Below are 144,179 nucleotides of genomic sequence, written 5' to 3' on the forward strand. Positions count from 1 at the left end.
CTATCCTTTTATTACTTATGTTTATAAAAGACTTTTGGGTTCCCTTTTATGTTAGCTATTAATTTATTCTCATACTCTCTCTTTGCCACGCTTACTTCTTTTTAGATCTCCACTGTACTTTGTACATTCAGTTTGGTTCTCTACTGAATTATGAACCTTACTTTTGTCATAAGTCTCCTTTTTCTGTCTCATTTTAATCCATCTTTAATTATCCAGGGAACTCTAGCTTTGGATGCCCTTCCCTTCCCCTTCATGGAATGTGTCCATTCTGTACACAACCATCTCCTCTTTGAAGATGTACATTGTTCAATTACTGTTTTGCATACCAATTTAAAAAAAATATATTTTCAATTCACCTTCTCCTTCAGTTAAGTATTTTTACATGTGATTGTTCCTTGTCTTTTTCCATAACTATTCTAAACCTGATGACATTATGATCACTGTTCTTCAAATATGCCCCACTGAAACATATTCCACTTCATTCCCCAGAACTAGATCCAGCATATTTTCCTTCTGGGTTGGGCTAGAAACACACTGATTACAAAAGTTCTCTTGCATACATTTCAGGAATTCTTCCCCCTCTTTGCCCTTTATACTGTTCACAACAGTCTATATTAGGATTAATTGAAGTCCCCCATTATCACTACTTTGTAGTTCTTGCATCTTTCTATAATTTGACTAAAACTTTGCACATCTATCTCCTTCCCACCATATAATAGCTCCTCTATTCTTCCTTAATTCTAACCAAATAGATTCTGTCTTTGATCCCTCAACTACATCATATCTCTCCAGTGCTATACTAGTTGACCACCTTTATTTCTTCCCCATCTTTCCTGAATACATTGTAGCCTGGAATATTAAGTTACAAATCCTCCCTATCTTTGAACTAGGTCACTTGTTATTGCCACAATATTAGTCTCATGTGGCGAATTGTGCCTGCAGCACGCCAACCTTATTTACCATGCATTTACGCATATGCACTCCAAATCCATCTTAGACTGCCTCGCATTTGCCTCCTATTTGTGAACTATTCTTTACTCTATTTGCCTCTCCATACCTTGTTTCTCCTCTCTGATATTTCATCCTGGTGCCCACCCCTCTGCCAAATTAGTTTAAACCCTCCCTCACAGCGCTAGTTAACCTTCCCACAGGGACATTGGTCCCAACTTTGTTGAGGTGCAATCTGTCTTCCTTGAACTGGTCCCAATGTCCCAAGAATCTGAAGTCCTCCCTTCTGCACCATTTCTCCAGCCACCCGATAACCTGTCTTATCCTGCTATTCCTATACTCACTAGCACGTGGCACTGGAAGTAATCCAGAGATTACTACCTTTGAGATCCTGCTCTTTAACTTCCTTCCGAGTTCCTGAAGCTCTGACTGCAGGACCTAAATCCTTTTCCTTCCTATGTCATTCATTCCCACATGGATCATGACTTCCAGCTTTTCCCCTCCCTCCTCAAAATGTTCTGTACTGTGATGTCCTGCCATAATGTCATAAAACAGTGTGGTGCAATGTCAGCCACATGTGCCTAATTGCATTTCTGATTAGTAAATAAAAATAATGAATCATGGGGCATGTGATCTCACTATTCATTCGCATGGCATATACATGAGTACTTTAACCGTTTTTGTGCCTGCGTTGTTAACATTGTAAGATGAAAAGCAGAGTGTGATTGTTTTTTTTGATTGAGAGTACTTTAATTCCTTGGTTACGAATGGTATTTGATGTTTGTTAAGTAAATATGCACATGAAGTACATTTATCTGCATTGTGTGAATGTGTAGGCAAGGCATTTTATAATACAATTAGTGTATATGACTCGAAGTGTCAGCATAGCCACCCATGAATAGTCAGCAATTTCTATTGGGCAATATGGTCATAGATGCAAGCGTCTCCAATTTTGCATTTTACAAGCAGAATGGCCCGGCATTTGCAGTCAGTGATGAAGCGACGGTGCAATCAATGACTGCGGTGTCTATTTCAGCTCTCCCGCCTGTTGTTTGAATTTGGCACCAAATCAAAGGAATTTCCAGCGTCCAGCAATAGTGATGTCAAGAAGATGGCAGATTCTAATTTACTTTATTTTACACTCTTAAAATTTAAATAAAGATTAAGACATACACATAGGATTAAGAACTTGAAATATCAAACACTTTATTTTAAAAACAATGTAATTCTCAATCATATTAACACAAACATTTGACAATCCATATAAAATTAGTTTTACAGGGGCAGAATGGTTATTCAGTATTCAATAGGCCGTTAAAAACTCAGTTACTCCTCTGAACAAGGCTTACTTTTTTTTGGAGGGGGAAGGGCGCACGGTTAAACAGCAATATTTCAGTGTAATGGAAAAGTTTTCATCCTTTTATGTCATTTCAATTGATTGCCAACTCTGGGGAATTCTGCAGTGCAATCTGCAGCAGAGAAGTGAATGACTGGCCTCAACGTCAAGATTTCTGAGTTTATCTGCGCATGCACTAAATCCGGAGGTTGTTGTCAGTTTCAGAGATATAATGACGGCGAACGCTAATAGTTTCACTGTCAGTTATTACTACCGCAAAATCCAAGCCAAGGATTTTAATATTCCTCCGGCTTATGCCGTTAGTGCTTTGAGCTGGATATTACTCTTATGGAAAAATGTGAAGAAATCCATTATCCCAAGCCTCCACAATAGTGCCATTTAAATTGTATTAAAATAATGCAGCATTGGCATAACACTTTCCTGCAAAGTATTGTATGTAGGATGAGGAAAAACAGAAATCCACCTACGTGAAGCTGGTTTCCGTTGGAGCCGAAATCTGCCTCTTAAACAAGTTATGTGCAATCATCAGATTGGCCAGCTATTATCACAAGTTTATTCCCAATTGTAGTAAGTCATTCCATTAGCTGACAGAGGGGACGAAGGAGCCCAATCAAATACCAAGGCAGAAAATGCTTTTGAAAGGCTTAAAATTGCCTTTGTGCAAGCTGGTCTTGATTATTCTTCAGCCTACACTAACTCAACACCGAGGCATCGGTGTTTTACCGACTCAGTAAATAAATACCTAGATATTTACCCTCCAAAAAAACCTTATTCACAACTGGAAAAACGGTTGAGGCATTATCTGAGGAAGCTACAAATGTATTTCTTGGAAATGCAGTTATGGGTATTGTGAGCATGATCCTCTGATATGGTTAATCGCCTCATAACAAAAATGTGTCCTGTGCTGAAGCATCACCCTGCAAGGATACAACGTGGTGATTGAACATTGTGATTTCCAGACAGCACCACATTGTCACATCAGGAATAATGTCACATTTAATCTCCAGCAGTATTGCATTAGCAGCACATGGGACCATTTTTGTATAGTCGTACTCTTATAGCAATCCAGTAACTCAGCCATCAGGAGTTTTTTTTAAAGGTTGGGAGAAAAGGAGAAGAGGATACTGCTGTGTCCATGGGCCATAATTTGCTGCATCTTGCCTTTGTATATTTAGATTTTTAATGTTTTTTTTTTTGCATTGCACGTTGCTGAAAGTGAGTTGATAATGTCAGTGAGGGAAACATCTAGGACCCAGTGAATAGGTCAAGGAACTATGCATCGCCGTAACCAATTAGATTGCAAAATCATGACATTAACATGGCCAGGAGAGAGAAGTGTAAATTAAATATCAAATAAAAGCCGAGAGAGAAATAAAAAGAGGGAAAGATTGGATTAAGAAAAAGTTTAAAAAAGGTATAACCTTAAAATTAACTTTTAAAATCTCCAACTAAACCTGAAGAAATGAGACACCACCCATGTAATAATTAATTTTCAGTGGCAGAGAAGTTGTTTGACAGTAACTAACACTGATTACATAATTTAAAAGGGTACTTGAGCTGAAGTGTACAAGACTTACTTTGTGGCGAGTTCAGTTTGTATCTGCTATGCAAATATAGCAATCTCACACCATTCAATAAATCAGCAAGATGTCATTTTCACAAAGCTAATGACAGAGCAGTGCATCTCAGACAGTAACTTTTGGATTGGAGTTTAGCCACGCATCTGCCCCTCGTCTAAAGGTGGTGCTTCATTTTAGCATAGGCGAGCACCAGTAGCCTCACTTATTTTAATAGCAAATTATGATCCAATCACATCTCCAGTCTTATGGGATTAAAATGTTACGATTTGTCATAATAGCAAGCCATAGGGCCCTTCAATAAGATCATGGCTGATCTACCTCAACTCCACCTTGCCACACTATCCCCATATACCTGGATTCCTTTAGTATCCAAAAATCGATTGATCGGTCTTAAACACATGCAACAGCCAAGTAACCACAGCCTTAGTTCTAGAACCGCCAGCCCAGGGAAGCATCCTCCCAGCATCTACCCAGTCAAACCCTTTAAGAATTTTATAATGTTTCAATGAGATCACCTCCCATTCTTTTAAACTCGAGAGAATATAGGCCTAGTCTACTTAATTTCTCCTCATAAGACAATCCCCTCATCCCTGGAATCAGTCTAGTCATCTGTTTCCAAAATTGGAGGTTAGAAATTGGGTGATTTATTGTTGCGCATATGACCTGCAGTTACTTTTGAATGCAGCTGAGAGTTATTCAAATTCAGGAAACTCCAGCAACTTCCTTTTTTGATACATGAGCTGAAGCTGTTCAACAATGGTTAGACCAGTTAGAAAGATGACAGGACAAAAAGGAACTCTGCATATTCAAAGCTCAACTTTAAACAAGCATATAGATTGTAACCAATTATTATTTGTTTAAGGGACTGGTCAGTTTATTGTCTGAAACTTTGTATTATTACTACATTGGAGTTTTTTCTGCGCTCTGTACACTAGATTTTTCAACCCCTATTATATCAAATCGCACCTTCCTACACCTCATGGTAATCTTTATTAGCCTCGATTAGCTTTTTGGCAACAAGTCCATAACAGAATTAGCACTACAAATTCCTTCTGGTTCAGCATCACCAGTTACTCTTGTAAGTAGAGGACACATTGTCTATGATCTGGAGATTACCATTACTATCCAATATTTAGTTACATTAATATAAACCAGGGCAGTAACAAGACTTCTCATTGCATGTACTGGATACTCTAATCTTGCATATGGTCCACACACATATCTTCTGGAAGGTCAACTGAAACACTCGAGAGTCAAGACCAATTCTAAACTAAAAAAATTATGCAAACTTTGCTCTCTATATAGACCTCCTCAGTATCAAGGAGTTGCCACTCATTTAGAGACATCTGTTTCTCTAACTTCCAAACTCCCATTTACTGCAGACTGTTATTTAGATTCAGAAAGGAGTGACAAAGGCTCAACTTCTGCCCCTCGAAGATTCACTCAGTGAGCTACCCATCAAAACTATCCCAGCACCTGGTAGCTATGTTGTTTCATCAGGTAGGCGACATATTGTGCTCAGCAAATAAAACCAATTCAACATTGTATCCAATTTCTTCCTGGCATGTACTAACAAACCTCTTGTTTCAAACCAATAGGATATAATAGTTATAATGGATCACTCCTTTTCCTTTGAGACACCCCATTAAAATCCTAGCATAGAAACATAGAAAATAGGTGCAGGAGTAGGCCATTCGGCCCTTCTAGCCTGCACCGCCATTCAATGAGTTCATGGCTGAACATTCAACTTCAGTACCCCATTCCTGCTTTCTCACCATACCCCTTGATCCCCCTAGTAGTAAGGACCTCATCTAACTCCTTTTTGAATATATTTAGTGAATTGGCCTCAACAACTTTCTGTGGTAGAGAATTCCACAGAGTTCACCACTCTCTGGGTGAAGAAGTTCCTCCACATCTCGGTCCTAAATGGCTTACCCCTTATCCTTAGACTGTGACCTCTGGTTCTGGACTTCCCCAACATTGGGAACATTCTTCCTGCATCTAACCTGTCTAACCCCGTCAGAATTTTAAATATTTCTATGAGGTCCCCTCTCATTCTTCTGAACTCCAGTGAATACAAGCCCAGTTGATCCAGTCTTTCTTGATAGGTCAGTCCCGCCATCCCGGGAATCAATCAGTCTGGTGAACCTTCGCTGCACTCCCTCAATAGCAAGAATGTCCTTCCTCAGGTTAGGAGACCAAAACTGTACACAATACTCCAGGTGTTGCCTCACCAATGCCCTGTACAACTGTAGCAACACCTCCCTGCCCCTGTACTCAAATCCCCTTGCTATGAAGGCCAACATGCCATTTGCTTTCTTAATCGCCTGCTGCACCTGCATGCCAACCTTCAATGACTGATGTACCACGACACCCAGGTCTCTTTGCACCTCCCCTTTTCCTAATCTGCCACCATTCAGATAATAGTCTGTCTCTGTTTTTACCACCAAAGTGGATAACCTCACATTTATCCACATTATACTTCATCTTTTGTTGTATCCACCTCCAGAACTTTTGCTGTTAAGTCAAAATAGCATGCTGGAACTTGGAAATTAACCACTTGAATCCAGAACCCATCATACTAGAAATATGCAAACTAAACCAAAAAACCCTACTAGGCAATATTGAAATGTGACAACCTTAATTACAGGAGTGAATCCAATGGCTCCATAGAGTGCTGTCTTAAATAAGTTGTACAGCATCACCAGATGTCATTTCAGGTTTAAACGATTGCAAATTTATTCACCAGAAAAATGATCAAATAAGATTAAATATTTACAGTAGAAATTCTTCAATTTAGCACCTTGGAAATGAAAAAAAGTCACAATCTAAATTATTCTTTTGTAAACAAGTTTACCATGGTGGGAGCTACAGCTCCATAACATTTCCCTAAAAGATACATGGAACTTCCTAGATTTGAATAACTTCTGCAAAGCCAAGGCAGACCTGCTTCAACTTTGTCACAATTATTATTTATATATTCCCTTGCTCATCTACTATTCAATAAATGTGCTCATTAGTTAAGAGGTTGAAAAGGGGAACCATTGCACATTTAAACTTATTGCATGGTAACTTGAAGGAATCCTCTTCATTGAAGAAAAGCAGATGGAATTGTCCATCAGTCTTTGACAAGTAACACTGTTGCATATAGTTAATATTTTGAGACAAACAAGAGCATTTAGGTATTTAGTTTCTCCAAGGGTTACGCTGAAGATCAGAGCTACAGCTGCTCATGTGATTGTAACACACCTTTATGAGAGGATGACTAGACAAACTCAACTGGGGTGGGGGATGAAGTGGAGCAGGACACATCAAGATAGACATAACTGCACATTTAGTCCTTTGAAGGTCAATTAAAGTAAAAATAGGACATTTATTGTAACAGATAGCTTCAAATGTTGACAATGTAGATAAGCGGAGAACATGAGAAAGTCATAAGAAACCACTTTCTTTAAAAGACAGTCTTACAGATAGTCATTCCTTGCCCTCGCCCAATATTTATTTTTGTAGTTCGGAGTTTGCCTACTGAGACGGCCTTGAAAAGAAAATGAATTCAGAATTACATAATTTACAAAGACCAGCCAGTTATAGCAGCTTGCCCTCCAAACTTCAAAGTAAAACTGTAAACTGTAAACATTACATCTCTTGTATGGGAAAAAAATAACCTTACTGCCAGATGTTTTGAATTATTGTAAAATCCATTTGCTTGGTTGTGTTACGTTAGCATAGGATAAGTCAATCCAGACAATGTTTTATTAGCTTTTAGCCTGCTGAAAATCCATCTGTGTACACAGCAAAATCTCTACTTAAAGAGCTAAGTTTTTTGCTACATGTGTTATAAAGCTGATCACTAGTCAAATTAATACAATATCTTCCCACAATACTTGGAGACTGATATTGACAAGACAACCCCAAACATAACTGCCTGAAACCAGAGCACATTTCTGGCAATTTGAGATTAGGTTTGAATCTAGAAAAATATTTGTATCATCATATCTGGTACTAGAAATGTTAATTTATACTATAAAAACTTCAAAGTACAACAAACCCAATCTTTCCAACAAGTACTGTTTCATTGTAAAGAGAAGTACAATCAAAAGTGCAGCGTAAGTGTACATAATTCACAATACCAACTGACAAATAGCTGTAGTAATTGTGACCTGTGGATCAATAGTTTTACCATTTCATTTCAGTAAACATTAACTTGACATTTTGGTGGGACTGGGGGAAGAGGTTAATAGAACATCTGCCATGTGGTTTTCTCTGGCAAACAAAATTAACTGTGTTCATGCATATTTCTGAAGAAACTTAGAATGGAAGTCTTTCAAATTCTGCAACAGCACTTTCAGCTTCTCAACTGGAAGAAGAATGGTCATTCTGGAGGAGAAAAACAAAAAGCTGCAAATACTGGTACATAGTTTTCATAAAATAAATTTGCCAAATTTTATCTACATCAATTCATTCAGGTTTCCACCAACTTTTCTTTATTCCCCTTTTAATTCATCCCCCTACTTTTTAAAAAAAACACTTAAAAAGAATTGACCACCAGGTATGGAATTCTGGTTCAGTATAACAATTGCAGAAATGTGAATTATTGACGGGGGCTTTCCACAGAAAGTCTCACTTGCAGTTCAGAGGAAAATCAAAATGTAAAATATCAATGCCAGGGACAGTAAAAAAAAAATGGTCCTTTAAAATTTGTAGAATGAAAGTTTAAAAAAAAAACAGCACCACAATGTGTTGGAAGCAATCAAAGCATCACTCCATTGACTGGTAGAATGGAGCTTTGTGCTGCCAATCTTTACATACTAACTTCCCACTGCAGCTATGCTGTTGTGGTTGAGCAACTTTAATGCATGGAGAGAAAATCCAACAGCTAGGATTTCCAGTGTGGAATATTAAAACTCCAGCCAAATGAAGCAGTAATGATTGAAGCTTGCACTTCCAAGGAGGAAAAGGACAGAGAATTAACTGTACTGGCAAGTGACTGATTGGCCTGGAATTTACAGTTGTAATCCACAGCAAAAATGCCAGCACTTGCCATCATTACTGTGTAAACGGACAGGAACTTCTGGCGTTCACACATGCAGTTAAACGGGGAAATCTGGAAGCTGCTGTCACTGATACCCTGCTCCTCCACAGGGTGTGCCGTTTTAGTTTTTGCAAATGCAAACAGAATCTGTGATTTGATGTGAACTTCAACTTTTTAAATTTCAAAAGTTACACCTTGTTGAATGAGGGGTCACTAAGTTTTAAGTCATAATTACTGCTGAATAACCTCTTTCCCCCTGAAAAATTAAGTTTACAGATGGAGTCGTATTCCCACGAACATTTAAAAATTCCATAATTTTATTTCTTAAAGTTTGATATTTCAGCTTCCATCTTAATCCATGTGCATGTCCCAATCTTTATTTTGCTTTCTGTACAATGTCCAAAAAGGTGAATTATAATCCCTGCTTTGCTGTCAGTGAGAATTGTTCAATCTGATCAGCTGATGAGCTCGCCTGCTGCCTATATTGTTGCTAGGTACCAGATTCAAAGTCACGTCAGAATAGAGGATATCAACACTCTAAAGCCGCTAACTCTGGGCAGCATTACATGCCTCAAGTTGCACGGTGTCAGTGAACTCCTGATTTATGGTTTTCAGCAACTCTGGTTATTGAAGTGGTGCATCACCAGAAGGGTGTCAACAGCTCTAAATTAATATAGTCACTCATCTCAGAACACAAAAAATATCCAGTGGGATTCAAATTGTTCAGCTATTTAAGTATACAATTAGCTAAAACTATAAATGATTTAAGAACATAAGAACATAAGAATTAGAAACAGGAGTAGGCCATCTAGCCCCTCGAGCCTGCTCCGCCATTCAACAAGATCATGGCTGATGTGGCCGTGGACTCAGCTCCACTTACCCGCCTGCTCCCCGTAACCCTTAATTCCCTTATTGGTTAAAAATCTATCTGTGACTTGAATACATTCAATGAGCTAGCCTCAACTGCTTCCTTGGGCAGAGAATTCCACAGATTCACAACCCTTGGAGAAGAAATTCCTTCTCAACTTGGTTTTAAATTGGCTCCCCCATATTTTGAGGCAGTGCCCCCTAGTTCTAGTCTCCCCGACCAGTGGAAACAACCTCTCTGCCTCTATCTTATCTATCCCTTTCATTATTTTCAATGTTTTAAAGCAATCAGACAAATGTTTTAGCTGTGCCTGCACGGACATTGGACTTCACCTGAGATGATATGTTCCTTCCTTTTGTCCAAATCCACTGCCAGGTACCACACAGATTCCAGTCTCCTCTAGGAGTCTCATACAGTAAAACATATCTGGAGCCATACCATGGGCCTAAACCAAGCACAACTTAAATTAGGACCAAACAGACATTAAGCATTACAAAAAAATCAATTCCTTGAGAGTCAATTGAAAGGTTGTTGCAAGTATACAGTGCAACAAAATCCCAGGTCTTTTACTGCAGGAGCTTCTGGCGTTCACACATGCAGTTAAATGGGGAAATCTGAAAGTTGCTGTCGCTGATACCCTGCTCCTCCACAGGGTGTGCGGTTTTAGTTTTTGCAAATGCAAACAGAATGGAGATTCAATGATATTTCTGCCAAAACTCAGTAACCACCCCACAACTCTCCCCAATGGATTAAAAAAAAAACAGATCATACAGCCAAAGCCAATGGTACAGTCCATTTTATCAATTTAGGAACAATTTAGCTCAATGATGGGAAATACTGCCTTCTTAGAAACCAGCTCTAAAGTCAGTCCAAGAAAACAAAGGTCCCAAAAAACCAACAGACTGTCCATTCCAGAAAACATGCCAGGATGCACCCATTGGGGACCTCTGGTGCTCACCGAGAGTTTGAAGGGTCAGAGGTAGGTCACATCATTCAAATAAACCAGATGGGTGCCCAGAGCACTTGGGGGGTATTTTGGGCAACCTGAGATGGGCGAAGCCACTGTGACAGAAGGTGTACTTTTTAAGCGGGGGACCCAGGGGTGGGGGGTGTTGCCTTTGTAAGAAAGCTGAAGAATTGCACTCAAATTCTTCCAGAGGTCCAGGTCACAACCCAGGTAGGCCCTACTTTCAATGGCCAGTACACTTATTCACTCTGTACAGGCTTGCCACTCTTCCTCCAGGCTGTGGACTGAGAAATTTCTCATCATAGTCCTAAATGGCCGAGTTGTATCCTGAGACTATGCCCCCTAGTTCTAGACTCTCCAGCCAGGGCAAACAGCCTCTACCCTGTCAAGCCCTCATGGGGCAGCCCACTCATCCCAGGCAATTTAGTTAACCTTTGTTGCAGCCCCACCAAGGCAAGCAAAATTCACACCACACAAGTGCCAGGCACTGACCATCTCCAAGAAGAGAAAGTCTAACCACCTCCTCATGACATTCAATTGGATTACCATCATCAAATTCCCCCACCATCAACATCCTGGAGTCACCAGAAACTCAACTGGACCAGCCACAAATACTGTGGCAACAGGAGCAGGTCAGAGGCTGGATATTCTGCAGTGAGTGACTCACCTGACTCCCCAAAGCCATTCCACCACCTACAAGGCACAAGTCAGGAGTGTGATGGAATACTCTCCATTTGCCTGCATAAGTGCAGCTCCAACAACACTCGCAGCTAGACACCATCCACCACCTTCAAGCATTCACTCTTCACCACAGGTACACCGTGGCTGCAATGTGCATCATCTACAAGATGCACTGCAGCAACATGCCAAGGCTTCTTGGACAGCATCTCCCAAACCCATGGCCTTTACCACCTTGAAGGACAAGGGCAGCAGGTGCATGGGAATACCACCACCTCTAAGTCATACAGCATCCTGACTTGGAAATAGATCACCTTTCCTTTATAGTCACTGGGTCAAATTCCTGGAAATCCCTCCCCAACAGCAATGTGGGAGTACCTTCATCACACAGACTGTTGCAGTTCAAGGACAATTGGGGATGGGCAATAAATGTTGATCAGTGATACCCACATCCCATGAATTAAAAAAGTACATCCTTCCTAGGGTAAGGAGACCAAAACTCTACACAGTTTTGGACATGGTTCCTGCATCCACCCATTGCACAAACCCTGATCAAGTTACAATAAATGCAGGATGCAAAAGGGAAATGTGGACATGCGTTCTGATCAAGATCCAATGACAAGACACAAGCAATTTACACAGTCCAAACTGGTGTACACTAACTGGAGCACCACCACTCATTTCCAAAATGCACAACTTTTGCAGCCTGCCACAGAAATCAATCTTAAATTTATCTTCTATTCTTAAAAACAAAATGTATTAGACCTCTGCTGAATTAGTGTCTAGCTGAACATTACCTTTAGTTTTAAGCATCATTTTCAACATGCTACATGTCTATATTTAAAAAAAATTCTCTTTGTTTTGTAAGTGAAGAGAATCTTTGTTAAAGGTATACAACCAAGAGTTGGAAAAACACAAAAAAGTCTCAACAGTATGCCAGTAATGGTAATGCAGGGGCATTATTCAACTCATCTAGCTCATTAAAAAAAGCAAAACTAAACTCTACTTCTAGCAACCAATCTCAACTTTCATTATGCAAATAAGATTGCTCAATATGGAGCAAAGATGGGCACAGGTTTGAATCCCACTCTACTCAGTCCTAATATTCAAACTGAGTGAGGATAACATTGATAAGATATAGGCCCCAAGTTTCCACATGATTTGCTCCTGATTTTTAGGAGCAACTGGTGGAGAACAGACTATCTTAGGAAATCGCAATTCTCCACATTTTTTTTCTGCAGTTCTAGTCAGTTAGAACAGTTTCACTTTGGAACAGAATTTTTTCTTCAAAAGGGGGCGTGTCCGGCCACTGACATCCGATTTCAAAGTTTCCACAGTGAAAACATACTCCAAACTAACTTAGAATGGAGCAAGTGAAGATTTTTGTAGGCCTGAAAAAACCTTGTCTACACATTAAAAAATCAGGCGCAGGTTACAAATTAGGTGTCCGGAACGAGGTGGAGGGGGGGGGGGAGGGAAGTCATTAAATTCTACAATAAATCCTTAGTTATACTTATACAAATAAATCCAACCTGAATAAAAATTTCTAAGCAAAGAAAAGATTAAATAAACCATCTTCCTACCTGTGTGAAAGTGCTTCAGGCAGGGAGAATGCTGCAGGAAGCCTCAAGTTGAGGCAGCCGTTCCCGACGGCATTGGGGGGGGGGAGGGGGGGGGGGGGGGGAGAAAGAGGAGGGGAAAGAGGGGAGAGGAGGCAGTAAGGGCACGACCGACCGCAGCAGGGTGGAGGTGGCCGTTCCCGACGGCAGGGGGGGTGGGGGAGGAGGCAGTGAGAAGGCTGCAGGAAGCCTCAGAAGTTGAGGCAGCCGTTCCCGATGGCAGGGGTGGGGAAGGGGGAGGCCGTCGGGAAACAGCTGCCTCAACTTGAGGCTTCCTGCAGCCTTCTCACTGCTGCAAGAAGCCTCAGTGCTGATCATGGAAGGGCAATGTGCTTTTATTAAAAAATGTTAAAAAATTAAACAGCTACAAAGAACTACAAAAATGGCCGAGTGCCAATGTTTCCTTCATACTGCGCGTGCGCGAACGCTCCAACGTGCACGCGCAGGGTTGCCGGCACGAAAAAAAAAACGAATTTAAATGGTACCCGCCCCCTCCCACTTACAAAATCGGCACGAGTGGTAGGCTCCGCCCCCTGGGTGCCGCACCAAGCTGCCAATTAGCTGCAGGGCGCTCCAGAATCACGCTTTTTTTTCAGGTGCCGTTTTCGGCGCGAAAAACGGGCGCCCAGCTCGGAGGGGGCGCCCGTTTTGTAGCGTGTGGAAACTTGGGGCCATAGAAGGCAGCCACCACTAAAGTTATCACTCTTCGGGGGAGCGAGAGGCGAATTCCTCCCGATTACTGTTCTTGCATGAAACTCGTTAACTTGTTATCGAGATTTATTTTTAAGTTGGTGGAGGTGGAAATGGAGACTCCTCCTGCCCATTGGAGGCTTTGTTTGTCCTACTTATTGATCATATAGGATACAAGACTGAGATCAATAGACTTTTGGACTCAATGAGAATCAAGGGATTGGAGATAGGGTGGGAAAGTGGAGTGGAGGTCGAAGATCACCCATGATCGTATTGGATGGCGGAGCAGACTCGAGGGGCCAAATGGCCAGCTCCTAATTCTTATGTTCTAATAAGATCAATGGGGAAGCATGGAGTGAAAGCTGAAACTCAGTTTGGAAAGGGGAAATTAAAATGAGTGCCATGAGGATTGGCAATCGTGGGAATTGGTCGAGGAGGCCACTTGTCGGTCATGCACCCATCATATTCAGGTCAAAATACAGATAAACATAAGAAAAGATCCCACCCAAAATAACCTAAAAAGGTGGAGTAAGCAAATAATCCTCTCTAAAACTATATAATTTACTCAATCATTAAATATAGAAACAGTTGTATATTTGCCATTTCCAGAATTACAAACCTTGGCCTCTTGGATAGCTTTAGAAGGAATAAAGATTCTTGGAAATGCATACATAGCCCCTTGCAAAGGGTTGCAATGCATTCCAGGAATGGTATTCAAGACTTCCTCTGATAACTTGGCTTTCTCAGCAAGCTTGTGCAATACCCTCATCTTCTCCTACATAACAAACAAACACACCTTATTAATGCTCAAGTTACTGTGAGAAACATTTCTATTTCAGTTGACAGTATAATTAACCTGTGTCTATAGACTAAACACAGCTATGAAAGGCAGAACATTTTTCTTAAGAAAAATATATAATTCCCCTAAATCCAATCTGGAGGCCAAGATTATAAAGTAATTATTGAGGAGTATGGATCTGTAGGATTTGCATGTCTTATATATTAGTGGTTATGGTTATCTGAAGTCTGCCTTGGAGGACATGTGTGTCTTATATACGATGGAAGAATTTCAACAAGAGATTTCGACAAGTGGGGATTTTTAACATTCAGCTGGGAACCAGTTAGCCCCATGTGCTTCTCTAGATTGGAATCCTTTTACTGCTGTTTGAATCATCCACTCAAGCATTTTAGGGGAGGGAATAAGAGCTGGAAATATTCACTGGATAGTACTTTTAGTTTAGGGTGCTGAGGTATAGGGATTGTAGAAATCATTGAAGCTCTATCAATTTTGGTAAGGTCACAGATGAGGTTGCAGTTAGTTTTTCTTTCAGATGCTTTGGTTTTGCTCTGCATCTACTGTTCGGCAGGTCCTTTAAGAGTAATGTCAATATTATGCCTATTGAATCACATTCTGCTATCTGACCACACAGCACAGATAAAGAGTACCATAATATTAAGGCAAGATTGCTAATGTTAGTGAAATTGCTGGTAGATGTTCCTGTTTTACACATTGCTTATGTTAGCGATGAAGGCAATGGAGTAAAATGCACACCATTCCGAGTAGAAGACTAGTAATGGAGAACAAAGAGAGCCAATTAAAGTGAAACCATAAAACTCACTAACCATTGTAAATGTCTCATAGGATTCCTCTCCAGGCTTTGGGGGGTTTACCACAACATCCATGGCTACTTGCCCTGGAACAGGGGGACACAGCCGAACTGACAGCAGCTTCTCAAACTGAGCCTTAACCTCAGGGTCCATGTTGATAACTTCCATATAGCCACCTCGAAATCCACATCTAAAATACAGCAAAGTTACATTAAGCGTTGAGCTTATTGGAAGACTGAATAAGCCAATGCAGATGTTTATACAGTGACAACACAAACAACAGATTTAGTACAAACTACATGAATCAGTGAAATATGCTTAGATCCCAAATCTTCAAGATAAATCAGCTATATTTAAAAAATCTGCAAAATATTTTCAAGAGGAATGTTGGATTTGAAGATGAAAGATAAATTCTGCACAAGGAGGCACAGGCAACATGCAAGCAATGCAGATACCAGACAGTCCCAATTTAATCATCAGTCTATGCTGAGCTAGTTGATCAGTTGGTAATGGTAACAGGAAGCTAAAGTTGGCTCATGGTACCTGGCTAGGCAGGGTCAAATCATCCAGGTTTTTGCTCTTGTGCATTTTTCAGTGGGGTTCACTGGATAATGATCACGTGGATGTCAGGTGAGCATAATAGGATCAGGCTCTGTTGCGATGTTCCCCACAGCTGAATAGCCTCCTGGTCTTAACCGTGTAGCCTCCAGCTACCATGTCAGCAGAAGGACGACAATTTACTTTGAGAGATAAAATGGGTACGCAAGAACAGGAAAATTATTTTATTAAGGGACATCAAATCAGGAATTGAGAAAACCCAAGTGGTTTTTAAAATCAGAATTGGTAAATGTAATGCACAATTACTTCATGACCCAGCAAGTTAAGGAAGCCATGAGAGTGGTTCTCTCAACGTGGTTTTTATGAACGATCCATTTCCTCTACTTTGTCAGGAAGTTGCAGCACCACAGGGCACAGCGACTGCTGAAATGGTCACATTCAGTTATACTAAAAGATCAGGACTTAGTGCTAAATTCAATGAAATGAGGGAATAATTAAGGCAAACTGTTTGGAAGTGGATATTCAACAATACAGTAGGGGACAAGTGGAAAATCTTCAAAATAAAAAAGAAGAATGGAAGATAGTATATACACAGGCAGAGGCAAAACAAAAAATAGTTCCAATAGTGAGAGAGAAGTCAGAAAAGGAGACCACAAAAGATGCAGATGAGTTTTATGCAAAAGACTAGAATGGTAAATATTGTGAATTATTTCTTCCTTTATGAATATGAAGGGAGGAAATAATGAGCAATAATGTGCCCTGGCCAACTAGGAAGAAGTATAAATGAGCTCAAGATCATGGCGAGGTTAAAAAAGACTAAAAACAAATAAATCCAATGGGATAGATTTGATTTAGTCCCGAGTATGCATGTATAGAGAGACAAAGGGCAGAGATTAGGTACGAGAGTTCTAAAAAGGCACTTGATAATATTCCATGCAGAAAATTACTCAAGGTCGAAGATCCAGAGAAAAACTTGGTAATGGATAAGAAATTAGCTGAAGGGTAGTAAACAGGAGGTACTTATTAGAGGGGTTATGTTAGAGAGGGAGAATACGAAGTTGGGTGCCCCTGGGTTCAATATTAGGAACAGAACGGATCTCTATTTATGTGTGTGCAATTAATTTAAATTAAAGACTTGGATTTGGAACCTTAATACAAATCAAACTAAGGGCAATGGAGTGAAAATAAACAGCTCGGAAATTACAGAATGAGTTGAACAAAATCTGTGCACAGATAGAAAGTTAGCAGGTGAAATTTAATGCTGCCAAGTGTAAAGTACTGAGTGTTGGAAGGGGAATAAAAAGGGCAAAAACTTACTCCATTAAACATTGTTGAAATAGTCAGGAAAAAGTTGAACGAGACCAAGGAGTATTAGTAAACTTGATGCTTAACAAGTCAAACCAATGCAGAGCAGCAATACTGGAGAAACATAGCCTTTCCCTCCTGGATAGGAAGTGCCCGAGAGGTGCATAGGTACAGGAGGTGGTTATGTAGCACCTCGAGCCTGTTCCACCATTCGATCAGATCATGTTACCCATACCTAACTGGACGGGTGGAGGTGGAGGTGGAGAGAATTCCAGATTTCCATTACCATTTGCGAGAAGGTGCTTCCTAATTTCACACCTAAATGCACTAGCTCTAATTTTAAAGTGTGTTCCCTATTCTGGATTCCCCCACTAGAGGAAATGCATCTCTGCAAAGAACTGAGTGAACAAATGCTAAATGAAGTAAATCTCCTAAAGCAAAAAAAAAATGTTTAACACACACACACACACACACAGAGAAGTTAGAATACGGATTAGAATAGCACCACCTACTCTCCGGTGTACCCTTTAGATGTGGAGTGGAAAGAGACCAGTTCCACTGTACTAGAGTACTTTGGACCCATCTCAAACAGCACCTTCTTGAATGAGTGGAATTTACATCCCTCTGAATATATGTTTTCCTGGTAAACCTAGAACAGAGAAAAGGAAGCATCCACATATACTTTGTTTTCTGAGGCTAAATACATGACAAAATATGACTGCCTCAAAAATCACTTTTCAGACAGATTCCATAAATAAGCAAGGTGCATCTCACCTCATCAGCCAGAAGGAAGAGTTTTTCGTCATAAGCAAAACGAATTACATCCTCAATGCATTTTATGCTTTGCACCTGGCCTGCATGTTTAAAAAAAAAACATTTGCTTACATAAAAAGCAATTCAGATTCAGAAATTGCTTTCCTCATTCTGGCAAGTTCACCCATCACTTACTATGACTGCCTAAACATTAATGCAGTGATATTATAATGGTATCCGGGTGATCATTTAATTCAAGCAATCACCTGAACTTGTCTGCTTCCATCCAGAATGTTATTGCAGTTCTCAAATAAGTCACTAGATGGAGACAAGGGCCCCGATATTTACTGAGAGGGAGCGAATGGGGAGGGGGGCGCGGGGTTAGGGGCACAGCAGTAGGGTAAAACCCACAAATCCTGGGGGCGCAGAGGTTGACAACATTTAATGGCAGGACAAGGTGGATGCAGAGGGGATGTTTCCACTGATATTATGCCCCTAGTTCTAGTCTCCTCTTAGAATAAGGGGCTGCCCATTTAAAACGGAGTTGAGGAGGAAGATCCCGAGAGGGTTGTAAAGCTGTGGAATTCACTGTCTCAGAGCTGTGGAAGCTGGGTCATTGAATAAATTTCAGACAGAGATAGACAGTTTCTTAAACGATAAAGGGATAAGGGGTTTATGGGGAGTGGGCAGGGAAGTGGACCTGAATTCATGATCGGATCAGCCATGATCGGATTAAGTGGCTGAGCAGGCTTGAGGGGCAGTCTCCCATTTCTTATGTCCTCATTTTTTTTTTTTTATAAACTTTGCTTCCTGCCCAGCAGCCAGATTGATAGGCTGACTGGTGGACGGGAAAGCCTGTGGCAGAAGGCCGCAGCAGGGGGCTGTTGGTGATGGTCCCTGGCAATCGGGAGGGAGGGACAGATCGGAGGTTAGTTTGGGGGAAGGAGGCATCGGCAGATTGCAGCAGAGAGAAGAAACCATGATCGGCAGGAGGTTTGCTTAAGGGGCCTGCTACTCCTGGCTCACAGAGTGCTCTAAAATGCACTTGCTTTCTATAACTGGCTACTCCAGTCTCCATTTAGCTGCTGGGTTTCCTGAACCCTGGGAAACTCAACCAGCAACTGTTAAATTTAAATCCGGTTCCCAACTGCACTGTGGGAGCCAAATTTAAATATTATACCACCACTCAACCGGCCACCACAAAAATGGCAGCAGGTGTACATGCGGCAGATTGGGATTACATTTTGCAATTTTAACATTCCCACCCTGACACTCCTGCTGGTCATGGGGGTGTTTAATAGCGACCTCACAGTCTTACACCAAAGGAGAATATGAATACACTTAGGGATGCTCACCTTGTGCCACCTTGTGGCATAGTAACCCAAATTTCAAATTAGCATTATTTTAAATCCAATTTAATTTTAAATGGGTTATGATTGATAGCAAAATGATACCAATTGGAAAATATGTATGTCTCAATAAGAGATAGATAACTACAATCTATGGGATAGACTGGTTGTAAAAGAATTGCATTAATTTGGCATCTGTCACAGCCTCAGGACATCCCAATGTGCTTCACAGCTAAAGATGTACTTTTTGAAGTGTAGTCACTGTTATAGGCAAATGCAACTGCCAATTTCCACACAAGGACTCAAAACAGCAATGAAATAAAGGAATTTGGGTCAGGACACCACATGGACTCCCTTGATTTTCTTTAAATAGTGCCATGGGATTTTTTTTTTTTTTAAATCCACCTGAAGAGATTGGGACTTGGTTGAACAGATCATCTGAAGCACACCTCCAACAGTGCAGCACTCCCTCAGTACTGCACTGAAGTGCCAGCCAAGATTATGTGCCCCAGATCTGGAATGGGACTTGAACCCACAACTCTCTGAATCAAGTGCTTTGAGACATCCAGTGGTTGTGAAAGGTGCTATATAAAATGCAAATCTTTCTTTCAAGATGAGTATGCTACAACTGAGCCAAGTTAACACTATAAATAATAAGCTGCCATGTTGAAACAGAGTGTGCAGTATGCCTATAATTACATTAATTCCACTAATAAAACAGGTTTTTAAAATGTTGTTCTATTAGTAAAAGCACCTCAGTTTATGCCCCAGAATCTACCAAGCGTTGGCCTTTCAAATGTATGCAAGCACCTTAATTTTAAATGGTTAAAGCAAAGTACCGGTTGGGTTTCCTGGGTTAATAATGCAAAGAACCTTGGGACAGCAATATGCCCTGGCCTCGTCCAAGCTTCGCCTCAATTCATTTTTATCTAGACCCCATCCATTTTCTTCATCCAGGTAATAGTTGATTTGGACAGCACCTAGCTCAGAGATGGCTGCAGAGTACAGGGGATACTGTGGGATTGGAATCATCATTCCAGTCCGCATTCTCCCTTCTCCATTCAACAGAAGTTTCATAATGGTCTATAAAATAAAAACGGAGGCAGGTTATTCATAAGGATACCCATCAAAGCAACTCTGATTTGTATAGAGTCAGTCAGTAGAGCAATTCCAAAATTATTAAATGCAAACAAACAATTTAACAGTGGTGACTGCACTCCTGTTTTTGGCAAATGAACCACTGCTATACATACAGTTATTCCATCACTTGCTCCAGTGGTAATATAAATATCATCAGGATCCACAGGAACTCCTCCATCTCTTGTCTCCACGTACTTCGCAATATCTTGACGTATACAATCCAGACCTTGGCTTGCACTATAGGAACCTGACAAAATGTTTAAAGAAGTGCCCATGTGATACATACTAGAGTTTAATATTTCATTAAAACTTCATTGGATTAGCTTTCCAGAAAGTGCAATGACATTTGGTTGTGTATACCACCAAGCACCTATTTGGTCCAGCAGTGGATACAAACAAGGGCATGTGTCAACAGCTAAAACATTTTCAACTTCGAATAACAGCTTGGTTTCGGAGAGAAAGTTAGTGCTGTGCTTGCTGGTTAATTCATTCTGCTTTTTCAAAGGTCAATTGAAAGCTGCTGTCAGAGTATCAAAAAAGTGCTCGACTTTGACCTGATGATCACAACGGGTCAAAACCTCAAAAGTGTTTCTATGTGGATCTTTACTGTCCTCTCCTGAGCACAAGTAGTAATGCTGGGCTACAGTCCCACAAATGGCACCAACCCTTCTGTACTTCATCCAAGTGGTAATTTGTCATTATCATGTGAGAGAGAGGTTCTGCTGAGGGAGTATGAGCAGCTAGGGACTAAATTAAAAAGCAGAACCACAAAAAGGTAATAATCTCCGGTTTACTACCCAAACCCCCACAAGCAAATTGGCATAGGGCAAAATAAGATCAGAGTGATGAATGTGTAGATCAAAGATTGGGGTAGGAGAAATGGGTTTTGATTCATGGAGCACTGGCATCAGTACTGGGGAGAGAGGGAGCTGTTCCATTGGGACAGGCTTCACTTGAACCATGTGGGGACCAGTGTCCAGGTTAATTGAATAACTGGGGCTTTAAACTAAATAGTGGGGGCAGGGGTGGGGGGGGTTCAGGTGAGGGGAAATTAAAAAAGTCAGAGAAAGGAGAAGACAATATAGTGCAGGGTAGCGATAGGGGTAATGATAACCGGAGTATGACAGGAAGGGACAGAGCATATAAACATAAGAGCACAACAGAACGTAGTGTCAGTAAGGGAAAATGGTAAAAATGACAAAATTAAAAGCTCTTTATCTGAATGCATGCAGCATTCAGAAGATAGATGAGTTGACAGCACAAATAGAAATAAATGGGTATGATGTGATAGCATTAGAGACGTGGTTGCAAGGTGACCAAGGCTGGAAACTGAATATTCAGGGATATTTGACATTTTGGAAGGATAGCAGAAAGGAAAAGGTGGTGGGGTAGCTCTGTTAATAAAGGATGAGATCAGTGTAGTCCGTAGAGGCAAATGATATTGATTCAAAGATCAAGATGTAGAATCAGTTTGGGTGGAGAGAATAAATAAGGAAAAGTCACTGGTGGGAGTAATCTATAGGTCCCCTAACAGTAGCTACACTGTAGGACAGAGTATAATCAAGAAATAATGGAGGCTTGTAAGAAAGGTAGCAGAGTCAGCATGGTTTTATGAAAGGGAACTCAGGAGACAAATTTTCTAGAGTTCTTTGAGGATGTAACAGGCAGGGTGGATAAAGGGGAACCAGTAGATGTAGTATATTTAGATTTCCAGAAGGCATTCACTAAGGTGCCACATAAAAGGTTACTACACAAGATAAAAGCTCAGAGTTGGGGGTAATATATTAGCATGGAGAGGGAATTGGCTAACAGAAAACAGAGTCAGGATAAATGGGTCATTTTCGGGTTGGGAAACTAACTAGTGGGGTGCCCCAGGGATCAGTGCTAGGGCCTCAACCACTTACAATCTATATGAATGACTTGGATGAAGGGACAGAGTGTAATGAAGCCAAATTTACTGATGATAAAGATAGGTGGGAAAGCAAGTTGTGAAGAGGACACAAAGAATCTGCAAAGGGATACAGATAGGTTAAGTGAGTGGGCAAAAATTTGGCAAATCTTCACTTGCTCCATTCTGCTTTAGTTTGGAGTACGTTTTCACTGTGGAAACTTTGAAATCAGGTGTCAGTGGCCGGACACGCCCCCTTTTGAAGAAAAAATTCTGTTCCAAAGTAGAACTGTTCTACCTGACTAGAACTGCAGAAAAAAAAAAAGTGGAGAATTGCGATTTCTAAGATAGTCCGTTCTCCACCAGTTGCTCCTAAAAATCAGGTGCAAATCATGTGGAAACTTGGGCCCATACTGAGGGCACTGATGTCTTCTTTTGAAGGTTCTTTAATTGCCAGCAGCACTCTGGTAGTTTGCCCGCATGTCTATCTTTGATGTAGGAGCCTTCACACTGATATTCCACTGTGAGGAGCATCGCCATTGCAACCCATCACACCTCTCCACATGGCACCAGAGATGCTCCAGCAGGGGATGGGGGAGATGTTGGATAACAGGTTTATATTCAGATCCCTGGCTTGGGAAACTACCATCAAAGGTAGCTCCCACCAAAGTACTGATGAGAGCAGCAGTGGTCCAACCTGGAATCTTACTGCTTGTTATGTTTACCCATATTGGCCAATTGTGGGCCCTGTTGCAATCCTTTTAACTTGCTCAGGGAATTCAATCCAAAATCTGCCTCTAAAGATTTGTTGAAGAACGTCAGTGAGTAGTACTTCATTTAAATAACATTACATTTGTGTTAAACTTGTTGGTGTGTTAGATGCAGGAAGAATGTTCCCAATGTTCGGGAAGTCCAGAATCAGGGGCCACAGTCTAAGGATAAGGGGCAAGTCATTTAGGACCGAGATGAGGAGAAACTTCTTCACCCAAAAAGTGGTGAATCTGTGGAATTCTCTACCATAGAAAGTTGTTGAGGTCAATTCACTAAATATATTCAAAAAGGAGTTAGATGTAGTCCTTACCACTAGGGGGATCAAGGGGTATGGCGAGAAAGCATGAATGGGGTACTGAAATTGCATGTTCAGCCATGAACTCATTAAATGGCGGTGCAGGCTTGAAGGGCCGAATGGCCTACTCCTGCATCTATTTTCTATGTTTCTAATTAGAAAGGCAAATAGAATGTTGGCCTTTATTGCAAGGGGGATAGAGTATAAAGGTAGGAAAATCTTGCTACAACTGTACAGGGCATTGGCGAGACCACACCTGGAGTATTGCGTACAGTTTTGGTCTCCTTATTTAAGGAGGGATATACTTGCATTGGAGTTAGTTCAGGAGAAGATTCATGAGGTTGATTCCAGAGATGAAGGGGTTGTCTTATGAAAAAAGGTTGAGCAGGTTGGGCCTATACTCATTGGTGTTTAGAAGAATGAGAGGTGATCTTATTGAAACATACAAGATAATGAGGAGAATTGACAGGGTAGATGCAGAGGATGCTTCCCCACATGGTGGAATCCAGGGGGCATACTTTCAGAATAAGGGGTCATACATTTAAAACAGAGAAGGGAGGAATTTCTTCTCAAAGGGTTGTGTATCTTTGGAATTCTCCACCCCAGAGAGCTGTTGAGGTTGGGTCACTGAATATATTGAAGGTAGAGAGACAGACAGATTTTTGAATGATAAGGGTGTCAAGGGTTTATGGGGAGTGGGCAGGAAAGTGGAGTTGACGCCAAGATCAGACCAGCCATGATTTTATTGAATGGCAGAGCAGGCTCGAGGGGCCAAATGGCCTACTCCAGCTTCTATTTCTTATGTTCTTAAAACCTAGATCAATCATCTTCTCACCCTCTATCCACACAGACACACAACTAGCAATGATCACTGGGTAATAATTATCCACAGGCATCATTGATCAATTGCTTTCTCCTCCCAAGCCATTACAACTTTTAGTCTTTTTACCTCAAATATTCTACTTGGGTTGGAATCAACAACCACTCCTTTAGCAAACCGTTGTTCTATACAAACTAAAGTGTGCCAGTATCTGGCCAATAGGTAATTCTAGCAAGCCCAGTCACATGAAACAGTTCAGGAAAAGACAAGCTGGTCCATCAAGCTGATCCTGTCCCACATTTTGCAATCTAGACATTAACCAATTTCTTCTTCCTCCCTCCCTCCAGCCCACCTTCCATCACTCGAACTCATTGTAAACTGGACTCTTGAACTGAAATACAGCTATTGATTATAACCTTACATGGAAGTTTCACTACTAACCCTCCACAGAATCTCATCCTTATCACTCACTGCGATGGCTTCAGGACTGCTGAACAGCACGTCCCTAAATGTGAATGCACTAGCACAAATGGGGATGAAGCAGAAGTACCTAGACTTTGTCCTCCACAGTCCAGCAGGATACGTTGGGCCCTCTCCTTTGCATCAACAGGGAAATGTGGACTCCCAATCAGCTCTGGATAAGTACAAAGAGCAACAACCTGAATTGGGCAAGAAATATAGCCCAAGTAAGTATTTAAATGGACTTCTTTCTAGTAATTTTCCTTCTGCCAAAAATGTGAACAGAATAACTTTGTTTTCAAAATGATCTCCACAATGATCACTCATTTCATAGTAAACAGTTATCAGGAATGGCCACACATTTCAGAAAAACATTTATTGGTCAAAAAATCCTCCTCAAATTTATAATTTGTGAATGTCACAGGAATTCAATTTAAAGGCCTTGTTCTTAGTCGGAGAAAATAATGGCCTTGATCCTCAAATTCTGGGTCAGAATGCATCAAATAAATATTTGCCAGTCTTGCTTACACTTGCCTCTGGCTCATTCTCTGATCCTTGGAGCTGCCAATTTGTCACTGAGTTGACGTTGCTTTTAACAGTTTCACCGACCTGAGATTTTGGGTTCTTTGAAACAATTAAACCGGTTAAGTTTTATATTTAAAACATGTGGCCTCAGCCAGACCCTGCCTTGGCTGGTCCTCTCCTTCAATTTTGTAGCAACTCCAGGTTGTGGCTCAGGTCAGATCCATCTGGAGTGGGAGGGAGTGTATGAAGAATTGCATTTTGGGGCAGCAGCTAAAGCAGGAGAACAGATAGTTTGGAGGCTCGAGGAAGCAAGCTAATAGAAGAAGAATTCAATCAAAGAAGAATTTGGTCATTTTATGGATAGCTGAAATATTTTGTTGTAAATTTACATTTTCAAATGATTGTTTGGCTAGTTTTGTAAAAAAATTGTACTGTCAGCAACATGAAAAGAAAGTGGCCAAAAGGACTGAAAACATGGAAGGATGTGATTGGCCAACTGAGACAAGGAGGGTATCTAGTTTAAAATCAGTGAATTTGTTTTTAAAATAATGTTCGTTATTCTATATGTAATGTCCTTTCCACAACATAATAGCATTTAGCCAACACATTTGAGATATGACTAAGATTTGTAGGGTACAAATATATGTCTGACTTGAGAGAGGAGGGAGTTAAGGACCAGCAGTAGGCCATTCAGGCCCTGGACAGAGCCTCAACAGATTTTTGAGGGAAGTGTGTTCTAGATTTCTACTAGTGTGTGAAGAAGTGCTTCCTGACATCACCCCTGACAGCCTAGCTCTAATTGTAAGGTTATGCCCCTTGTTCTGGACCCCAATAGGGTAAACAACTTCTCTATCTACCCGATCAAATCCTTTAAATCATTTTAAACACCTCAATTAGATCACCCCTTATACATCTATACCAAAGGGAACACAAGCCTAGTCTGCACAATCTGTCCTCATAATTTAACCTTTTCATCATCATTCTGGTGAATCTGTGCTGCACCCCTCCAAAGCAAATACATCCTTCCTGAGGTGCAGTGCCCAGAACTGCACACAGTACTCCAGATACAGTCTAACCAGAGCTTTATACAACCGTCGCATAATTTCCACCCCTTTGTATTCCAGCCCCCTTGAGATAAAGGCCAAGATTCCATTAGCCTTTTAGTTTAGTGACTTCTGTATATGGACCCCTAAATCTCTCCACTCCTCCATAGTTCCTAGCTTCTCACCACTTAGAAAATACTGTGATCTATCTTTGAGGTCCAAAGTGGATGACCTTGCACTTCCCCACACTGAACTCCATCTGTCAGTTTTTCCCCGCTCACTTAAATCAACATCCCTTTCCAACTCTCTGCTCCCATTTGCACCACTTACTGCGTCACCTAGCTTAGTATCGTCAGCAAACTTGGATAGGCGGCTCACTATTCCTTCATCGAAGTCATTGATAAAGTGAAAAGTGGAGACCCTAGTACAGATTCCCTGGGGACCACCACTAGTTACATTCTGCCAATTGGAGTACATACCCATTATCCCGAATCTCGTGTCCTGCCTCCTAGCCAATTCCCTATTTATGCATGACAAAGATTCCTACATTCATTTAATTGGAGCCCATCATTTGTTTGAGTCACATTTACCCAATCTAGCTATCTTGGGTTCCTGCATCACACCTTGTGTAAGATAGTGTACAACTAACCTCCTCCCAAGCCTCTGGTCAATGACAACTCAACCATCTGCTGGAGGACACAAGCTGGACCCGACAGAGCTTGTGCAACACCTTATAATTCTTTGGGAGCAGTAGAAAGGACGTCAACATTGCTTAAAAGACATTCATGCATGTATTTCAGTTAAATGAGGGGCTGCTTGCTCATCTAGCAAAGTAATGCAGAATTATTTTACACATTTAAAAATTAGGCCCTGGCTCAACATTAGATTCATTTTAAAAAGTAATCAGATGCTTTGCCACTTACTGATGGGAAAATGCACTGGAACAAACTTTCAATCCTTCATTACTTTGGAGGGGGGGAAAAAAAAAGTGTAATTGAAAGGATTAAACAAGTCTCCCAACTCTGCAGATACACTAAGAAGTAGAAGTTAGCCACATTCCTTCTCCCAGATGTCCCAAGACTGCAGCGATCACAGACAATCAGTACACGTTATCAGATCATAATTAACCTCATGTACTGTACCAAAATTTCACATGTTTCAAAATACTGTATGCAATTCCAGAAATAAATTTTGAATGAAAGCAAAACCATTTCAGGTGCCTAGTGCTTTCCTAATGTTATGGAAGCTCACAGTACAAGTGAACCAGGAAAGGTAGTATAGTGGTAATGTTACTGGTCTGGCCTCACAGCAATGTAGTTGATTCTTAACTGCCTTCGGAAATGGTCAAGCAAGCCACTCAGTTGTAACAAACACTACAAGAAACAAGAATAAAACCAGACGGACCACCTGGCACTGGAATCAGACATGACAAAGGCACACTCCGGAATGTCCTCCTCACTAACATCTGGGGACTTGTCAAAATCGGCAGAGCGTTCACAGACTAGTCAAGCAACAGCCTGATATACTCAGAATCATACCTTTCAGCCAATGTCCCAGACTCCTCCATCCCTCAGACATCACAGGTACACTGGTATACAGGAGGGAGGGGAGGGAGGGAGTGGCCTTGAGCTGCAACTCAAACCAAACACTGCAAACCAGCAAAAGGTCAGTGTTGATAGGACCCTGCAGGGATTAACCTTTTCTTTCAAGACTAAATGGATTTTTAAAATAAAAACAAATCTTTTAGAAAGCAGTGCAATATACATTACCTGTCTCAGAAATGTGATTGGTTGCTGGCCCATAGCCTGAGCATCTCCTATGTTAGCTTTGATTACTTCGGTGAAGGGTTTCTGGACTCCCTAGACACAAGAAAGAGAGAACAATGCAATTGGATGCAAATGATTCAATTTATACCCCATCAGTGGGTAAACCAGACAGTTTGCAAGAAAAGTTGCTATTAATGATCAATATCATGAGTAGAAAATAAAATGATAAATCCACTGAACTCCATGTACCTTCTTTAAAAAAAAATTAACTTATATAGAAGGATTAATGGAAATATATCAAAGTTTTGCATTTATAGCACATCTGTTGCCATTCAAAGGCATTGTAACCCGGAGAATTCTTCGCTCCTCCAACTTGGACCGCTTATGCGGCCCATACTCCCTTTGCCCCAATGGCAGCTACGCCTTCAGATCTGGAATTCCCTTTATGACCCTCCTTCAAATCTACTTGTTTGACCAAGCTTTTGATCACCCCCAAAACCTTAGGCTGTGTCAATGTTTCTGATTATCTCTTAGAAATCATGAAAATAACTGCTCATGTCAAGCACCTTGGGGCATTTTTCTACAGTAAAAAGGTCCTCTTTAAAACACAAGATGTCATTGTTTAGATAGAAAGACAGACAAACAAAAATAAAGGATTTTGTTCCTGACGCAATATCATTTTATATAGGTTTAAATTGTTGAATGAAAATTCTGACCTAGTTGTATTCTTTGAGATGAGGTTTTTGTATTGCTAAAGGAGACTGATGTTTATGCCAGGGCCAGAGAGATGCTTTGATATGGATTGGAAACAACGGTATGAATTTGCGGTCAGCGGCAACGCAAAGGAATTCGCCGCTAGCCCCGAATTTCAGGTTTTTCATGTAGTTGAAATCAACAGAAGTTAAATGGGGATTCCCAATGAACAGCTGCTGTGATTTCAACAAGCTGTCTAAGCAGCCAATCAAAACACAGACTCTGACAGCAAATTAGGAAATGGGTAAACTTCCAAAATTCAAACTTTGAAAAAATGAAAGATTGGAGATCTCACATGGGGAAAAGACAAACATGCAATAAAGATGATCAAAGTTTTTTTTTTAAATTATTTTTTTTAAGTTTTCATTTTTATTAAAATAGATAAATTTGACACTGCACAAAATTAAAATCAGTTTTTCTAAGGCCATAAACTTTGTTTAGCAGTCAACACTGTTGAAACCCCAGTTACACCTAATCCCTTTGGGTTTAACTTTTAAATGGAGAATTTAACGGTGTAATTACTGCAGAAGAGCCGAAGTTTATCAGTTTCCCTGATTGAGAGATTACATCGATTACTGACTTTGGGGGTGGGGGGTGTGTGCACAGCGCAACCTGTGAAGGAGCAGTGAATGACCGACTGCAACTTCGAATCCTGAAGGTGCATTCAGTTTCAAAGGCTGAATAACGGTGAACACTGTCAGTTCTCCGTCATCAGGGCTGCAAATTCCAGGCCAATGTGACTGGAGTCAATTAGTGAGCCAGGTCTGCACCATGGCAAAGAATCAGATTCAGATATTGGTTGCTGAAGGCTGGACGACAAGAACAATGACTGGAGACACCAGCAGCGACGGAACATAGGAGAACAATGCCAATCTGATTGGAGAATAGCTGGTGAGTATCATTTTAAGTTTTAAGTTTATTTCTGCCAAGTTATTTCATAGTATATTAAACAGAGTCATGGCAGGGCAGCTTAGTTTCATGGAATGCACATCCTGTGCCATGTGGGCAGTCCTGGACAAGCACGTGTGGGGGAAGTGTCACCAGCTACAGCAGCTCAAGATCCGTGTTTTGGAGCTTGAGTGGCAGCTGGAATCACTGCGGTGCATCTACAGGGCTGAGAAATTCATGGATAGCACATTTCTAGAGGTGGTCACCCCACAGCTTAAGAATGTGCAGGCAGAGAGGGAATAGGTGATCGCTAGACAGAAGGAAGAGGACAAGGCAGGTAGTGCAGGAGTCCCCCAAGTGCATCCCGCTCTCCAACCAATATTCTGTTCAGAGTATGGGGAGGGGGGGGGTGGGGGCAGTAGGGGGTTCCTCTGAAGTGTAGCCAGAGCCAAGTCCATGGGTGTCTCAGCTGCACGGGGGGGGGGGGTGGGGGGGAAGAACGAACAATAGTGGTAGGGGATTCGACAGTTAGGGGAGCAGAAAGGCATTTCTGCAGCTGCAGAAGTGACTCCAGGATGGTATGTTGCCTCCCTGTTGCAAGGGTCAAGGATGTCACTCACCCCTTCCTTCAACCACTGTCTGTCCCACCTGTGACAAGAGACTGTACAGTCCAATACAGCAATTACAGTCACCTGAGAACTCACTTAGAGTAGAAGCAAGTCTTCCTCGATGCCTATGATGTATCATTCTGTGAACAGCCAGAGGTCATGGTCTATATTGGCACTAATGACATAGGAAGAAAGAGGGATGAGGTCCTCCAGGCAGATTTTAGGGAGCTAGGAGAGAGATTAAAAAGCAGGACCCAAAAGTTAGTAATCTCTGGTTACTCCCAGTGCCATGTTGTTAGTGAGTACAGAAATAGGAGAATAGAAGAGATGAATGCATGGCTGGAGAGATGGTGCAGGAGGGTAGATTCCTGAGGCATTGGGACCGTTTCTGGGTGAGATGGGACTTGTACAAGCTGGATGGGTTGCATCTCAAAAGAGCCAGGGCAGGGGGAAGAGAAGGAAGTTTGCAAGTGCTATTGGGGAGGGTTTAAACTAGCTTGGCAGGGGGAATGGGAATCTGAGAGGATTGTCAGAAGGGAGAGAAGCCAAGCTGGAAATGGAAGGCAGAATATTAGTAAACAAGTTTGGAAGAAACATAGAATTAGGTGCAAGAACAGGCCATTCAGCCCTTCGAGCCTGCACCGCCATTCAATAAGATCATGGCTGTTCAACCTCAGTACCCCTTTCCTGCTTTCTCTCCATACCCCTTTGGCCGTAAGGGCCCTATCTAACTCCCTTTTGAATATATCTAACAAACTGGCCTCAACAACTCTGCGGTAGGGAATTCCACAGGTTAACCACTGAGTGAAGAAGTTTCTCCTCATCTCGGTCCTAAATGGCTTACCCCTTATCCTTAGACTATGACCCCTGGTTCTGGAACTCCCCAGCAACAGGAACATTCTTCCGGCCTCTAACCTGTCAAATCCTGTCAGAATTTTATATGTTTGAGATCCCCTCTCATTCTTTGAAACTCCAGTGGATACAAGCCCAGCTGATCCAGTCTCTCCTCATAGGTCAGTCCTGCCATCCCAGGAATCAGTCTGGTGAACCTTCGCTGTACTCCCTCAATAGCAAGAACGTCCTTCCTCAGAGTAGGAGACCAAAACTGAACACAATATTCCAGGTGTGGCCTCACCAAGGCTCTGTACAACTGCAGTAAGACCTCCCTGCTCCTATACTCAAATCCTCTGGCTATGAAGGTCAACATGCCATTTGCCTTCACCGCCTGCTGTACCTGCATGCCAACCTTCAATGACTGATGTACCATGACACCCAGGTCTCATTGCACCTCCCCTTTTCCTAATCCATCACCATTCAGCTAATATTCTGTTTTCCTGTTTTTGCCACCAGTGGATAACCTCACATTTATCCACATTATACTGCATCTGCCATGCATTTGCCCATTCACCTAACCTGTCCAAGTCACCCTGCAGCCTCTTAGCATCCTTCCCACAGCTCACACCGCCACCCAGTTTAGTGTCATCTGCAAACTTGGAGATATTGCCTTCAATTCCTTCATCTAAATCATTGATGTATATTTTAAAGAGCTGGGGTCCCAGCACTGAACCCTGCAGCACCTCACTGCCTGCCATTCTGAAAAGGACCCGTTTATTCCCACTCTTTGCTTCCTGTCTGCCAACCAGTTCTCTATCCACGTCAATACATTACCCCTCAATACCATGTGCTTTAATTTTGCACACTAATCTCTTGTGTGGGACCTTGTCAAAAGTCTTTTGGAAGTCCAAATACACCACATCCACTGGTTCTCCCTTATCCACTCTACTAGTTACATCCTCAAAAAATGCTAGAAGATTTGTCAAGCATGATTTCTCTTTCATAAATCCATGCTGACTTGGACCGATCCGGTCACTGCTTTCCAAATGCGCAGTTTTCATCTTTAATTGATTCCAACATTTTCCCCACCACCGATGTCAGGCTAATTGGTTTACATTTCTCCGTTTTCTCCCTCCTTTTTTAAAATTTGTGCTACATTAGCCAGCCTCCAGTCCATAGGAACTGATCCAGAGTCAATTGAAAGTTGAAAAATGATCACCAATGCATCCAGTATTTCTAGGGCCACTCTGGGATGCTGCCTATCAGGCCCTAGGGATTTATTGGCCCTCAATCCCATCAATTTCCCTAACACAATTTCCTGACTAATAAGGATTTCCTTCAGTTCCTCCTTCTCGCTAGACCCTCGAACCCCTAGTATTTACGGAAGGTTATTTGTGTCTTCTTTAGTGAAGACAGATCCAAAGTATTTGTTCAATTGGTCTGCTATTTCTTTGTTCACCATTATAAATTCACCTGATTCTGACTGCAAGGGACCTACGTTGGTCTTCACTAATCTTTTTCTCTTCACATATCTATAGAAGCTTTTGCAGTCAGTTTTTATGTTCCCTGCAAGCTTCCTCTCATACTCTATTTTCCCCCTCCTAATTAGACCCTTTTTGTCCTCCTCTGCTGAATTCTAAATTTCTCCCAGTACTCAGGTTTGTTGCTTTTTCTGGCCAATTTATATGCAGCTTCCTTGGATTTAACACTATCCCTAATTTCCCTTGTTAGCCATGGTTGAGCTACCTTCCGTTTTATTTTTACTCCAGACAGGGATGTACAATTGTTGAAGCTCATCTATGTAATCTATAAAATGTCTGCCATTGCCGATCCACTGCCAACCCTTTAAGTATCACTTGCCAGTCTATCCTAGCCAATTCACGTCTCACACCATCAAAGTTACCTTTCTGCAAGATGGAGTGTGACAATTAATTCGGAGACTTGGGTCCTGAACTTAAGAATTCTACAATATTATGGTCACTCTTCCCCAGGGGACCTCACACAAGATAGAAACATAGAAAATAGGTGCAGGAGCAGGCCATTCAGCCCTTCTAGCCTGCACCGCCATTCAATGAGTTCATGGCTGAACATGAAACTTCAGTACCCCCTTCCTGCTTTCTCGCCATAACCCTTGATCCCCCGAGTAGTAAGGACTTCATCTAACTCCCTTTTGAATATATTTAGTGAATTGGCCTCAACTACTCTGGTAGAGAATTCCACAGGTTCACCACTCTCTGGGTGAAGAAGTTTCTCCTCATCTCGGTCCTAAATGGCTTACCCCTTATCCTCAGACTGTGACCCCTGGTTCTGGACTTCCCCAACATTGGGAACATTCTTCCTGCATCTAACCTGTCTAAACCCGTCAGAATTTTAAACGTTTCTATGAGGTCCCCTCTCATTCTTCTGAACTCCAGTGAATACAAGCCCAGTTGATCCAGTCTTTCTTGATAGGTCAGTCCCACCATCCCGGGAATCAGTCTGGTGAATCTTCGCTGCACTCCCTCAATAGCAAGAATGTCCTTCCTCAAGTTAGGAGACCAAAACTGTACATAATACTCCAGGTGTGGCCTCACCAAGGCCCTGTACAACTGTAGCAACACCTCCCTGCCCCTGTATTCAAATCCCCTCGCTATGAAGGCCAACATGCCATTTGCTTTCTTAACCGCCTGCTGTACCTGCATGCTAACCTTCAATGACTGATGTACCATGACACCCAGGTCTCGTTGCACCTCCCCTTTTCCTAATCTGTCACCATTCAGATAATAGTCTGTCTCTCTGTTTTTACCACCAAAGTGGATAACCTCACATTTATCCACATTATACTTCATCTGCCATGCATTTGCCCACTCACCTAACCTATCCAAGTCACTCTGCAGCCTAATAGCATCCTCCTCGCAGCTCACACTGCCACCCAACTTAGTGTCATCCGCAAATTTTGAGATACTGCATTTAATCCCCTCGTCCAAATCATTAATGTACAGTATAAACAGCTGGGGCCCCAGCACAGAACCTTGCGGCACCCCACTAGTCACTGCCTGCCATTCTGAAAAGTACCCGTTTACTCCTACTCTTTGCTTCCTGTCTGACAACCAGTTCTCAATCCACGTCAGCACACTACCCCCAATCCCATGTGCTTTAACTTTGCACATTAATCTCTTGTGTGGGACCTTGTCGAAAGCCTTCTGAAAGTCCAAATATACCACATCAACTGGTTCTCCTTTATCCACTTTACTGGAAACATCCTCAAAAAATTCCAGAAGATTTGTCAAGCATGATTTCCCTTTCACAAATCCATGCTGACTTGGACCTATCATGTCACCATTTTCCAGATGCACTGCTATGACATCCTTAATAATTGATTCCATCATTTTACCCACTACGGAGGTCAGACTGACCGGTCTATAATTCCCTGTTTTCTCTCTCCCTCCTTTTTTAAAAAAGTGGGGTTACATTGGCTACCCTCCACTCCATAGGAACTGATCCAGAGTCAATGGAATGTTGGAAAATGACTGTCAATGCATCCGCTATTTCCAAGGCCACCTCCTTAAGTACTCTGGGATGCAGTCCATCAGGCCCTGGGGATTTATCGGCCTTCAATCCCATCAATTTCCCCAACACAATTTCCCGACTAATAAAGATTTCCCTCAGTTCCCCCTCCTTACTAGACCCTCTGACCCCTTTTATATCCGGAAGGTTGTTTGTATCCTCCTTAGTGAATACCGAACCAAAGTACTTGTTCAATTGGTCTGCCATTTCTTTGTTCCCCGTTATGACTTCCCCTGATTCTGACTGCAGGGGACCTACGTTTGTCTTTACTAACCTTTTTCTCTTTACATACCTATAGAAACTTTTGCAATCCACCTTAATGTTCCCTGCAAGCTTCTTCTCGTACTCCATTTTCCCTGCCCTAATCAAACCCTTTGTCCTCCTCTGCCGAGTTCTAAATTTCTCCCAGTCCCCAGGTTCGCTGCTATTTCTGGCCAATTTGTATGCCACTTCCTTGGCTTTAATACTATCCCTGATTTCCCTAGATAGCCACGGTTGAGCCACCTTCCCTTTTTTATTTTTACGCCAGGCAGGAATGTACAATTGTTGTAATTCATCCATGCGGTCTCTAAATGTCTGCCATTGCCCATCCACAGTCAACCCCCTAAGTATCATTCGCCAATCTATCCTAGCCAATTCACACCTCATACCTTCAAAGTTACCCTTCTTTAAGTTCTGGACCATGGTCTCTGAATTTACTGTTTCATTCTCCATCCTAATGCAGAAATCCACCATATTATGGCCACTCTTCCCCAAGGGGCCTCGCACAATGAGATTGCTAATTAATCCTCTCTCATTACACAACACCCAGTCTAAGATGGCCTCCCCCCTAGTTGGTTCCTCAACATATTGGTCTAGAAAACCATCCCTTATGCACTCCAGGAAATCCTCCTCCACTGTATTGCTTCCAGTTTGGCTAGCCCAATCTATGTGCATATTAAAGTCACCCATTATAACTGCTACACCTTTATTGCATGAACCCCTAATTTCCTGTTTGATGCCCTCCCCAACATCCCTATTACTGTTTGGAGGTCTGTACACAACTCCCACTAACGTTTTTTGCCCTTGTGTTCTGCAGCTCTACCCATATAGATTCCACATCATCCAAGCCAATGTCTTTCCTAACCATTGCATTAATCTCCTCCTTAACCAACAATGCTACCCCACCTCCTTTTCCTTTTATTCTATCCTTCCTGAATGTTGAATACCCCTGGATGTTGAGTTCCCAGCCCTGATCCTGGAGCCACGTCTCCGTAATCCCAATCACATCATATTTATTAACATCTATTTGCACAATTAATTCATCCACCTTATTGCGGATACTCCTTGCATTAAGACACAAAGCCTTCAGGCTTGTTTTTTTTAACACCCTTTGTCCTTTTAGAATTTTGCTGTACAGTGGCCCTTTTTGTTCTTTGCCTTGGGTTTCTCCGCCCTCCACTTTTCCTCATCTCCTTTTGCCTCCTTTTTGTTTCCCTCTGTCTCCCTGCATTGGTTCCCATCCCCCCTGCCATATTAGTTTAAATCCTCCCTAACAGCACTAGCAAACACTCCCCCTAGGACATTGGTTTCGGTCCTGCCCAGGTGCAGACCATCCGGTTTGTACTGATCCCACCTCCCCCAGGAATTTGAATACCTCCCTGCTGCACCACTGCTCAAGCCACGTATTCATCTGTGCTATCCTGCGATTCCTACTCTATCACGTGGCACTGGTAGCAATCCCGAGATTACTACTTTTGAGGTCCTACTTTTTAAGTTTAGCTCCTAGCTCCTTAAATTCGTTTCGTAGGACCTCATCCCTTTTTTTTTAAAACCTATGTCGTTGGTACCAATGTGCACCACGACAACTGGCTGTTCTCCCTCCCATTTCAGAATGTCCTGCACCCGCTCCGAGACATCCTTGACCCTTGCACCAGGGAGGCAACATACCATCCTGGAGTCTCGGTCACGGCCGCAGAAACGCCTATCTATTCCCCTCACCATTGAATCCCCTATCACTATTGCTGTCCCACTCTTTCTTGCCCTCCTGTGCAGCAGAGCCAGCCACGGTGCCATGAACTTGGCTGCTGCTGCCCTCCCCTGATGAGTCATCCCCCTCAACAGTACTCAAAACAGTGTATCTGTTTTGCAGGGGGGATGACCACAGGGGACCCCTGCACTACCTTCCTTGCACTACTCTTCCTGCTGGTCTTCCATTCCCTAGCTGGCTGTGGACCCTTTCCCTGCGGTAAGACCAACTCACTACACGTGATACTCACGTCATTCTCAGCATCGTGGATGCTCCAGAGCGAATCCACCCTCAGCTCCAACCCCGCAACGCGGACAGTCAGGAGCTTGAGGTGGACACACTTCCCGCACACGTAGTCGTCAGGGACACCGGAAGTGTCAGAGTTCCCACATGGTACAGGAAGAGCATAACACCCGACCGAGCTCTCCTGCCATGACTTAACCCTTAGGTACACTTAAATTGGCAACAACAATGTTAAAAGTTACTGACTAATATAAGAAGAAAAAGAAAAACTACTCACCAATCACCAGCCAATCACTTACCCCCTAGGCTGTGACGTCACCTTTGTTTCTTTCTTTGCCTTCTCCCTGTAGCTGCACCGGCACGCCTCTCGCCGACCCCGGACTCGCGCTACTCCGAGCTCCCGCCTCCTCGACTCCCGCTGGCCTTTATAGGCCTCTCGCCGACCCCGGACTCGCGCTGCTCCGAGCTCCCGCCTCCTCGACTGACTGCTCGAACTGCTCGACTCCCGCTGGCCTTTATAGGCCTCTCGCTGACCCCGGACTCACGCTGCTCCGAGCTCCCGCCTCCTCGACTGACTGCTAATTAGTCCTCTCATTGCACAACATCCAGTCTAGGATGGCCAGCTCTCGAGTTGGTTCCTCGACATACCTAATACACTCCAGGAAATCCTCCTCCACCGCATTGCTACCAGCTTGGTTAGCCCAATCTATATGTAGATTAAAGTTGCCCATAACTGCTGTACCTTTATTGCACGCATCCCTAATTTCTTGTTTGAAGACAGAGGAAAACAAGGCTAGAAAATGGACAAGGCAGTTTGGCAATGCTAAATGGTATATACTTTAATGCAAGGAGCATAGGAAATAAGGCAGATGAGCCAAGGGCACGGGATAGACATGTGGGATGATATTATAGCCCTTACTGAGACATGGCTGAAAGTAGGGCAGGTATGGCAGCTCAACATTCCTGGTTACAGAGTTTTCAGATGGGATGGAAAGGGGTGTGGGGGTTATAGTATTGATTAAAGAAATAATTCCAGCTGCAAGGAAGGATATGTTAGAAGGATCATCAAATGAGGCTATATGGGTTGAACAAAAAAAAAGGGGCAATCACACTTATGCATCAGTAAAGCATGCATTCCATGTTCCGCCACCAGGGAGCCCATCCCCTGAAGTCCCAAGGGATCCCAGCATCCCTTGGGAGCACTGTATATAAGCCAGCTCCTAAGGCCTGTTCCTCACTCTGGAGTGTGTCTTATTAAAGGCCAAGGTCACGGTTACTTTAACCTCCCTGTGTGCAGCCTCATCTGTGTTAGGAACACAATAACTGGCAACAAAAATACAAATCTAACAAAGATGCAGCAAACTAAGCATTCTGGAGAAGTTCTCGGAGGGAGAGGACTGGGAAGCCTATGTCAAATGGTTAGATCAGTACTTTGTAGTCAACGAGCTGGACGGGGAAGGAAGCGGTGCAAAAAGGAGAGCGGTCCTCCTCAGTCTGTGGGGCACCGACCTACAGCCTCATGAAAAATCTTCTGGCTCCGGTGAAACCCACATAAGTTGTATGAGGAGCTGTGTACACTGGTTCGGGAGCATCTTAACCCGAGGGAGAGCATGCTGATGGCGAGGTATCGGTTCTACATGTGCCAGCGATTGAGGTCAGGAAGTGGCGAGCTACGGCGCCGAGCTAAGGTGACTTGCAGGACAATGTGAGTTTGATGGCGACCTGGAGCAAATGCTCAGAGTTTTTTCTACTGGGCATTGGCCACGAGACCATTCTACAAAAACTTTTGACTGTAGAGACACCGACCTTCAGTAAGGACATTGCGATAGCACAGGCGTTTATGTCCACCAGTGATAACACCTAACAAATCTCTCAGCACACAAGTGCTAGCAACGTTCATAAATTAACAGTGTTTGCAAGCAGAAATGTACAGGGCAGAACCCATGAGTCTGCAACTGCCAGCAGGCCTCAGGTGACCCAAATGAGAGTCCCCAAAGGATGAATGCAAGGCATTGTGGAGGCTACCCTTCAGCCTATTCATGCCACTTCAAAGGGTATGTTTGCAAGAGCTGTGGAACAATGGGGCATCTCCAACAAGCTTCAAGTTCTGCAAAACCTGCTAACCACCACGTGGCAGAGGAAGATCGGTCCATGGTGGATCAAAGCAAGAGGAGAGAGAGAGAGAGAGAGAGAGAGAGAGAGAGAGAGAGAGAGAGAGAGAGAGAGAATTTGAGACGAAATGTCCACCTATAATGCTAAATGTAAAATTGAATGGCTTATCCGTAGCCATGGAACTGGACACTGGCGCTAGCCAATCCATCATGAGTAAAAAGATGTTTGAGAGACTGTGGTGCAACAAAGCATTCAGACCAGCCCTGAGCCCCATCCACACGAAACTGAGAACGTACACCAAAGAGCTCATCACTGTCCTGGGCAGCGCCATGGTCGAGGTGCACGAATTGCCACTCTGGATTCTCCCGGGTGATGGCCCCACACTGCTTGGAAGGAGCTGGCTGGGCAAAATCCGCTGGAACTGGGATGACATCCGAGTGTTATCACATCGTTGAGGGCTCATGTACCCAGGTTCTTAACAAATTTCCTTCCTTTTTGAGCCAGGCATTGGAAACTTTTGCGGGGCGAAGGTGCGGATCCACTTGGTCCCAGAGGCATGACCCGTTCACCACAAGGTGCAAGCGGTACCTCACATGAGGGAGAGTGTGGAAAGAGAGAGCTGGACAGGCTGCAACGCGAGGGCATCATCTCCCCAGTGGAATTCAGAGAGTGGGCCAGCCTGATTGTTCCAGTACTCAAAAGTGATGGCACGGTCAGGATTTGCGGTGATTATAAAGTAACTATTAATCGTTTCTCGCTACAGGACCAATACCCGCTACCGAAGGCAGACGACCTATTTGCGACACTAGCAGGAGGCAAGACGTTCACCAAGCTCGACCAGACTTCGGCCTACATGACACAGGAGCTGGAGGAGTCTTCGAAGAGCCTCACCTGCATCAACACGCACAAAAGGACTGTTTATCTCCAATAGATGCCAGTTTGGAATTCGGTCGGCTGCAGCGATCTTCCAGAGAAACATGGAGAGCCTACTCAAATCGGTACCACACACATTGGTCTTTCAGGACAACATACTGGTCACGGGTCAGGACACTGCCGAGCACCTACAAAACCTGGAGGAGGTCCTCCAGCGACTGGATCGTGTAGGGCTGCGGCTGAAGAGGTCGAAATGCGATTTCATGGCAACAGAAGGGGAGTTTTTGGGGAGAAAGATTGCGGTGGACGGCATTCGGCCCACAGACGCCAAGACAGAGGCTATCAGGAACGCGCCCAGGCCACAGAACGTCACGGAGCTGTGATCTTTCCTGGGACTCAACTATTTTGGTAACTTCCTATTGGGGTTAAGCACCCTTTGAGCCCCTACATGTGTTATTGCGCAAAGGTGAGAATTAGGTATGGGGAAAAAAAAAAAACAAGTAATTGCTTTTGAGAAAGCCAGAAACATTTTATACTCCAACAAGCTGCTTGTATTGTGTAACCAGTGTAAAAGACTTGTGCTAGCATGTGACGTGTCGTCGTCATACGGAGTCGGGTGTGTAGTACAACAAGCTAGCGTTGCGGGGAAGTTGCAACCTGTTGCCTATGCTTCCAGAAGCTTGACTAAGGCCGAGGGGGCCTACAGCATGATTGAGAAAGAGGCATTAGTGTGTATGTTCAGGGTAAAGAAAATGCATCAGTACCTGTTTGGCCTCAAATTTGAGCTGGAAACCGATCACAAGCCCCTCACATCCCTGTTCGCTGAAAACAAGGGGATAAATACTAATGCCTCAGCCCGCATACAAAAGGTGGACACTCACGCAAGCAGCATATAACTATGCCATCCGCCACAGAGAACTGTGCGGATGCTCTCAGCCGACTACCATTGCCCACCACGGACATGGAAATGGCGCAGCCCGCAGACTTGGTGGTCATGGAAGTGTTTGAAAATGATAAATCACCTGTCATGGCCCGCTAGATTAGTACTTGGGACAGCAGAGGATCTTGGCTGGTCCTAGTAAAAAAAAAAACTGTACTGCATGGGAGCTGGGCCAGCATCCCCATTGAAATGCAAGAGCCAATCAAGCTGTTCCAGTGGCGAAAGGAGGAACTGTTCATTCAGGCAGACTGCCTGTTGTGGGGTAACCACGTAGTGCTACCAAAAAGGGGCAGGGAGACGTTCATCTCTGATCTCCACAGCACACATCCGGGTATAGTAATGATGAAAGAGATAGCCAGATCCCACGTGTGGTGGCCCGATATCAACTCTGACTTAGGGTACTGTGTACAGCAATGCAGTGTGTGCTCAGTTGAGCAACGTGCCCAGAGAGACACCACTAAGTTTGTGGTCCTGGCCCTCTAGACCATGGTCGAGGATCCATGTCGACTATGCGGGCCTATTTCTCGGTAAAATATTCTTGGTGGTGGTGGATGCTTTTTCAAAATGGATTGAATGTGAAATAATGTCAGGAAGCACCGCCATCATTGAAAGCCTGAGGGCCATGTTTGCCACCCACAACCTGTCTGACATACTGGTCAGTGACAACGGGCCACGTTTCACCAGTGCTGAATTTAAAGAATTCATGACCCACAGTGGGGTCAAACATGTCACCTCGGCCCCGTTTAAACCAGCCTCCAAATGGGCAGGCAGAGCGGGCAGTACAAACCATCAAAGAGCCGTAAAAGAGTCACAGAAGGCTCACTCCAAACCCACCTGTCCAGAGTACTGCTCAGTTACTGCATGAGACTCCACTCACTCAGGAGGTGCACCCGGCTGAGCTACTCATGAAAAGGACACTTAAAACCAGACTCTCGCTGGTTCACCCAAACCTGCATGATCAGGTAGAGAGCAGGCAGCAGCAACAAAATGTAAACAATGGTCACGCCACTGTGTTAAGGGAGATTGATCGGAATGACCATGCATGTGCTAAACTATGGACATGGTCCCAAGTGGATCGCGGGCACGGTGATAGCTAAAGGGAGTAGGGTGTTTGTAGTCAAACTAGACAATGGACAAGTTTGCAGAAAGCACCTGGACCAAACGAGGCTGTGGTTCAGACTGCCCTGAACAACCCATAGCAAACACCACCTTTTGAGCCCACAACACACCCCCAGAGGATCAACGACACCACACCGGACCAGGAAATCGAACCCATCACGCCCAACAAGGCCGGGCTCACCTAGCCGCCCCGCAGGGCCAACAACACGCAAGCCCAGCAAGGGCACAGCCAACACACCAGAACAGATATTTGTACCGAGGCGGTCCACCAGGGAAAGAAAGGTTCCTGACCGCCTCACCTTGTAAATAGTTTTCACTGTGACTGGGGGGGGTGCTCGCTGCCTGCACTCCCATGTTCCCGCCACCAGCTCATCCCCTTAAGTCCCAGCATCCCTTGGGAGCACTGTATATAAGCCAGCCCCTAAGGCCTGTTTCTCACTCTGGAGTGTCTTAATAAAGACTGAGGTCACTGTTACTTTAACCTCCCTGTGTGCAGCCTCATCTGTGTTGGGAACACAATACACACAGTCCCCAAACAGTCTGAGGGAGATAGAAGAGCAAATTTGTAGGCAAATTTCTGACAAGTGCAAACAGTATGCAGTAAGTGGGGGGATTTCAATTACCCCAATATTAATGGGCCCAAGTTTCAGCTGGTAAATAGAACGGCGCACTTCCGTCAGCTGTTTAGGAAAAAAAGCACGCTGAAATCCTACCTTGGAATTCTTGTTGCTTGTAGGACCGTGGCGTGGCGCATTGGAGACTCGGGGGGGGGGGGGGGGGGGGGGGGGGGGGAGCAGCGCAAGGAGCAAGTATCCTCACAGCCGGCAGGCAGAGGGTGGGGGGGCGCTAGGGCCCAGCATGGTTTGCAATACCGGCAGCCTTGCGCATGCGCGCACGCTATAATGCGCAATGGGTCGTCGACCTTGGCAATCGGCCATTTGAAAAGGGAGAACGTGGCACTCTTAAAGTGAGCTGTGATTTTTGGGTGCAGGAAGGGAAGGAGTGAAAAAAGTGTTTGTGATTCTTGGGGTGCAAAGGAGTGCTGCATAGGTGCATGCAAGGCAAGGACGGTTTTTAAAAATCAGTCTGAATCCAGTACAGCAATGCAAGAACGTGCAGCGAGAATAAAGAACTTCTTGCAAGAAGGAGTGGAGACAGTCAGTCATCGAGGGGAGATGGCAAGAGTTGGACACTAGCAACAGAGGCCGCACAAGGGTGGAACCCAAAGAAATCAAGAAACGCCGAGACCTGGTTACAGATGAATACAGCGGAGTGGTGAATACCAGGAGATCTGGGAACCAGTGTAAAAAGAAATGGCAGGACCTTGGTCAAGTCGTTAGTGTAAATAATATCTTTCTTTTCTCATTGCAATTATACAGCTGGTCACATTTACATGTCTCACCCAACCGAAAAGCACCCTCTCTAAAAAGTTATATTTTCATCTTTGCAGAAGAAATTGGCCCACAACAAAAGGGAAAGAACACGAACAGGAGGAGGCCTGCCAAATCTGCACTAACTGACACCCTTGGAACAGAGGATCGTTGCCTGGAGAAAAGCAATCAGTACTGCACAAGCTGGGCCCACAGGAGAGAGAGGGCAAGTCCTGAAAATGCATCTGACCCTTCAAATCAACCTGCTGCCTGGCCTACTATGTGCGAGACTACTCATGTCACCCATCCTGTCCACTCCAGTGCTGCTAACCATTTGACTGGTCGGCTATATTTTGCAGAACATGATGCCAATCCAGAAGATTCAGATGTGTTCAATCAAGACCAAGGTGGTGAGGAGGAGAGGGGCAAGGATGTGTGTTCAGGGGAGAATGTTGATCGTAATATGGATAAGTCCACAGTGCAGGGCCTCACTCTCCCAGACAATACCATGAGTTCTCGTCCAACATTCCACTCTTTCATCCACCCCCATCCTTGCGTAGTGCTTTAAGTTCTGATGCGGCATGCCATCGTCTCCTCACGTACCCATTCGTGTTTAGTGATGTATGTTCTGGTCCGACGTTCCATGGTTTCACATCTTCCGAGGTAGAGGGTCCCAGTGGTGGTGGTGGTGGAATGCAGCATGGAACACCCAGGGCCCCACCGTCCCACCCTGTACCTCGCACTGGAGGGGCACCACGAGGCAGAGCTGGGGCAAGGGGAAGGAGAATCCAAATAGGCTCTCCTGAGATGCAGCGTTCAACAGATGCGTTTGAGGTTACTGCATTGGGTGTGGAGGACAACGGCCTTACCAGTTAACTCGAGGACACCGTCAGAGGAGTTGGTGATAAGTTAACAGCACTGTCTGGACAAATAGCAGTTATGCCACGTGAACTGAGTGCAGGAATCTCAATAAGCACACACATCCCAGCCAATCAAATGCCACTCACACTGCAATCTGAGTATCAGCCTCTGTAGAGACCCAAGCACCGAGGTGTGGATGAGAGCTGGGTGCAGCCTGTCTTTGCTGCTGTTGTTGATGCCACTGTTTTCAAATTGTTTACTAAGTTTTGTAACTTTACAAGTATAAGTGATCTTAGAGTGTAAATGTTCTCATTTAATAAGTTGTTTAAATTTACTGTGTTAAAAGTTATCTTAAGATTTTTCAGTAATCTTAGTAAACAATTTCAATTTGTGAACAAGTTTTGTAACTTTAAAACTTCAGTGATGTGTTTTTAAGTGATCTTAGAGTCATATCAAATTAAATTGATACAAGAATGATTTCATTGCACTAAAACAAAGTACATTGAAATCTTTACAATGAAATATATTATACATTGAAACTGAATCATAACAAGAATGCATTTATTATTGCACTAAAGTACATTGCAAACATTTCAATAAAGTTTATTATACATTAAAACTGAGTCATGGTCCATTATCATACCACCACACATTTAGGAACACCTGCAAAAGACAGACATCCCTGCCTCCTGCACCTAGCCATGACCGTGCTGGTGTGGTGTTGTGGCGTCGTGGCTAGGAGATCTCTCCTGCTGCAATGAGATGGGTGTCTGTGGGTCGAGGAAGCCAGTGACTGATAGATACTGTAGGCAGAGGCGCACAGATCGGTCCTGCTGCTGGTTGCGAGGGGGTGTAGGAGTGAGGAGGGATACATGGAGCGAAGGGTTGGGGGGTGGGAAAAAAAAAAAAAAGAGTGCTGTTGGGGGTGTGGGAGACAGAGGTGGGTTACATCATGTTACTCTAACGGTCAGTTCCTGACAGAGGCACGTTAATGCCAAACAAAGTTAGTTCTTACAAATAAGAGATAATCTAGTCCGAGGTGAGTTATTCAAGTAATAGGTAGGACTAATGGGGTATGATGTTTTCCAAAGGATCAACTTAGCCACAATTAGGTGTTGATGTGTCTGCCTTAGCCAGGAACCTACACTTGCTCATTTATAAAAAGGGAAAGAACTGTCCTCACTCAGCAGATATAAGGCAAAATATCACAGGAAGAGGTTTTAGGCCATTTTAAGTGATGTGTTTAATGTTTTAGTCCCTCTGTCTCTGGCTGTGCCTGCACTGAACTCTAGGTAAGGTTTTTCAGAAATTACAGAAGTGGACACTTATTCCATTTTAAGTTAGTTTGAAGTAACTTTTCACAGTTCAGACGTGCAAAAAACAGGCCTAAGTGGCTGGACACATCCCTTTTGAAAAAAACAGAACTAAAACAAAACTAAACAAACTCACTAGAACTGGAGCAAACTAAATGCTGAGAATTGTGTTTAAGATACTCCAAACTAAACTAGTTGCAAAAAAATTGGGAGCAACTCCACCCAAAACTTGGGCCCATTAACTGGGATATCATCAGTGTAAAAAAGGTATAGAGGGCACAGAATGCCTAAATTGCATTCTGGAGAAATGGAGAACTTTGTTTAAGCCAATACTTAGCAAATCCAAGCCCAACGAGAGGCCCGAGGGGAGGGGGGGGGGGGCGCAGTTCTGGATTTCGTTTTAGGGAATGAAGCTGGGCAGGAGAGAGGTGTAGCAGAGATCATTTTCTCAGGCCGAGAAGTAATTTAGCAAAATTGGGCTGGAAAGTGTTAGTTACTTGAAGGTAAATCAGTGCCAGAGCAGTGGGAGGCATTCAAGAGGGAGGTACATGGGGCTAGAAATTCCACATTTAAGAATAGCACTGTTTTTTGGTATCATGTGTTGATTAATGGCCATTTTTTTTTAATGCCAAATTAACCCCAAAAATCAATACTTAAGGTTTAGTCAAAAAGTTTTTTACATTTTGGCGTAGCATTAAAATACCACCATTTAAAGGAGATAACATTTTTCGCATTAAAGAACACCCGTTCTGCGCATGCCCAACTCTCGAAGCATATACTCGAGAGGCTCCTTGCAGGCGGGGAGATTACCCTGACTGAAAAATTCCTCATTCTCAGTTTTGATGCTGGTGAATTGGGCAGGAGGGGGCAGGGGGGATTGAGGGTAGTACAAGTTTCCTTAATAATCGTTTTAAAAGAAAGCAATGTTTCTCTCTCCCTCCTGCACAGATACTGTTCAGAATGCCTCAAAGCCCAGTCACATATTTGTAAATCTTGAGACTGCCAGAAATTGTCTTCACTAATTCTTCCTTAGACATTGTTCTTCATGATACCCATTATGTAGTAACCCACTTTCACTATGTATTAGATAGGAGCAGTATTTGCTATCCTAGCTGGCTTTATTCACTGACTCCCACTATTCTCAGGAGATACTCTTCACTTTACTGGAACAAAAACCCAATTCTTAGTAATATTTATCTGAGTAAATTTAACCCTCTTCCCTCAACATTTTCTGGAACAGCACAACGATATTACGATTACCCAGACGCATATGCCCTTTGAAATACAGTCTCCTCAATTGGTTCACTAATTTCCTTCGTTGCTGTGATCATCTCAATTATTTATCATTTGAGAAGCATTTGCCTCAAAAATGAGAAGTTCTGTGGAATTACTTCTGAAAACCCCCGAGTTGGAAGGATTCCCACAGACCCGATTATGGATGGCAGAGATTTCGGCCATCACGAACTGTTCACATCCCATCTCCGCAGCTCACTGGACTCTGCATGGAGGCACACAGGGTTGGTGTGCCAGCTAGCAGGATTGCTCCCTTGGCTGGACACAAGCTCACGCTCACCTGGACAAGTATCTCTCTTTCCCGGTCTCTGCACGGGCAGTCGGGTAAGTTTTGCCTTCCTCTTCCAATGATAAAGTAGATTTTATTTAAAAAATGTGAATGTGTTACATGTGGGGCCCACCTTAGAGTTGTTGGAAATGTGTTTAAAAAAAAAAGATTTTTCAAAACAAAGTTTGTTTAGTCATCATTATCATCAGCAGTCTCAGAATCAAGGAAGACTGGCTTCCACTCTTAGAATGAGTCCTTAGGTGACTGAACAGTCCAATACGAGAGCTACAGTCCCAGTCACAGGTGGGACAGATAGTCGTTGAGGGAAAAGGGTGGGTGGGGCTGGTTTTCCGCACGCTCTTTCCGCTGCCGGCACTGGATTTCTGCATGCTCCCGGCGATGAGACTCAAGGTGCTCAGCGCTCTCCCGGATGCACTTCCTCCACTTAGGGCGGTCTTTGGCCAGGGTCTCCCAGGTGTCAGTGGGGATGTCGCACTTTATCAGGGAGACTTTGAGGGTGTCCTTGTAACATTTCCTCTGCCCACCTTTGGCTCGTTTGCTGGGAAGGAGTTCAGAATAGAACGCTTGTTTTGGGAGTCAGTACATTTCTACAGGAGCTCAGTTTCCCAAGACGGCACTGCTAACACGATTTTGATGGACCTCGACCAGGTACGGCAAGCTTTTTCCAAATCGGCATTTATCACTGTTCTTAAAAATGTCCTTATTGGGGAAACTCTCAAACGATGTTATCGTTGGTTTTGATGCCGAGTGACATCAGGAAAACAGGTTAAAAAAATATAAACGACAGCATTATACCACTGGCAAAACGAGCAAAATGGCCTTAAATTTATTTAGCACCCAAAAAAAAATTAAAACGGGAGCTAAATCTATCGTTAGTGGCAAATTTCTAGCCCATGGAGGTCAGGGTACAACTGTTCCCACAAAGAGAAAGGTAGAACTGCCAAATTTAAAGATGTCAGGGTGCATACAGGGCAAGATAAGACAAAAGAGAAAACCTATATCAGATATAATGAGCTCAATACTACAGAAAGCCTAGAAGAGTATAAAAAGTGCCAGGGTGAAATTAAGCAAAAAAAAGTGTGTCATGAAAAAAATATTGGCAAATAGAATCAACGAAAACCCAAAGATGTTTTACAATTACATAAAGAGCAAGAGGATAATGAAGGGACCAAAATGGTGATCTGTGTATGGAGGCAGAGGATGTGGGCAAGGTACTAAAGGAATACTTTGCAGCTGTCTTCACAAGAGGGGGACGATTCTGACGTTGAAGTTCAAGAGGAAGAGTGAAATATTGGACGGGATAAACATTGAGGGGAAGTTTTAAAGGGTTTAGCATCCTTGAAAGTAGATAAATTGCCAGGACTGGATAAAATATATATCAGAGGCTACTAAAAGAAGCAAGGGAGGAAATTGCAGAGGCTCAGACCAGCATTTTTCAATCCTCCCTAGGAGTTGTGCCAGAGGATTGGAGAACTGCTAACGTACTATTGTTTAAAAAGGGAGGCAGGGATAAACCGAGCAATTACATTCCAGTTAGTTTAATCTCAGTGGTGGGCAAATTACTGGAATCAATTCTGAGGGACAGTATAAACCTTCATTTAGAAAGCCGCAGATTAAATCAAGGACAGCCAGCATGGATTTGTTAAAGGGACAGTCATGTCTGACTAACTTGATCAAGTTCTTTGAGGAGGCAAGGAGGGTCGACGAGGGCAGTGCATTGGATGGTAGTTTACATGGATTTTAACAAGGCTTTTGACAAGGTCCCACATGGTAGGCTGATCAAAAAAGTATAAGCCCATGGGATTCAAGAGAGGCAAATTGAAACCAAAATTGGCTCAGTGGCAGGAAGCCAAGGGTAATGGTTGAGGAGAGTTTGAGACTGGAAGGCTGTTTCCAGTGGGGTTTCACAGGGCTCAGTCCCTTAATATATACTACAAAAAGTAACGACTTAGACTTAAATGTAGGAGGCATGATAAAGAAATTTGCAGAAGATACAAAGATTGGTCATGTGGTTGACAGAGGAGGAAAGCTCTAGAATGCAGGAAGATAGTGATGAACTGCAGAAAAGTGGCAAACAGAATTTAACCCTTAAAAAAGTGTGAAGTAATGCATTTGGGGAGGGACAAGACAGCAATGGAATACACAATTAATGGGATGATACTGAGGTGTGGAGGAACAGAGGGACCTTGAAGTAGATGTCCACAGATCCTTATAGGTTGCAGGACTGGTCGATAATGTAGTTAAAAAGGCATACGGAATGCTTTCCTTTTAGCCAAGGCATAGAATACAAGAGCAGGGAAGTTATGCTAGAACTGTATACAACCATCAGTTAAGTCACAGCTTGAGTACTACATGCAGTTATGGTCACCACATTACAGGAAGGATGTGGTTGCATTAGAAAGGGTGCAGGCAGAGGAGGTTTACCCAGATGTTGCCAGGACTGGAAAACTTTAGCTACGAGGAAAGATTGGATAGGCTGGGGTTGTTTTCCTTGAACAGAAGAAGAGGTCAAGGGGAGATTTAAATGTGTACAAAAGTATGTGGGGCCTAGAGTGGATATGAAGGACCTATTTCTCCTTAAGAGGGGTCAATAATCAGGGGGCATAGATTTAAAGTAGTTGGTATAAGGATTAGAGGGGAGATGAGGAAACATTTCCTCACCCAGAGGGTGGTGGGAGTCTGGGACTCACTGCCTGAAAGAGTGGTAGAGGCAGAAACCCCCACCACATTTAAAAAAAGGTACTTGGATGTGCACTTAGAGCCGTAACCTACAAGGCTACGGACCTAGTACTGGAAGGCGAGATAGGCTGGGTAACTTTCTCCTTCTGTGTCGTAATTTTTCTATGATTCTACAATCTCCTTGTGTTATAGTGATAACTTCAGCAAAACAAAACCACCATGTGAAGTGAGAGAGAAAATCTCAATGTAAATAACTGGGAAACAAAAAAAAAGGAGAGAATAAACCAACCAAGTACTTGCGCTTTGATGTAAATCCACATTGGAACATAGAGCAAATAAAAATTACAGTGCAAGTAAATGTGAATGAGATTTGTGGAGGAGGAGGGGGGGAAATCAAAACTACTTGCCTCTTGAAGTGTGATGTAAACAGTATTAGGAATACATCAGGCATATATTTTTCAATTTTAGCAAGATGTGGAATACTTTTAACTAATCCAGTCATGTCATATTACTGGAATCAGTATAAAACTCCCCGCGGGCTGTACTCGTAAACTTTTTGTATCCATAAGAGCACCATGATCTGAAAACACCCATGTAGTGCCATGTATAATGCAAGTTCTGTTTAGTAATGTATGTTGCAAAGAAGTGAAACTGTACCCTCACCCATTCTGTGTACTGTATAGTGCCACATGTAATGTAATATTACAATGTATCCTGGATTGTACCTTGAAATGTAAAGTAAGCAAATGTATTGAACGGAACTGCCGTCAGCATCCAAATGTATTGTATGGAATTGCTGACCGCATCCAAATGTACTGAACTGCTTTCCAAAGTATTATAAAAATTTGCACATGAATAAAGTATATTTTGAAATTTAAAAAAGCCACATTACTTCAATAAAATTACCATAATAAGCTATTAAGGGACCACAGTAAACATCAGAAAGTGTATACAGGTTGAACCTCCCTTATCCGGCACCCTCGGAACCTTGCCTGTCCCGAACGTGGGATTTTGCTGGATGAAGGGAGCTCACATGTTTGGGTGGACTGCATCTTTAAGTGCTGATGTTGGGGTAAGTACGTGTGCGCTGATTGACGGTCAGTCCAGCCAATCAGCCTCAAAGAGTCGGCGGGCCCCGAAGAGTAGGCCCGAACCCCCCGGAGGGAGCGCTGTGGGGAGGAGCGGCTGGCCCGATGACTATAGTTGCAGGAGTTCCAGCGGGGCGACGAGGAGGCGACAGCTGATTGAGGAGAAAGATTATATTGGCGAGTAGGATTTTGATAGTCGTGTTCTGTGCATGTGCCACCCGGGAATGGTTCCAGACGAGGAGCAGTGCCAGATAAGGGAGTCCCCGGATAAGAGAGGGGTTCAACCTTTACTGGGTTTTGGACTACCCATGAGACATTTAACATTGCACACAAACATTATTGGAAATCACTTGGTCTGGTTCAGTTGAAATATAAATACCAAAGCAAGGACAAAAAACATGAACATTGAGATTTGGTACCAATAATTCTGACGGTGAATGTAGTCGACTACAATCACAGTACACAAGATATCACTGTAGGATTCATGCCATATTTTCAGAAATACAAGTAAAAAGCCATTCATAATGGAATCAGTCCCAGCTGAGATTTAAGTGTGGAAAACATTCCCAAAAGCTTGCCAACTCTGTCAAGTCAAAATCCAGATTCCACAGCTATCCATAGACTAAGTAAAACAGTCTGTGATCATTTTCAAATGCATGTGTCAGCTGAACAAATATGGCAGCCTGTGGGGTAAAGTTACACTGATCCTTCATGCCTTGGATTTGGTGTCACATTGGACACAACTAGGAGAGACTGAGCACACAGAAGGTAGCAGGGTTCAAAATACAGTTTACCAATCACACAAACAAGCATGAAAGCTGCTTCAAAAGAACCATTTATTTCAGGTGAATTACCTGTTATTTCATCTAACTGAAAATGTAATTTTAAAAATCTAATTAATAAGAATGATTTGGAAGTAGGCAAAAGCACTCCACAACACATTTAATTTAATGCTTTTATTTGGTCACAAACTGAAGTTTCTCTTCAAACATAAAAATCTCACTTTCTATAATTTACACCCTGGCCCACAAAACAACTCAGTACAACAAAATTAAAAACATTACACAAGCTGTCAACGACTCTGCACAAGGCTAAATGCAAAACAGGGTTTCAAGTTTATAAAAAGAACTCTAAATTCAAAAAAATTGAAGGGAAACTGCAGTAAAAAGAAACAACTGCAACATTTTTAATGTATCTTGACTTTGACTCCAGTTCGGCAAGATAAATGAATAGGGCATTGCTGTTACTTCAACTTGCATTTGTATAGTGCCTGCAACAATACAGTGCTTCAGTAAAGAGCCAGTGACAGACAAAGCAGCAGAGCAGGGTTCAAGCTTCTTGCTTCCGAGGGCCCCCACCCACTCTTGTGTTATAAAAATTCCAGAGAACCCCTGTAACACAAGTTTTTTTTTGGTATAAAAATGAGTTACACAATCATTTATTATTTTTGTTTTATTTACTTAATGTGAAACTTGCTGCTGCTGCTGAACTTGAGACAGTCTGAGGTCTTAAGTTAGTAAACGGTCAGAGGTTGATAAGAGTTATACTGGAGGTTGGTAAAGTGTCACTGGAGCTGATAATGTTGGAGACCGATGGTATACCAGCTCTCGCTCCTCCTCTTGTCCGTTACTAATGAGCCGAGCTGAGCACACCTGCTGGGACTCGAGACCGTCGCCTTGACAACACGGCAGACTGATGACCATGAGCCTCTGGGGCCAAGGCCAGGGACAAAAGTGACACTTGCTGGGGAGGTCAATGGGCCGTTCAAAACATGCTCTAGACAGCTGAAAGTTCAGCCATCAAGTAAGGAAAGCCAGGGATGGAGGAACCATATAGGAGCCGATTCTGAGCAATGTAGAATGTGCGATCAACAAGTTGTAGGAGCAGGCTGGGGCAAGGTTCAGGAGTGGGGGAAGATTGTTTGTGTGGGAAGCAGGGAGATCTAGCACAAACACAAGGTACAGGTTGGTTGTGAAGTTCTGTACAAGTACCAAGGATGAAACCTTGGGCTACCCTGGATACAACTGTGTGGGGTCAGGAGAAGCCACTATTAGAAACATGCTGGTTGGTTACATTAGAAATGGAACCAGTCGAGGGTGATCCCCGAAAAGAATGGAGGAAGGTGGAGTGATTTCTGTAGCCATCATACAGTTAGTCAAATAGAAAAAAGGAAATAAGCAGTAAAGATGGATAGTAAGTGACTGAGGCCCAGCGGGAGTCCGGGGATCGGCGGCAGTCGGAGAGGCAGAGCAGCAGCATGGGTGAGGCCTATAAAGGCCCAGCCGGTGCAGCTGCAGCAGGGAGGCAAAAAAGTAGAAAGAAATCGAAAGGTGACATCACAGCCAAGGGGGTAAGTGATTGGTAGTAGTTTTTCTTTTCTGTATCATAACATTTAGCATTGTTGTTGCCAATTTAAGTGTATCTAAGGGTTAAGTCATGGCACAACAGCTTGGACACATGCTATGCTCCTCCTGTACTATGTGGGAAGCCAGGGACACATCCGGTATCCCTGACAACTACTTGTGCAGGAAGTGCATCCGCCTGCAGCTCCTGATGGACCGCATTGCGGCACTGGAGCTGTGGGTGGATTCACTCTGGAGCATCCACGATGCTGAGAATGACGTGAATAGCATGCTTAGTGAGTTGGTCTTACCGCAGGTAAAGGGTACACAGCCAGATAGGGAATGGATGACCAACAGGAAGAGCAGTGCAAGGAAGGTAGTGCAGGGGTCCCCTGCAAAACAGATACACTGCTTTGGGTACTGTTGAGGGGGATGACTCATCAGGGGAGGGAAGCAGCAGCCAAGTTCATGGCACCGTGGGTGGCTCTGCTGCACAAGAGGGCAGGAAAAAGAGTGGGAGAGCTATAGTGATAGGGGTTTCAATTGTAAAGGGAATAGATATAAGTTTCTGCGACCGCAACCGAGACTCCAGGATGGTATGTTGCCTCCCTGGTGCAAGGGTCAAGGATGTCTTGGAGTGGGTGCAGGGCATTCTGAAAAGGGAGGGTGAACAGCCAGTTGTCGTGGTGCATATAGGTAAAAAAATGGGATGAGGTCCTACGAGACGAATTTAGGGAGCTAGGGGCTAAATTAAAAAGTAGGACCTCAAAAGTAGTAATCTCAGGATTGCTATCAGTGCCATGTGCTAGTCAGAGTAGAAATCGCAGGATAGCTCAGATGAATATGTGGCATGAGGAGTGGTGCACAAGGGAGGGAATTCAAATTCCTGGGACATTGGAACCAGTTCTGGGGGAGGTGGGACTAGTACAAACTGGACAATCTGCACCTGGGCAGAACCGGAACCAATGTCCTCGGGGGGAGTGTTTGCTAGTGCTGTTGGGGAGGAGTTAAACTAATATGGCAGGGGGATGGGAACCTATGCAGGGAGACAGAGGGAAGTAGAATGGGGGCAGAAGCAAAAGATAGAAAGAAGTAAAAGTGGAGAGCAGAAAAACCTAAGGCAAAAAGCAAAAAGGGCCACATTACACCAAGATTCTAAAAGGGGCAAAGTGTGTTAGAAAGACAAGCCTGAAGCTCTGTGCCTCAATGCAAGGAGTATTTGGAATAAGGTGGACCAATTAACTGCGCAGATAGCAGTTAATGGGTATGATGTAATTGGCATCATGGAGACATGGCTCCAGGGTGACCAAGGCTGGGAACTCAAGATCATGGGGTATTCAACATTTAGGAAGGATAGACAGAAAGGAAAAGGAGGCAGGGTGGCATTGCTGGTTAAAGAGGAAATTAGTGCAATAGTAAGAAAGGACATTAGCTTGGATGATGTGGAATCAGTATGGGTGGAGTTACAGAATACCAAGGGGCAGAAAACGCTAGCAGGAATTGTGTACAGACCAAACAGTAGTAGCAAGGTTGGGGACAGCATCAAACAAGTAATTAGGGATGTATGCAATAAAGGTACAGCAGTTATCATGGGTGACTTTAATCTACATATTGATTGGGCTAACCAAACTGGTAGCAATGCAGTGGAGGAGGATTTCCTGGAGTGTATTAGAGATGGTTTTCTCGACCAATATGTCAAGGAACCAACTAGAGGGCTGGCCATCCTAGACTGGATGATGTGTAATGAGAAAGGACTAATTAGCAATCATGTTGTGTGAGGCCCCTTGGAAAGAGAGTGATCATAACATGGTAGAATTCTTTATTAAGATGGAGTGTGACAGTTAATTCAGAAACTTGGGTCCTGAACTTAAGGAAAGGTAACTTCGATGGCTTGAGGCATGAATTGGCTAGATTAGACTGGCAAATGATACTTAAAGGATTGAAGGTGGATAGGCAATGGAAAACATTTAAAGATCACATGGATGAACTTCAGCAATTAAAAATAAAACAGGGAAGGTGGCTCAACCGTGGCTAACAAGGGAAATTAAGGATAGTGTTAAATCCAAGGAAGAGGCTTATAAATTGGCCAGAAAAAGCAACAAACCTGAGGACTGGGAGAAATTTAGAATTCAGCAGAGGAGGACAAAGGGTTTAATTAGGAAGGGGAAAATATAGAGTTCGAGAGGAAGCTTGCCAGGAACATAAAAACTGACTGCAAAAGCTTCTATAGAAATGTGAAGAGAAAGAGATTAGTGAAAACAAACAGGTCCCTTGCAGTCAGATTCAGGTGAATTTATAATGGGGGAACAAAGAAATGGCAGACCAATTGAACAAATACTTTAGTTCTGTTTTCACGAAGGAAGACACGAATAACCTTCCAAATGTACTAGGGGACAGTGGGCCTAGTGAGAAGGAGGAACTGAAGGATATACTTATTAGGCAGGAAATTGTGTTAGGGAAATTGATGGGATTGAAGGCCAATAAATCCCCGGGGCCTGATAGTCTGCATCCCAGAGTACTTAAGGAAGTGGCCCTAGAAATAGTGGATGCATTGGTGATCATTTTCCAACAGTCTATCAACTCTGGATCAGTTCCTATGGACTGGAGGGTAGCTAATGTAACATCACTTTTTAAAAAGGGAGGGTGCAAGAAAGCAGGTAATTATAGACCGGTTAGCCTGACATCAGTAGTGGGGAAAATGTTAGAATCAATTATTAAGGATAAATAGCAGCACATTTGGAAAAGTGACATTGGTCCAAGTCAGCATGGATTTATGAAGGGGAAATCATGCTTGACAAAACTTCTGGAATTTGTTTGCGGATGTAACTAGTAAAGTAGACAAGGGAGAACCAGTGGATGTGATGTATTTGGACTTTCAAAAGGCTTTTGACAAGGTCCCACACAAGAGATTGATGTGCAAAATCAAAGCACATGGTATTGGGGGTAATATACTGACGTGGATAGAGAACTGGTTGGTAGACAGGAAGCAGAGAGTCGGGATAAACGGGTCCTTTTCAGAATGGCGGACAGTGACGAGTGGCGTGCTGGGACCCTCTTTACAATATACATCAATGATTTGGAGGAAGGAATTGAGTGGAATATCTCCAAGTTTGCAGATGACAGTGACGGTGTGAGCTGCGAGGGGGATGCTAGGAGGCTGCAAGGTGACTTGGATAGGTTAGGTGATGTGGGTAAATGCATGGCAGATGCAGTGTAATGTGGATAACTGTGAGGTTATCCACTTTGGGGCAAAAACAAGACAGAATATTATCTGAATGGCGGCAGATTAGAAAAAGGGGAGGTGCAACAAGACATGGGTGTCATGGTTCATCAGTCATTGAAAGTTGGCATACAGATACAGCAGGCAGTGAAGAAGGGAAATGGTATGTTGGCCTTCATAGCTAGGGTATTTGAGTATAGGAGCAGGGAGGTCTTACTGCAGTTGTACAGGGCCTTGGTGAGGCCTCACCTGGAATATTGTGTTCAGTTTTGGTCTCCTAATCTGAGGAAGGATGTTCTTGCTATTGAGGGAGTGCAGCGAAGGTTCATCAGACTGATTCCTGGGATGGCAGGACTGACATACGAGACTGATCAACTGGGCCTTTATACATTGGAGTTTAGATGAATGAGAGGGGATCTCAGAAACATAAAATTCTGACGGGATGTTGGGAAAGTCCAGAACCAGGGATCATAGTCTTAGGATAAGGGGTAGGCCATTTAGGACCGAGATGAGGAGAAACCTCTTCACTCAGTTGTTAACCTGTGGAATTCCCTACCGCAGAGAGTTGTTGATGCCAGTTCATTGGATATATTCAAGAGGGAGTTAGATATGGCCCTTACAGCTAAGGGGATGAAGGGGTATGGAGAAAAAGCAGGAAAGGGATACTGATGGAATGATCAGCCATGATCTTAATGAATGGTGGTGCAGACTCGAAGGGCCGAATAGCCTACTCTTGCACCTATTTTCTATGTTTCTATTTCAGTGCTGTTAGGAGGAAACTAGCTGAGGATTTAGGCAGAATGAGAGTTGGGAATGTGCTGGATGGCAACAATGCTTTCAAGGCTATTGGAGAGTAAAGGGAGGTTTGATAAGGAAGAGTAATTGGAATTGATGGAGAGCAGAGTCTCATGGAGGAGATAGGCCTGGTGGGAGGCAAGAGTAGAAAAGATTTTGTAGATTAATACGGGATCAAGACTGTAATGGCTGGGGGAAAGGATACAACAGCAGCTGAGGCAGCCTCAGAGGTCATCTCATTCTTAACAGCTAAAGCAAATCACGAGCTCCTTGCACTTGACTGGAGGTGCGAAGATGGACGAGGTCAGAGGAGGAAGTTAGTTAGTGAGTACAGGGGGAGTCTTGGAATGTCCTTGCCCTTCGGGATGATCCTGGAGTATGTAGTAGGAGGAATATTTGGCCATGACGAGGAGACACAGTAGGTGGTCCGCCAGATTCAGCAACGAACAACCAGACTGGTGATGTGCCAGGTCCCCTCAAGTCCGTGCCTTTGTCACTAGAGGGTGTAGAGATGGAAGCTATACCATGGAAGTGGCAGAGGTGGGACATCAGTGAGTGAGTTAGAGGGGATGAGGGCAAAAGGTCGAGATAAGGGAAGGCAGGCAGCAATGGTGATGCCAGAGCAGTATATGCAAAAGCCCACATAGAACTTGGCAATGAAAGCTATGCTGTCACTGTGGCAGTTGGAGAGAGGCATGGTGGACTGTGTAGCAGAGGATTGTTTGATGCCTGGTACAGCCTAGCAGTGACCCAGCTTAGTCTGGGATGAGAAAGAAATGGGTGCTGAACTGTGCAGTGTCTGGCAAGAGGTTATCAGGACTTCACTCTGCATTCTTGCCAAAACATAGGAAGGTTTAATCACCTGGGTTTGGTACAACAGGCCCCAGATCCCATGAATGAATAAAGGGGGTCGCTGGCTCGACCAGCATTTGGCCATCCCTATTTGTCCTTGAAAAAGTGGTGGAAAGTCAACCACATTGGCAGTGAGTCTGGAGTCACATATAGGCCAGACCAGGTAAGGATGGCAGATTTCCTTCCCTAAAGAGCACATTAGTGAACCAGACGGGTTTTAAAAACAATCTAGTAGTTTCATGGTTACTATTACTGATACTAGCTTTTAAAAAAAAAAAAATAATTATTTTTAAAAATTAACTGAATTTAAATTCCACAACTGCGGTGGGATCTGAACTGGTGTGTCTCCGGATTACTAGCCCAGTAACATAACCACCATGTTACTGTACTCTGGGTGTCCCACAATTCCCTTGGCAGAAGAGGCTGGTCAGTTGAGGGCAAGTCACATGTAGGACAAGAAACTGGCAGTTTCGTGGCAGCAGGAACAGTTGCATGAAGACCTGGCAGGCACAGCAATTAGTACCAGGCAATAGCAGAGCAATGAGAAGGCTGAAGCAGCGAAAAAGAACAGAAATGGAAGTCTCAGGAGGAAAGGAGAGAGACCCAGCTGCAGAGACAAAATCAGCAGCAGAGTCCCAGCACTGGCAATGCCATCCTTTCCAATAAGAGTCCTCAACTCCCAACAAACAAACATATTTTTACTTGGCAAATTCTCTCAGGACACTTACTCATCAGACCTGTTGTTATGCAGTGACAATGAGGTAGTTTGCCATCAATTTCTCTAAAGGCATTGCCTTCTCAAAAGCAGATAGCTACCATTTTCTTCTGACAAACATAGGCCAAGTGGTTCAACCCACTCATGCACATCATAAATGTGTTCAGTAATTTGGGGGAACATTTTATTGCTAGAAATAGTTGCAAACTGACTTTCAAAACAACTATCCACACATACACTAAAACTGAAAGTTGCATGGACCTTTACTCATTGCACGGAGATTCAATTGTCTTTTCATTAGATTCCCACTTATTAATCTTGTCTTTATGTTCAAGTAGAGTTATTCAACACCATCCACCCATTTCTGAAGCTACGTGAATTTTTCCTACACAGCAATTGGAAACACGATACATACAGTAAGACAACCTCATATTACAAGAAATCTTTGTTGGAATTGGAGAAGCCTTGTTTACCGACAAAAAGGCTAGATTACAAACAGGCCAATCAACAAGTGACACAGGCTGAAACTAGGAGTGTATTTGAATATCACTTTAAATCTGAACAATCTTAATGCTGATTGAGTTAACCATGCAAATTTAGTATTTATTCACTACACTGAAGGACCATATTTTACTTCAAGGGGAATTGAATTTTAAAGCCAAGCAAGTTGGAATAAAAGAAACATTTGATCCCACAAGATTTATATTGCAGCAAGTAAGTCATGTTATAACAACATGAACAGTCTTCAAGAACACAGCTGGTTAAAGAGGGCTGGTGTTATCAACTTCAACATTAAAAATCCAGTACACAGTGGATCTACAAATCCAGAATGACTCGATCGCTTCAGCAGATTATAGGATACATAACACCAGTAGCCCAAGTAAACTTTCCCCTTCAAGCCACCACTTTTAGTTAAGAGGAAGAACCCACTGCTTCCATTTGGTGCTGGCCCAGACAGCTCTAGAAAAGACTGAACTCATGATTTGTGATGTTGTGAATTTAAAACTTGAAGCCTTCATTGTGACCCAATGTGCCAATCCACTAACCTCCGACACCACTGTAAAACCCGACAGTATAAAAATACTTCCATTTATAAAGCATCTTTCACAACCACTGCATGCTCCAAAGCGCTTTACAGCCAATTAAGTACTTTTTGAAGTGTAGCCACTGTAGGAACACAAGGGATGCAGCAGCCAATTTGCACACAGCAAGCTCCCACAAACAGCAATATGATAATGACTAGATAATCTGTTTTTTTTTTACTGATGTTGATTAAGGGATAAATATTAGCCAGGACACTGGAGACAACACCCCTGCTCTTTTTCGAAATAGTGCCTTGGGATCTTTTACTTCCACCTGAGAGAGCAGACAGGGCCTTGGTTTAATGTCTCCTCCTAAAAAAATACTGCACTGGAGAGTCAGCCAAGATTTTTGTGCTCAAATCTCTGGTGAATTTAAAATGGAGGATAGATTTTAATAGAGAATTTATTCCTATGGTCCTTTGTCCCCTAATTGTTTAGTGGGTAAAAACACCAGGGTGGCACTAAATTGCACAGACCAAGAACATTCTATCACAATAATATCTACATAGTGCAATTTCCAAGCACTTTAGAATTGAACATGGCTCGAATATGGCTGACAAGATACCCGCTAAAAGTTCAACAGAGGGGGAAAAAAAAAAGGCTTTCATTTGGACATGGAATTGCCCGATGCACAATCTCAGCCAGATGGAAATGGGGTCAGGGTACATTAAACTGGGCCTCATGGCCTCCAGATTAAGGGTTAAGGAGAGTGGTTCCTACTTCTCATTTCTTTCCAGTGACCTCCGTCAGGAAGGATATATTGGCCTTCGAAGATGTATAGCCCAGATTCACCAGAATTATAACCAGGGCTTAAAGGGTTACATAAGGAGGACACATTGGATAAACTTGGCTTGTATTCCCTCGAGTTAAGACAGTTGGGGGTTGATCTAATTGAAGTGTTAAAATAATTCAGGGATTTGACAGCAGAGCTATTGTCTCTGGTGGAGGAATCCAGAACAAGTAGACACAATCTTTAAAATTAGAGCTAACCCATTCAGGAGTGAAACCAGGATGCATTTTTTCCACCTCACACAAAGGGTAATGGAAACCTGTAACTCTTTCTCCTGCTCCCACCCCCAAAGGATGTGGATGCTGGGTCAATTGAAATTTTCAAGACTGGGATCAAGATTTCACTTAGGCAAGGATATCAATGGATATGGAACAAAGATAGTTGGAGAAGTTGAGGTACAGATCAGCCATAATCTAATGAAATGGTGGAAACAGGCTGGAGGGGCTGAATGGACTACTGTTCCCATTAGACGAGCATGTATGGACACGAGCAGAGGCCTCAACTGAGACAACCACAATAAACAGCTGAACAACAGTACCTGCCCCCCCTTCCCAAAACAGCTCAGCAAATCTTTCCAGCAAGTGGTTGCCCAAGTCAAGAGGATCATAGATTTGATCCTTAGTCAGCCCTGAGTGAACCCCAATAAGTAACCAGTTAACATACAGCTCTAACTCTCCAACCTCACAATTACCTCAATTACCACCAGGCTGTCTGTTCAACATCAAGTCAACTTACTCCATTTGAACCTCAAAGACTGAAGCAATCATTTTCAACATCCACCCCCATAAACTCTGCTCCCTTACCACTGATTTAATCCCCTCCCCAGCCACTCACTCAGGCTGAACCTCTTGGATGCCAGACCACTGGCATGGCTGAAACCCTCCCTGGTGACCCAGTGGGCACCACTAAAGTGGCTGCACATCTTACAGCAACCCTCCCCTTTAACTGAAGGGAAGGAACATTGCTATGTGTCAGCATGACACTGCACATCCAAGTCATTATCATTGTGCTGCTGACAATGCCTGCCTTCCACCCTGCAGCCATCCTAACGAAGTCACAGGAAAAAAAATAATTTAATTCGAATTGTGCAGCAGAAGGTAATTTCAGCCCCCCAAGAGTATAGCTTAACAAAAAAAAAAAGCACACATTTGCTTCTGGTTACCACTTCCCAAATCAGTGCAACTCAAAACAGGAACCAAGTAGGGGCAAGTCCATACAGTGGATAGTGGATCCACAACCTAGCATGGACAAATTCAAATCCTATGATAAAGTTGTGAAACTGAATTTAAGAAATGTGGGTTGACAAAAAAATAAAACTGAGATTTTGAGAAACACCCAGCTGATTCACTAACATCTTACAAAAGGAGGGAACCTGCCACTGCTTGACCCTGTTCTATACTGCATGAACAACTCTTAATGCCCTCTGAAGTGGCCTTGCAAGCCATTCAACTGTAAAAACCTATCACTATGATAAAGGTGACCAACTAGGTTTGGGCAATAAATGCAGCCTTGTGAGCATCAGACATATCCAAAGAACTTTTTTTTTTAAAAAACTGCCCTGTGTAGTACTGCCTCCAATGTGGCACCAAGTCACTCCACCTACCTACCACTGGTATCACCCCAAAAAAAATTGATTGAATAAGAGGTATGCTGCAAATCCTCAAAAGGCAGAAGAAACTTTGAATTTCTCAAGATTGAGGGGGTAATCAAGAGAAGAAACAGCTGATAGATTTGGAGCATAGTAGATCATCATTATCCCAAAATAATTTTGCAGAAGTTAAAATGTCTTAGTCACAAGTCAAGCTTATTTTGTCAAAATGTTGCAAATTCTCCACTGACATATTTATGCAGGATAGGTTAGCAGAGATAACAGTTAGCTGCTGATGGGAGAAGGAAAGGGGAAAGAATCATTGCTTTCTACAGAAAGATAAGCTAGAAGGCCAAATAGCCTCCCTCATCTGAACTTTGCACAGACTTTGATACTTCTACTACACAGTCACAACTGTAAAGACAGCACAAGAACATCACTTTCTGTTGACATCTAGTAGAAATTTCAGAGGCTTTCTTGTGCACCATATTTAAGTTGGAGGGGTTCCTAGAAACATTTGACCAGGTCTACAATGCACAGTCAAGATCATAGACCCTTTTCTATATTCATAACCCTCACTGCCCAGTCTGTAGTTGCCAAAGGTCACTGGCAGGGGCACAGTCTGGCCCTCCAGCTGCATGCAGTCTCTGGCAGGGGCACTGGCCCTCCTTCTGCCCAAGGTCACTGGCCCTCTGGTCGCCCATGGCCTCCAGCTCAGACCCTACAAACAAAAAGGAGCGGTTTGGATGAAGTAAATAGGGAGAAACTATTTCCAAAAAGGGAACTAGATATACTCTTGAAGGAAAAGAATTTGCAGGGCTATGAGGAAAGGGGCAGGGACCAATTGGTGGGCTCTTTCAAAGAGCCAGCACAGGCACGATGGACCGAATGGACTCATCCTGTGCTGTGCCATTCTATAAACGTGTTGCCACAAGACATGTGGCTCGGTGCCAGCTCGCACCCACCTGTTGCAGCTCCTTCTCGATCTCTCCCGCTTTAATGACGATGGGTCCCCGGACCGCGTACTCCGTGGCGCGGACATGCGGGTTCATGTTGCCGAGGCTCAGGACCCTGTCGCCATTCCTGGTCGGGGCGGCCCCGTTGTCCCGGAGAACCGAGGCCGCGCCCACCCTCATCAGGCTGGCGGCGAAACCCCTGAAGCCGACCAGCTCTCCTCCGCTGCCCGCCAGCCGCCAGTTCGCTGACACCCCGGCCAGGCGCCGGGCCACACCGCTCAACCCGTACATTTCCACCCAAGCCTCAGCAACCTCCTCAGCCTTGATCGCCTCTTCGGGCGCAGCACAACCCACTTCGCAACCGACTGACCCAGACAGCGGCATTGGATTCAAACCCGCTCCTTTTACGCTCGGCACCGGCGCCGCTGCGCAGGGCACTCTGGGAGTTGTAGTCCACAGCCCGCCGGTCGCTGCGGTTCACACCACGGCCGCGTGTGGCGCTGAAAACTACAGCTCCCAGCAGACCATCTGACGGCCACGCATGCGCATCACCAACGTGTTGAAAAAAAAATCTCCACCTCCTGCGGCCCCCAATGAAATCCAGAGACATCCTGGACCAATTGGAGCAACCAGTCAGTCACACCCATAAACATACTTCGCAGGCAGCAATGGAAAGTGTAAGTGGAGACGGATGCCTGACCAAGTTTGTCTGTAAAAGCGCTGAGGGACGTCCCGAGGTCGTGAAAGGCGCTATATAAATACAAGTCTTGCCCGCAGTGCTTAACAAATGTGACCAATAGAGGGAAAGGCTTAAAAAACAACTTGCCAACAGTTCAAAATATTTTATAGAACATCATCATAGATAGCCCCTCGAAATCATACCGACATTGAAAATTGTGACATTTAATTTCCCATCTTTTAAAAATAGAACAGGAATTACGGAAAAGCAAAATACTGCAGATGCTAGAAATCTGAAATGAAATCAGAAAATGCTGAAAATAAGAACTTAAGAAATAGGAGCAGGAGTAGGCCATTTGGCCCTTTGAGTCTCTCCACCATTCAATAAGATCATGACTGCTCTGATCTTGCCCTCAACTCCACTTTCATGCCCACACCCTATAACCCTTGACTCCCCTCAGCAATACTCAGCTGCCCAGGCAGCATCTGTGGAGAGAGGAACAAAGTTAACATTTCAGGTCCATGACCTTTCATCAGAAGAGGAAAATGTTAGGGATGCAATCTATTATGTCTGTACTGTACTTATGAATGACTCCACGAGGCAATGTGTTATATTCAAACTGTAGTGACCTTGGTCCTTTATTCGTAACTCCAGAGTGAGGCAGCCACATGGTGGCTTCCCTTTTATACAGCCCTTGCCACCAGGGCAGGAAACCCCGGTCTCCACCAGTTGCAGCCTCTAATGGTGCCAGCATAGTGTATACATAGTGTAAACCTTATTGATAATACATCAGGTAAACAAGTCTCCATCTTATGCAACTATAGTGACTACACAGAGAGTATATCTATAGTCTGCATATATAACATCACTCTTCCCAACTGAAGTGCCAATAGCCCTTGCACCTTGGCTGTGCTTTGGCTTGGTTCTCTCCCTATTAACCCCCAAGTCCTTTTGCCATAATGTTGGGTAGTGGTTACCAGTTTGGATGGTTTGATGATACAGTGGAGGTTCCAGTGAGTTCTGGGTGTGATCCATGTATGTGTCCATGGCTACATACATCTACTTCCCCCCCCCCCCCCGCTCCCCCCACACAGCGAGATCATGCAGCTGGCCTGTTACATTAACATACAAGATCAGACACAGTGCAAGTACAGTTTGTACAGTTTTTTTTTACAGTTTGTATCGTGACACCTCGGTTCAGTGACTTACATTCGTTACGTTTTACGGTCTTGCTCCAGGATTGGGTAGATTGCATTCATGGTTCAGTCATGGTTAGTACTGAGGTAGCAGTACAGATATGCGAGGACTCTAGTTTCAGAGCAACCGGACGGGGTCCTAGTTGTCTGAAGTCGGCGCTGCGCCCCCTGCTAGTGGTGGGCAGAGCCACAGATGTGTGTGCCCTCCCTGTCCTCCTTTGAGGGCTGCAGAATCTTCTGCCTGCTCTCTAACGGTGTTGGGAACCTGGCTGTTCCAGGTCCCGTTTGGGGAACTCGTTGGTTCTGACCTTTCACTCCCGGACATGGCTGAGATAGCGACTGGATCTGGGGGCTGCGCTGTCTCCATCCAGATGGTGGGCAATGGCGGCCGACTGCGCGTATTGGTGCCATTTTCGTTTCCAGGTCCGGGGCGAATAGTGCCATCGGGTGCCTGCAGCGTGCGATAGACCTGGGGCAGGGTATCAGGATCAGTGCCGTCACCCTCCTGAGGTCGCTGGCCTATAACTTGTGGGGACAACTGGGGCAGGGCATCAGGATCAGCGCCTTTACCCTCCAGAATTCGCTCGTTTGCTACTTTTGGGGACACTCTATTCCCGACATCTCGCAACAACATTTTGTTCTTTACATTAGGAATAGTACCGACATCTTGCAACAACATTTTGTTCACAATCTTAATCGGTTCGTTACATTCATTGCCATGCATACAATGTCTCTTTAAGTTCAGTTGGTTGCAGATCTCCTTTAAGAGAACCCTGCTGGTTTTACCCCAATCAAATCCTTTGTTAAATACCATGTGTTGGTCCCTCAGCGTTGCACCTCATGGTATGGCCACAGCCATCTTTTTTTTCAGCCACGCTGCACCTCGCTGCAGCAGGGACGCCATCTTGCCTCTGTCCTCAAGGTCAACTGCCTTGATCCTTCTCTCCTGCAATTCTGCCACAAAAGCTGAAAACATAGAAACAAAGAAAATAGGTGCAGGAGTAGATCATTCGGCCTTTCGAGCCTGCACAACCAATCAATAAGATCATGGCTGATCATTCATCTCAGTACCCCTTTCCTGCTTTCTCTCCATACGCCTTGATCCCTTTAGCCGTAAGGGCCACATATAACTCCCTCTTGAATACATCCAATGAACTGGCATCAACAACTCTCTGCGATAGGGAATTCCACAGGTTAACAACTCTCTGAGTGAAGAAGTTTCTCCTCATCTCAGTCCTAAATGGCTTACCCCTTATGCTTAGACTATGTCCCCTGGTTCTGGACTTCCCCAACATCGGGAACATTTTTCCTGCATCTAACCTGTCCAGTCTAGTCAGAATTTTATATGTTTCTATGAGATCCCCTCTCATCCTTCTAAACTCCAGTGAATACAGGCCCAGTCAATCCAGTCTCTCCTCATATATCAGTCCTGCCATCCCGGGACTCAGTCTGGTGAACCTTCGCTGCACTCCCTCAATAACAAGAACGTCCTTCCTCAGATTAGGAGACCAAAACTCAACACAATATTCCAGGTGAGGCCTTACTAAGGCCTTGTACAACTGCAGTAAGACCTCCCTGTTCCTATACTCAAATCCCCTAGCTATGAAGGCCAACATACCATTTGCCTTCTTCACCGCCTGCTGTACCTGCATGCCAACTTTCAATGACTGATGTACCATGACACCCAGGTCTCGTTGCACCTCCCCTTTTCCTAACCTGCCGCCATTCAGATAATATTCTGCCTTCATGTTTTTTGCCCCCAAAGTGGATAACCTCACATTTATCCACATTATACTGCATCTGCCATGCATTTACCCACTCACCTAACCTGTCCAAATCACTCTGCAGCCTCGTAGCGTCCTCCTCACAGCTCACACTGCCACCCAGCTTAGTGTCATCTGCAAACTTGGAGATACTACACTCAATTCCTTCATCTAAATCATTAATGTATATTGTAAATAGCTGGGGTCCCAGCACTGAGCCCTGCGGCACCCCACTAGTCACTGTCTGCCATTCTGAAAAGGACCCGTTTATCCCGACTCTCTGCTTCCTGTCTGCCAACCAGTTCTCTATCCACGTCAGTACATTACCCCCAATAACATGTGCTTTAATTTTGCACACCAATCTTTTGTGTGGGACCTTGTCAAAAGCCTTTTGAAAGTCCAAATACACCACATCTGTAACGTCCTTACACAAGACCATAAATCCACACGAGGCACATTCTATGGACAAGGTCACTCCATGACCTGAACCTTTATTCACAGGACCAAGAAGTGATGACCCTGCGTGGGACTTCCCTTTATATACCTGGATGACCAAGTGAGGAGTGTCTCCCACAAGTTCACCCCCTGTGGTCACGGTGTGCATTTCTTATGCGTATACAGTATGCAGTGTTGTTACATAAAGGTTACATACACGACATCACCTCCCCCTCAACATCTTATTGGGATCATAGGTTAAGTCTCTCCGGTGGTCTGCGCGCTCTCGTGGAGCGCCGCAGTTGGGGCTCTGATTGTTGAGCCTTGGTATGCGTTTCTGTCACCTATGGTGATTCTGCCTGTCCGGGCTGATCGCAGGGACTGTGCATGCTGCTGAATGTTCTTGTTGCTCGTTCACTGGTGGTGGTGTGACTACCATCTCATGATCTTCCTCAGGTTCCTCAGTGTCCATGCTGAACCTTTTTTTTACTTGGTCCAGATGCTTGCGGCATATCTGCCCATTGTTAAGTTTAACCATTATGACCCTATTCCCCTCTTTGTCTATTACAGTGCCCTCAAGCCCCAAAGCGTGATTGAGAACAAATACAGGGTCATCAATTTCTATACATCTCCCCCTTGAATTTCGGTCATGGTACTCGTTTTGGGACTGGTGCTTGCACTCAACAATGTCGGACAGGACTGAATGAATGAGGGACAGCCAAGTTTTGAGTGTTCGTTTCATGAGTAGCTCCGCGGGCGGGACCCCCGTGAGCGAGTGCGGTCGGGACCTATTGGCCAGCAGAAGGCGCGATAGGCGGCATTGAAGGGAGGGTCCTTGAATCTGGAGCATGCCTTGCTTTATGATTTGGACCGCACGTTCCGCCTGGCCATTGGAGGTCGGCTTGAATGGTGCTGTCCTGACATGGTTAATGCCATTACCCGACATGAACTCCTGGAATTCATAGCTTGTGAAATACGGGCCGTTATCGCTAACAATGATGTCCGGCAAGCCGTGGGTCGCAAAGACCGCGCGAAGACTCTCCATGGTGGTGGATGCCGTGCATGAATTCAAAATGATGCACTCGATCCATTTCGAGTACGCATCAACCACAATGAGAAACATTTTTCCCATGAACGGGCCCGCGTAGTCTATGTGAATACGTGACCATGGCCTGGTGGGCCAGGGCCACGGGCTGAGCGGGACCTCCCTGGGGGCATTACCTAGCTGGGCACACGTTGTGCACCTGCAAACACAGTGTTCCAGGTCTGAATCAATTCCCAGCCACCACACATGTGACCGGGCAATGGCCTTCTTCAGCACGATGCCTGGGTGCTCGCTGTGGAGTTCCCTGATGAATGCTTCCCTGCCCCTCTGGTGCATGACTACCCGGCTGCCCCATAGTAGGCAGTTGGCTTGGATGGAGAGCTCATCCATCCGTCTGTGAAACGGTCTGGCCTCCTCAGGGCATGATCCGTGTTCGGGCACCCAATCCCCAGTCAGGACACGTTTCTTATTCAAGGAAAGGAGGGGATCTCTGTTGGTCCAGATTTTGATCTGGCGGGCTGTGATGGTGGAGCCTGCGCTGTCAAAGGCATCGATAGCCATGACCATCTCAGCGCTTTGCTCAGCTGTCCCCTCAGTGGTGACCAGTGGAAGCCTGCTGAGCGCGTCGGTGCAGTTTTCGGTGCCGGGCCGGTGCCGGATGCTGTAGTCATAAGCAGTGAGCGTGAGAGCCCATCGCTGTATGCGAGCTGATGCATTGGCATTGACAGCCTTGCTGTCTGACAGCAGGGATGTTAACGGCTTGTGGTCCGTTTCTAATTCGAACCTCCTGCCAAAAAGGTACTGATGCATCTTTTTCACCCCATAGACACATGCAAGCCTTCCTTCTCAACCATCCCATATCCCCGTTCAGCTTGAGAGAGTGATCTGGAGGCTTAAGCCACAGGTTGTAGTTGGCCCTCAGCTTTACCCTGCTGCAACACGCACCCAACCCCATAGGTCGATGCATCACATGTCAGAACCAATTTCTTACGGGGGTCGTACAGGGTCAACAACTTATTTGAACAAAGTAGGTTCTGCGCCCGATTGAAAGCCCCTTCCTGACAGCCCCCCCAAAACCAATCACAACCCTTATGCAGGAGCACGTGCAGCGGCTCCAACAATGTGTTTAAGTTCGGCAGAAAGTTCACGAAATAGTTCAAGAGTCCCAGAAATGAACGCAACTCCGATGTGTTGCAGGGCCTGGGCACTCGTCGAATCGCCTCCGTTTTGGATTCGCTGGGCCGAATCCCGTCTGCAGCAACTCGACCTCGGGAGCCAAAAGCACACACTTAGACTTCTTGAGTCGCAGGCCTACCCGGTCCAGTTGGCGTAGCACCTCCTCCAGGTTGTGGAGGTGTTCCTCGGTGTCACGACCCGTGATGAGGATGTCGACCTGAAATACGATTGTTCCGGGAATGGATTTGAGCAGGCCTTCCATGTTTCTTTGAAAAATCGCAGCTGCTGATTGATTGCCAAACGGACACCTGTTGTAAACAAACAGTCCCTTGTGCGTGGTGATGGTGGTCAGTAGTTTAGATTCATCGGCTAGTTCTTGGGTCATATAAGCTGAAGTGAGGTCCAACTTGGTGAACAGCTTGCCGCCTGCTAGCGTGGCAAAAAGGTCCTCCGCTCTCAGGAGCGGGTATTGGTCTTATAGGGACACCCGATTGATCCTGACTGAGCCATCCGTTTTTAGGATGGGAACGATGGGGCTCGCCCAGTCGCTGAATTCAACGGGCGAGATGATGCCCTCTCTCAGCAACCGGTCCAATTCGCTCTTAATTTTCTCCTGCATCACATACAGCACAGCTCTGGCTTTGTGGTGCATTGGTCTGGCATCCGGGGTGATGCGTATCACTACTTTGGTACCTTTGAACGTCCTGACGCCAGGTTGAAATAGTGACTCAAATTGCTGTGAGCATGAACTTCGCTCCACAGATGACATGGCGTGCACATCCCCCCATTTCCAGTTCATCTCAGCTAACCAGCTCCTCCCCAACAGTGCGGGACCATTGCCCGGGACAATCCAGAGTGGCAACCTGTTCTCCGAATCTTTGTGGGTCACGACTACCGTGGCACTGCCTAGCACTGGAATGATCTCCTTTGTATATGTCCGTAGCTGTGCGTCAATCAGCAATAATTTTGGCCTCCTAGCCTTGGACACCCACAACCTTTCAAACTGATTGATACTCATCAGGGACTGGCTGGTCCACGTGTCTAGCTCCATTAATACTGGGATGCCATTGAGGAGCACTTTCATCATTATCAGTGGTGTCCTGGTATATGAACTATATATGTGCTCCACATGAACTCGCTGAACTTCAGTTTCCAGCGATTTCCCCCAATATTCATTTGGCCTTGTAGGGCTTACATCGGGCCCGTCCTCCTCGTACATCAACCTGGCTGCAGGCTTCCTGCACATACGCGCCAAGTGACTGCTGACGTTGCAGTTTCTGCAGGTATATTGCTGATACCTGCAAGCTCTGGCTGGGTGTTTGCCTCCACACCTCCAGCATGAGCTGGAGGCCCCGTTGTTGGAAACAAAAGGTCCATTACCAGTCGATCGTCGCTGACTGTCTCTGTAACTGTCCTTAAGCGCACCATTAACAGGTGTTAATGGCCCCATTACTGGTCGCATTGTCCATTGCAATGGCATGAATCGCCGTTCAGCTAGCCATTGTCTCTGTTAAATTCCCCCTTTGGGTTCGACTACATGCTGGGGCATGTCCGACTGCCCTTGTCTGCCTAGAGAACTGTGTGCTGCGTTAACAATGTTGACTCCCTGGTCGTTTGCCGCATTTGAGCCAAGATTTTTGTCATGCATCTTTCTGGTCTCTTCCTCCCCTGAGATAAATGTCTGGGCTATCAGGGCCGCTGCTTCCAAGGTCAAGTCTTTGGTCTCAATCAGTTTCCTGAAAACCCCAGCGTGCCCGATGCCCTCAATAAAAAAGTCTCGCTGCATCTGTGAACTTACATAGACTCGCCAGTCGCCGGAGATCTGCCACGAAGTCAGGAACGCTTTGCCCTTCTCGCTGCTGGTGCGTGTAAAACCGGTGTCTCGCCATGTGCATGCTGCCCGCCGGTTTAAGGTGTTCCCCGATCAATTTACTGAGCTCTTTGAACGTCTTGTCCGCTGGCTTCCCTGGAGCTAGAAGGTCCTTCTTCAGGGAGTACGTTCTGGATCCACAAACAGTCAGGAGATGAGCCCTGCATTTGTCGGCCGAATCCTGTCCCAACCATTCCTTAGTGACAAAACTTTGCTGTAGTCTCTCAATAAAGTCGTCCCAATCATCACCAATGCAGTACCTCTCTTCTGTGCTGCTAGTGGCCATGCTCGCGTGGTTTAAATCCCAGTTTCTCGTCACCAATGATATGTCCTTACTATACAGTATAAATGCACACGAGGCCCATACTTGAGAGAAGGGCACTCTGTGACCAGTTACCTTTATTACCAAGACCTCAAGCGATGAAGGTCGATGGAGCTTCCCTTTTTACACCTGAAAGTCCAGGTTAGGAGTGTCTCCCACAAGTTCACCCCCTTGTGGTCAATGTTCTCAAGGTGTACAACTTAGGTCAGCTTATACATGGGTTACAATGATAGTTGAATACATGACAGATTGAATGTGAGATAATGTCGGCAAGTACGTCCGCTGCCACCACTGAAAGCCTGCAGGTCATGTTTGTCACGCATGGCCTGCTTGATGTCCTTGTGAGTGACAACGGGCCGTGTTTCACCAATGCCGAGTTCAAAGAGTTCATGACCCGCAATAGGATCAAACATGTCACATCTGCCCCGTTAAAACCAGCATCCATTGGTCAAGCAGAGAGAACAGTGCAAACAATCAAGCAGAGCTTGAAGAGAGTAACTGAAGGCTCACTGCGGACTCACCTATCCCGAGTCCTGCTTCGTTACCGCACAAGACCCCACTTGCTCACTGGGATTCCCCCCGCTGAATTGCTCATGAAAAGGGCACTTACGACAAGGCTCTCGTTAGTCCACCCTGATCTACACGAACAGATAGAGAGCAGGTGGCTTCAACAAAGTACATATCATGATAGCGCAAATGTGTCAAGCGAAATTGAGATTAATGATCCTGTATTTGTGTTGAACTGTGGACAAGGTCCCAAGTGGCTTTCCGGCACTGTCGTGGCCAAAGAAGGGAGTCGGGTGTTTCTGGTCAAACTTTCAAATGGACTCATCTACAGGAAACACTTGAACCAAACCAAACTCAGATTCATGGACTATCCAGAGCAACCCATATTAGACCCTACCTTTTTTGACCCCCCAACACACACACCAGTGGCAACCGACACAGCGGTTGACCACGAAGCAGAACCCATCACCCGCAGCAGCTCAGCAGGATTCACCACACCAGGCAGCCCAGCAAGGCCAGCTGCACAGCAGCCCAGTGAGGGCCCAACAAACGACTCACCAAAACCAGCATTTGCACCGAGACAATCAACCAGGAAAAGAAAGGCCCCAGATCGACTCACCTTGTAAATAGTTACACTATTGACTTTGGGGTGGGGGGGGTGGGGGTGGCGTGTTGATATATATGTAAACCTGTAAATACCTTGTTTAACCACCAGAGGGCTCATCCCCTGGAGTCCCAAGGGATCCCACAATCCCTTGGGAGCCCCTCTACTTAAGGAGGCCTCACAGGCTGGAGAGGCACTTTGGAGACCAGCAATAAAAGACTACGGTCACACTTTACTTTGAGTTCACAGTATCTGGTCAGACTCTTCATTCATACACTACAGTTCTCCTTAGAGCAGAGAAGGTTAAGAGGAGATTTGATAGAGGTATTTCAAGAGTAAACAAGGAGAAACTGTTTCTAGTGGCAAAAAGGTTGGTAACCAATGGACGTAGATTTAAGGTGATTGACAAAAGACAAGAGGATTTTTTTTTTGCAGAGGGTTGTTATGATCTGGAATGCACTGCCTGAAAAGGTGATGGAAGCAGATTCAGTAGTAACTTTCAAAAGGGAATTGGATAAATATTTGAAGGGGAAAAAATACAGGGCTATATGGAAGGAGCAGGGGTTTGGGGCTCTTTAAAAGAGCTGGCATAGGCGCGATGGGGCAAATGGCCTTCTCCTGTGCTGTTTCATTCTATACAGAACAAAAGATCTTACAACATGTTAAATGAAACAGGTTGGGAGCAACGTTCCCTCTAAGATGCTTGGCTGTGTAGCTGTCTGCCGGTCCCGAGCAGCCCGGAACTGGCTTTTCCAACATGAAACTTTGAACGGGACACGCAGCCTATTAAAGGGACTGCGCACATAAATTCAAAATTAGCTGGAACATTGGTTGGGAGTCCTGATGTGAACTAAGTTACCTACCACAGTGATTCAAACAGACCTGAAAAACAATACCTGCACCATAATATCCTACACAATTTATACAGTGTGAACATGATGTCAGTCATAGAGCGCGGCTTTAATTGATGTACTTTTAATAAACAGGGGCTCTCTATGCAGACAGAATTCATTGCTCAGTGCAGATTACAAAACTTACTTGAGTACTTAGCACCTTACCTAGAAATATTATTCCTTTTCTAAGTCATAATGTCCAAAAGGACTTTATAAATTGTCAGATATAGGATAATATATCCTATTGTAAGGGGAATAGATAGGGATTCTGCGGCCACAAATGAGACTCCAGGATGGTATGTGCCTCCCTGGTGCAAGGGTCAAGGATGTCTCGGAGCAGTTGCAGGGCATTCTGGAGGGGGAGGGTGAACAGCCAGCTGTCGTGGTGCATATAGGTACCAATGATATAGGTAAAAAACGGGATGAGGTCCTACAAGCTGAATATAGGGAAGTAGGACCTCAAAGGTAGTAATCTCAGGATTGCTACCAGTGCCACGTGCTAGTCAGAATAGGAATAGGAGGATAGTTAAGATGAATACGTGGCTTGAGGAACGGTGCAAGGGGAAGGTATTCAAATTCTTGGGATATTGGAACCGGTTCTGGGGGAAGTGGGACCAGTACAAAACGGACGGTCTGCACCTGGGCAGGACCGGAACCGATGTCCTAGGCGGAGTGTTTGCTAGTGCTGTTGGGGAGGGTTTAACCTAATATGGCAGGGGGATGGGAATCTATGTAGGGAGGCAGAGGGAAGTAAAAAAGGGGTAGAAGCAAAATGTAGGAAGGAGAAATGTAAGAGTGGAGGGCAGAGAAATCAAGGGCAAAAATCAAAAAAGAGCCACATTACAACATAATTCTAAAAGGACAAAGAGTGTTAAAAAAACAAGCCTGAAGACTCTGAGTCTCAATGTGAGGAGCATTCGTAACAAGGTGGCTGAACTAACTGCGCAGTTAGCTGTTAACGGATATGATGTAATTGGGATTACGGAGACATGGCTCCAGGGTAACCAAGGCTGAGAACTCAACATCCAGGGGTATTCAATATTCAGGAAGGATAGACAGAAAGGAAAAGGAGGTGGGGTAGCGTTACTGGTTAAAGAGGAGATTAACGCAATAGTAAGGAAGGACATTAGCTTGGATGATGTGTAATCTATATGGGTAGAGCTGCGAAACACCAAAGGGCAGAAAACGTTAGTGGGAGTTGTGTACAGACCACCAAACAGTAGTAGTGAGGTTGGGGATGGCATCAAACAGGAAATTAGGGACGCGTGCAATAAAGGTACAGCAGTTATCATGGGTGACTTTAATCTACATATTGATTGGGCTTACCAAACTTGAAGCAACACAGTGGAAGAGTATTTCCTGGAGTGTATAAGGGATGGTTTTCTAGACCAATATGTCGAGGAACCAACTAGAGAGCAGGCCACCCTAGACTGGGTCTTGTGTAATGAGAAAGGATTAATTAGCAATCTTGTCGTGCGAGGCCCTTTGGGGAAGACCATAATATGGTAGAATTCTTTATTAAGATGGAGAGTGACACAGTTAAGTCAGAGACTAGGGTCCTGAACTTAAAGAAAGGTAACTTCAATGGTATGAGACGTGAATTGGCTAGGATAGGCTGGCTAATGATACTTAAAGGGTTGACGGTGGATAAGCAATGGCAAGCATTTAAAGATTGCATGGATGAACTTCAACAATTGTATATCCCTGTCTGGCGTAAAAATAAAACGGGGAAGGTGGCTCAACCATGGCTAACAAGGAAGAGGCATATAAATTGGCCAGAAAAAGCAGCAAACCTGAGGACTGGGAGAAATTTAGAATTCAGCAGAGGAGGACAAAGAGTTTAATTAGGAGGAGGAAAATAGAGTATGAGAATACGCTTGCAGGGAATGTAAAAACTGACTGCAAAAGCTTCTATAGATATGTGAAGAGAAAAAGATTAGTGAAGACTAATGTCGGTCCCTTGCAGTCAGAATCAGGTGAATTCATAATGGGGAACAAGGAAATGTCAGACGAATTGAACAAATACTTTGGTTCTGTCTTCACTAAGGAAGACACAAATAACCTATCGAAAATACTAGGGGACCGAGGGTCTAGTGAGAAGGAGGAACTGAGGGAACTGAGGGAAATCCTTATTAGTCAAGAAATGGTGTTGGGAAAATGATGGGATTGAAGGGCGATAAATCCTCAGGGCCTGATAGTCTGCATCCCAGAGTACTTAAGGAAATGGCCCTAGAAATAGTAGATGCATTGCTGGTCATTTTCCAACATTCCATGAACTCTGGATCAGTTCCTGTGGATTGGAGGCTAGCTAATGTAACCCCACTTTTTAAAAAAGGAGGGAGAAAGAAAACAGGGAATTATAGACCGGTTAGCCTGACATCGGTAGTGGGGAAAATGCTGGAATCAATTATTAAAGATGTAATAGCAGTGCATTTGGAAAGCAGTGACAGGATCGGTCCAAGTCAGCATGGGTTTATGAAAGGGAAATCATGTTTGACAAATCTAGAATTTTTTGAGGATGTAACTAGTAGAGTGGACAAGGGAGAACCAGTGGATGTGGTGTATTTGGACTTTCAAAAGGCTTTTGACAAGGTCCCACACAAGAGATTGATGTGCAAAATTAAGGCACATGGTATTGGGGGTAATGTATTGACGTGGATAGAGAACTGGTTGGCAGACAGGAAGCAAAGAGTGGGAATAAACGGATCCTTTTCAGAATGGCAGGCAATGACTAGTGGGCTACCGCAAGGTTCAGTGCTGGTACCCCAGCTATTTACAATATATATTAATGATTTAGACAAAGGAATTAAATGTAATATCTCCAAGTTTTCAGATGATACTAAGCTGGGTGGCAATGTGAGCTGTGTGGAGGATGCTAAGAGGCTGCAGGTTGACTTGGACAGGTTAGGTGAATGGGCAAATGCATGGCAGATGCAGTATAATGTGGATAAATGTGAGGTTATCCACTTTGGTGGCAAAAACAGGAAGGCAGGTTATTATCTGAATGGTGACAGATTAGTAAAAGGGGAGATGCAACGAGATCTGGGTGTCATGGTACATCAGTCATTGAAAGTAGGCATGCAGGTACAGCAGGTAGTAAAGAAAGCAAATGGCATGTTGGCCTTCATAGCGAGAGGATTTGAGTATAGGAGCAGGCAGTTCTTACTGTAGTTGTACAGCGCTTTGGTGAGACCACACCTTGAGTATTGTGTGCAGTTTTGGTCTCCTAATCTGAGGAAGGACATGAGGGAGTGCAGCGAAGGTTCACCAGACTGATTCCCGGGATATATGAAGAAAGACTGGATTGACTAGGCTTATATTCACCGGAATTTAGAAGAATGAGAGGCGATCTCATAGAAGCATATAAAATTCTGACGGGATTGGACAGGTTAGATGCAGGAAGAATGTTCCCGATGTTGGGGAAGTCCAGAACCAGGGGTCACAGTCTAAGGATAAGGGGTAAGCTATCTAGGACCGAGATGAGGAGAAACTTTTTCACCCAGAGAATTGTTGAGTCCAGTTCATTGGATATATTCAAAAGGGAGTTAGATGTGGCCCTTATGGCTAAAGGGATCAGTAGGTATGGAGAGAAGGCAGGAGTGGGATACTGAAGTTGCATGATCAGCCATGATCATATTGAATGGTGGTGCAGGCTCGAAGGACCGAATGGCCTGCTCCTGCACCTATTTTCTATGTTTCTATGTTTCTAATAGATGAGATGTATGTAACGAGTTAGTGTGATATCATGGGTTGGGGTGAGGTTCTGATGATATGTTATAAAACCAAAAGAGTTAATTATGAAGTTCATGTGAACCATGGAGCTGAAGTTGTGCTTGAAACATGCACACATATTTGTTGTTCAATAAAATATGCATCACACAGCTCAAATGGGAGTGTCTTATTTCAATGTTTGATCACAAGAAGTATAATACTTTACTTTTCTTATAAACTTATAACATGCAATTTACTCTATTGAATAGATGGGGTACAATTTTTTTTTAAATTAAAAAGCAAGCCAAACACTAGGGTTTATTTCTAGAGGGATAGAATTGAAAATTAGGGAAGTTATGCTAAACTTGTATTGAACCTTGGTTAGACCATATTTGGAATACTGTACACAGTTCTGGTCGCCGTATTATAAAAAGGTCTAGAGGCACTGTAAAGGGTGCAGAGAAGATTTACAAGGATGATATCAGAAATAATAGGTTATTCCCATCAGGAAAGGATGAATAGATGGGATCCCCTTTCTCTTGAAAAGAGAAGGCTGAGGGGTGACCTAATAGACCTCTTTAAAATTATGAAAGGTTTTGATAGAGTGGACACAGAGAAAGTGTTTCCCCTTGTGGAGGCCATCAATATAAAATAGTCACCAAGATATCAAATAGGGAATTCAGAAGAAACTTCTTTACTTAGAGAGTGGAGAGAATGTGGAACTCGCTACCATAGGGAATGATTGAGGCGAATAGTATTAATGCATTTAAGGGGAGGTTAGATAAACATTTGAGGGAAAAGGGAATAGAGGGTTATGCTGATAGAGTTAGATGAGCAAAGATGGAAGGAGGCTTGAGTGGAGCATAAACGCCGACATGGACTGATTGGGCCAAATGGCCTGTTTTGTGCCGTATATTCTAAGTAATCCTATGTAATATATGTAATTTTGAAGACTCTGTTGGAGCACTGTAACATGGAAAAAGCTTTTGATTCAGTTGAATGGAATTACTTATTTATGACATGGCACATATTGACTTGCAAGTAATATTTATTGAATGGATTACAGTCATCAGTATTTCTCCTTTTAATGAAAACTCAGCAGAAAGAAAGACAGCTTCTGATTAGTCTAAAAACTAAATTCATGTCAATATTTGATAGCAGATGTGGATAGCATTCCTCTTGGTTAACTTCCTCAGTGTGTCTATTTCACTTCTTTTATCAATCAAAGTGTGTGCTGAATTTTGTATGCTCTTATGCTTTTTAGCTTCTGAAGCAGATTTCTTATAGGTAGCCACACATTACATTTGAAGTACTTTGTGACTGTAAAATTACTTTACCTTTAAGTAAATATCTGATAACTGAATAGTTCCATTCCTTCGGTCGCCTGAGAAAGAGAGTGTTCGAAGATCAGGCCCTCAAATCTGGCACCAAGCTTATGGTCTACAGTGCTGCAGTGATACCTGCCCTCCTGTATAGTTCAGAGACGTGGACCATATACAGTATCCACTGTAAATCGCTGGAGAAATACCACCAACGATGCCTCTGCAATATCCTGCAAATCCCCTGGGAGGATAGACGCATCAACGTCAGTGTTCTCGATCAGGCCAACATCCCCAGTATCGAAGCACTGACCACACTCAACTAACTCCGTTGGGCGGGCCACATTGTCTGCATGCCCAACACAAGACTCCCAAAGCAAGCGCTCTACTCGGAACTCCTACACGGCAAGTGAGCCCCAGGTGGGCAGAGGAAACATTTCAAGGACACCCTCAAAGCCTCCTTGATAAAGTGCAACATCCCCACCGACAGCTGGGAGTCCCTGGCTAAAGACTGCCCGAATTGGAGGAAGAGCCTCTGGGAGGGCGCTGAGAACCTCGAGTCTCGTCGCCAAGAGCATACAGAAATGAAGCGCACGCAGCTGAAGGAGCGTGCGGCAAACCAGACTCCCCACCCACCGTTTCCTTCAACAATGGTCTGCCCCACCTGTGACAGAGACTGTAATTTCCATATTGGACTGTACAGCCACCTGAGAACTCACTTTTAGACTGGAAGCAAGTCTTCCTCAATTTCGAGGGACTGCCTATGATGATGCTCTTATGCTACCTTTAAGTAAATTTCTAATAACTGAATAGCCCATTACCAAAAAGGAAATTGAGGACCTCAAACAATTTGATCAACACTCTTTATGTTCCTAGCCATAAAAAATAATTTCAGGTGCAATTCCTGTTCAGTAAATATTTTGCCCAGTTTGAAAATATTTCTATGTTTTCTAGCTCAGTCTCTTTTCGTATGAATACATAGGATTACATAGGATTACATAGGATATACGGCACAGAAACAGGCCATTTGGACCAACCAGTCCATACCGGCATTTATGCTCCACTCGAGCCTCCTCTCGTGTTTCCTCATCTAAATCTATCAACATAACCCTCTATTCCCTTCTCCCTCATAAGCTTGTCTAGCCTACCCTTAAATGCATCTATACTATTCGTTTCAACCACTCCCTGTGGTAGCGAGTTCCACATTCTCATCACTTTTTGGGTAAAGAAGTTTTTTTCTGAATTCCCTATTGGATTTCTTGGTGACTATCTAATCTTGATGGTCTCTCGTTATGCTCTTCCCCACAAGTGGAAATATTCACTCTGTATCCACTCTATCAAAACCTTTCATAATTTTAAGACCTCTATTCGGTCACCCCTCAGCCTTCTTTTTTCAAGAGAAAAGAGACCCAGCCTGTTCATTTTTATTTCAAAAATATACTTTATTCATATAAAATTTTCACAATACATTGGAAAATAGTTCAGTACCTTGCAGTCAGCAGTTCCATACAATTCGTTTGGATGCTGACAGCAATTCCATACAATGGACTAGCGTAAATGTCATTTCAAGGTACAGTTTAGAACAATCCATAAATCACGTTACATGTAGTACTGTGAAAATAAGGGTATTACATGGAGCAGATAAGAACAGGTTAACATTACATTCCAGGATACATTTCAATACCGATCACGAATCACGTTACATGTAGCACTATGCAGATGAAAGCAGTACACGGAACGGATGAGAATACATTTACATTTTTTTACAAGTTACTAAACAGTGCAGAGACTTTCATTATACATGGCACAACACAGGTGTTTTTCAGTACATGGTGCTCTATGTATACATAGAGTCACTCTGGAGACCTGCAATAAAAGATTAAGGTCACAGTGTTCAATCTGGCAGGAGAGCTCTGACACGTGTTATGCTCCTCCTGTACTATGTGGGAAGTCAGGGACGCTTCCAGTGTCCCTGACGACTACATATGCGGGAAGTGTACCCGTCTGCAGCTCTTGACAGACTGTATTGCGGCACTGGAGCTGCAGGTGGATTCACTCTGGAGCATCCATGATGCTGAGAATGACATAAATAGCACGTTTAGTGACTTAGTCTTACCGCAGGTAAAGGTTACACAGCCAGATAGGGGATGGGTGACCAACAGGAAGAGCAGTGAAAGGAAGGTAGTGTAGGGGTCCCCTGCGGTCATCCCCCTGCAAAACAGATACACTGCTTTGGGTACTGTTGAGGGGGCTGACTCATCAGGGGAGGGCAGCAGCAGCCAAGGTCATGGCACCTTGGGTGACTCTGCTGCATAGGAGGGCAGGAAAAAGAATGGGAGAGCTATAGTGATCGGGGATTCAATTAGAATTAGATAGACGTTTCTGTGGCCGCAACCGAGACTCCAGGATGGTATGTTGCCTCCCTGGTGCAAGGGTCAAGGATGTCTCGGAGCGGGTGCAGGACATTTTGAAGGGGGAGGGTAAACAGCCAGTTGTCGTGGTGCATATAGGTACCAATGATATAGGTAAAAAATGGGATGAAGTCCTATGAGACGAATTTAGGGAGCTAGGTGCTAAATTAAAAAGTAGGACCTCAAAAGTAGTAATCTCATGATTGCTACCATTGCCAGTTGCTAGTCAGAGTAGGAATCGCAGGATAGCTCAGATGAATACATGGCTTGAGGAGTGGTGCAAAAGGGAGGGATTCAAATTCCTGGGACATTGGAACCGGTTCCGGGGAGGCCCCTTGGGGATGAGTGACCATAATATGGTAGAATTCTTTATTAAGATAGAGAGTGACACAGTTAATTCAGAGACCAGGGTCCTGAACTTGGGGAAAGGTAACTTCGATGGTATGAGATGTGAATTGGCTAGAATAGACTGGTGAGTGATACTTAAAGGGTTGACGGTGGATAGACAATGGCAAACATTTGAAGATCACATGGATGAACTTCAACAATTGTACATCCCTGTCTGGAGTAAAAATAAAACGGGGAAGGTGGCTTAACCGTGGTTAACAAGGGAAATTAAGGATAGTGTTAAATCCAAGGAAGAGGCATATATATTGGCCTGAGGACTGGGAGAATTTTGTAATACAGCAGAGGAGGACAAAGTGTTTAATTAGGAGGGGGAAAATAGAGTATGAGAGGAAGCTTGCTGGGAACATAAAAACTGACTGCGAAAGCTTCTACAGATATGTGAAGAGAAAAAGATTAGTGAAAACAAACGTAGGTCCCTTGCAGTCAGATTCAGGTGAATGTATAATGGGGAACAAAGAAATGGCGGACCAGTTAAAGAAATGCTTTGGTTCTGCTTTCACGAAGGAAGACACAAATAACCTTCCGGACATACGAGGGGACCGAGGGTCTAGTGTGAAGGAGGAACTGAAGGATATCCTTATAAAGCAGGAAATTGTGTTAGGGAAATTGATGGGATTGAAGGCCGATAAATCCGCGAGGCATGATAGTCTGCATCCCAGAGTACTTAAGGAAGTGGCCATAGAAATAGTGGATGCATTGGTGATCATTTTCCAACATTCTATTGACTCTGGATCAATTCCTATGGACTGGAGGGTAGCTAATGTAACACCACTGTTTAAAAAAGGAGGGAGAGAGAAAACGGGTAATTATAGACCAGTTAACCTGACATCAGTAGTGGGGAAAATGTTGGAATCAATTATTAAAGATGAAATAGCAGCGCATTTGGAAAGCAGTGACAGGATCGGTCCAAATCAGCATGGGTTTATGAAAGGGAAATCATGCTTGACAAATCTTTTGGAGGTGCAACGAGACCTGGGTGTCATGGTTCATCAGTCATTGAAAGTTGGCATGCAGGTACAGCAGGCGGTGAAGAAGGCAAATGGTATGTTGGCCTTCATAGCTAGGGGATTTGAGTATAGGAGCAGGGAGGTCTTACTGCAGTTGTACAGAGCCTTTGTGAGGCCTCACCTGGAATATTGTGTTCAGTTTTGGTCTCCTAATCTGAGGAAGGATGTTCTTGCTATTGAAGGAGTGCAGCAAAGGTTCACCGGACTGATTCCCGGGATGGCGAGACTGACATATGAGGAGATACTGGATCAACTGGTCCTTTATACACTGGAGTTTAGAAGGATGAGAGGGGATCTCATAGAAACTTACAAGATTTTGACGGGACTGGACAGGTTAGATGTGGGAAGAATATTCCCGATGATGTAGAAGTCCAGAACCAGGGGACACAGTCTTAGGATAAGGGGTAGGCCATTTAGGACTGAGATGAGGAGAAACTTCTTCACTCAGAGAGTTGTTAACCTGTGGAATTCCCTACCGAGTTGTTGATGCCAGTTCATTGGATATATTCAAGAGGGCGTTAGATATGGCCCTTGCGGCTAAAGGCATCAAGGGGTATGGAGAGAAAGCAGGAAAGGAGTACGGAGGGAATGATCAGCCATGATCTTATTGAATGGCGGTGCAGACTCGAAGGGCCGAATGGCCTACTCCTGCACCTATTTTCTATGTTTCTATGTTTCTGTTTCTATGTTTCGAAACCAGCGTCCAATGGTCAGGCAGAGAGAGCCGTGCAAACCATCAAGCAAGGTTTGAAGAAGGTAACTGAAGGCTCACTGCAGACTCGCCTATTCCGAGTCCTGCTTAGCTATTGCACGAGACCCCACTTGCTCACTGGGATCCCACCTGCTGAACTGCTCATGAAAATAGCACTTAAGACAAGGCTCTCATTAGTTCACCCTAATCTACATGAACAGGTAGCGAGCAGGCGGCTTCAACAAAGTGCAAATGTGTCACATGAGATTGAAATCAATGATCCTGTATTTGTATTGAAATATGGACAAGGTCCAAAGTGGCTTCCCGTCACTGTCGTGGCCAAAGAGGGGAGGAGGGTATTTTGGGTCAAACTTTCAAATGGACTCATTCACCGGAAACACTTGGACCAAATCAAACTCAGATTTATGGACTACCCTCAGCAACCCACGTTGGACCCTACCTTTTTTGATCCCCCAACATACACACCAGTGCAACCGACACCACGGTTGACCACGGTCATCCACAGCAGCCCAGCAGGACCCAACACACCAAGCAGCCCAGCAAGGCAAGTTGCACAGCCGCCCAGCGAGGGCCCAACAAATGATTCAACAATACCAGCTTTCACACCGAGACGATCAACCAGGGCAAGAAGGACCCCAGATCGACCTCACATTGTAAATAGTTACACTATTGACTTTGGGGGGGGGAGTGTTGTTATATATGTAAACTTGTATTTACTCTCTACAGCCACCAGAGGGCTCATCCCCTGGAGTCCCAAGGGATCCCATAATCTCTTGGGAGCACAGGTATTTAAGGAGGCCTCCCAGGTTGGAGAGGCACTCTGGAGACCTGCAATAAAAGACTAAGGACATACTTTACTTTGAGCTCACAGTGTTCAGTCTGACTCTTTCTCCATACATAACGCCTGGACCTTGGATTGCGCCAGTCTGCAACACTCGGCCGTGGACATCTCCTTTCTCTGGAAGACCAGCAAGTTTCAGGAAGACCAAAGTGCGTCTTTCACCAAGTTGATGGCTCTCCAGCAGCAGATGATGTCTGTCTCAGTGTGCGTCCCTAGGAACAGTCTGCAGAGCACAGAGTCCTGTGTTACGGAGCAGTTTGGGATGAACTTCGACAGCAACCACTGCATCTCTTTCCAGACCTGCCTTGCAAAGGGGCAATCCCGAAGGAGATGGATGACAGTCTCGTCCGCACCACAGCCGACTCGGGGGCAGAGTGCCGTGTCTCTGAAACCACGGCTGTGCATGAAGGATCTGACAGGTAGAGCTCTTCTCACCGCCAACCAAGCTTGGTGCATCTTGGTGCTTGTGTGAAAGCTCTGGCGATGAGACATTCTGCCAAATGAGTTCGACAGTCTGCTCGGGGAACCACCCGACAGGATCCATCATCTCCTTCTTTCGTAGGGTGTCCAGGACCTTGCGTGCCGACCACTGCTTTATGGCCTTGTGGTCAAAAGGGTTTTTCTTGAAAAACTTTTCCACGAAGGACAGTCAGGCATGGTCCAACTAGTTGGAGCGTTCCGCGGCAGCCTGGCCAGATCCATCCTTCGCAACACCGGGGACAGATAAAATCTCAGCACGTAGTGACACTTGGTGTTTGCGTATGAAGGGTCTATGCACAGCTTGATGCAGCCGCACACAAAAGTGGCCATTAGGATGAGGACGATGTTCGGAATGTCCTTTCCTCCCTTGTCCAGAGATTTGTACATCGCGTCTCTGCGGACATGGTCCATTTTCGATCTCCAGACGAAATGGAAGACGGCTCGGGTGACTACCACGGCACAGGAGCGGGGTATGGGCCAGACCTGCGCCACGTACAACAACAGCGAGAGCACCTTACTCCTGATGAACAGTTTCTTTCCTGCAATGGAGAGGGAGCGCAGCTTCCACCATCCCAGTTTCTGTTTGGCTTTAGCGATACGCTCCTTCCAGTTTTTGGCGCCGCCCTGTCCGCTCCGAACCATATTCCCAACACCTTCAGGTAATCTGATTTAACAGTGAAAGGAAAAAAGGATCGGTCAGCCCAGTTTCCAAAGAACATGGCCTCGCTTTTACTGCGATTAACGTTCGCCCCGAGGCCAGTTCAAATTGGTCGCAGATTGTGAGCAATCCTCGGACCGACTGTGGATCCGAGCAAAAGACGGCGACATCGTCCATGTACAGGGACATCTTGACCTGAGCGCCTCCGCTGCCTGGGATTGTCACCCCTCTAATGCCCGCATCCTTCCTGATGGAATCAGCAAAGGGTTCAATACAGCACACAAACAAGACAGAGGAGAGAGGACAGCCTTGCGTGACTCCAGACCTAATCGGAAAGCTTTCAGTTTCCCACCCATTGATTAGAACTGTGCTACTGATGTTTGTGTAGAGCAGTTGGATCCAATTGCGGAAACCCTCTCCAAACCCCATCTTGGAGAGCACATCCATCAGGCACATGTGCGATATCCTGTCAAAGGCCTTCTCCTGGTTCAAGCTGATTAAACAGGTGTCCACCCTCCTGTCCCGCACGTAGGCGATCGTATCCCTGAGTAACGTAGAAACATAGAAACATAGAAACATAGAAACATAGAAAATAGGTGCAGGAGTAGGCCATTCGGCCCTTCTAGCCTGCACCGCCATTCAATGAGTTCATGGCTGAACATGCAACTTCAGTACCCCATTCCTGCTTTCTCACCATAACCCCTTGATCCCCCTAGTAGTAAGGACTTCATCTAACTCCTTTTTGAATATATTTAGTGAATTGGCCTCAACAACTTTCTGTGGTAGAGAATTCCACAGGTTCACCACTCTCTGGGTGAAGAAATACCTCCTCATCTCGGTCCTAAATGGCTTACCCCTTATCCTTAGACTGTGTCCCCTGGTTCTGGACTTCCCCAACATTGGGAACATTCTTCCTGCATCTAACCTGTCTAACCCCGTCAGAATTTTAAACGTTTCTATGAGGTCCCCTCTCATTCTTCTGAACTCCAGTGAATACAAGCCCAGTTGATCCAGTCTTTCTTGATAGGTCAGTCCCGCCATCCCGGGAATCAGTCTGGTGAACCTTCGCTGCACTCCCTCAATAGCAAGAATGTCCTTCCTCAGGTTAGGAGACCAAAACTGTACACAATACTCCAGGTGTGGCCTCACCAAGGCCCTGTACAACTGTAGCAACACCTCCCTGCCCCTGTACTCAAATCCCCTCGCTATGAAGGCCAACATGCCATTTGCTTTCTTAACCGCCTGCTGTACCTGCATGCCAACCTTCAATGACTGATGTACCATGACACCCAGGTCTCTTTGCACCTCCCCTTTTCCTAATCTGTCACTATTCAGATAATAGTCTGTCTCTCTGTTTTTACCACCAAAGTGGATAACCTCACATTTATCCACATTATACTTCATCTGCCATGCATTTGCCCACTCACCTAACCTATCCAAGTCGCTCTGCAGCCTCGTAGCATCCTCCTCGCAGCTCACACTGCCACCCAACTTAGTGTCATCCGCAAATTTGGAGATACTACATTTAATCCCCTCGTCTAAATCATTAATGTACAGTATAAACAGCTGGGGCCCCAGCACAGAACCTTGCGGTACCCCACTAGTCACTGCCTGCCATTCTGAAAAGTCCCCATTTACTCCTACTCTTTGCTTCCTGTCTGACAACCATTTCTCAATCCATGTCAGCACACTACCCCCAATCCCATGTGCTTTAACTTTGCACATTAATCTCTTGTGTGGGACCTTGTCGAAAGCCTTCTGAAAGTCCAAATATACCACATCAACTGGTTCTCCCTTGTCCACTCTACTGGAAACATCCTCAAAAAATTCCAGAAGATTTGTCAAGCATGATTTCCCTTTCACAAATCCATGCTGACTTGGACCTATCATATCACCTCTTTCCAAATGCACTGCTATGACATCCTTAATAATTGATTCCATCATTTTATCCACTATCGATGTCAGGCTGACCAGTCTATAATTCCCTGTTATCTCTCTCCCTCCTTTTTTAAAAAGTGGGGTTACATTGGCTACCCTCCACTCCATAGGAACTGATCCAGAGTCAATGGAATGTTGGAAAATGACTGTCAATGCATCCACTATTTCCAAGGCCACCTCCTTAAGTACTCTGGGATGCAGTCCATCAGGCCCTGGGGATTTATCGGCCTTCAATCCCATCAATTTCCCCAACACAATTTCCCGACTAATAAGGATTTCCCTCAGTTCCTCCTCCTTACTAGACCCTCCGACCCGTTTTATATCCGGAAGGTTGTTTGTGTCCTCCTCAGTGAATACCGAACCAAAGTACTTGTTCAATTGATCCGCCATTTCTTTGTTCCCCGTTATGACTTCCCCTGATTCTGACTGCAGGGGACCTACGTTTGTCTTTACTAACCTTTTTCTCTTTACATATCTATAGAAACTTTTGCAATCCGTCTTAATGTTCCCTGCAAGCTTCTTCTCGTACTCCATTTTCCCTGCCCTAATCAAACCCTTTGTCCTCCTCTGCTGAGTTCTAAATTTCTCCCAGTCCCCGGGTTCACTGCTATTTCTGGCCAATTTGTATGCCACTTCCTTGGCTTTAATACTATCCCTGATTTCCCTTGATAGCCACGGTTGAGCCACCTTCCCTTTTTTATTTTTACGCCAGACAGGAATGTACAATTGTTGTAGTTCATCCATGCGGTCTCTAAATGTCTGCCATTGCCCATCCACAGTCAACCCCTTCAGTATCATTCGCCAATCTATCCTGAGGCTATCAGAGATCTTCCCGCCAGCGACAGCGCAGGTCTGGTCTGGGTGGATCACCAGCTCCAGAGCAGACTTGACCCTGTTTGCGATGACCTTCGACAGGATCTTGTAGTCCACATTGAGCAGCGAAATGGGCCGCCAGTTTTTGATTTCCTCCCTCTCCCCCTTCTGCTTGTAGATGAGGGTGATGATGCCTTTCCTCATTGATTCTGACATGCTGCTGGCCAGAAGCATACCCCCGTACACTTCCAGCAGGTCTGGGCCCATCCAGTCCCACAGAGCCGAATACAACTCAACTGGTAAGCCGCCACTTCTGCGAGTTTTACTCGTCTCGAGGGACCGGACGGCCTTTGTCAGCTCATCCAGAGATAGCGGGTGGTCCAGACTCTCCCGCTCGTTGTCGTCTAAGACCTCTGAGATAGACGACAGGAAAGACTGGGAGGCCACGCGATCTGTGGGCTTGACAACGTACAGCCCAGCATAGAAGGATTTGCTAATCCTCAGCATGTCAGGCTGCGAATACATCACAGAACCATCTTCTTCCTTTAGACTGTTGATCACAGAGCTCCCTCTGTGTACCTCTTTGAGGATATAACGAGCATGGTGGATAAAGGTGTACTGATGGATGTGGTTTATTTAGATTTTCAAAAGGCATTCGATAAGGTGCCACACAAAAGGTTACTGCAGAAGATAAAGGTACGCGCAGTCAGTGGAAATGTATTAGCATGGATAGAGAATTGGCTGGCTAACGGAAAGCAGAGAGTCGGGATAAATGGGTCCTTTTCGGTTTGGAAATCGGTGGTTAGTGGTGTGCCACAGGGATCGGTGCTGGGACCACAACTGTTTACAATATACATAGATGACCTGGAAGAGGGGACAGAGACTAGTGTAACAAAATTTGCAGATGACACAAAGATTAGTGGGAAAGCGGGTTGTGTAGAGGACACAGAGAGGCTGCAAAGAGATTTAGATAGGTTAAGCGAATGGGCTAAGGTTTGGCAGATGGAATACAATGTCGGAAAGTATGAGGTCATCCACCTTGGGGAAAAAAACAGTAAAAGGGAATATTATTTGAATGGGGAGAAATTACAACATGCTGCAGTGCAGAGGGACCTGGGGGTCCTTGTGCATGAAACTCTTTTGGAGTTTACCTGAAAAAACATTAACATTAAACCGTGCCACCCGCCCTGGATGACACACCAGACATTTACAAGGCCCTTTTTTTTTCTTTTTTGTGGTTTTTTTTTGTGTTTTTCTTTTTTTTTTTGTTTTTTTTTTTGGGCACTAAAATCACATTTTTTCCTCCAGTGCCCCCTATAAAAGGGGAGGGGGACACTAAAAGCACCGGCAATTAAAACAAATTAAACTTTAAAACATAAAATCAAATTAAAATTTGGTTGCTGGGCGTGACGATGCACTCCAGTCCCTCCGGTGCCCACCTCTCGCGGAAGGCCGCGAGCGTACCGGTGGACACCGCGTGCTCCATCTCCAAGGACACCCTGGCGCGGATGTACGCGCGGAAGAGAGGCAGGCAGTCAGGTTGAACGACCCCCTCGACCGCCCGCTGCCTGGACCGGCTGATGGCACCCTTGGCCGTGCCCAGGAGCAGTCCTACGAGGAGGCCCTCGGACCTACCCGCTCCCCTCCGCACAGGGTACCCAAAGATCAGGAGAGTGGGACTGAAGTGCAACCAGAATTTCAGGAGCAGCCCCTTTAAATAATAAAACAGGGGCTGCAACCTCGTGCATTCCATAAAAACATGGAACACGGACTCTTCCAGACCGCAGAAATTGCAGGCGGCCTGGGAGTCCGTGAACTGGCTTAAAAATTTGTTGCACGGCACTGCTCCGTGCACCACCCTCCAGGCCAAGTCCCCGATGAATAGTGGGAGGACTCCCGCATAGAGAGCCCTCCATCGGGGACTCCCGCCTCCTCCGGACGACAAGATGGTACGCCATGGCGTGTCCGGACGGCCGGCGAGAATGGCAAAGTTGAGAGTGTGCAGGAGCAGCCCGTACAGGAAACCCCTCCGCGCGGAACTGAAAGGCACGGAGGGGATTTCCTCGAGGCGGCTCAAGTTGTGAGGCGCCGGCTCCCGAGGGAGGTTCCGGGGTTTGGCGCCGATGAGGAATTCCGTCCGGACGGGGATCAGTTCGGACGGGATCTCCCCACGTGCTTGAGCCTCCTCGATGCACCTAACAGAGTCAGGGCCCAAAGCTGTTGTTAGCAACTCGATGGCTTCGGCCGCGCGGCAGACGTTGGCTGAATTTAGGCGCCGCGCCAGCGTGTCTGGCGCCATCCAGCCCGCTCCTCCGCCATCGAGCAGGTCCCTGACCCTGGTCACCTCACCAGCCACAGCCCTCTCTTCCGACCACCACATAAAACCTCGGTCGTGGAGGTACGGATTCCCGAGCAGCGGCTCCTGCAGGACAGCCGCCACTCCAGCCGGCGGAGAGCTGCGCTTGGTGGAGACTTTGTTCCAGACCCTGATGAGTTCCTTGTAAAAGACAGGCAGCTCTGGGGGTCGGTCCTGACACCCCCCAAGTTCACAAACAGGAGCTGCGTGTCGTAATTGAGGTCGCGCTGCTGGCGGAAGAAATACGTCGCCAGAGCACACCACCTAGGAGGGGGCTCAACGTAAAGGTATCTCTGCAGGGTCTGAAGACGGAAAGTCGCGAGCTGGGCGCTGACGCACACCAACGACTGACCGCCTTCCTTAAGCGGGAGACTCAAGACCGCGGCAGAGACCCAGTGCTTCCTGTTGTTCCAGAAGAAGTCCACCAGCTTCTTCTGTATCTTGGCGACAAACGCAGGGGGAGGGGTCAAAGTGACCAGCCGGTACCACAACATTGCGGCCACCAGCTGGTTTATGACTAGCGCTCGACCCCTGTAGGACAGCACTCGGAGCAGTCCTGTCCAGCGCCCTAGGCGAGCGGCGACCTTGGCCTCCAGCTCCTGCCAGTTCGCCGGCCAGGCTCCCTCGTCGGGGCTAAGGTAGACTCCCAGATAGAGGAGATGGGTCGTGCTCCAGGCAAAAGGCCTGAGCTCCTCTGGCAGGGAGTCCACCCGCTACTGACCCACCAGGAGTCCGGAACATTTTTCCCAGTTGATTCTGGCGGAGGATGCGGCCGAGTAAATCTCCTGGCACTCACGCATCCTCCGCAGGTCAGCGGGATCCTCTACCACGAGGAGCACGTCATCGGCGTAAGCCGAGAGGACGACCTCCACGCCCGGCCCTTGCAGAGCCAGTCCCGTCAACCTCGTCCGCAGGAGGCGCAGGAAAGGCTCCACGCAGATGGCATATAACTGGCCAGACATGGGGCATCCCTCTCCTAAAGCGAAGGGGCGCCGTCAAGGACCCGTTAACCTTAATCAGACATTCCGCGGCGGCGTACAAAAGTCGGATCCGGGCGACGAAATGCGTCCCGAACCCGAAGGCGCGCAGAGTTCCGAGCAGATAGTCGTGATCCACCCTGTCGAACGCCTTCTCTTGGTCGAGAGATAGGAAGGCGACCGACAGACCAGCCTCCTGGGAATGATGGATGAGGTCCCGGACCAGATGGATGTTATCGTGGATTGTCCGGCCCGGGACTGTGTAGGACTGGTCGGGGTGGATCATGTGGTCCAGTACGGTGCCAAGGCGAGCAGACATTGCCCTGGCGAAGATTTTGTAGTCCGTGCTGAGGAGGGAGACTGGGCGCCAGTTCTTAAGGAGGCGGAGATCGCCCTTCTTAGGCAGCAGGACGATGACTGCCCTGCGCCAAGAGAGGGGCATCTCCCCGGTCGCCAGACTTTCCCCCAGGACCCGTGCGTAGTCGCTCCCCAGGACGTCCCAGAACGCGCTGTGGAACTCCACGGTCAGCCCGTCCAGCCCCGGGGATTTTCTCCTCGAGAGCCAGTCGAGGGCACCGGTCAGCTCCGCCAGACTTAGCGGAGCTTCCAAATTTTCACCGCCCTCCGGGCTGACTTTCGGCAGATCCTCCCACAAAACTCTACGCGCTTCCTCGCTGGACGGATCCGGAGAGAACAGAGCCCTGTAATATTCACGGGCCCTGTTGTTGACGCCCTCCGGATCCGAGACGAGAGAGCCGTCATCGGCCAGCAGCCGTTTTTCCAGCGAGTAGAAGAAGGGGGAGCCGCGGTCCAGATCCCGCAGGAACCGGATCCGCGACCTCACGAACGCGCCTCGGGACCCGACGAGCTGCAGGTCCTTCAGCGCGGCCTTCTTAGCTTCGTACACCGTCCGCAGGGCTGGGTCCTCGACGACTTGACCGAGACGGGATTCCAGGTCGAGCACCTCTTTTTCTAGGCGCCCGACTCCGGCCGCAAGCCTCTTGGTCGACCCCCTCGCGTACTCTTGACAGAAGACGCGGACGTGAGCCTTGCCCACGTCCCACCATAGCCTCAAGGAGGGGAAGCCCCCCTGCTTCCTTCTCCAGTCGGACCAGAATCGACGGAACGAGTCCTGGAACCGCTCGTCCTCCAGCAGCCGGTTGTTAAAGTGCCAGTACCCGGACCCCGTCCTCGCGCGGAGCGAAGCGAGCTCCGCCCACACCAGGTGGTGGTCCGAACACGGCACCGGCCGCATGGAGGCCGCCGGGACGCAGGAAACGTACACCCGAGACATGTAAAGGCGGTCGACTCTGGACCATCCTACTCCAGGCCTCACCCAAGTAAAGGCACTGGAGTTGGGGTGGAGATTTCGCCAGACGTCCACCAAGTCGAAGGACCCGACCAGGTCCCTCAACTTCTCCATCGCCGTCATGCTCTGCGGGGCACCGGAGCGGTCCCTCGCCTCGAGGGTGCAGTTAAAATCCCCCCCGAGGACAATGCAGTCGCCGAAGTCGACGGAGCCAAAAAGAGCGGACACTTCTTCGAAGAAGCGCGTCTGCTGCGGGCCGGGCTGAGGGGCGTACACGTTCACGAGATGGAGCGGCACGTCCCCCAGGCGAACCGTTACGTGCAGCAAGCGGCCTGGCACGGGCTCCTCGACCCCCAAGATCTCCGGCTGAAAATGCGGGCCCAGCAAGATGGCCACCCCACTAGAAATGGCGGTGAGGTGGCTCATGCGGACCTCTCCTTGCCATTCCAGGAGCCACGTGGCTTCGTCTCCCGGAACAATGTGGGTTTCTTGCAGGAAGCACACCGCATATTTCCCCTCCCGCAGGAGCGAAAAATTGCCAAATCTACGACGTGCCCCTCTGCCGCCGTTGATGTTGAGGCTGGCTATGGTTATCTTCATGGCAAAAGCATAGTGCAACCTCTACCTTAACCTATTGCGGGGGAGGGAGCGGAGTCTTTTGTTGACCTCCACTCCTTCAGCAGCCCAGCGAGGAACTTTTTGAGCCGGCGCAGCTCAAGGCCTTGCGCCCTTGATAAGGGCCCGCCCGCGGCCATGGTTTTAGCGGCGACGCGGACAAAACGATGAGCAGCCCCGGCTCGGACCATCTTTCCAGGGCCAGATGGGCTCGGTTGCGGCGACCCTGGCTCTCGACCAAAAAGTATCGGAGATCCTCTATGGAATGAGGGGGGACTCAGTGGCGGGCACGAGGAAATCCACCGCCTCACTTGCGATGGACTCGAGATCTTCACCCGCGTCCTCCACCGAGTCCCCGTCCTCCTCCGGGAGGTCGCCGCTAGCAGCCGGACCGTCGACCGCACGAGGTACGGCAAATGGCCCGGCCGCTCCATCCGGCCCTGGCTCTGCCCCGATCCCACCCCCAGGATCATCGGCAGAGGAGTCCCCACTGGGCTCTTTTAGAATTGGTGCTGGGTCGGGAAGCGACAGCGGAAGGGGTTCCTCCTCCGCCCCAGGAACCGGGGAACAAGGAGAGACCCGGCCATAGAAAATCCCCAGGCCCTCCAAGTGCTCCAGCTCCAAAGTAGGGGGCGAGGGTGGGTGTTCCTCCCCCTCCCCGCCGCCACCCTCCGGCCCAGCGTGTACAGATTCATTAAAAGTGTTAATACTTTGTATTTCTGCCGAGTCGAGCAAATCCCGGGGGAAGTTGGATATTGGCTGGGCGGGCTCAGGTTCGGCCTTTTCGGCCCCGCCCACCTCAGTCCCCGGGACGCTCGACCCGGCGGCTACGCATTCTTCCGCTGGCCCCACGCCCCCCACGACAGGCAGATCTTTCACGCCATCCCCGGGAGGCAGCGGCTGGGCAGCCTCGACTGCCTCACCCTCCCCGGGGACAGATTCCTCGTGCCTACGGCGCAGTTTGGGGGCGCCGGTGGGGGACGCGGGACAAGCGGCGGGCACCGACTCCTCCGCGGAGGGATGTTGTTCCCCCCCCGCCTCATTGGAGCGGCACCTCCTTTTTTTCCTGGGGGGGCACGGAGACAGGGAGACACCCGTGTCTGCCGAGGCCTCCCGCTCCACTCCCCCCTTTTTCTTATCTTGCCCGCGCCCGAACCCCTCTGCGGTATTAGTCAAGGGCTCAGGCACGGGCTCAGGGCACCCCGCGCTCGCCGGTGATGGGGTTGGGCCGAGCGCGGTGAACAGCTTGTCTGGCGCACTAAGGGGACCCGCCTCTAGGTGTTTCGCCTTCTTCTGCGCCTTCTTTCCGGCCGGACGTTCTCCCTCCCCCCCGCCGGAGGCCGTGAAAACAAAGGCCCCCGACGATGCCCACGCACCCACAGTTCCCCGCACGCGGACGCTACTAGGGGAGGGGTGGCGGCGGCGCCAGCCTTGTCCGCCCTCGGTGGTTTGGCAGCTTTGGAGGCGGGGCAGTTCTTGCGAACGTGCCCCACCTCCCTGCAGGCATGGCACCGCACGCCGTCCGACGTCCAGAAGACGCGGTAGGCAGTCCCCTCGTGCACCACATTAAAATTGCCCTCCGTCGTCTCCTCCCGCGCCAGCCGGACAAAGAGCTGGCGGCGGAAGGAGAACACATGGCGCAGGCTGTTCTCCCTGAGGCCAAGCGGTATGGGGTTGATCCCCGACCTTACCTCCCCCAGTTGGTGTAGGTGAGGGAGGAGGAGCTCAGCGGGAACAAAGAGCGGGACGTTTGATAGAATGACCCTCTGCGCGGTGGCCTCGAGAGGATCCACCGGCAGGAACGCCCCGCCCACCGTGAGCCCCTTTTCAATGGCCAGGGACACCGCCCGCTCCGACCCCAGGAAGAACACGGCCTTCCCAGACATCTTGGAGGCTGCGACAATGGCCGAGGGGCCGACTACCCCAGCCATCGCCCGCACGCACTCCTCAATGCTCATTGTGGGGTGAGTGTAGCTCTTGACCCCGTGTTTTGTAGTTATAAGTCTGAATGGTGGCAGGGCAGCAGGTGGCGCAGGAGGTGCCGTGGATGTGGATGCCGCCTGCGCATAAGTCCTAGCTGGCCCTGCCACCGGCGTAGATGGGGTCGCCATCACGGGGTCCCTTTAAGGGCTACACCCACCCCAAAGTCACAGGCCTTAATGGTCTTTAAATGGCCTCGTTTAATAGACTGAGCAGAGGCGCTCTTAACGAGGCACACCTCTCCCCTAGTTGACAATTGGGGAGGGGCCTTGCTCCCCCTGCTCAGTTGTCTTAATTGTTTTATATTTTTCCAATCAATTTGGGAGGAAAAGGGCTCTCAGAGAGAGAGGGGAGAGACAGAGAGTCACAGAGAAAGAGAGAGGGGGGTGGGAAGGGGGGAAACTGCGAGGGCAGGTCTCCCCTCGCAGCTGTGGGTGGGTGCAATCCCCAGATGGCAAACAAAAATAGTCTTTGGGGTGGTCTTCGGGTGAGGGGAGAAGATGTCTTCACCTGGTGCAGCTGGAGCCACACAGGCACACACTCCCAACGATGTTTAATTAGGGTGGATTAATTGTTTCTTCAGCCTGGTAGCTCCAGCTATCCCAGGCTAGGCAATGGGGGAGGGGTGCTTCAAAGGTGTTTGGGGCCTAGTTGTAAGCAAGGCCCCCACACACACTTCCACACACATACACCCCCCGCGATGTTCCGGCCCCCGACTGGTCTTCTTTCCTCCCCCCACCGATACAGCAAAGTCTTTTAGGGACTGCACCAATACACCCACCTGTAGAATGGTAGAGTCTCCCTCCTTCCACACTGGATGTTGTTGTTGGTCTTTCCCCCTCTCTCCAACTCTTTGTAGAAATGGTGAAGTTGTTCAAGTTTTCTGCTTTTTCCTCCTCTCCCTCTGGGTGAAAGTTGGTGGTGAAGCCCCTTCCTTCCTTCCTTCCTTCCTTCTCTTCCTGGGCTGATTCACAAGCCCAGCCAGGAGTAAAAGCAGCAGCTCCTTCTCTCACTGCTCACAGCTCCAACTGTTTAGGCCACGCCTCCACTGCTCCACAATTGGCCCAGGTGCAGCAGCTAATCAGGAAGGCGAATGGAATGTTGGCCTTCATTGCGAGAGGGATGGAGTACAAAAGCAGGGAGGTCCTTCTGCAACTGTATAAGGTATTGGTGAGGCCGCATCTGGAGTACTGTGTGCAGTTTTGGTCACCTTACTTAAGGAAGGATATACTAGCTTTGGAGGGGGTACAGAGACGATTCACTAGGCTGATTCCGGAGATGAGGGGGTTACCTTATGAAGATAGATTGAGTAGACTGGGTCTTTACTCGTTGGAGGTCAGAAGGATGAGGAGTGATCTTATAGAAACATTTAAAATAATGAAAGGGATAGACAAGATAGAGGCAGAGAGGTTGTTTCCACTGGTCGGGGAGACTAGAACTAGGGGGCACAGCCTCAAAATACGGGGGAGCCAATTTAAAACTGAGTTGAGAAGAAATTTCTTCTCCCAGAGGGTTGTGAATCTGTGGAATTCTCTGCCCAAGGAAGCAGTTGAGGCTAGCTCATTGAATGTATTCAAGTCACAGATAGATAGATTTTTAACCAATAAGGGAATTAAGGGTTATGGGGAGCATGCGGGTAAGTGGAGCTGAGTCCACGGCCAGATCAGCCATGATCTTGATGAATGGCGGAGCAGGCTCGAGGGGCTAGATGGCCTACTCCTGTTCCCAATTCTTATGTTCTTATGTTCTTATGTTCTTTTGGAAGAAGAAATGCGAACACGTCTCATCCTGCTCGACGGAGCGTACTCTGGAGCAGAAGATGATTTTGGAGGACTCTGAGGCAAAGAGCGAGGCTTGCTGGCCTTTCACCTCTTGGAGTTCCTCCGTGACATCGACCCCATCGACTGCAACAGAAGCAGATTTTGCATACTCTTCTGGAGTTGGGACAATTCCCTTTGTCTTCCTCTCGCCTCCTGAACACCTTTTGAGGATGAAGAACCTCTTGATGTTTGTCTTGATTGTTTCCCACCAGTGCATCGGGGAATCACAGAGGGGTTTTACGGTTCTCCAATCTTTGTAATCCCTCTTGAGTTCCTCAACGTTTTCCGGGGTCAACAGTTTCACGGTTGAGTTTCCAAATCCCCCTGCCAACTTTCTGGTCTTCTTGTGGAAAGCAGTCGGCCAGGAGGAGGCAGTGGTCCTGATATGTGTACCCTCGCATTTCTGGTATAACCCTTATAAATCTTCTGTTCACCCTCTCCAGTGCCTCTATATCCTTTTAATAATATGACGACCAGAACTGTACGCAGTACTCTTAAGTGTGGTCTAACCATGGTTCGATACAGGTTTAGCATAACTTCCCTAATTTTCAATTCTATACCTCTGGAAATAAACCCTAGTGCTTGTTTTGCTTTTTTAAATGACCTTGCTAACCTGTTTTGCAACGTTTACTGATTTGTGTATTTGTACTCCGAGATTCCTTTGTTCCTGTACCCCACCTAGACTCGCACCCTGTAAGTAATAAATTACCTACCTATACTTCCTACCAAAATGTAATACAGTACCTCACACTTATCTGTGCTGAACTTCATTTGCCAATTATATGCCCATTCTGCAAGTTTATTAATGTCCTCCTGTAATTTGTTGCAGTCTTCCTCAGTATTGATCATGATTATTATTTCTACCAAGTTCCAGAAAATTAAAAGTAACAGTATAAATGTTTAAGGGGTATGGTCTTCATGAAAATGTTGTGGTAAATATGTTATTCATTGAACAGCTGTTAGCAGAGTTGGTTGTGTTCCTTTCTGGTTTGGCAACCGTTTTCATTTGTTTACAAATGCTCAACACAATAGTACAAATCACATCAGAGGCACATCTTGCGTCTGATCTCATAATAATGAAAATGTGGCGGGGTTCATCTGGCTCTTCACCATCACCAAACAAAAGACCGTTTACCAAACATTTAGGTTCATTCAAGATACGGTTCAATGATGTGATGAAGGGGCAGTCATTTTATGATGGTTGAACTAAGATGCACCAAATGACCTTCCTCATTTTTATTTATCAGGAAGTTGGTGCCTTTTAAGACAGAAAATTCTATCTCATTCTCACAGTGAATTCCTGATAACTGATGATTTCTTATAAATAAAATCTTATGGTGAATAGGTTATATATTGAACAGCTGCTGGTGGAGGTGGCTGTGTTCCTTTCTAGTTTGTGCCCTCTATTGCTCACTATCAACATTGCAACCTAAAGAGTAAGGATACAATACTGATCACAGTTTCAGGTGTAAAATAGCAACCATGCCACCATAAGATCACAAAATTGTGAGATAAATACAAACGAGGGAAGCCACTTGGTGCATTTTATCTCATCTATCAAAACCGTCCCCTCATCGCATCATCTGACTGTATCTTGAATAAACCTTAGATTTTTACCTCACGACATTACCAAAAATACTATTCTAAGTGTTAATCACATTTTGTGTAAAGACCTTCTTAACATCCATCTTAAATTGCCCTTACACTAATTTTAGGTGATTCCCTCTTGCTCTTGAATTAGAGCTACAGTTTTGCTATATTGTTTAAGGTCCTTTATCCCACTCCAGAACTTCAACAAATAATCTAGGCTGATACTTCAGTGCAGCACTGAGGGAATGGTACATTGTCAAAGGTTCTGTCTTTCAGATGACAGATGAGATGTTAAGCGATGTTTGCCTATACAGTGGATGTAAAAATCCAATGATGCTTTTTGAAGAGCAAGGGAATTCTTGCAGTATCCTGGCCAGCATTCGACTGTCACCCAACACCGGCAGAACAGATTAACTGGTTATTCATCTCAGTGCTATTCATGGGATCTTCCTATGTACAAATTGTTTACTGCATTTCCTACAAAACAACAATGACTACATTTCAACAGTAATCCAAATGCTTTGGGCCACACAGGTGTGAAAGGTACATAAATACTAGCTTTTAAAAATGTCTTTACTTCTATGAGGTTACGACTCAGTTGCCTCTTTTCAAGGCTAAACAGCCCCAGCTTTTCCAGTGCTTTCTTGTAACTCAATCCTTGTCACATTTCAGGATTTTTAAAATCAATTTTCTATAGAAAGATTTTGGAAAAAATAATTACTTTCAACGATGTGTTTTAAAAGCATAGTGTATTATTGCAAGTAACAAAAAGGAGGTCTGAGCTGGTAGGTAGCTATTAATAGGCTTGATGATGTTTCCTGATAGACTGAAAATAATACGGGTGGCTCATCTCCAGAATTGATGAACACCTCACACCCATTGTATCGGACGTTTCTGATCTCTTTCTGACCGTGAACAGGCAGTAAATAAAGAAGAATGTCAAACACCTAAAAGGTAGGCTGCTTTTGGAAAGAATATGCTGCACAGACAGTCAGACAACAAAAGACAGGGGTGTGCAGGGATAGAAGGTTTGCCCTGGGCTGTCAGACAGGATGTAGAGGAGTTAATTTGTTTTAAAATAATGTCTTCGCAGGATGTGGGCATCGCTGGGAAAGCTAGCATATATTGCCCATCCCTAATTGCCCTTAAGAAGGTGGTGTGAGCTGCCTTCTTGTCAATAGAGTGGTTTGCCAGGCCATTTCAGAGGGCAGTTATGAGTCAACTAATTACATTGCTGTGGGCCTGGAGTCACCTATAGGCCAAATGTGAACTAATTGGGTTTTTACGACAATCCGGTTGTTTCATGGTCATCATTACTGATACTAGCTCTTTAAAAAAATTCCAAATGTATTTAATTAACTGAATTTAATTCCCCAGCTGCCATGGTGGGATTTGAACTTATGCCTTTGGAACATTAGTTCAGGCCTTTAGATTACTAATCCGTAACCACTATGCTACCGTTCCCGGTAAGTCAAGCAAAATTAACCATTGAAATGGGGTAGCGCATTATGAGCTTTTTTTTCATGCTGTCAATATGAGATTGAACTAAGTAAATCTGATCATAACTATTCCAATGTATGTTCATCTTATTTGGAAATAAAGCTGCTTAATGATTCAAACCAAGCCTTGCCTCTGCCAGTGTTGATTTAGTCTACTTCAGAGAGATTGAAGAAATACATGTACAAAAGGGGAATCTCATTATTACACCTCCATATCCTGTTATCGTAGAAGTAAATATTGGTCAGGATGACTCAACTCCTATAAACACAAGACACTCTTAGAGGAGCGACAGACACCACTGAACAGGTGAAAGTATCTACACTAGAACGAAACTCGTAACATCTTAAATCCCAGGAATTGGCTCCCTGGCTCTTCTCTATCTGTATCATTGCTTGATAGGGTAATACATCCTTGCACATGGAATTCAAATTACTTTTCTTATTCACTGGAATTTTGCAGTTCATTAGTTATTTTTAGCTTTAGTCATGCGGAATACAAAATTTATTAGCAATTTCGTACATTTGACACGTGAAAAGTGCTTATACACAAAAACTGCATCTCAAATTACTTGAACCCTTTGAGTATCTATTGTCCTCTTTCCACCCCAGCCTATTATCTCCCCTCCTCTCCTAAAGCTGGATTTTCATGTTCGGGTAAGGTGCTAACAGTCCTCTCGGTTCTTGCCTATGTGTGAGCCTGTGAGCGAGTGTTGACAGTATAGTCAATTGTACATCTTGTGGCCTCTACTTTCATAGTTGTCATAGAGGATGTGAGGCTCACATTGCGTACTATGAATTCCATGTAGAGAGGTCCTGTGGGAAGGAGGAAGGAAGGAGGACAGTAGGAGTATGTATTGGCACATGCGGCAGAGCCTAGTCTCCAGTCGTCTTGGATCCCCTTGCCACTGGACCAAGACCTTGCTCCGTCAAGCCCATGTGGTGGCTGGTGTGCAACGGCCATCCCATGTGAAAAGAATTCACGCACAGGCATCTTCCACCGTTTAAAATGAGTTCATCTGACACCTGAGTACTCATTTTTAGTGTGGAAGCAAGTCATCCTCGACCCCGAGGGACTGCCTGTGATGATGACGGTTGAATCAAATCCTATTCTCACTCAGTGAGTCAATAATGCGATCCTCAGTGCACATAACACTGCTCATAGAATCATGGAAACTTATAGCACAGAAGGAGGCCATTTGACTTGTCACGCCTGCATTGGTTCTCTGAAAGAGCAGTTGTGCTTAGTCCCACGCCCCGCTTTTTGTCCAGAAAACTAGAAATTCCTCATCCTCACGTAGCTATCCAACTCCCTTTTAAAATTATTTATGGAATCAGCTTCCACCACCTCTTCAGGTAGCGAGTTCCAGATCCCGACAACTCTCTGAGTGCAAACGTTTCTCTTCATCTCCCCTTTAGATCTTTTGCCAATGGTTTTAAATCTATGACCTCTGGTTATTGACCCACTTGCCAGAGGAAATAATTTTTCTCTACCTACTCTATCAAAACCCCTCATCATTTTGAAAACCTCTATTAGGTTACCTCTTAAGCTTTGTCCTAACTTTTCCAACCTCTCATAACTGAAGTCCCTCATTCCTGGCAACATCCTGGAGTACCCTTTCTAAGGTCTTTACATCTTTCCTGAAGTGTGGTGCCTGGAATTGTGTGTTAGCTGCCAGAACTTTGCAGTATGTGACACGGAAGCCTGAGGCCTAGACTGCCTGATGCACTCAATGTTCAGTAACCCAGAAGCACCTCAAGTACTTGGAGCCTATGCACTAGTTATGTGCTCAACTCATTAAAATCTTAATTTTGCTGCAAGGGAGGACCCAAAATGTAAATGGTGGGCTGAACAGTACCAAATCGGCCAAGTGCCTACATAAAAAGAGGAAGGCCTATTTGTCTTCAAATGGGTTCTTGCTCTGAAAGGTGAGTTGGTTTTGGTATATCTGTTTTCAGTGCTGTTGTTGTACAAAAGAAAATAATAAAATGTCTTCGAGCCTTCCCAGCAGTGCTGTGCCTGTTTCTCAAGTAAATGGTGTTATTGTGCTGACTTGTGAAAGAGCCATGGGTATTCCTATGGGTATAGCTCTCTATTTATAGGTTCTGGAACAGGAGGAGGAGGTCAGAGAAGGCATGCCAGGCAGGCGTGATTGCATCTTAAATGTTGCATTAAAACCTGTCCTTACATCACCACTGATGTGTACAGGGCCAGGCTATTGTTATTAGCCATATCTGAAGACACTTCATGCCGAGACTAAGATTCCCAAAGGACACCATAACAAAACTATACAGCCTGAACTGGGTAACACTTCTGAGATAAGGACAGCTCCGTCAGTGGCTGTGAAGGTTACAGCTGTGTTTTGTCGGGCAGGTTTTTTTCCAAACAACCACGGAAGATTATCACATCTCCCAACCTTCAGAGCACGGTTGCACCATGCAGCTCACTCACAACTGTTTTTTCAGGGCCAGTGAACGGATCAGTTTCTTTTTGGAAAGCAATAAGCAACAGGAAAGAGTGCTCCACTTCTATTACATTCCCGAGAGCATAGTGTATAATTGAATGTACTAATTTGGCCATACATAGCCCTACTCCAAATATTACAACATTCATGAATATAAAGGCTACCATTCCATGAATGTACAGCTGGTCTGTGGCCACAGGAACTGCCCAAGAAAATAATTCTTGGGCAAGGGAAGGGAAGATCTGAAGGGAGGTAGAATGTGGTGCACGCTTACACCACAGTCTGAATCAATCACATCATTATCATCTTCAAGCATTGATTTGGATGCCTAAACAGAAAAGGAAAAATGTTGCAGTTCAGCCCAGTAAAGATCTCAATATTTAACTTCCTGTGTTCTGTGCAACTTTTCCCCACAAAGCCATGGGGCAAGCAACAACAACTATCGGAAGACGATGAGCCTAATCACACGACAAGCCTTTAATGCTCAAGGCACAGTATAGTCAGCAGGAGTCACCAGGCGGGGTTAAATCAATCAAACAACAATTTGCATTTATATAGCCCTTTTAACATAATAAAACATTCCAATGTGGTTCACAGGGGCATTATCAAACAAAATTTGATATTGAGTCTGTCATGTATCTAGACATGTTACTACCTGTACTATTACATATGATGTGCCAGCAGAGGGCACTACTATGGGAAACTTGTACACCAGCTGTATGGTCACTAAGTTGTGCCACCAGAGGGCACTGCAGTGGGAGACTTGTAGGTTACCTGTACAGGTGGGCCAGGTCCAGTATAAAAGGCAGGCCATCATGTGTGATCCTCATTCTGGAGCTACATTAAATGGACTAAGGTCACTAAAGTTCAAGTACAATACATTGCCTCGTGGAGTCATTATCAGAGCATCTAAAGACATAACAATTGGCGACGAGATTACAGACTTTCACCCGAAAATGGCTAACCTTGGCATGTTGCAGCAGTTCGCCAATGGTGATGATTGGGACGCCTTTGTGGAGAGGCTCGACCATTTCTTCACAACAAACGACTTGGCAGGCAACAACCCGGCCACACGGCTGATAAGCGCAGAGCTATCCTGCTCACCAATTGTGGGCCCACTATCTATGGCCTCGTCAGGGACCAGCGAAGACAACAACCAAGACATACGAGGAGCTTATAACACTGATCCAAGAACAACTCAAGCCCAAAGAGAGCATCCTCACAGCCAGACACCGTTTTATATCCACCGACGGCCCGAAGGCCAGGAAATCGCCAAATACGCTGCAGACCTCAGGAGGCTGGCGGCACCATGTGATTTCGGCGATCACCTCACCGAAGCGTTGTGGGATATCTTTGTCATCGGCATCGGCCACGAGGGCCTTCTTCATAAGCTACTATCTGCGATACCACAGTCACACTGCAGAAGGCCATCACCGTGAGCCAGGCATTCATGACCTTGACCTGCGGCTCTAGGCGGATGACTCATCCTCAGGACTCAAACCCGGCAAGTACTGTACAGAGAATGGCACCTTTTAGAGATTGGACTGTAGAACGTGAATCTCCTCAGGGAAGAGAGAACAGGCCCCTGAGTCCTTTAACTCAGAGTCCGCCGAGGGGGCTAATCGAGTAGCACCATGCTGGTGTTGCGGAGGGAATCACAGGACTCACCAGTGCCGTTTTAAGGACTATGTGTGTAAAGGCTGCAGCACAAAGGGCCACCTCCAGCGAATGTGTAAAAGAAATATGACTTACTGTGTTGATGAAGAGTCTGCAGATGGCCATGAATCCAGCGCGGATTATAAAGCGATAGTCAGAGAGGCAGCTCAGCCCCACGATGAGGTGTATGGCATGTTTACCTGCACCACAGAATGTTACCCGTTGGAAGTCGAAATAAACGGCGTTCCAGTCTTCATGGAAGTGGACATGGAGGCGAGCCAGTCAGTAATGAATCAAGAAGCCTTTGAGAGGCTATGGGACAATCAAGCAGAACGATCCAAGTTGGTCCCGGTTCAGGCAAAGCTGCGCACCTACACCAATGAACTTATCCCAGTCGTTGGTAGTGCGGATGTAAAGGTACTCCATGATGGCACGTTGCACAAGTTACCACTGTGGATTGTTGCAGGTGATGGACCAATGCTACTCGGAAGAAGGTGGATGTAGAAGATCCATTGGAGCTGGGAAGATTTCATCCTTCCAGCGATCGACATCCTCTACGCTCAGAGGCAAAGCAAGCCCTCACCTGAGGTTGGATCCAGCACCAGAGAGCAGACCAGCACAGCACCCGAGGCACAGACCGCTCAGCACGACTGCACGGAGATGATCCAGCTGAGATGACCCGAATGCACCTTCCAGGCTCCAGTGGCAGGACTCCGAAGGAAGAAAATCGGATCCAGAGGCGACTTCCCAGCTTCGTGGCAGAACCCGGGGTGAAGAGGATCACAGCAGTCGACATCGTGGATGGGTGAAAGATGGCGCCCAAACCACGAGGTGAAGCGCTGAAGAAAAAGATGGCGGTGGCCAGACCACGAGATGCAGCGCTGATGGTGCAACATGTGGTACCAAGCGAAGAAGAGGATTGGGGTAAAGATGGCAAGGCCCTCTTAAAGGAGACCAGCAACCCACCACACTTAAAGGGACAGTTCCACATTCTCAATCAATGTAATAGCAACTGTGAGCCAAATGTAAAGCTTGCAATTGATGATCAGAGTTTTATATACATAATAAGCAAAGAAAAGTCGTGCGATTACGATCGGAGATACAGTTTATCTACAATGAGTAATGAAACGTTGTGCGATGTAGGATTTCAACTGTATTCTGATCATGTAGCAGGCAAACACCCATCGGGAGTACACAGGCCCAGCGGGCTACCCAATGCTATAGCCTGCGAGCCTGGGACCAGAGTGATGCACCACAGAGTGTGGCCACAAGCAGCCAAAATAGACAAGCTGCAGAGCAAGCAATCTCAGGAGGACAACGGCACCGGTATCGATACCCTGCCCCTGATCGGCTCCACCTCTCAAGCACCCAATGGCACCAACCGCCACGAGCCTGAAAGAGCAACCCGCGCTAAGGAGCAGCCCCCAGACCCTACTGCCCCTAAAGCTACACCCGGGAACGAAGGATCACCCACAACAGTCCTCCGAAATGGGACCGGGACCAGACAGGATCCCAACCCAAAGAACGCCCAGGCTAGCGAGTCAGCAGTTCCCTGCACACTGCCAGACAACTGTCCCTCAGGGAGCAGCAGCGACCCAGGGCGCAAGGAAAGGACAGAGAGGTCACAGGCATCTGTGAACTTGCCTGATGCTAGGAGCAATGGCAAAGGGCCCGAGAGCAGGCAACTTGAGCCAACTTGATTCCCACTGCCAGCACTGGGCACTGCACCGCCACCAGACTACCGGAGTTCTGGTACTAGTTTGTCCTCGCGCACCGGTGCTGACCGCAGCACTGAGTCCAAGTATGTATCAAGTATGTACCCCACCAGTCAAATGTACTTGCCTCACAACTGTACCACAAATGTATATGAATGTAACTAGCCACCGGCATAATCTATATGTGGGGTGGAGAGAATGGAGTGGTCATGGACTCACAAACAGAAACCACCAGCACCTCTACTACCAACAAAACACCGTCCACTCACCCAAGATGGAAACGACCCTCCAAGGGTCAACCAGACAGAGCTAAGCCCAGAGCACAGTCAATGCATGATGGCGATTTGCACTAAGGACTTGGGGGAGAGCGATGTCATGTATCTAGACATGTTACTGTCTGTACTATTACATATGATGTGCCAGCAGAGGGCACTACTATGGGAAACTTGTACACCAGCTGTGTGATCACTAAGGTGTGCCACAAGAGGGCACTGCAGTGGGAGACTTGTAGGTTACCTGTACAGGTGGGCCAGGCCTAGTATAAAAGGCAAGCCACCATGTGTGATCCTCATTCTGGAGCTACATTAAATGGACTAAGGTCACTAAAGTTCAAGTACAATACATTGCCACGTGGAGTCATTATCAGAGCATCTAAAGACATAAGAGAGTCACATAAGGAGAAATTAGGGTAGATGACCAAAAGCTTGGTCAAAGAGATAGGTTTTACGGAGCGTCTTAAAGGAGGAAAGTGAGGACGAGAGTTTTAGGCAGGGGGCGGGGGCGGGGGTTGGGGGGTTAGTTCCAGAGCTTAGGGCCCAGGCAGCTGAAGGCGCGGCCACCAATAATGGAGCAGTCAAAATCGGGGATGTGCAAGAGGCCAGAATTGGAGGAGCGCGGAGATCTGAGGGTTATAGGAGGTTACAGAGTTAGGGAGAGCAAGGCCATGGAGGGATTTGAAAACAAGGATGAGAAATTTAAAATCGAGGCTTTGCTTAGCTAGGAGCCAATGTAGGGTAGCGAACGCAGGGGTGATGGATGAATGGGACTTGGTACAAATTTTTTTTCTGTATTCGTTCATGGGATGTGGGCGTCGCTAGCAAGGCCACCATTTATTGCCCATCCATAATTGCCCTTGAGAAGGTGGTGGTGAGCTGCAGTCCTTGTGGTGAAGGTACTCCCACAGTGCTGTTACGGAGGGAGTTCCAGGATTTTGACCCAGCGATGATGAAGAAATGGTGATATACTTCCAAGTCAGGATGGTGTGTGATTTGGAGGGGAACTTGGAGGTGGTGGTGTTCCCATGCGCCTGCTGCCCTTGTCCTTCCAGGTGGTAGAAGTCGCGGGTTTGGGAGGTGCTGTCAAAGAAGCCTTGGCGAGTCGCTGCAGTGCCTTGTAGATGGTACACACTGCAGCCACGGTTTGCAAGTGGTGGAGTGAGTGACTGTTTAAGATGTGGGGTGAGGTGCCAATCCAGGGGACTGCTTTGCCCTGGATGGTATCATGCTTCTTGAGTGTTGTTGGAGCTGTACTCATTCAGGCAAGTGGAAAGTATTCCATCACACTCCTGACTTCTGCCTTGTAGATGGTGGAAAGGGTTTGGGGAGTGAGGAGGTGCGTCACGCGTCGCAGAATACTCAGCCTATGACCCACTCTTGTTGCCACAGTATTTGTTGTGTTCCTAACTCAGATGAGACTGCACACAGGAGGTTAAAGTAACAGTGACCTCAGTCTTTATTAAGACACTCCAGAGTGAGAAACAGGCCTTAGGGGCCGGCTTATGTACAGTGCTCCCAAGGGATGCTGGGATCCCTTGGGACTTCAGGGGATGCGCTCCCTGGTGGCGGAACATGGGAGTGCATGCTTTACTGATATACAACATCATTCCCCCCCCAAAGTCAAAGTGAAAACTACTTACAAGGTGAGGCGGTCGGGAGCCTTTCTTTCCCTGGTGGACTGTCTCGGTACAAATGTCTCTTCTGGTGTGTTGGCTGTGCCCTCGCTGGGCTGGCGTGTTGTTGGCCCTGCAGGGCTGCTGGGTGAGCCTGGCCTTGCTGTGTTGTTGGGCGTGATGGGTTCGATTTCCTGGTACGGCGTGGTGTCGTTGATCCTTTGGGTCTGTATTGTGGGCTCGAAAAATGTGGTGTCTGCTGTGGGTTGTTCAGGGCAGTCTGTGAACCACAGGCTCGTTTGGTCCAGGTGCTTTCTGCAAATTTGTCCATTGTCTAGTTTGACTACAAACACCCTACTCCCTTCTTTAGCTATCACCGTGCCCGCGATCCACTTGGGACCATGTCCATAGTTTAGCACATACACAGGGTAATTCAGATCAATTTCCCATGACACAGTGGCGCGACCATCGTTTACATTTTGTTGCTGCCGCCTGCTCTCTACCTGATCATGCAGGTTGGGGTGAACCAGCGAGAGTCTGGTTTTAAGTGTCCTTTTCATGAGTAGCTCAGCTGGGGGCACACCTGTGAGCGAGTGGGGTCTCGTGTGGTAGCTGAGCAGTACTCGGGACAGGCGGGTTTGGAGTGAGCCTTCTGTGACGCGTTTGAGGCTCTGTTTGATTGTTTGTACTGCCCGCTCTGCCTGCCCATTGGAGGCTGGTTTAAATGGGGCCGAGGTGACATGTTTGATCCCATTGCGGGTCATGAATTCTTTAAATTCGGCACTGATGAAACATGGTCCGTTGTCACTGACCAGTATGTCAGGCAGGCCGTGGGTGGCAAACATGGCCCTCAGGCTTTCAATGGTGACGGTGGCGGTGCTTCCCGACATTATTTCACATTCAATCCATTTTGAAAAAGCATCCACCACCACCAGGAACATTTTACCGACAAACGGGCCCGCATAGTCGACATGGATCCTCGACCATGGTCTGGAGGGCCAGGACCACAAACTTAGTGGTGCCCCTCTGGGCGCGTTGCTCAACTGAGCACACACACTGCATTGCCGTACACAGGACTCTAAGTCAGAGTCGATACCGGGCCACCACACGTGGGATCTGGCTATCGCTTTCATCATTACTCTACCCGGGTGTGTGCTGTGGAGATCCGAGATGAACATCTCCCTGTCCTCTTTGGGTAGCATTACGCGGTTACCCCACAGCAGGCAGTCTGCCTGAATGGACAGCTCGTCCTTTTGCCACTGGAACGGCTTGATTAGCTCTTGCATTTCAACGGGGATGCTGGCCCAGCTCCCATGCAGTACACAGTTTTTTACTAGGGACGGCAGAGGATCTTGGCTGGTCCAAGTCCTAATCTGGCCGGCCGTGACAGATGATTTATCATTTTCAAACGCTTCCATGACCATCAACAAGTCTGCGGGCTGCGCCACCATCAACAAATCTGCAGGCTGTGCCATTTCTACCCCTGTGGTGGGCAATGGTAGCCGACTGAGAGCATTCGCACAGTTCTCGGTGCCTGGCCTGTGGCAGATGGTATAGTTATATGCTGATAGCGCGAGTGCCCACCTTTGTATGCGGGCTGAGGCATTAGTGTTTATCTCCTTGTTTTCAGCGAACAGGGATATGATCGGTTTCCAGCTCAAATTTGAGGCCAAACAGGTACTGATGCATTTTCTTTACCCCAAACACACACGCTAATGCCTCTTTCTCAATCATGCTGTAGGCCCACTCGGCCTTAGACAAGCTCCTGGAAACATCAGCGACAGGTTGCAACTTCCCCGCAACGTTAGCTTGTTGTAATACACACCCGACTCCGTACGATGACGCATCACATGCTAGCACGAGTCATTTACACGGGTTATACAATACAAGCAGCTTGTTTGAGCATAAAATGTTTCTGGCTTTCTCAAAAGCAATTACTTGTTTTTTTTCCCCATACCCAGTTCTCACCTTTATGCAATAACACATGTAGGAGCTCTAAAAGAGTGCTTAACTCCGGTAGGAAGTTACCAAAATAGTTGAGGAGTCCCAGGAACGACCACAGCTCCGTGACATTCTGTGGCCTGGGCGCATCTCTGATAGCCTCTGTCTTCCTCTGTCTTGGCGTCTGTGGGCCGAATGAAGTCCGCCGTGATCTTTCTCCCCAAAAACTCCACTTCTGTTGCCATCAAGATGCATTTCGACCTCTTCAGCCGCAGCCCTACGCGATCCAGTCGCTGGAGGACCTCTTCCAGGTTTTGTAGGTGCACGACGGTGTCCCGACCCGTGACCAATATGTCGCCCTGAAAAACCACCGTGCGTGGTACCGACTTGAGTAGGCTCGCCATGTTTCTCTGGAAGATCACTGCAACCGACCGAATTCCAAATGGGCATCTGTTGTAGATGAACAGTCCCTTGTGCGTGTTGGTGCAGGTGAGGCTTTTCGAAGACTCCTCCAGCTCCTGTGTCATGTAGACCGAAGTCAGGTCGAGCTTGGTGAAAGTCTTGCCTCCTGCCAGCGTCGCAAATAGGTCGTCTGCTTTAGGTAGCGGGTATTGGTCCTGTAGCGAGAAACAATTAATAATTACTTTATAATCGCCGCAAATCCTGACCGTGCCATCACTTTTGAGTACTGGAACAATCGGGCTGGCCCACTTGCTGAATTCTACTGGAGAGATGATGCCCCCACGTTGCAGCCTGCCAGCTCGATTTCCACTCTCTCCTTCATCATGTGAGGTACCGCTCATGCCCTGTGGTGAATGGGTCGTGCCTCTGGGACCAAGTGGATCCGCACCTTCCAATGCCTGGCTCAAAAGGGAAGGAAATTTGTTAAGAACCTGGGTACATGAGGCCTCATCGACATGTGATAGCGCTCGGATGTCATCCCAATTCCAGCGGATTTTGCCCAGCCAGCTCCTTCCAAGCAGTGTGGGGCCATCGCCCGGGACAATCCAGAGTGGCAGTTCGTGCACCGGGCCCTCATAGGTGACCTTGACCATGGCGCTTCCCAGGACAGTGATAAGCTCTTTGGTGTACATTCTCAGTTTCGTGTGGATGGGGCTCAGGGCTGGTCTGAGTGCCTTGTTGGACCACAGTCTCTCAAACATCCTTTTACTCATGATGGATTGGCTAGCGCCAGTGTCCAGTTCCATGGCTACGGATAAGCCATTCAATTTTACGTTTAGCATTATAGGTGCACCCCGTATACTTCAGCATCTGCCTCCTCTCTCTGAGGCTCGAAATTGCTTTGATCCACCATGGACCAATCTTCCTCTGCCATGTGGTGGTTAGCAAGCTCATTGGAGGTGCCCCATTGTTCCACAGCTCTTGCAAACATACCCTTTGAAGTGGCATGAATAGGCTGAATGGAAGCCTCCACGATGCCAACAAGGTGTGAATTGCCTTGCATTCATCCTTTGTTGGGGACTCGGAGTCATCTGGGTCACCTGAGGCCTGCTGGCAGTTGCAGACTTGTGGTTTCTGCCCTGTACATTTCTACTCATAAACACAGTTCCAGTTAATTTATGAACATTGCTAGCACTTGTGTGCTGAGAGATTTGTTTGGTGTTATCACTGGTGGACATAAACGCCTGTGCTATCGCAATGGCCTTACTGAGGGTCGGTGTCTCTACAGACAAACGTTTTCATAGGATGGTCTCGTGGCCAATGCCCAGTGCAAAAAAGTCTCTGAGCATTTGCTCCAGGTAGCCATCAAACTCACATTGTCCTGCAAGTCGCCTTAGCTCGGCGACGTAGCTCGCCACTTCCTGACCTTCAGATCGCTGGTACATACAGAACTGATACCTCGCCATCAGCACGCTCTTCCTCGGGTTAAGATGCTCCCGAACCAGTGTACACAGCTCCTCATACGACTTATCTGTGGGTTTCACCGGAGCCAGAAGATTCTTGATGAGGCTGTAGGTTGGTGCCCCACAGACCGTGAGGAGGACCGCTCTCCTTTTTGCAGTGCTCCCTTCTCCGTCCAGCTCGCTGGCTACAAAGTACTGGTCTAGCCGTTCGACATAGGCTTCCCAGTCCTCACCCTCCGAGAACTTCTCCAGAATGCTGCATCTTTGCGTTGGATTTTGTGGACTCGTCGCTAGTTGTTGTGTTCCTAACACAGATGAGACTGCACACAGGGAGGTTAAAGTAACAGTGACCTCAGTTTTTATTTAGACACTCCAGAGTGAGTAACAGGCCTTAGGGGCCGGCTTATGTACAGTGCTCCCAAGGGATGCTGGGATACCTTGGGACTTCAGGGGATGCACTCCCTGGTGGCGGAACATGGGAGTGCATGCTTCACAGATACACAACAGTATTTATGTGGCTGATCCAGTGAAGTTTCTTGGGAATTGGGATACAGGCAGTGGAGTTTTGGATGAGCTTAAGTTTAGGGAGGGTGGAAGATAGGAGGCTGGTCAGGAGAGTATTGGAATAGTCAAGTCTAGATGGAACAGAGGATGGATGAGGCTTTCAGCAGCAGATGAGCTGAGACGGGGTGGAATCGGGCGATATTACAGAGATGGAAATAGGTGGGTCCCGAAATTGCGTACTGCCCTGCGAGGTGGGAGTTCCTGCGTCAGGCGCGGATGTCCCACCTGCGACTTAAATTCGGGTTACCGCCGCCGAGTGCAAGTGGTGTGCAAAATATAATGCTCCACTTGCTCAGTGGGGCGGGAGCGGGACGGAAAGACTCCATGAAGGACGCAGCGCTATGCGGTGGGACACGTAGCGCTGCCACGTAGACAGCGCCCTCCCCTTCATTAAAGGGGAAGGCCAAGCTGCCGACTCTGCGGGCGGGAAATGGGGCCAGCCCTGGACCACCAGGGATTGGGGTGCCGTGGCAGCAGCCTGACACAGAAGCGGAGTGCCATGTTGCAAGATCATGGTGTGGACCCCGCGATCGAGGACGAAGAAGGCCGCGACCAGTAAGTTGACCATTTTTTTTTACATTCCCCACCTCCTCTTTAATTATTGCCCTGCGAGGGGCCCGCAGCATCTTCAGGGGCTGCTACGGAATTTTCACCCCGGGGCAAAAACGGGTCACTGCGCACGATGATGCCGTTGTCATCACTGGCACAGCAGAGTAGGGTGCTATCCGTTTCCACTGGCGCTAACCTCATGCAGAATTTCATGGGAGTCGGTAGCATCGCTGCACGCAGGCGAAAAGTTGCTTGCACCCCGTTAGCGCGCAAATGGCCCGAATTTCTCCCCCGTGATCTTGGTGATGGCGCAGATATGTGGTCAGAAGCTCATCTCAGGGTCAAATACGACACCAAGGTTGCGAACAGTCTGGTTCAGACTCAGACAGTTGCCGGCGGGAGGGATAGAGTTGGTGGCTAGGGAATGGAGTTTGTGGCACGGATCAAAGACAATGGTGTCGGTCTTCCTAATATTTAGTTGGAGGAAATTTCTGTTCATCCAGTACTGGGTGTCGCACAAGCAGTCTGACAATTTAGAGACAGTGGAGCGTCCGAGAGAAGTGGTGGCCGAGTAACTCCAACAGTTGCCTCCACATAAAACCTAATAAAACATCACCTCCACTGAGCCCAACCTTACACCAAGACCCATGAATGCCACATCATTTTCTCCAACGATCTTAACCTGTGTCAAACCAAAATAACAGTCAGACCACATTGAAATATAAGTCAACCCAGCTTTATTAAATCCTAACAGTGTATGTTTTGTATGTTTTGTTACAGTGCCTGCCCTTAGTAAAAATGCATGATGTGTGTCTTCTGCCTGTTAACCATATGCTCCTTCTAATTGGTTCCAGAGTGGGAGATGGAAGTGAGGTGGATTGGCTGCTGTGTGTCAGTGTGTGTCTTGTGGGATGGAAGTGGTCCATTCCTCTTTGTCTTAGGTTAGGACGTGGCTCTGTAACTGCAGGTGCCATAGGTATTGCTGCAGTGGCGACTGGGCCTGCACACTAACTGGCATGCCCCAGCCTGCTGATGGTCTTGCAGGCCGGGACCGTGCCGATTTCCAGGCCGGGCCACTGCAGGACCATCAGCAGGCCGGGGCCATTGGCGGGAGCAATGTGTGGCGGCATGCCACTGTAGGGAGTAGCATGTGCTGCTGTAGGAGGGCGACGGCTGTGAAGAGGGCGACTGGATTTGACATCACCCAAATCCAGGTCGCTGATTGGAATGCGGGCAGGTACAGCAGGAGTGGCGAGGTCGCGGCGAAGCAGCGGCGAGATCGGGGCGGAGGAGTGGCGAGAGTTAATAGAGAGATGTGATCAGGGCCCAGGAGAGGCGTGAGCTCGGGGCCCAGAAGAGTCCAGGGTCCAGGGGCAGCACGGGCCAGCCCACACTGCGATATGTGAGCGCGCTAGGTATGTGCAGCAGAGCTGGTCTCCAGTCGTCTTGATTAATCCTTGTCACTGGACCAAGACCTAGCTCTGTCAAGCCCATGTGGTGGCTGGTGTGTAACGGCCACCACACGTTAAAAACATCCATGCACAGGCATCTTCCACCCTTCAAGATGTAGTTTGGGACCTGGAATATTAGGTCCTTCATTGAAACACCTTGCGAACTTGGCCCTTTTTGAGGTGGAAGCAAGACATCCTCATTTCGAGGGATTGCCTATGATGCTGATGGTGACACTAACTGGCATATGAACAGGGCAAGTGGGTGATGTCACATCACTTTGAGAGACATCAGTATCATTCATGCCAGGTTCTATCATTCGTCTGATGTAATGTACAGGCTTCATCAAGCACTTCACAGCACATTGCATCTCTCACCGCTGCAATGGTAAGCACCATCAAAAAAACATAGCCACTGTGGGGGAGTCTGTTATTGAATTGGAGAAAGGTAAGGAGGCAGAGACAAAATCTCAGAGATTATTCCAGAGCAGTTGGATGCTGTGATGGGGGAACCATAGGTTTTGATGGAACATCAAGTTAAATGTGATGAATAGCTTTTATCATGTTTGCAACGTGCACCATTTTCATTCATTAAAACTAATGAGTGGAATATCGTGCAGACCATGAATTGGGCCTGATGACATCATTGCCTGAATTCCGGATATATATTCTCATTACGTGAAGCTCTGCATCAGGGCTACAAAATTGTAAAATTTATCCCATATCCTATTTAAAAGCAGAAGTGGAATCTTTTTCTCCAGAGAATCCTACCATCAGGGAATTATTAATTTAGTTTCGCTAGGCTTTTGCGGAATGTGCATCTAATGTTTACTGCATACTATCTATTGTAATTAAGTTAATAATATGCATTTATAGTGTGGCATTGCAACAAAATGTCTCAAAGCACTTCAGAAACAATGCATTATTAATCTTGGAGTGCAGCGACTATTATAGAGACAAACTACAGGCAACTCTCGATTATCTGCACACGGATGCAATGGGAAACCGTTGTAACGGCATTAAAATTCCGTGTGTGTGCGCGCTGCTGGAGCCGCTGTCTCTCATGGCCGCCGCTGACGTTGGAGTCCTTTCGGCCCGGGAAGGCTTCGGGCTCCTCCTCGAGGCCACCTGCATATATGCTGGTAATGTCCATACTTAACTGCCTTGTTACTGTTTGTAGCAGATTGCACAGTATTTATTCATTGAAGTTTTAACTTTATAATGTCAACTCGCTCTAACAGAGAAATCGTTTACCCGGCATAGCCCAATCCCCGAGTGACCCAGATAACCGAGAGTTGCCTGTATATTTGATATGTTAGTGGTAACCACACTGTTTTGCAATGAAAATGGGTCAAAATTAGAATGCTTGATATTAGTAATGTATATGCTTAAAATTCCTTTAGCACTAATTTAACAAAAGGATTAACTTGCTTATTTTAAGCTAATATCACACAGTAAGATTTCTATTGTATTGTGCTTAAATAAACCAAACATAAAACTGTTAGCCCCAAAAATGGTGAGCCATTGCTGATTGCTCCAATGATTCTATTTGGTGAACACGCTCTGCTTTATGTCAACAGGATAATTAACAATAAAAGCTCCATCCTGGTTACTGTACAATGATCTGGGATTACAATTGCGTGTGCTTAAGAAAAGCTGACATAGTTTCAGCTGATAACACTTGAGTGAGGATTTTTGTCTTGAGTTTCGGCAATTTATCTGGGTGAGTTGAGATGGAAAATTAGGTGGGGATCTATCCCGTTGGGTTCCTTGTATTTGTGGCTCCTAGCGATCTTCCGGCATTGTCAAATATGGAAGTACAGGTAGTAATGAGAGACAATTTAAGTCAATTTATGTTACCACAGCAACACTGGGGATGAATAACACGAGCAGTTACTGGTATCCTGTTAAGTAACCTAAATGAATGACTTGCTTTCTACATGTTTAAATAGAAATCCTTTGTAATTACTGCAGTACATGCATGAATTTGAGAAGAGTTATATATAGCAACACAACAGCAAAATATATATAACTATCTTTGTTTGAAGAACGTAAAACCCATGTTGTTTCAATGATTCTGAAAAACTGCATGCACTGAATGAAAACAATGTAAATCCCTAGAGGGCCTTCTACATTTTTGGCAAGTGTTTAATGAACTGAGGTAAAAAAAGACAGTGCCAATTAAGTGCAACACTGTGTTGCTGCTTGGCAATGCCACCCGTCATAACTCAAACCTTACACAAAGATTCATACCACTAAAAAAAAGGAACGGCAATAATCATGAAAGATTTTAACCTTCATATTGATTGGACAAATCAAATTGGCCAGGGTAGCCTTGAGAAAGAGTTCATAGAGTGCATCCAGGATAGTTTCCTTGAACAGTATGTTGCGGAACCAACCAGAGAGCAGGCTATCTTAGATCTGGTCCTGTGTAATGAGATAGGATTAATAAATGATCGCCTAGTAAAGGTTCCTCTTGGAATGAGTGATCATAACATGGTTGAATTTCAAATTCAGTTGGAGGGTGAGAAAGTTGGAACTCAAACCAGTGTCCTAAGCTTAAATAAATGAGACTACAAAGGTATGAAGGCAGAGTTGGCTAAAGTGGACTGGGAATATAGACTAAAGTATGGGACAGTTGATGAGCAGTGGCGGACATTTAAGGAGATATTTCATAAATCTCAACAAAAATATATTCCAATACGAAGGAAAGACTGTAAGAAAAGGGATAACCATCCATGGCTAACTAAGGAAATAAAGGAGGGAATCAAATTGAAAACAACGGCATACAAAGTGGACAAAACTAGTGGGAGGCCAGAAGATTGAGAAAATTTAAAAAGCCAACAAAGAACGACTAAAAAAAAATACAGAAAGGGAAGATAAATGATGAAAGTAAACTACCACAAAATATAAAAACAAATAGCAAGAGATTCTACAAGTATATAAAAAGGAAAAGAGTGGCTAAAGTAAATGTTGGTCCCTTAGAGGATGAGACTGGGGAATTAATAATGGGGAACAGGGAAATGGCAGAGACTTTGAACAAATATTTAGTATCGGTCTTCACGGTAGAAGACACTAAAAACATCCCAATAGTGGATAATCAAGGGGCTATAGGGAAGGAGGAACTTAAAACAATCACTATCACTAAAGAAGTAGTACTCGGCAAAATTGTGGGCTCAATTTTCCCCAAAGCCATTTTTTGGCAAATTGCAGAGTTACACCCATTTTTTTTGGCCCCGACTATTCCAAAAAAATAACTTGCAAATTTCCCTGTTCTATTTTTTGAAATTGGCGCCGTGCAGCCTGTTCTTTAGCTTCGAGGGGTGGAGCCGAATGTCTGTGCCGAAAAAATGATGCCCACCGCTTCTGTGCATGCACAAAAAGAAAGACGTTTTTGACGTGACTGCTGTGGACACGCATGTCCAGTACAGCTCCCAGTTTGCATTCGGCCATTTTTAAAGAGCCAGTTATGTGTGAGAACTTTAATTCTCAGTGGAAAAATTAGAGCTGAAATATAAAATGCAACGTGGCTCAAGGACCAAGAATTTCTCACAGGATGAAGTGGAGGCACTAGTTACTGTGATTGAGGCCAGATGGCACGAGCTGGACACCAGCAGAGGTCACATAAAAGTTTCACCAAAAGAAATGAGGAAACGCTGAAACCAACTTGCAGAAGATTACTGTGCAATGGTGACCACCCCGAGGTCTGGAGGCCAATGCAAAAAGAAATGGCAGGACCTTGGTCAAGTAGTTAGTGTAAGTAATATTTTCACTTATTTACTGGAATTGCAATTGTAAATGTGACCATCTGGATGTCCCACCCAGCAGAAAGACACCCTCTCTAAAAAGTTATATTTTCAGCTTTGCAGAGGAAGGTGGCACACAACAAAAGAAAGAGAACTCCAACAGGAGGAGGCCCGGCAAATCTGCACCCACTGACACCCGTGGAAGACAGGGTCACTGCTTTGATGGTTCCTGCCTGGAGAAAAGCAACCACCACTGCACAAGCTGGGCCCACACTCGAGGGAGAGGGTAAATCCTGCAAATTCCACAGTCTGGCTTTGCTGAATGTTAAGTACTGCACGGGCTAACCATGCTTCGGTTCATGGGGATGTCTCCATCAGCTACGCTTCAGTTGATGTAATGTGCTATCATTCATCGTGGTCCTTCAAATCAGTCTGCTGTCTGTGCTGTGTGAGCCTATTCATGCCACCCTGTCCCCTCCTCTGCTGCTAACCATTTCTCTGTTCTGTTTTATTTTGCAGAACTTGAGGTCAACCCCGACTAGGCTGAAGCTGATGCAGAAGATTCAGACGTGGACGAGCCAGAAGAGGAGAACAGCTTCCAATTCCACATTCCAGACTAAGAGCATGGGGGTGAGGGGGAGGGGGTGGGGCAGAGGGATGAAGCCCCACTTTTGTACTCACTCTGGGTGAGGTGCCGGTGCTGTCCATTGAGGTGCCAGCCCCTTTCCTGAGTGGTACGAGTATTGCTGGGACATTCCATGGTTTGCCACATTCCGAGGCTGGGGATTACAGTGGGGTGCAACGAGCCACACCCAGGGCCCCACCGTTGAGGCTGTGGATCCCAGTGGGATGCAGCGAGCCACACCCAGGATGAGGAGGGGAAGGAGAGCTCGGCAGTGCTCTCCTGAGGTGCAGAATCTAACAGATGTGGTTCAGATGATGGGCAATGAGTACGGAGAGCATTGAACTTACGTGATCACTCCTGGACACCATCAGTGGGGTGGTTGATGAGGTTTCTGGAATGTCAGGAGAAGTAACAACACTCTTACGAGAAATGGGAACACTGTCCGGACACATGAGAGAGGGACTGTCACAGGTAGCTGATACACTGTTGGTGAACATGAGGGAGGGAATGTTGGAGGTAGTTGAGACCCTGTCAGGACACATGAGGGAGGGAATGTCAGAGTTAGCTGCTGCAATAATGGAACATGCCCAGACCCCATGCCCAATGACAGAATCAACTGCCACTCCCACTCCAATCCCTAGACCAACCTCTGAAGAGGCCCGACATGGGCCTTCCACATTACCGCCTGCCCACGCCCCCCCATCAAGAAGTGCGCATTACCCGAGATGTTCAAAAGAATAAGCTTGATACCAACCCGAGAAATGCTGTGCCACTGCCTGCGAGTAGGGGTGGAGTCATCAAGACCAACGCAGCGGGCGGTCTTAGAATAAGGTGGAGGAGAGATGGGTGCAGCCTTTCTTTGTTGCTGTTGTTGTTGTTGTTATGTAAGTGAACCTAACCTGTGTGTAAGATTTGCCATTAGAGGGCACACCTGTGGGAGACCTATGGGTCACCTGTGTACCCTGGTGCAAGCAGGTATAAAAGGCAGTCCACCATGCTGCTGCCTCACTTTGGAGTTAGATTAAAGAGACCAAGGTCACAATGGTTTGAGCTTACAACACAGTCTCGTGGAGTTATTCTGAACTTAACAACTGGCGACGATTTACAGATCACGATCTTCCACGCGGAATTGGCTGCTGTTGGTATTCTTGAGAGATTTATTGAGGGTGATGATTGGCAAGCCTTCGTTGAGTGCCTCGACCAGTACTTTGTGCCCAATGAATTGGACACGGCTGAAACAGAGATCAAGCGCAGGGCGATTCTCCTCACCGTATGTGGGTCATCGGTATATGGCTTCCTTAAAAATTTGCTGGCATCAGTCAAACTAATGGACAAAACTTACGAGGAGCTGTGTATGCTGGCTAAGGAACACCTCAAGCCAAAGAAGAGCATCCTGATGGCCAGGTACCGCTTTTGCATGCACCGTTGCTCCGAGGGCCAGAACGTGGCTAGTTTTGCCGCCGACCTAAGACGCCTTGCGGGGCAGTGTGACTTTGCAGGATCCTTGGGGGAAATGTTACGGGACTTTTTCATGCTTGGAATTGGCCACGAGGTCATCCTTCGCAAACTGCTGTCTGACAAATCCCTGGATCTGAGCAGGGCCATCACGATAGCCCAGGCCTTCACATCCACGAGCGACAACACGAAGCAGATATCTTCACAGAATCGAATCTCACCAGCAAGTACTGTGCTTAAAATAATGCCTTCAGCAGGCAGGACTGTACATGGTAGGGCCCACATGACTGCAGAGGCCAGGCCCAGGATGACTCAGAGGCCGCTGGGGAGTGCTAATGTGAATCCATTAACACCATGTTGGCGCTGCGGGGGCATTGACAGAGCCCATCAATGTCGATTCAAGCACTACATGTGCAGGGGCTGTGGAACAATGGGGCACCTCCAGCGAATGTGCAAGCGACCTCGGACTTACCACGTGGCAAAGTCAGCAGAGGACGACCGGTCCAGTGCGGATCATGCTGAACGAGCAGGAGAGGCAAAACAACCAGAGGATGAGGAGGAAGTGTGTGAGGTACACACCTTCACCACCAAAAGCCCTCCAATAATGTTAAAAGTCAAACTTAACGGCATTCCAGTCTCCATGGAATTGGACACGGGGGCGAGTCAATCGATTATGAGTCAGAAGGCCTTTGAGAAACTGTGGAGTAACAAGGCACAGAGGCCAAAACTGAGCCTGATTCACAGTACGCTGCGCACTTACACCAAAGAACTCATACCTGTTATCGGCAGTGCAGCAGTGCAGGTATGATATGACGGAATGATGCATGATTTACCACTATGGATTGGACCAGGCGATGGCCCACCGCTGTTTAGCAGGAGCTGACTAGGCAAGATCCGATGGAATTGGGACGACATCAAAGCCCTGTCCTCGGCGGATGACGCCCCGTGCGCCCAGGTTCTTGCCGTTATTTGAGCCAGGCATCGGCAACTTCACAGGCGCCAAAGTGCAGATCCATCTTGTTCCGGGGGCACGGCTCGTTCATCACAAGGCCCAAGCAGTCCCATACATGATGCGAGAGAAAGTCGAAATCGAGCTGGACAGACTTCAATGCGAGCGAATTATATCGCCAGTCGAGTTCAACGAGTGGGCCAGTCCAATCGTGCCGGTACTAAAGATGGGACGGTCAGAATCTGCGGGGACTACAAGGTGACGATCAACCGAGTCTCGCTACAGGACCAGTACCCGCTACCCAAAGTGGAGGACTTATTCGCAACGCTAGCAGGCGGAAAGTCGTTCACCAAGCTAGACCTCACCTTCACTTACATGACACAGGAGCTGGCTGAACCGTCAAAGAAGTTGACGTGCATCAACATGCACAAAGGACTGTTCGTGTATCACAGATGCACCTTTGGGATTTGCTCGGCGGCAGCCATCTTCCAGAGGAACATGGAGAGTCTGCAGAAATCGGTTCCATGTACAGTGGTGTTCCAGGACGACATCTTGATCACTGGTCGCACCACCACCAAACACTTGCATAACCTGGAAGAGGTTCTAAAGTGACTGGACAGAGTGGGATTCAGGCTGAAACACTCCAAGTGTGTTTTCCTGGCGCCAGAGGTCGAATTTCTGGGGAGAAAGATTGCGGCGGACGGCATCAGACCCACGGACTCCAAGACGGAGGCCATCAAAAATGCACCCAGACCACAGAATGTGACGGAGCTGCCTTCATTCCTGGGACTCCTCAACTACTTTGGTAACTTTCTACCGGGGTTGAGCACTTTGCTGGAACCCTTGCATTTGTTGCTATGCAAGGATGATGACTGGGTTTGGGATAAATCTCAAGAAAGAGCCTTTAACAAGGTCAGAAACCTGCCATGCCCTCACAAGTTACTTGTATTGTATGACCCATGTAAACGCTTAGTACTAGCATGTGATGCGTCATTGTACAGGGTCGGTTGTGTGTTACAGCAAGCAAATGTGTCAGGCAAACTGCAACCGGTTGCATATGCGTCCAGAAGTTTATCCAAGGCTGAAAGAGCTTACAGTATGATTGAGAAAGAAGCGTTGGCTTGTGTATACGGAGTTTAGAAAATGCACCAATATCTATTTGGTCTCCAGTTTGAGCTCATAAGCGACCACAAACCGCTTACTTCACTGCTCTCAGAAAGCAAAGGTATCAACACCAATGCTTCGCCCCACATCCAAAGATGGGCATTAACATTGTCTGCATATGACTATGTAATCCATCACAGACCAGGCACAGAAATGGTGCAACCCGCTGACTTGCTTCTGGTAATGGATGCTTTTGAGAGCGAGGGGTCACGCGTCGTGGCTCACCAGATCAGGACCTGGGCCAGCCAAGACCCCGTGCTATCACTAGTAAAAAGATACATCCTCAATGGGAGCTGGTCGGGGGTTCCTGGGGAAATGCAAGAGGAAATTAAGCCTTTTCACCGACGCAAGGACGAACTGTCAGTCCAGTTGGATTGCCTCCTATGGGGGAATCATGTGATTTTGCCCAAAAAGGACAGGGAAACATTCATACGCGACCTACACAGTACCCACCCAGGCATTGTCATGATGAAGGCTATTGCCAGGTCGCACGTCTGGTGACCCGGCATTGACTCCGAATTAGAGTCATGCGTACACCAATGCGACACTTGCTCACAGCTGAGCATCATCATCATAGGCAGTCCCTCGAATCAAGAATGACTTGCTTCCACGTCAAAATGTTCACAGATGTTTCAATGATGGACCTAAAATTCCAGGTCCGAACTAAATCTTGAAACATAGAAACAAAGAAACATAGAAAATAGGTGCAGGAGTAGGCCATTCGGCCCTTCGAGCTTGCACCACCATTCAATAAGATCATGGCTGATCATTCACCTCAGTACCCCTTTCCTGCTTTCTCTCCATACCCCTGGATCCCTTTAGCCATAAGGGCCATATCTAACTCCCTCTTGTATATATCCAATGAACTGGCATCAACAACTCTCTGCGGTAGAGAATTCTACAGGTTAACAACATTCTGAATGAAGAAGTTTCACCTCATCTCAGTCCTAAATGGTCCTTATCCTTAGACTATGTCCCCTGGTTCTGGACTTCTCCAACATCGGGAACATTCTTCCTGCATCTAACCTGTCCAGTCCTGTCAAATTTTATATGTTTCTATGAGATACCCTCTCATCCTTCTAAACTCCAATAAATACAGGCCCAACGATCCAGTCTCTCCTCATATGTCAGTCCTGCCATTCCGGAAATCAGTCTGGTGAACCTTCGCTGGATCCCTCAATAGCAAGAACATCCTTCCTCAGATTAGGAGACCAAAACTGAACACAATATTCCAGGTGAGGCCTCACCAATGTCCTGTACAACTGCAGTAAGACCTCCCTGCTCCTATACTCAAATCCCCTAGCTATGAAGGCCAACATACCATTTGCCTTTTTCACCGCCTGTTGCACCTGCATGCCAACTTTCAATGACTTATGAACCATGACACCCAGGTCTCGTTGCACCTCCCCTTTTCCTAATCTGCCGCCATTCAGATAATATTCTGCCTTTGGATTTTTGCCACCAAAGTGGATAACCTCACATTTATCCACATTACACTGCATCTGCCATGCATTTGCCCACTCACCTAACCTGTCCAAGTCACCCTGCAGCCTCTTAGGTGGAAGATGCCTGTGCTTGGATTTTTTTAACGTGTGGTGGCCGTTGCACACCAGCCACCACACGGGCTTGACAGAGCTAGGTCATGGTCCAGTAGCAAAGATTAACCAGGACGACTGGAGACCAGCTCTGCTGCATGGACCTAGTGCGCACACATATCGCAGTGTGGGCTGGCCCCTGCTGCCCCCGGGTCCTCGTCTATTCTGGGCTCCAAACTCACGCCTCTCCTGGGCTCTGATCACGTCCCTCTACAATCACTTGCTGCTCCTTCGCACCGACCTCGCCGCTCCTGCTGTACCTGCCCACGCTCCAATCACTGACCTGGACCTTGATGACGTCACTCTTCACTGCCATTGCTCTCCTGCTCCAGCTCCTGTTGCTCCCTGGAGTGGTATGCCTCCACGCTGCTCCTTCTGCTCCCCGGCCTGCTCCGATGGTGCTTGCAGGCCGGGGGCCGCTCAGACTGCTGGGCTAGGCCTCCACGCTGCTCCTTCTGCTGAGCAACGTACCCAGGGAGGTCCCCTTGAGCCTATAGTCATGGCCCTCCAAACCATGGTCCAGGGTCCACGTAGATTTCGCTGGCCCCTTTCTTGGGAAGATGTTTCTAGTAGCAATGGACACTTACTCAAAATGGATTGAATGTATAATAATGTCATCATGTATGTCCACTGCCACCATTGAAAGCCTCAGGGCCATGTTCGCCACCCATGGTTTGCCCAACGTCCTTGTCAGTGACAATGGACCATGTTTCACCAGCTCGGAATTCAACGAGTTCATGACCCGCAATGGCATCAAGCATGTCAGGTTTGCCCCATTTAAGTCCGCATCCAACAGCCAAGCAGAACGGGCAGTCCAAACAATCAAACAAAGCTTGAGACGCGTAACGGACGGCTCCTTGCAGACCCGGTTATCTAGGATCCTGCTCAGCTACCAGACGTGCCCCCACTCGGTCACCGGGGTTCCCCTTGCAGAATTGTTAATGAAGAGAGCACTCAAAACCAGGCTCTCCTTAGTCCACCTGGATCTCAATGACCACGTAGAAACCCGGCGGCACAGGCATAATGCGTACCACGATCACGCGGCGGCTTTGCGTGACATTGAAGTCAATGATCCGGTGTTTGTTCTAAATTATGGTCATGGTCTCAAGTGAATTGCTGGCACTGTCTTAGCCAAGGAGGGGAATAAAGTGTTTGTTGTGAAATTGTTGAATGGGCAAACGTGCAGAAAGCACCTGGATCAGCCAAACTGCGATTCACGGACTACCAAGAATAGTTTGAAGAAGACCCTACCATCTATGATCCACCAACACACACCCAACCAGCAATTGACCTCGCTGTCAACCACGAGAATGAACCCACCTTGCCCGACAGTCCGACCAGACTAGTCCAGCTGGCGTGCAGCAATGATCCGACCAACTCAGTCGTGCCAGAATGTCAATTCAGGCGATTGACCAGGGAACGCAGACCGCCAGATCGCCTCAACCTGTAAATAACTTGTACTCAAGACTTTGGGGGGGAAGTGATGTTATGTATATGAACCTCACCTGTGTGTAAGACTTGCCACTAGAGGGCACACTTGTGGGAGACCTATGGGTCACCTGTGTACCCTGGTGCAAGCAGGTATAAAAGGCAGCCCACCATGCTGCTGCTTCACTTTGGAGTTAGATTAAAGAGACCAAGGTCACAATAGTTTGAGCTTACAACACAGTCTCATGGAGTTATTCCGAACTTAACAATTGTTATTTTGTTGTTGTAACTGTTCTCAAATTAAAAGTTTTTTGTAAGTTATGTAAATTTACAAGTTTGAAAGTTTGTAAGTGATCTTAAAGTTTGTAAGTGATCTTAACTGAAATCTTTAAAGTTTGATACAAGTTAAGTGAAGTACAAGCAAGTGTTTGTTAAACTTTTGAATAAAATAAACATTAAATTATAACTGAACCATTTCCATTATTTTTTCCATTAACACAACACAACATTACGGAACAGGTCCAAACAGTAAACATGGTTCATTTTGAATAGTTGTCGCTGAGCCTTCAGGCAACAAACCATTCACGGATGAGCTGCTGGCGCAAGGCTCGAACAATCGTTAAAGGGGCACAACGACTCGTCCTCCTCTGCCGTCGTGCTCCAGGTTCAGGTATTGCATTGCTTCCTCATCCTCCTCCTTGTCATCTGCATCTTCCTCCTCATCATCAGGCACTATCTCCTCAGGTTGGTCTTCTACTACCAGCTGCTGTTGCCTCATGATGGCTAAGTTATGCAGCATGCAGCACACAATAGTGAACTGACCGACAATCTCAAGGGAGTATTGCAAGTAGCCTCCAGAATGGTCCAGGCATCAGAAACGCTGTTTCAAGATGCCAATGGTCCTCTCTATTCTGCTGCGCGTCGCAATGTACGACATGTTGTATTCCCGGTCAGCTACCGTCCGGGTTACACATAGGGGCATCATGAGCCAGGTGGCGAGGCCATACCCTTCTGGCTGCTGTGAAGCATGGCAGATATAGTGCTCTCGCGTAGGATGAACACATCATGGTTGTTCCCAGGGTATCTCGCATCAACTGACATGATGCGATGCATGTCGTCACACATGAGCTACACATTAACGGAGTGGAAGCCTTTTCTGTTTCTGTACATCTCGGAATCCTCCAAAGGTACTCGCAAGGCAGCTCTGTATCTTTGGGAAGCCAGCAATCTTGGAGAAGCCTACAGCCCTTTCACGCATTGCCTGGGTGGTCATGAGGAACTTTATGTAGTCATTCCTCCAGGCATATAGCGCAGCAGTCACCTGCTGAATGCAGATATGTGTTGCATGTTGAGAAATGGCGCACACATCCCCAGTTGTAGCCTGGAATGATCCAGATGCATAGAATGAAAGTGCAGCTGTAACCTTCACTTCAACTGACAAAGCAGTCCTCCTGACGCTTCTAGGTTGCAGGTCTGCTTTTACTAACTCACAGATCTTGGCTACAACTGCTTTGCGGTAATGCAGCCTTCTCACACAGTCTGCATCACTCAGGTGCAGGTATGATCGCCTGTCTCGATATACCCGACATGGGTAAGGCCTCCTGCCCATCATCCTATGTGCTCTGAGCTTCCTCATGCGATGATGTCGAATCAATCATCTCCTCCGCAGCACCATCATGCAGAAAGCTTGCACGAGTTATAGCATTGTCAGTATTCCTCCCATAATTAAATTTTACCTTTGGAAGAAGCTCAAAACAGCAGGACAAGGAGTTAAAGCTTCTCTGCTCTCTCCCCAAGGTCACCGCCCTAGTATGGACCACACCCTGGTCTGCGCATGCGCAATAGGCTTGCTTAGAACAGGAAGCTCGGATTGCAAATGAGGACATTTGGGGCAACGAAGTCTAATGCAATTCTTTAATTTTAGATTTTTTTCAAAGTACCACCCCATCACCGACTGAACGTCTCCTCATTGGGCTCGAGGGCCGGCCGGCAGAATCACTCCCTCACCCGGACATAGGGGCTCGGCAAAGACTCACCCCTCCCCTCCCCGCCACCCCCCCCCCCCCCCCCACACCCCCATCGGACTTCTTTTGAATCTGCTGCACAGTGTAAGGCTTCTCATGCCTTCAGTTCGGCTTCCAACCCCCCTTGGCTTCTTTTGAAGTCGAACCCCGAGCCCCTGTGTCTGAGCGAGGAGTGATTCTGCCAGCCGACGCTCTGACCCTCGAGCCTGGTGAGGAGGCGTGGCACATTGAAAAATATCCAAAATTCAAGAATTGCATTAGACTTCCAGTTTCTCCATTTTAAGTTTGAAAAAATTAAGCTTCATGATGCATATTTAATGTCTTCTTGACTGCCTCCAAAACTTTGCATAAAAACAATGGCGTCTTTCTGTGCCGATTTTTTAATGTGCGCTGGTTTTTCTTAAGTGGCCAGAAGGTTTTTGGGGAGTGGTCACATACGCTATCCTAGGAGAAATATAAGTTGGCCAAATTTGCATAAATCTGAAAAACTGGCGCAGACATCAGGTTGCGCCCTCTATGACGCGAAAAAAAACAAACCTAAAAAAATCATAACTAACTGAGTTACGCAGGCGCAGAAACGTTGGGGAAACTTGGATATTTTAATTTAGGCCAAAAAAGGTGGCGCGCGCCAAAAAAACGGTGCAGATAACTGGGGTAAATGGAGCCCTGTGGGACTAAAGGTGGACAAGTCCCCTGGACCTGATGGCTTGCATCCTAGGGTCTTAAAAGAAGTGGCTGCAGTGATAGTGGATGCATTGGTTGTAATCTACCAAAATCTCTTGGATTCTGGGAAGGTCCCAGCGGATTGGAAAACAGCAAATGTAACGCCCCTGTTTAAAAAAGGGGGTCGACAGAAAACAGGAAACTATAGACCAGTTAACCTAATATCTGTAGTTGGGAAAATGCTGGAGTCCATTATTAAGGAAGCAGTAGCAGGACATTTGAAAAAGCATAGTTCAATCAAGCAGAGTCAGCATGGTTTTATGAAAGGGAAATCACGTTTGACAAATTTGTTGGAATTCTTTGAGGATGTAACAAGCAGGGTGGATAAAGGGGAAGCAGTGGATGTGGTGTATTTGGATTTCCAGAAAGCATTCGATAAGGGGCCACATAAAAGGTTACTGCACAAGAAAAAATTCACGGGGTTGGAGGTAATATATTAGCATGGATAGAGGATTGGCTAACGAACAGAAAACAGAGAGTCGGGATAAATTGGTAATTTTCCGGTTGGCAAACAGTAATTAGTGGGGTGCCACAGGGATTAGTGCTGGAGCCTCAACTATTTACAATCTATATTAATGACTTGGATGAAGGGACCGAGTGTAATGTAGACAAGTTTGCTGATGATACAAAGATGGGTGGGAAAGCAAATTGTGAGGAGGACACAAAAAATCTGCAACGGAATATAGACAGGCTAAATGAGTGGGCAAAATGTTGGCAGATGGAGTATAATGTGGGAAAATGTGAGGTTATCCACTTTGGCAAAAAGAATAGAAAAGCAAATTATTTTTTAACTGGAGAAAAATTGCAAAGTGCTGCAGTACAGAGGGACCTGGGGGTCCTTGTGCATGAAACACAAAACGTTAGTATGCAGGTACAGCAAGTAATCAGGAAGGCAAATTAAATGTTGGCCTTTATTGCAAGAGAGATGGAGTATAAAAGCAGAAAAGTTCTGCTACAACTGTACAGGGTATTGGTGAGGCCACACATAGAGTACTGCGTACAGTTTTGGCCTCCGTACTTAAGAAAGGATATACTTGCATTGGAGGCAGTTCAGAGAAGGTTCACTAGCTTAATTCCGGAAATAACGGGGTTGACTTATGAAGATAGATTGAGTAGGTTGGGCCTATACTCATTGGAGTTCAGAAGAATGAGAGGTGATCTTATTGAAACATATAAGATAATGAGGGGGCTTGAGAAGGTGGATGCAGTGAGGATATTTCCACTCATGGGGGAAACTGGAACTAGGGGGCATAGTCTCAGAATAAGGGGCCGCCCATTTAAAACTGAGATGAGGTGTAATTCTCTCAGAAGGTTGTAAATCTGTGGACTTCTCTGCCCTAGAGAGTTAGGGAGGCTGGGTCATTGAATATATTTAAGGCGGAGATAGACAGTTTTTAAGCAATAAGGGAATAAAGGGTTATGGGGAACGGGCAGGGAAGTGGAGCTGAATCCATGATCTGACAGCCTTGATCTTATTAAATGGCGGAGCAGACTCGAGAGGCCTGCTTCTGCTCCTAAATCTTATGTTCTTATGTAAGCTGTACTACAGGCATCCAGTCAATGACTCACAGGATAATACCAAATATAAATGTTCATTTTCGAATACAAATGTTACCTAGAATCTTAGGGCCCAAGTTTCCGCCCTCTGGAAAAACGGCGCATCTCGATAAGGTGCGCCGACTTTGTGGAAGAAAAAGGATGCTGAAAACTTACCTTGTGATTCTGCGAGCTCCTCAGGACGTCTTCGTGCTCGGCGTGGCGCAGCACAAGGGGTCAGAGGCGGAGCCAGGTCCCGGCGCTGAAAACAGTGCCAGGACCTCTGCACATGCGCGCTAGAATGTGCGCGCATGTACAGTAGCTCCTCGCCCCCGAGGCTGCGCGGGAGGGCCCTGACCCTAGCTCTGGCCGAATGGGCACCCCGGGTGAAGATCGTGACTTGGATCTTCCTCCCGTTCAGCTGCCTCCCCTCCCTCACTCCCGTTCAGCTTTCAACCCCTCCCTCCCCCCTCTTCTCTCACCCCCCCTCTTCTCTCTGCCCCCCCCTCTTCTCTCACCCCCCCCTCTTCTCTCTGCCCCCCCCTCTTCTCTCCCCCCCTTCTTTCCCACCCGTTGTTGTCGGGGTTCGCCCGGCATCTCGCTGGGGGCGGGCCCCGCCCGAAGTGTCGTCGGAGGCGGTGGCCCGACCCGGCCCGTTCAGCCTCTCCTCCCTCCTCTCTCCCCCTCCCTCTCTCCTCCCTCCTCTCTCTCTCCCCCTCCCTCCCTCTCTCCCCCTCCCTCCCTCCTCTCTCTCGTTCCCTCCCTACTCTCTCTCCTTCCCTCCATCCCTCCTCTCGCTCCCTCCCTCCATCCTCTCTCTCCCGCCCCCTTCTCTCCCCTCCTCTCCTTCCTCTCCCTCCCCTCCCCTCTCCCCTCTCCTCCTCCTCTCCTTCCCCCTCTCCTCTCCCCTCCCTCCCTCCCCATCCTCTCCCTCCTCTCCAGCCCTCCCCCCTCCTCTCCTCCCTCTCCCTCCCCCTCCTGCCCCCTCCCCTTCCTCCCTCTCCTCCTCTCCTCCCCTCCCCCCCTCTCCCTCACCCCTCGCTGTCAGAAACACAGGGACACTGACAGAGACAGAGAGAGACACACCCAGGGGACCCCATCCCAGCATGCTGTTGGAGGACTCCCAGTGCTGCAGTCAGTGAGTAGAAATAATGTTTTATTTATTGATTGATATTTTAATTTTTTTAAAATATTTTATTAAAAATTTTTTTTTTTATTGATTTATTGGTTGATTTATTGATTTATTTATCATTTTTTATTGATGATAGCTCTTTATTTGTAAAAGTGAAGTGTTTAATGTTTGTAAACTTCCCTCCCCCCTCCCATCTTTCGTTCCCTACACCTGATTTATAAGTGTAGGTAAGGTTTTTCTGAGCGTACAAAAATCTACACTTACTCCATTCTAAGTTAGTTTGGAGTAAGTTTTCGCTGCCTAACCTTGCAAAACAGGCGTAAGTGGCTGGACACGCCCCCTTTTGAAAAAAAAAAATCTGTTCTAAAATGAAACTATTCTAACTCACTCGAACTGGAGCAAACTAAATGCCGAGAATTGCAATTTCTAAGATGCTCCATTCTAAACTAGTTGCTCCAAAAAAATAGGAGCAACTCAGGCTGAAACTTGAACGCATAGAATGGTTGCAGCACAGAAGGAGGCCATTCGGCCCTTTGAGCCCGTGCCAACTCTCAGCTCGTCCCACTATCCCATCCTTTCCCCGTAGCCCTGCAAATTTCCCTCCTATAGGTACTTATCCAACTCCCTTTTGAAAGCCACGATTGTATCTGTTTCCACCATCTTTTCAGGCAGTGTATTCCAGATCCTAACCACATGCTACGAAAAAAATTTTTTGCCTTTGCTTCTTCTGCCAATCACTTTAACTCTGTGTCCTCTGCTTCTCGACCCTTCCGCCAATGGGAACAGCTTTTCTCTATCTACTTTGTCTAGACTGCTCATGATTTTACTAACTGGCTAAAAATGACAGAATATTCTAAGAATAGTGCAGCTACATAAATGCCAACATCGTTAATGTTTGGGATACAATGTTTATTTTTCTTGTCCTCATCAGATGAAGGCTAGCAGGAAGGTGTTGATGAAACAATTCAGCATTAGTTTGAAGTTACAAATGAATCTCTGACAGCTGTATTTTGCAATTTTATCATCATACAGACTTGGGAGTGACCATTATCACTGCTCCCCGCCCGGGTACCTTGACCTGAAACGTTAACTCGGTTTCTCTCTCCACAGATGCTGCCTGATCTGCTGACCAGTAAAGGATCCTGGCTGGTCCAGGTCCTGATCTGGTTTCTGCTTTTAGTTCAGATTTCCAGCATCCGCAGTATTTTGCATCTATTTGTTGTGTGTGTGATTTTGTTTTTTCCCAGTTCCTTTTTAAAGTATGTTCATCTGTAATATTTTGCAGGTCCGATGAAGGGTCAAAACCCTAATTCATTAATGGGATGTGGGTGTCTCTGGCAAGGCCAGCATTTAATGCTAATCCCTAATTGCCCTTGAGAAGGTGGTGCCTTCCCGAACCACTGTTCTTTGTACCAGTTTGGTACAATAAGGGCAGTTAAGAGCCAACCACATTGCTGTTGGTCTGGAGTCACATATAGGACAGCCCAACAGATTTCCTTCCCCTGAAGGACATTAGTGAACCAGATGGGTTTTTATGATAATCCAGTACTGACACCAGCTTTTTATTCCAGATTTATTTAATTAACTGAATTTAAATTCCACAGCTGCTGTGGTGGGATTTGAATTTCCATCTCCCGGTCATTAGTCCAGGACTCTGGATTACTCATCCAGTAACATAACCACTATGCTATCGGTCCCGATGCCTTAACTTGCCCTCTCCACAGATGCTACCTGATTTGCTGAATGCTGCCAACATTTTCTGTTTTTGTTTCATATTTCCAGCATCCGATGATTTTTTTGAGGTTGATTAGTCATGGAGTAAGGTGCCAGTACCTGAGCAGAAACATAGAAACATAAAAAATAGGTGCAGGAGTAGGCCATTCGGCTCTTCGAGCCTGCACCACCATTCAATATGATCATGGCTGATCATTTTTGCAACTTTTTAGTACCCCATTCCTGCGTTCTCTCCATACCCCTTGATCCCTTTAGCCTTAAGGGCCACATCTAACTCCCTTTTGAATATATCTAATGAACTGGCCTCAACAACTTTCTGTGGTAGAGAATTCCACAGGTTCACAATTCTCTGAGTGAAGAAGTTTCTCCTCATCTCGGTCCTAAATGGCTTACCCCTTATCCTTAGACTGTGACCCCTGGTTCTGGACTTCCCCAACATCGGGAACATTCTTCCTGCATCTAACCCGCCCAATCCCGTCAGAATTTTATATGTTTCTATGAGATCCCCTCTCATTCTTCTAAATTCCAGTGAATAAAAGCCTAGTCGATCCAGTCTTTCTTCATATGTCAGTCCTGCCATCCCAGGAATCAGTCTGCACTCCCTCAATAGCAAGAATGTCCTTCCTCAGATTAGGAAACCAAAACTGTACACAATATTCAAGTAGTGGCCTCACCAAGGCCCTGTACAATTGCAGTAAGACCTCCTTGCTCCTGCACTCAAATCCTTTCGCTATGAAGGCCAACATGCCATTTGCCTTCTTCACCGCCTGCTGTACCTGCATGCCAACTTTCAATGACTGATGTACCATAACACCCAGGTCTCGTTGCACCTCCCCTTTTTCTAATCTGTCACCATTCAGATAATATTCTGCCTTCCTGTTTTTGCCACCAAAGTGGATAACCTCACATTTATCTGCATTATACCGCATCTGCCATGCATTTTCCCACTCACCTAACCTGTCCAAGTCACTCTGCAGCCTCTTAGCATCTTCCTCACAGCTCACACTGCAACCCAGCTTAGTGCCATCTGCAAACTTGGAAATATTATATTCAATTCCTTGGTCTAAATCATTAATGTATATTGTAAATAGCTGGGGTCCCAGCACTGAACCTTGCGGTACCACACTAGTCACTGCCTGACATTCTGAAAAGGACCCGTTTATTCCTACTCTTTGCTTCCTGTCTGCCAACCAGTTCTCTATCCACGTCAATACATTACCCCCAATACCATGTGCTTTAATTTTGCACACTAATCTCTTGTGTGGGACCTTGGCAAAAGCGTTTTGAAATTCCAAATACACTACATCCACTGGTTCTCCCCTGTCCACTCCTCACATCCTCAAAAAATCCTAGCAGATTTGTCAAGCATGATTTCCCTTTCATAAATCCATGCTGACTTGGACCGATTGATTCTGTCACTGCTTTCCAAATGCGCTGCTATTACATCTTTAATAATTAATTCCAACATTTTCCCCAGTGCTGTTAACAGAAAAAGAGGGAAGGCAATTGTTTCCCCCAAAAAAACCAGAGGATATAGATGATATGCCCTTACTATACAGTATAAATGCACACGAAGCCCATGCTTGAGAGAAGGTCAGTCTGTGACCTGTCCTTTATTCCATAGCACTCAAGTGATGGAAGTGGGTGGAGCTTGCCCTTTTATATCTGAAGGTCCAATGAGGAGTGTCTCCCACAAGTTCACCACCTAGTGGTCATTGTTCTCACAGTGTACAACTTAGGTCAGATTATATATGGGTTACAATGCTGGTTGAATACATGACATCACCTCCCCCCCCCAAAAGTCTTATTGGGATTACAGGTTGAGTCTCTCTGGTGGTTTACGCTCTCTTGTAGAGCGCCTGAGTTGGGGCGCCGGTTGTTGGGCGCTGGCTTGAGTGTCTGCTGTTTGCGGTGCCTCAGGCTTGTCCGGTCTGCCCACAGTGACTGGGCTCTCCTCTCTTTGGTTCCTGTGTTCGGTCACCTGTGGAGGAATGAACTCTATATCGTGTTCTTCCTCGGCTTCTTCTATGGGGTTGCTGAACCTCCTTTTTGTTTGATCCACATGTTTGCGGCAGATTTGTCCATTGATAAGTTTAACAACCAGAATCCTATTTCCCTCTTTGGCAACCACAGTGCCTGTGAGCCATTTGGGCCCTGCAGCGTAGTTGAGGACAAAAACAGGGTCATTTACATCAATACATCACGCCCTTGCATTCTTGTCATGGTAGTCATATTGTGACTGGCGCCTGCTCTCGACAATTTCTTTCATGGTGGGGTGTATAAGAGATAACCGGGTTTTGAGCGTCCTTTTCATTACCAGCTCTGCGGGTGGAACCCCCGTGAGCGAGTGTGGTCGGGATCTGTAGGCGTGATAATCAGCGTTGTAGGGAACCCCCTTGGATTCTGAGCATCCCCTGTTTGATTATCTGCACTGCTCGTTCTGCCTGGCCGTTTGAGGCCAGCTTGAACGGTGCCGTTCTGACATGGCTAATTCCATTGCCTGCCATGAAGTCCTGGAATTCAGTGCTTGTGAAGCACGGGCCATTGTCGCTGACCAAGATGTCCGGTAGACCGTGGGCGGCGAACATTGCCCGTAGACTTTCTACCGTGGCAGAGGATGTGCTTGAATTTAAAATGGCACACTCGATCCATTTGAAGTAGGCGTCAACTACAACCAAAAACATTTTTCCCATGAAAGGACCTGCGTAGTCCACATGGATGCGTGACCAAGGCTTGGTGGGGCATGGCCAGGGGCTAAGCGGGGCTTCCCTGGGCGCATTGCCCAGCTGGGCACACGTGTTGCACCTGCGAACACAAAGTTCCAGATCTGCGTCTATCCCTGGCCACCAAACGTGTGACCTGGCAATTGCCTTCATCGTGACAATGCCCGGGTGCTCATTGTGGAGTTCTCTGATGAACACCTCTCTGCCCATCTGAAGGCATGACTACGCGGTTTCCCCACAGTAGGCAATCGGCCTGAATCGAGAGTTTGTCCCTGCGCCTGTGAAATGGTTTAAATTCCTCAGGGCATGCCCTGTACGTGGCTGCCCAGTCCCCATTCAGGACACATTTCTTGACGAGAGACAAAAGCGGGTCTCTATTTGTTCAGACTTTCATCTGACGGGCTGTCACGGGTGAGCCTTCGCTTCCGAAAGCTTCAACAGCCATGACCATCTCAGCAGCATGCTCGGTAGCCCCCTCAGTGGTGGCTAGTGGGAGTCTGCTGAGTGCATCGGTGCAGTTTTCGGTGCCCGGTCTGTGCCGAATTGTGTAGTCATAGGCGGCTAACGTGAGTGCCCACCTTTGTATGCGGGCCGATGCATTTGCCTTTATGGCCTTGTTGTCAGCCAAAAGGGACGTTAGGAGTTTGTGATCTGTCTCCAGCTCAAATTTCCTGCCAAACACGTACTGGTGCATTTTCTTTACCGCATATACACATGTGAGCGCCTCCTTTTCTACCATCCCGTAGCCCCTTTCTGCCTGGGAGAGACTTCTGGAGGCATAAGCTACCGGCTGTAACTGACCCTTGGCATTGACATGCTGCAACACACACCCGACACCATAGGACAATGCGTCGCACGTTAACACAAGTTTCTTACATGGGTCATATAGCGTTAACAGATTATTGGAACATAACAAATTGCGTGCTCTATTAAAAGCCCTTTCCTGGCTGTCCCCCCAGACCCATTCATGACCTTTGCGTAGGAGCACGTGTAGCGGCTCTAACAGCGTGCTCAATTTGGGAAGAAAGTTACCAAAATAGTTCAGGAGCCCCAGGAATGAACGCAGCTCCGTCGTGTTACGGGGTCTGGGTGCTCTCTGGATCGCTTCCGTCTTGGACGCAGTAGGACTGATCCCGTCTGCTGCTACCCTCATCCCCAGGAATTCTACCTCTGGAGCTAGGAAGACGCATGTCGCCTTTTTCAGTCGCAGCCCTACCCGGTCCAGTCTGCGTAGCACCTCCTCCAGGTTGTGGAGGTGTTCTTCAGTGTCGTAACCCGTGATGAGGATGTCGTCCTGAAAAACCACCGTCCCGGGAATCGACTTGAGGAGACTTTCCATATTTCATTGGAAGATCGCGGCGGCCGAGCGAATCCCGAACTGACATCTGTTGTACTCAAACAACCCCTTGTGTGTCGTGATGGTGGTCAGCTTCTTCGACTCACTCGCCAGCTCCTGGGTCAGGTCAGGTCCAATTTTGAAAAAAGTTTGCCACCGGATAGCGTCGCAAATAGATCCTCCGTTCTCGGTAGCGGGTACTGGTCTTGGAGTGACATCCGATTGATGGTGGCCTTGTAATCGCCACATATCCTGACCGACCCATCCGCCTTGAGCACTGACACAATCGGGCTCGCCCAGTCACTGAATTCGACTGGCGAGATGATGCCTTCCCTCAGCAGGCGGTCCAATTCGCCTTCTATCTTTTCCCGCATCACGTATGGCACCGCTCTGGCCTTGTGGTGTACTGGCCTGGCGTTCGGGTTTATGTGAATCACTACCTTGGCCCCCATGAAAGTGCCAATGCTGGGTTGAAATAATGAGTCAAATTTATCAAGGATCTGTGAGCATGATACTCACTCCACGGAGGAAATTGCATTGACATCGCCCCATTTCCAGTTCATGACAACAAGCCCAACTCTTCCCCAGCAGTGCGGGACCATCTCCCGGGACAACCCAGAGTGGCAACCTGTTCTCCGAATCTTTGTGGGTCACGACTACCGTGGCGCTACCTAGCACCGGAATGATCTCCTTTGTGTATGTCTGTAGCTGTGCGTCAATCGGCGATAATTTTGGCCTCCTGGCCTTGGACGCCCACAACTTTTCGAACTGTTTGATATCCATCAGGGACTGGCTGGCCCCATTGATACTGGGATGCCAGTGAGGAGCACTTTCATCATTATCGGTGGTGTCCTGGTGTATGAACTGTATACGTGCTCCACATGAACTCGCTGAACTTCAGCTTCCAGCGATTTCCCCCAGCGTTCATTTCTGCAATTTCTGCAGATATTTTGCTCCTCTCTGCAAACTCCGGCTGAGTGTTTGCCTCCACGCCTCCAACATGAGCTGCTGTTTGAAACAAAAGGTCCCTGACTGCCCCTGTCCTTGAGTGCACCATTAACAGGTGTTGATGGCCCCATTACTGGCCACATTGTCCCTTGCAATGGCTTGAATCGCCGTTCAGCTTGCCATTGTCTCTGTCGATCTCCCCTTCTGGATTCGACTACATGTTGGGGCATGCCCGACTGCCCTTGTCTGCCTGGAGAACTGTGTGCTGCTTTAACAATGTTGAATCTCTGTCCCAACCATTCCTTAACACAGTACCTCTCGTCTGTTCTGCTCGTGGCCATGTTCGCGTGGTTTAAATCCCAGTTTCTGGTCGCCATTGATATATCCTTACTATACAGTATAAATGCACACGAGGCCCATGCTTGAGAGGTCAGTCCTTTATTCCATAGCACTCAAGTGATGGAAGTGGGTGGAGCTTGCCCTTTTATATCTGAAGGTCCAGGTTAGGAGTGTCTCCCATAAGTTCACCACCTAGTGGTCATTGTTCTCACAGTGTACAACTTAGGTCAGATTATATATGGGTTACAATGCTGGTTGAATACATGACAATAGATTTAAGGTAATTGGCAAAAGACACGAGGATTTTTTTTTAACGCAGCCAGTTGTGATCGGGAATGCACTGCCTGAAAAGGTGATGGAGGCAGATTCAACAGTAACTTTCAAAAGGGAATTGGATAAATATTTGAAGGGGAAAACAATTTACAGGGGGAAGGGCAGGGAAGTGGGACTAATTGGATAGCTCTTTCAGAGAGCAAGCAAAGGCACATGAGCACCATGGCCTCCTGCACTGTATCATTCTCTGATTCCATTCTGTGAGGGATGCTTCCGGGTAGCTGTTTGTGTTTGCGAGTCTGCGAGCGCACGCACATGTGCGGTGTTGCGTGCCCGCGAGCGTCGTGGCGCGCGCGTGCCCGCGACCGGGGGCGCGCGGGGGTTGCCGCGCAGGTCGCTGCTGGGCTCGCGGGCGATGGCAGCCGGATACATTGTTACTCCGGAGTTGTAATGAAGTTCCACTCGAACTTTTTATCACAGACAGCCCTTGTGAATCAGAGCCCGCAATCAAACCGGGAAAATGGCTGCAAATAAGGCGAAGAAAGTTACAAAAATGGCTACGAAAGCATGTCCGGAATGTGACCAACAGGTGGGATATATCAGACTATAAATATTTGTATATTTCACGTTCATTTCGCGATCCCGGCTGAGGAGCGAGCCTTTCTTTGTGCGGGTTGATAGGGTGCATTATTGAGGTTGTCTTTTGGAAGCATCATTCAGAGACACTGGGCTAATATTTTCAATTGGTGTGACCTCGCCACTGACACGAATTTTAATTTTTTTTGGAAAAATAAATTTCCACCTTGGATTTCTCTAGGACCTTTCAGCAAGCTTTAGGCGTGGGGAATATTGCATAATATCAGATTCCCCCCCCCCCCCCCCCCCTTGTCTTTGCTACGAAATGGTCACGTATTCTATTTGGAGATGTAAGACAATAAAAGGATGGCATTTGGGTTGTAAATGACTGAAATAGAGCCTTTGAGCAAATGTCTTTCATCTGAAAGTGATTAAAATGTTTCGGCGTCAGCCGAATACCACATTTGCAAAATTACATATTACTTCCACGTTGATAAATAGCCGTGCTCCAAGTCTCCTATTCGGCACAGTCGTAAATAAACTTTGAATGGGGAAATTAGACATTTTCAGACCTCTTTAGAACGCATAATTTAATCGTTGTTATCATGTGGCATATGCAATGCGGGCAGTTCTCGCAAACATGAATACTAGTAAAGTGATGACGAGTTGCCAAAGGCTTAATCACAACGGAGACATTCATGGGTTTACGCCTAGACTTTCAAAATACATATTTGCCTTTTGAGCTTTGAGTTCACGCTGCAAATCATGCAGCCATTTGTATTGAACATAAATTGCCTGTGGATTTCTACTTCTTAGCCCGATGTGCTTAATATAGTTTGATTATGGAGGCGGTTTACAGTAATTGTTTCAAGTAGGACGGACGGCAATGCTTAGAAATATTTGCATAATGTCAGTTCGTCTTCAGAAGGAAAATACAAAAGACTGCATTCTTGGCAAACTGCCTTGCCTAGTATATATTTTTTCTAACATTACGAATAATTTTTTTAATGAATCGGTGGTACGTAATCCTTTTAGTGTGAGTTGGATATTAAACATTTTCCAGAATTTACAATCATTTCGAGTGGTTTATCGGTTTGCGGTGGATGCGATTAAAAATATTTTTTCAATATAGAAAAACGTCTACACATGTGAACGTAATCGTATCCCTTGTGATTAAAATGTTTACTGAGCTGGACTGCAGAAAAACGTCATCTAATTTCAACTGTTTAATTTTTCAGATTCCTGTTGCCTGTAAATCATGCCCTTGTGGATTCATTTTTATAAGTAGAAGATTACTGAATGCTAAGCAGTCTGAGAAATCACCGCCACCTAATTTAGGTAAATGATAAGAAAACCTGACAGCCTGCCGAGCAGAATAACTGTATGTGGTGGGGAGCAGAGAAATGAGTAAGCAATACAAATGTATCATCCATCGTTAGATTACAAATTGGTATCTGTTTGTTTTAGTTGTTCTGTTATATTGGCTGTAGAAACACAACTGGACAGAAACCTTTAGCAAAGGTTTTATGAAAGCACAATGTGTCGTTCTGCCAGTAAGGTGCAGCTGTCCTTCTTTAAGACCCCTGAGTCTAATTGTTGAGTAACTAGACATTTAGTTTAATTATTGTTTGATTAGGGAACTTGGCAAATTGGACCACGTTTGTCAGTTTCCAACTATGAGTTAGAAGTGCCCAGCATTTTATGATTGTTTTGCATCTCTAGCTATTATATTACTAGTGGATCTCCTGTAGTGTTGCTCATGCATGATTCTCTGTCTCATAACGGTGGGAGTAATATAGCATGTAATGAAGAATGTATTGGCCCTGAATTTGCGGTCGGCGGCATAGCTAAGGGGTAAACCGTCAAACACCGACATACCTGCTGCAAACCCCCTTCGAGAAGTTACTTTGAAACGTTGCAGAGTTGCCGCAGCGTAGTGGCCCACGGATCCCATCGTTGTGTGTAAGCGGACCTGGGATCACGTGGGACGGTGCTCCTTTCACTTCCTGACTCTTAGCCAATCAAGAAACAGAAACCTCCGATGGGACAGCATTAAGCATTGCAGAAAGTCCATCAAATTGCCCCCACTGTCCCTAATTGATTGTTGAAGAACCTTTCCTTAGTTTGTGGGTATGCATGATTTTCGTCATTATATTAAATATTCATATTTTCACTTAATGTGCATTGTGAATTAGTAAATGCAAATTATATACATTTTGTTAATTGCTGACTATTTTAAAAAAAAACAACACATTTTAAGTAAAAAGGTTTGGTAAGACAAACATGTCAGAAGTTTTACCTAACACGGTAAATTGAAGTTATTTTGATTTGTATAGTTTAACCTAAATACATAGATATTCAGGTTATTATTAATACTGATCAGGAGCAAGCTTGAGTGGAGCATAAACGTTGGTGTGGACTGGTTGGGTCGAATGGCCTATGTCAGTGTTGTATATTCTATGTAATCCTACTTTAGCACACTTTAGCAGATAGTTAAATATTTCTGGCCTCTGGATAAGAACATAAAACTCAATTCTGATGCTTTTTGTGGGCTGTAGCATAACATTTTTTCACCCCCCCTTACGCCGCGCACAGGCTCCTGCGCCTGTTTGCACCAGCCGTAAAAATTATCGGGATAATTAATGGGCAATTAGCCCAACTTTTCGCCAGCACATCATTTGAATGCCGACTTGAAAACCGCAGCGGACCATCTGCCTAATTGGAATTTGACAGATCGCAAGTTCGGGATTTACCACGTGCATGTGGAAATCCTGAATTTGTGGTCAATTTCAAAGGCGATATGACGGCATACTCTTAAGAGTACACTGGTATACTCTGAGAGCACACCATCATACTGACCATGAATTCAGGGCAATTATCCTACTGAGGGAAACTGTGTATCTTTAAGGCAACTAAGTCCAATTGTTAAGTAAGCACAAACTTGGTCACTCACTGTTCAGTTGTTGCCTCGTCTACATTCGCCCCTTGGTGACATCATTCACACACAATGGGTCAGCTTCCATATATACACTGATGACGCCTAGATTTACCACCTCACAACCTCTCTCAACTGCTTCACTGCCTCTGTTGTCAGACTACTTGTCTGGAGCAGGGCGGCGGATTGGAGATGGTAAGGGGGGCCGGGGAGACCACGCCAAGCCGGGTGTGTAGGCCCGGGGCAGTGACACCCAAATGCTGCAACATCAGCAGCTGCTCCCAGGCCCAGCCCTGCCACATCTGCGGTGGGAGTTTCGCATTGTGTCAGCCTGTGGCTCGGTGGGCAGCTCCTTCCCTTGCCTCTCCACATAAGAAATAGGAGCAGGAGCAGGAGTAGGCCATTCGGCCTCTTCGAGCCTGCTCCGCCACTTAATAAGATCATAAAAAGAAAAACTTACATTTATATAGTGCCTTTCATGACCAACGGACGTCTGAAAGCACTTTACAGCCAATGAAGTATTTTTGGAGTGTAGTCACTGTTGTAATGTGGGAAACGCAGCAGCCAACTTGCGCACAGCAAGCTCCCACAAACAGCAATGTGATAATGACCAGATAATCTGTTTTTTTTGTTATGTTGATTGAAGGATAAATATCAGGGCGACGGAGCAGATAAATAAAGGACGGGGCGAAGGAGCGACGAGAGATTGTAGAGGGATGTGATCGGGGCCCAGGAGAGGTGAGAGTTCGGGGCCCAGAAGAGGAGAGGGCCCAGGGGTAGCATGGGCCAACCCACACCGTGATATGTGTGTGCACTAGGTCCGCGCAGCAGAATAGGTCTCCAGTCATCTTGGGTAACCCTTGCCACTGAACCGAGACCTAGCTCTGTCAAGCCCGTGTGGTGGCTGCTGTGCAACGGCCACCACACGTTAAAAAAATCCACGCAGAGGCATCTTCCACCCTTCAAGATTTAGTTCGGGATCTTGAATATTAGGTCCTTCGTTGAAACACCTGTGAACTTTTTGGCGTGGAAGCAAGTCATCCTCGGCTCGAGGGACTGCCTATGATGACTTGTCCAACATTCAGTCCTGGATCAGACACAATTAACTCCAGTCAAACATTGGAATGATCAAATCCATCATCTTTGGCTTCCACCACAATCTCCAAACCCTTGCCACGTTTTCCTTCTCTCTCTTCAGCCACTATCTCAGGTTGAGCCATGCTATTTGACTGCGAGTTGAGTTTACGACCACATATTCTCTCTGTCACAAAGACCACCTACTTCTGACCTACACCCTGCCTCAGTGCATCTGCTGTTGAAACCCTCATCCATGCCTTTATCATCTCCAGACTCAGCTATTCCAATCTTCCAATGAGCCTCCCAGGATCCACCTTCCATAAACTTCAGCAGATCCAAAACCCTTCTGCCCATATTGTATTCTGCACATAGTCTTGCTCACCCATCAATCATGCGCTCACTGATCTGATTGGCTCCTGGATCCCAAACACCAGCAATTTAAAATTCTCATCCTGATGTATGTCCTTTAAGAGCCTCCTTCAAACCTACCTATTTGAGCAAGTTTGTAGTCACCCCTCCTAATAGCTCCTTTGGCTCGGTGTCCATTTTTGTCTGATTACACTTCTGTGAAGCACCATGGGACATTGTTTACATTAAAGATGCTTTTTAATGCAAGTTATTTTGTCAGGGAATGTTTACAAGTTGTAAAGTGCTAGTCAGTTTCAGTTTCAGGTCAGTGCATTCAGCGCTAAGTAGCAAGCTACTTATTTTTTTACCCCTTTAAGATTACTTTGTACCTGTAACAAAAGTATGTTTGCAGTATGATGTATGTTGTGTGCACACTGACTTTTTAAAAATCTAGTATTGCTTGTGGTAAATTGGATGATGACCTGTATAAAAATTATGCCATGTAATGCGGTATGTATTATTCTTGTGCTGAGATGGAGCAATGCTCTAAGTGGCCTGTCCATTTAAGGTCAGAAATTGTAATTGTTTTAAGTCTAGCTCACTCAAGAGTTTCGTTGTCTGATCATGGAACTTTGCAAACTGAGAAGTGGTATTAAGTTTCAGTTCCAGGTTAGATGTGCACATCATTAAGTAACTAGTTTTTTTTCCCTTTTTAAAAAAAAAAATATTGTTTTGCATCTCCACAATAAAGTGCATCTTGCAGTGATGAGCTGTTTTCTCTTCAGCTGTGGCTCAGTGGGTAGCACACTCGCCTCTGAGTCAGAAGGTTGTGGGTTCACGTCCCACTCCAGAGACTTGAGCACAAAAAACTCTAGGCTGACACTCGTGCTGTGCTGAGGGAGTGCTGTCGTAGGTGCCGTCTTTCGGCTGAGACATTAAACCGAGGTCCCGTCTGCTCTCTCAAGTGGACATAAAAGATCCCATGGCACTATTTCGAAGAAGAGCAGGAGAGTTATCCCCGGTGTAGTGGCCAATATTTATCCCTCAATCAACATAACAAATAAACCCCAGATTATCTGGTCATTATCACATTGCTGTTTGTGGGAACTTGCTTGTGTGCAAATTGGCTGCCACGTTTCCTACATTACAACAGTGACTGCACTTCAAAAAGTACTTCATTGGAGGTGAAACGCTTTGAGACGGCCAGTGATTGTGAAAAGCACTATATAAATGCAAGACTTTCTTCCTCATTGCTCAGTCGCATACTGGTTCTCTTTATCTTCTGCGCTCCTTCTCTCTGGTCATGAATGGAAAG

The 144,179-nt window shown here is 46.1% G+C and overlaps 2 protein-coding genes across 2 annotated transcripts in view; one reads left to right on the top strand and one right to left on the bottom strand.

Moving 5' to 3' along the window:
- Positions 1-2,129: 2,129 nt before the first annotated feature.
- gpt2 (glutamic pyruvate transaminase (alanine aminotransferase) 2) lies at positions 2,130-63,602 on the bottom strand. The gene is made up of 11 exons (XM_070898051.1): positions 63,186-63,602; positions 28,023-28,112; positions 24,777-24,885; positions 20,566-20,699; positions 20,152-20,395; positions 17,985-18,064; positions 17,723-17,859; positions 15,363-15,537; positions 14,359-14,514; positions 10,118-10,230; positions 2,130-8,262 (listed from the first exon to the last, which is right to left on the bottom strand). The coding sequence occupies exons 1-11, from the start codon at positions 63,558-63,560 to the stop codon at positions 8,172-8,174; spliced, it is 1,704 nt and encodes a 567-aa protein (XP_070754152.1). The 5' UTR covers positions 63,561-63,602; the 3' UTR covers positions 2,130-8,171.
- A 74,696-nt stretch (positions 63,603-138,298) lies between these two features.
- c13h16orf87 (chromosome 13 C16orf87 homolog) overlaps positions 138,299-144,179 on the top strand; it is a 15,599-nt gene continuing 9,718 nt past the window's right edge. The window contains exons 1-2 of the mRNA XM_070896945.1: positions 138,299-138,517; positions 139,743-139,842. Of these exons, the coding sequence (XP_070753046.1) occupies positions 138,449-138,517; positions 139,743-139,842 (169 nt within the window). The 5' untranslated portion in view covers positions 138,299-138,448. The remainder of the gene's footprint in view (positions 138,518-139,742; positions 139,843-144,179) is intronic.

Source organism: Pristiophorus japonicus, chromosome 13 (assembly GCF_044704955.1).
Source record: "Pristiophorus japonicus isolate sPriJap1 chromosome 13, sPriJap1.hap1, whole genome shotgun sequence".
In the NCBI taxonomy this organism is placed as follows: domain Eukaryota; kingdom Metazoa; phylum Chordata; class Chondrichthyes; family Pristiophoridae; genus Pristiophorus; species Pristiophorus japonicus.

Excerpts from the sequence above, each read along its gene's own strand:
- gpt2 (XM_070898051.1), bottom strand. The coding sequence starts at position 63,560 with ATGCCGCTGTCTGGGTCAGTCGGTTGCGAAGTGGGTTGTGCTGCGCCC. Across the intron at positions 20,700-24,776 it reads CTGTGGAGGACAAAGTCTAG|GTTCCTATAGTGCAAGCCAA; the intron begins GTACTTCTGCTT and ends ACATTTTGTCAG. Across the intron at positions 14,515-15,362 it reads CCTATGAGACATTTACAATG|GAGAAGATGAGGGTATTGCA; the intron begins GTTAGTGAGTTT and ends TTTGTTATGTAG.